The sequence below is a fragment of the Aedes aegypti genome, chromosome 3, assembly GCF_002204515.2.
Source record: "Aedes aegypti strain LVP_AGWG chromosome 3, AaegL5.0 Primary Assembly, whole genome shotgun sequence".
Lineage (NCBI taxonomy): Eukaryota > Metazoa > Arthropoda > Insecta > Diptera > Culicidae > Aedes > Aedes aegypti.
The window spans coordinates 269,592,898-269,729,458 of record NC_035109.1 but is presented as its reverse complement, the minus strand read 5'-3'; the positions used below and the strand labels follow the sequence as shown (position 1 = coordinate 269,729,458).

The window sequence follows — 136,561 nt, the reverse complement described above, 5'->3', positions numbered from 1 at the left end:
TCGGAGCCGGAATCCCTAATTGACCACCTACTTCATATATGGAACTAACGTTAGAAAGGTGAACGATGAAAAGAGTGTATGATATTTAGTCTGTTTGTCTGTGGTAAACCTGTCTGATCAAATTATTCCGATCTGTTGTTGATTGATGTCATTGTTGATATGATTGCATAAAATTCGATACAGTGATGCCAGATATTCAAGTTAAGCCAATACAGGGTGTAGTGAATAAGTGTAAATTATATCTTCTTCTTCTTTCTGGCGTTACGTCCCAACTGGGACAAAGCCTGCTTCTCAGCTTAGTGTTCTTATGAGCACTTCCACAGTTATTAACTGAGAGCTTTCTATGCCAATTGACCATTTTTGCATGTGTATATCGTGTGGCAGGTACGAAGATACTCTATGCCCTGGGAAGTCGAGAAAATTTCCAACCCGAAAAGATCCTCGACCGGTGGGATTCGAACCCACGACCCTCAGCTTGGTCTTGCTGAATAGCTGCGCGTTTACCGCTACGGCTATCTGGGCCTATCTGCATGTAATTAAACATTTTTTCAGACTTTCTTTTGACCGTCAGGCTAAAGCAGGCTAAAAGCGGCTTTCTCTGTATTTCATAGTATTAGTTTCAAACCATTGGATGAGCATGTTTCAGACTGCGGAAATATGCGCGACCTAATGATTATTAGTGTCAAAAAGGTGCGAAATTTTATTTAAAACCTTCAATTACTCGAAAAGTATGAGAGATAAAAATATGCTTTTTTGGAGAAAGTTATGCGTTTTTGCAAGTAACAAATGGTCGGCGTTAAGTCAGAGGGGACCAAGTACAAAACTTGGGAAAATTGGATTATTCTCTCATAAGATGCGAAATTACCTTATCTCCGTTCCACTTTGACCAGATTTGATGAATGCTGTAAATTGCGAGAGATATGTAACAAATTTACTATGAATGATCAATAATAATCGATAAAAGTGTGCAGTCAGAGTGGACCAAGTGCTTATTATCATAATTGCGAAAACGATCAGCTTGCAGAGGTATGCGAGGAAATTAAAAACATTTCAAGAGATTTGTCAGAATTTTCGACATCGAATGATTCTTCTACTTATACATCAATAGAAATTTATAAATATTACTTGTTTCGATGCATTTGATTTTGATTTTTGACCATTTACCATATTTGGATAGGTGGTCAGAAATTGCAACAATTTCTGTGCAGACAGAGCGGACCAAGTGTTGGAAAGCAATAAACTGATCGATTAGTGCATTTTTTTTAGTCAATTTCAGAGTCCGATAGAAGTTTATGGTAGTTCTATGGTATATGTATGGAATGTGCTAGAACCCGCTCATTGGACCAGTATATTTTGGTCAGTACTCAAAATTTTCACTTGGTCCGCTCTGACTGAACACATATTTGAATATTTCTGGTCTTCAATGCCCTGACCCTGCAAAACCTTAATTTTCAAGCTATCGTAATGCCACTGATTTCGGTATTGACGAATGGATTATTAAAGAAATTACGTAACTGGTGTCAAAGGTTCTTTATAATCTGCTCATCTTAGAGATATGCACCCAGTTTGACCATGCAAGCATTAAATGATTTTTATTTTCCTAGAAATTGTTCAGTCAGAGTGGACCAAGTACACATAGCCCATCAGAAAATCGTTCTATCAGAGGTTTAGATTGTGGTTTTTCAAGATTATCACTTCACACTATATTGTTTGGAAGTAACACAAAGATGTGTAGAAATATTGAACCAAAATTTAAACGAGTTCAAAAATTACAGAGCGTTAGACTTTAAACCCATTTTTCTCAAAATATGAAAAATGTCACTTGGTCCACTCTGACTTAACGCCGACCAAATAACACTAGAACAATTGAAAATTGTACAAAATCATCCAACCAAGTTATGATGAAAAAAGTGATTTTTAGGGGTGTTCCACAAAAAACTCCACACATGTACATGAAAATCAAAAAATATGCATACGATGTCTTCAGCGAAGTTGTTTCTTCTAATATTACCTACAACTTTCCCGAATAAAGTTTATTTTTAAATTCATAAATACGAAAAATAAAATTTCGTTCTCACTTTTAGGTGGATTAATCACCAAATTGACACTTTCATAAAATAGCGATTATTTTATGGAAAAACTTTCCCGAAGACACTATAGTACTAAAATCATGTTTTCAAGGTCAAAACAATTTCGATCACGTTTTTTCAGCGACGGCTACAGTGTGGGATGGTTTGCTGTGGAACAAACTATTACGGGAACTCTTTACACATTCTTGTTTTATTTTTAATGGTTTTTTCGCGGAACGAACTTCGGCTTTGAGTAGAATATATAAAATCATACTTATGTCGGAAAACAACCGCAGAACTTGAACGCGACGTGGTTGCAATGGGACAGATAAAGAAAAAGAATTTTTTTTTTTTTTTTTAAGGCACTCTGTGCTTGTGGCCACTACTGTGCCGGAATCAGGTGATCTGTAGCTTCTTTACCGATACAGATCTATTTTTATCTTATCTATATTTACATCAACTTTCACTCTCTCCTACTCTTTTACACTCACACCGAGCAGGTAGGAGAGAGCTCTGTTGTTAGTGAGGCTAGCTGCCTGCGAAGAGGGTCATTTTGTCTCAGTCATCATCTGATACTGACGGAGGATGAATGTGCTCCCCAAAGCACGCTCCTCCGTGAGGCATCTTCTGGTGGCTGGACGGGTTTTTTGTGGAGGGGCTGGGAATCGAACCCATGACTTTCCGCTTATGAAGCGAAAGCGTAACCTCAAGGCTACAGACCCCCCAGAAAAAAAAAGAAATTATTTCGGTTAAGTCCCAAGAGTAGCGTGATTCGCTACATATGCACGTCAAAAAATATTTCATGGTTAATCATGGGAAAGTATAAAACATAATATTTCGGTGATTAATGTTTAGGTTTCTCAATGATTAAAAGGAGAAAACGTTGGTAAAATAATAAATTACATACTAATTAGTATTTTCGACTTTCTCCGTGTATACATCATCTGCATAGTCTTGTCAAAAAGTCGCACGTTTGCCGCTACGGGTACCATCAGTGCACCAGTAACCGCTCATGTTCCAGTAGCCCGCGCACACTGAAAAAAGATAAGTTTAAACAAAGTAAATTTATAAACTCTAGCTGTTAGCCATTTCAAATCGACATATTTAAACAAACTGTGAGCAATTTTCTATGTATTTGCTGAGGAAACCTTACTTTTAAAACTCGTGGGCTACTGGAACATGAGCGGCTACTGGTGCTTAGACGGTATTTGGACTCGGTATGTCGATCTTCTCAAAGGCGAACATACCAGATTTTAGGGCTTATTCTACGACTGGGGTGAGGTGACAATTGTCGGTGTCGTATAGCGAGGTGACAATTCTCGATTCGAGTGAAGTGACTCTCCATTTGATTTGCACGGCGAGTCACTTCACTCGAGTCGAGAATTGTCACCTCGCTATACGACACCGACAATTGTCACCTCACGCCAGTCGTAGAATAAGCCCATTTATTGATCCCAACCAGTTTAGGAAAACGAATAATAATCTGTTTGTTTTACCTCTATACCGTACAGTACCCATATTTCGCTCGCGCTCCTAATTACGCTCACTATCCTTTTAAACATGTTTTGCAAAAGAATTTTTTGTTGACTAGTAGGTATTTTAAACAATTCTACTTCAGTCATGGTTAAATAGTTTGCAATAATCCGATCCAATATGTATCAACTAATATGGATAAAATGGCAATTATGAGCGTGCGCGAAATATGGTATCATCACGATACCTATTTCAGATTTCTTAGCTATTTTTAATCTAACATTAATAAATGCCATCCTTAATTCGATGGTTCAATGTCGAGATGTGGAGAGTCAACTGAATATAGCCCAATATGTAATATGTTTGTTGTCTCAGTTATGGCGTAATGCCGGGACACAAGAGAAAGAAGAATAAGGGAATCCCAGAATATGTGTCAAGGCTTCCTAGGCGGCATCCACAAATTACGTAACGCTCGAGGGGGAGGGGGGGGGTAGGCTCAAGCGTTACGACTCATACACAAATTTACGGAGGGGGGGAGGGGGTCAAAAATTTCCAATTTTAGCGTTACGTAATAAATGGACGCTGCCCTATAGGCATTTCGGAATTATTATCATAATTTCTCACAATGACATTCATACGACGTTTAATGTACTTTATTCTGCTGTGTAGGTTTACCTTAGTGACTACATAGTTCATTTCAATGTGAGTCCTTCAGACATAAATTACTATAATGTGCTCTAAGTTGATCGAATACCATAATCATTACTATAATTCTAGCTGATCAAATAAAAAATGCTCTAAAGCAAAGTATGCTTAGATACTGATAGCTACGGACAGATATTCAAAAATGTACCCTAAAGGCAAATAACGTTAAATTAAAAAAGCGATTATGCCTTACGATCTAAACCGATAATTTGATTTCAATAGTTGTTGAATTTTTGTTAAATGTTCGTTTATAAGGTATTAAAGATATCATTGTAAAGTAGTGTTACACTACTTACTGAGCTAGTCCAAATTTATATAAAACTAAGAGACAGTCATTACGTCTCGTTACTTATTTATCATCTACGCGCAAAAGGATTTTGTACAACTTGGTTTATGTCACCTAATAATCACCACTAATCATCTCTGGAGAGTTAATATTCTCGACCTCGGCTGCTGTCGCCATTTTGCTGATCTCCAGCATCTCATCACCAAGCACATCTGCCATCTCCTCCAGCTCGCCATCGATCCCGTTGAAATTACTTGTGCCATTTTCCTCTAGCACTCCGTTGCAATCCGCCAAAAGTTGTTGCTCCACTTTGTCTTCTGCCGCTGAGCTACCGGCTCCTTCGGAAGTTGCTCCCAGCGACTCTTCTTCAGGCGTAGCCATAGCCGAAGTTGCTGCTGGTTCTGAAGATTCTTCTTCATCCACTTCCATCTGCTCATTCTCAGTCTCTTGGGCAGATGGTGCTTCAACCGCTGCTTCCGTCATTTGATCCACCGCCGTAGGTTGATTCGCAGACGCTTCTTCGGTCGCTTCTTCAGTGGATTCAATCATTTCCTGGAGTTTCAGGAAGGAGTCTTCGATCTGTGCAAGAAGTTCATTGCCCGTTGGGGCATCAAGCATTTCTTCAACGGGAGTCTCAACGGCATCTGTGGCCGCATCCGAAGTTGGTTCCACTGGAGCCTCGATGGCAGAAGGTTTATTGCAAGAGGATTCTTCCACTAATGTTTCTTCAGCGGGAGGCGTCTCGACAGTGGGTTGCTCAGCCTCAAAATCTACTAAGGATTCTACTGCAACAATTTGTGGTGTTTGGGATTCGGAGTCGGGCTGCTCAGCTAGAGGATCATCATTTGATGCTTCAACATGACTCTCAGCGATTGCAGGTTCCGGTTCATGGGTAGCGACTTCAGGGGCCTCGACTTCACTCTGGTCGTCAGGGGATTGTTCAGGAATAGACTCATCTTCTGGGGATTGTTCAGCAGTAGACTCAATCTGCAAATTTTCCTCAGCGATTTCGGTTGACGCTGGCGTATCTGAAATGTTATGTTTCGATTAAATTAATGTTCGTATTGAGCCAAAATTTGCCAAGTTTTAGCTGCCAGGAGACAATACCTAGAAACTATATGATTGAATAACTTCTGAGACCATTAGGAAATCCGTCCAATTTTAACAAATACAGGAGAGACAAAGTGACTTAATACCTACTAATTCTGACTACAGAACAAATTGATTGAAAGACAGGATATATGATATATGAACAAAACATTTATTTAAACCACTGTCAAATTATTCGGATACAACACTTATAAGTATTATTCTTCCATTCATAATCTCTCGTTTTAAGCTTTATAACATTTTTTGCAGAAATAAACTGAATTGGGATTTACAAATAAATATAAAATTGATGTGATAATAATAACGAATATCTTCTCATAACTTTATTCAACTGTCGGGTATATTTAGCCACACAATAGCTGACTGGCAGACACGGTTTCTAACAAATAACGCAAATTCTTACCTTCTGATTCACTTGGTTTCGGCTCTGCGTCTGCTACGCAATTGCTCTCAATTTTATCTTCAGGTTCAGGTTGTGCGTCTACCTCCATTGCCTCTGAATGTTCCGCTTGCTCACCAGCATCGTTTTCATCCTTTTCATCGCCTTCCTTTTCCATCACCACTACATCGTTTTCCTCAGCTTCCTTTTCCACTACTGCTTCATCGCCTTGCGCTGTATTCGAATCTTCTTCCTTAGGCAGTTCGTTTTCTTTGTTCTCGTTTTCACCCTCTTTACTGGTTTCAACGCATTCAACCTCCGGCGTCTTCTCGACCTCAGCAGATTCCATCTCCGTATCTTGCTCTTCGTTGGATTTGTTCTCATCTGAAACCTCGGCTTCCGGAGATTCTTGCTTTTCTTGATCTGAAACGATTGCAACATCCTCCTCTTTGTCTGCAGAGGCTTCTGCAACGTCTTCTGTTTTTTCTTGCTCAGATTCGCCATGATCAGTAGCATCGGTGGTTTCTTGTTTGTCTTCTTCTCTATCTCCTTCAGATACTGCAACAGCGGCTTCACTCTCCTTATCTGTAGTATCATTTTCCTTATTTTGTGCTTGCGCAGCATCAGTGGATTCGCTGATTTCCACCACATCTTTGTTTGCATCTTCACCGTCTCTCGAAGCGGCTGCAGCTTCATCGGGTTTAGCTGAAGCTTCCCCATGCGATTCAACCTTGTCATCTCCATCGACAATTTCGACCAGATCATCGTCGCTCTTATTACTGTCAACGTTAGCCTTTTCGGCGATCGTTTCGGTCGAATCCACGGAAATAACCTCCTTTGCGCCGCTGGTATCTTCCGAGGACACAATCTCTGGTTCGGGTTGATCCGCCGCCGCTGCCGAATCGTCTTTGTTTGGATATTCATTTTCCGCTGGAACGATCCGCTCATCGCTGTCTACCGAGATGGGTTCGGAGGATGTATTAGCTGCAAAAAAACAAGAGAATTATCCAAATTATTGTAAACAAGTACAACGCCACGATTTTATGAGAAAAAACTAAACCCTTATAATTCTTCTTCCCTTAGCGCCCTAAAGTAAAGTAATTTGGCATAATTTTGAAATGTGTGAAAAAACAGGGTTTTTGTCACAATAGACATTTGACTGTGTGAAATAACAGGGTCAATTGGCATTATCTTATATCACAAGTAATGAGTCATTTGGCGGTATAATGAACATTTTGGCATAACTTTGAACTTTGGGGATGTTAAAAGCAGTGGCGATTTCCTAATCTCAAATCAACCTGTTATACGAATAGAAATTTACGAATCTTCACAACCAATGCTCATTTACTAAGTAGGTAATGGTTCAAATAGTTTATTTCAATCTTTTACATTAGATTTAGTCATACCATGAAAGACGGCGTAGACACCGGAGTTATGGCATAACTTTATTTGTTTTAAGCAGTATTCGCCGTTCGGCATCACGTCAGCTGAGAACCGTTAGATCACTGGCCTAAAGCGCAGTACCTGAATACATTACAAATACAATCTAATTCTATTTTTTGGATCAGATTGCTACGTTTCCTCTATTCAGCCGCCTCACACAGGTAGGGACGGAGAGTTCGTGGATGTTTCTTGCTGCTGTTGTTGATTAGTCCATCAGAAGAACAGAGTAAGGATGTCCATTTTCATTGCCATTTGTCGGTTGCCAATTATCCGGTTCAGTTAGAACAAATGCTCTAGAAGAGGGGCTGTATCGAATTTGCTTTTTAAGCGAATTGACGAAAAGTTGTTATGGGGGAGGGGGGCTGGGAATCAAACCCATGACCATCCGCTTATGGAGCGCACGTGCAGCAAACTACGCCACGTTGACCCCACCAATTGATAAAAATTGTAAATCTAAAGTTTAATTTATATTTTCCCTTGCCCCACGGGCGTTTTTGAAAAACTTTTTCCATATTTTTGCCTTAAGTTGTGTACAAATTCAAATTGATAATATCGTTTTAATAAAGTAGAAATAAATCTAATGAATATACACGACTTCATTCATTCCAATTTGAAGTCTTTATGATTTCAAGAACCTTAACTATACGATTACCCACTTGTTCCATGGTACCTTATATTTGTTTCTGCAGAACTTATGACCCATGTAAATAACTGATGAACGAAAACACTCACCATCATCCTTCTCCTGCAAAATAGCCGCCACAGCAGCTTCCGTTTCCATCGGACACTGTGCGCTCTTGTTGGCCTGTTCGTCTTTCTTCTTCTTGCCACCGTCGTCCTCATCTTCGGAATCCAGCTCAATGAGCGTTGTGCTCTGCTCGATGATCTCACAGTCATCCTCGTCGTCGCTCTTGTCCTCGCCCGGATTCCGATTGCTAATCTGTTCGCCCATCATGACAAAGTCCGACTCCTTGGTGAAGCCCATCTTCTTCACATCGTCAACGCACTTCTCCTGCAGAGTCTTGAACCGCCCGATGGCATACGTTAGCAGGTAGGACACGTGAATGTACAACTCTTTGAGATCCCGCACGTTGCGGATGTTCTTGAACGAGTTCGAGTTGGTCAGAGTGTTGATCTTGTTGACAATGTGCTGACAAATTTCTACACCCGACAGCAACTTGCCTTCAAAGTTCTTGCGAGACTTGCCGAGTGGCGAATCTTCGTGCGGTCCGTTGACCATGTTCTGCAGCAAAGCCAACGTTGGCAGCTGAAGGGCAGGATTGATTTGTCCAGCAACGATAGTCGGTTGCGGTTGACCCGATTGAGCTTGCTGCATCAACAGCTGTTGTTGGCGTTGCTGTTGAATCATCTGTTGCTGTTGCTGCTGTTGTTGTTGCTGTTGGCGTTGCTGCTGCAAACGTTGCTCTTGGAGTTGCTGTTGCTGTTGAAGAGCGATATTGATGTGCATGTTGGTGCCACCATTGGTCATGCGAACTGGGGCGGCCTGAGCAACGCTAACTGGGTTGTAGTATGTGTTGGGTTTCGGAGCAATGTTTCTGGCAGCAGGAATCGCGGTCGGTGTTGGAGGAGCTGATGGAGCTTGTTTACGGACCTGGATCAATTTGCCGTTGGGCAGCCGATAGGTACCCTGTTGAGCAGCCGTGTGAAGGTCGATCCTGTAGCCATTGATGGTATGATATACTGGCGGTGGAGCGGTGTTTGCGGGGTTGGCCATAGTTGGCATTCGCATTGTAACGGGAGCCTGATTAGCAGGTATGGCTGGCCGAACAACCACTTGGCGACCTGGGACTGTAGTATTCATAACTGGATGAGGTGGAGTTGGTTTTGGTGGCGTCGGCTTTGGTGCCGGTGGTAGCGTCCTTGCGGCCACCAATGGTGGGGGTTCCTCCGGACTCATAAACATGCTCATGATGTCCGGAGTGCATACAACTTCGTTGTTATCAGTCTTGGCTTTCTTCGCAGATGGTGGAGTGGCCGCAGCTTGATGTACCGGCATTATCGGACGAGGAGTGGCCCGCTTGTTATCCGGTATTTTGGCAGCACCCGGTGAGAAATCAGTAGCATCGGATGGCCGTTTGGCGGCTTTTTTGGGCGCAATCGGAGTAGTAGTCTTCTTGTTTTGACCTTTACCACTGCAACACGTGGTGTTGTCTTGCTTCATCAAGTTATTGATAGTTTGCACCGAGAGGTTCTTGTCTTTCATGTCTCTGGAAAAATACGCAAAAAAGATAGACATTTTTAATTTCGGTGTATTGGAAATGTATAATTATTAAAATGTCGGTCTGAATTATAACATAGCATCATGATTGCTACTATGGTAACAGTTTCTTAGAAACCGTTAAAATCCAAAAGGATCTTTCTAGTAACAGAACAGTATAGTGCCTAAAGCTGCATATTTGTAATAGTTGACAAAAGTAGGCATTGAGTGTACCATCAGTGCACCAGATTCCGCTCATTTAAGAAAAGTTATGTGTTCAAATGTTTATTATAAAATAACTATTGTATCGATCAATACTATTTTTATGTCACAATGTAGTCCCAAGTATAGGTAATCAACGGCAAAATAAGAAGAATTTGTAAAACTTTCATAAAAAAATATTCAATAGCATTTGTTACTGCATCTAAGTGTTCCTATTTCCACTCACGGTAAACTGATTTCTTGACGAACTTACTAAAAAATGCATTTTTTCGAATTTCGTTATTTATCCTGATATTTTTTACGGTCAAACCATAGCTACTACAGCAATAAAGAAGGCTGTATACAAAAATCGACATTTCTTTAAAATTTTGTTTAATTTTTTGCATGAGCGGTTATTGGAACACACAAAAATACCTAGTGGTCCAATAACCGCTCACGATGTCTTGTGTTGTCAATATAAAGAATTATTTTATCAAATGAAAATAATGTCAGACGACTTCATTTCAAAGTTGTTTGTATTGCTAGAATATATCCGTGCGAAAAATGTAGGTTTTTGACGCGAAAAATCAATTTTTACACTAGTGAGCGGAAATAGGGGCATGAGCGGATACTCCCATTTACTGAAGTGTGCATTTTATAGCAGTATGGGAAGAACCTAAAATTTCTTGAAATTACCAAGAACTACCAAGTGCTTATTGCAGACTGAAATTTCGTACAACTCATATCCCATATTGGGTGAATAGCAAGAAAATAATTCTGATAGAAAAATTCCATTGGTAATACATTACGAGGCTCATGTACAATCTCAATGTGACTGTTATGTGGTTACAATTTCCAATGTGACAAAACATCTAGGTATTTTTTCGAGAACAATCTTACAGATTTATGTAAGTGGATCGTAAGTGTTCATCATTCGATGACCCTGCACGAAATTATCAAAAATGTCTAATGTGACAAATATGCAGTTATGTTGCAGAAAGATGATTCTTATAGCACAAGTCGTACATTTATCGTACGATAAGTGCAGTAGAGGGTATTTGAAACCATATCGGGATGCGTTCACCATTGCAATTTCTGAAAATTATTATTTAACCCGTATAGGCTTGAGTGAAAGAAAAAATACTAAAACTGTCATCGCTCGACACAGTTGGCTGTCTTGGTAGTGTCATTCTCAAAACACACCCAAGCCGTTCCCATAGGGGACGTTAGCCACAAGGAAGGACGTTTCAAGTAATACTGTTTCATATGGTATGCCCTCTTCAACATCTAATCCAATTTCTCTCGCCGTTCCCTTACGGTACCTATCCATCTAGTAGGGAGCCGGATCCTATTCTTAGCACTTTTGATTCACTTCGGCAGTGGGGTTTTTCAAAAACTACGGAGCTCATATTTGACCACAGTATGCGTCGTACTGAAGCGCTTCTTATTGCAAAGTTTGAGTTAATTCGGCCGAGAAAAACCTCTTATGCCAAAGTGAATCATGGAAGTGCCCAAGTAGCTATGCACCCTATTCATTGCTTTCTTCTCCATGCTCCCTCTTACTTCGAGCAAAATGGATCGATATGCCGATAAACAAATTCAAAATATAATTATCACGGTCGATACCTTTATATGTTGTGATTTATATGCTATCATTTTGCAACAAAGATATCTATCTACACCAAACCAAAATGTATTCCTCAAGAATCTGCTTAAGAACAATACTCGACAGTTTTTAGTTACAGTATGGCCCTTTATAATATGGTAAAATTAACAAATGTACATGGAAGTCGCATAATGATGAACGCACTATATACGATTCAAGGAAACCACAGTTTCAAATCGTTATATCTCAAAATCCAGATAATATAGAAACTTGGGGTCTTTAATAAAGTTGCGGCAAAATCCCGAATGTCATGGCTCAAATAATGATAGTCCTTGAGCTACTGAACAATTTTGCCGAAGACGTCATCATTCTAAGTGTTCATACTCCTGGGATATTCGCAAAACCAAGGGTGTTGTACAAAGTACAACGCGCGACTACTCGCGTTACAAAAATTCGCGTGACGACCGAAAGGTTAAGAAAAACACATCATCGTATTTTTTTGAGAAACGAATCATGTGCCCTGCATTTGATTGACCATACCAATGACCGTTTTGGGTCCCTGCGACGCCTCAAATTCGCAATAAAGTGGCCAATTTGTATTTACACATCTGTGCCGAGCTCATGGAACGCATTTCAGTGATCTATTTCGTTTGATATCTAGTTTCCAAGAATTGAAAAGCTTTAGTTTCCACAATAGCCGGTCCTCAGGGCATTATGTCAAAGTGGCCACATCTGGTACATTCTAAATGATGCAAACCTCTTCATTTATAATGTTGAATATTGGATCTCAATGTTATATGCAAATTGAAATGTATGTCATTGCAAATAAATGAAGATAACTTGGCGTGTCCCAAAACAAAACTCTTTTTTTACCCGACTTGACCCAGTGACTCACCAAAATAACTCCTCTCACAGGAATAATCACGAGTTCCTCTAGCCAATTCTAGAAACAAGATATGTGTGCCAGTATACTGAGCAAAAACCATTTGAATCCGTTAAGTATTCGCTGAGCGGTTAAAGTTTTAGCATTTTTGCTTTCACTCAGGCTTATACGGGTTAAAGGTTCATAACGCAGCTCAAAACAATCGCGTAATAAGAAAAAAGTGTTGCGTAATGAATATTACGATACTGCATTATTGTAATTGTAATTGTAATTGCTCAATCCACACCCTGGCAGACAATTATCCGCCCATCTAGACACGGGCTGGGTGAGGACCTACCAAGCCTCCCCCGTTAACATGTCCTATACCGTTTAGCACACCGGGATCTTCCACAAGCAGGCGCCGGAATTAAAGCGGTCCCACAAGCTTCAGATACATTAAATAGATATAGTCCCTCTGGCACTAAATCGAATAGCGGCCTTCATATCATCACTAGCACTGCCTATCCCGCACGCCAAACAAAATGCCGGAAGTAGCGTGCCGTGTAGAACATCCGATGTTCTACACAGCACATCACCTCCGACACCATGCTCTTGCTGTACTGTAGACATCGCTAATAAAAAGCGGAATGCGTCATTCGATTCAGTGCCAGAGGGACTATAAATGTAACGAAGAGGAAATGAAAAGATAGTAGAGATGGTTTGGTTGTTGGATTGCTGAAACGAGAAGAAATAAAGTCATTACGTTAAAACGTGGTTTTTATAGTTGAATAAATGTATCGATAGTTTCTCATCTGTTTCTTTTCCGTGTCGTAGTTGCGTCGATTCTATCCACCTCGAGTTTTGTCGTCTCCGCTCGAGCAATGAGGACCGCGATGAAATGAAAATATAAAAATATGACCATTAGTGTTTATCTATTATTTAATGTGGTTCTCATTTGCTTTTAAATACCTAAGTAACATGTGAACTCTGCCTCTATCAGAAAATTCTAATGAATTATATTTTATTCTCCTGCACTTTCCCTAACACAAAGTATTCCTATTTAGTAAGACATTTACAAGTGCAAAAGCGCAAATAAAAGTGTGGGACCTCATCGAATCATGTTGATGCCCTCAGAGCACTCATTCTTCGATTTGCGAGAAATGAGTCCGCTGAAAACATCGACCCGACTCGCGCAATCGCGCACCTCTACCAACGCCTCCGCACATGTAAAAACTTCTGCGATAAACCTGTGGTGTGAAAGAAATGCGCAATATTATTTTAATTTCAATCCTAACTGCATGACCCGTAGGCTCTATGCGTATGATTGTTCATTATTTTAGCTAAATATACCAGTTATTCCTGTACATCAGAAGAAAAGAAAAACGATTAAGAATATCTTGCAGCGTAAAGTTTAAGTGATCAAATATTAATCCTTTCTTCGAACCTAATTTCATTATACATTGGGTTATGCTATGCTTCGCGTGTGATACGAACAATTAGATTTATCAATATAATGCATTAGCATCCAAACAAATACCCTAGAAAATTTTCTTATTGTCCGACAAACATTTCAAAACAATTACGAACTGCAAAAATTCAACGGTAACTTTACTCAACAAAGCTTTCATTCGATCACCCTTAAAATACACAGTCATCAGTAGACCATGCACTATAATATCCTCCTAATATAACGCAGAGCTAAAAATCCTCTCTTGGGTTACCCAATCTGAACAAGAAAACATTTTCAAATACTTCCCATAATTTGTGCACGGCAAAACAGATTCCACTTTCTACGTAATGTAACCTAGTATGAACAGCTGCCCAACTCTCCAGACCTAAGCCCTCCAAGATCCAAGGTGCTGCTGCCTTACGTTCAAAACTTCTTTCCTCAAAGTCTGTCTATCAATTCCGAACTCTATTGCATACTACCATACCAATCAGACCCTATTCCTGACAAGACACAGAGTCATAACCCCAATGTGATGGATTTACCCAGTAAATCCACAACCTTGTCCTAACCCCTCTTACGTTTCGCTATCCTCGAAAGTCACCCATATTGATGCTTGGCAAAAAATATCAGTATTCAATCCACAAATCCCAAATTACACCACATTACGTTGGTCCGTTTGGCGTCGCCGGTGGATACCTGTTCTGACATTCGTTTCTTTTAAACTCCATTTCAACCATGTCCCTCCACTTTATCAATACGAATGTTGACGAATCACGATAATCTGAAGATCGTGACCAGAACGGAGGTAGGATAAATCACTAGGGACCAACTACCACCAATGAATATTACGATACTGCATTATTCAGAGAAAATCGTTCTTTAACTTAGCGGCCTATAAAAGGTATTCCACTAATCATTCCACAGCTCGTAGATTTATTATCATTCGCATCTTTTTATTTACTTTGGATTTAAGACTTCCGTACAAGTTGTACACTATAGGCATGCCGTATTGGATAACTACACGAATAGGTATTTTTTGCTGGGGTTTCTAGACGTTTTGCCTCAGAGGCATATTTTAATAATCAGTAGATGCATTTACAGCCCACTCTTTCTAACAAGATATTCTGTATCTCGATGTCGAGTTAGAGAACCATAGTAAAAGTTGGTTTTCCATGAATGACTACCTCGATGGTCCCTTGAAAAGTAATTGCAGTTTGTATTCTAGACCTCGATACCTCCCTAAATCAATAGTCCCTCCAATGTCAGGTTGTAGAGAGTAAATTGTGTTTGTAACACTCACTTGTCAATCAGTTATTTTGAAAATTTATGTTGTAATACATTTCAATCGTGCTTTTTCAGCTCTATAAGTCGATTATTCGTTATTTAACATTTATATTTAATGCTCGTCATTCGTTTTGGCAACAATGATAACTTTTAGCTTGCAATTTCAACCAAGTGCGCGAGTGATTAAGCGGAAACGATTGACCACCGATCGGAAGCCCAGAAGTGAAGAAGTGAAGGAAGTATTCCGTACAACACCAAAAATCACAACCGCGTAGTTGGGGCCTTCAACCGAAACCCGAACGCCTCCGTTCGGGATGTGGCTAAGAACCTACTCCTGAGCCGAAGTTTTGTCCAGAAGGCCAAAACTAAGGCTGGGCATCGAACGTTCAATGTACAAAAGGCCCCTAATCGGGACGAGAAGCAGAACAAGTCCGCCAAAACTCGTGCCAGGAAGTTGTACCTCAACATGCTGACGAAAGTTGAATGCTGCATCATGGACGAGTAGTATGCGGACAATAAGGTCAATTTCGAGCCGAAAATGTTCAACCTTCCCAACACTCCGGAGCTCCGCCCCATCGAGAAGTACTGGGCGATTATGAAGCAGCACCTTCTTAAACGACCTACGGTAGTGAAGAAAGTCGAGGAACTGAAGAAAGTATGGGTTTACATGCAAAAAACGGTTGATTCACAGGTTGTGCAGAATCTTATGGCCGGGGTTAAGGCCAAGGTGCGGGCATTTGTGTATGGACAGTAAAATGGTAAAATGAAGTTTAATAGTTATTTTTCAATCCCTGACAATTTGATGGCAATCGGATGAAAACTCGAATTTTGCGAATCAATTTTGTGTGTGGCAATTTCATCGTGGAAACTAGAGTAATGCAAATTTTGAAATTTTAGCTCCCCTATGCTTAAACGATTTTAATTATGGTAAATTGCATCCTCCTAATGTTTGAAGTGATTCCCAAATTCTCGGTCTTCGGCAAAGTTGTAGCTGGGAAGTTTTCACATGAAATGAGTGTGTTCACTTTTCCATAAAATATTATGATGAAGAGATAGAGGGCTGAACACAAAAGATTGGCGTTTTCCATAGTAATCTTCATATAAACTTCAAATGCCGTGTGCACAGTTAAATTTCTTCTGAATCACTTCAAATTTTGGGAGGATCATTTTCATCATAATTGACATCGTTTAAGCAAAACTTCAAAATTTGCATCAGTTTAGTGGACACCCTTTAGATGCATCTCTCTCTATTTTGACGCATATAGCAGAAAGAGAATACCGAGAGAATTTGGGTTGTTTTTGCACGGGAATGCGTACCGTGTTCTCAGTTCAAAATTTCAAAAACCGTGCAAAAAAAGTAACACCATTTCTCGACGTTTCATGTACAAATAAGGTTATGATGGAAAACATGTATGGCCGTGTAAAAAACAATCCGTGCAAAAACAGAATCGGGTGTACTTAATTTTGGGTGAACTCAAAATTTAGGTAAATTTTTTTCTCCGTGTATATTTTCAAAAGTATCGCAAAAGCTCAAATTTTCATCCTTGTCAAAAATCGGTAACCCGAAGAGGTTTTAAGAAAAAACAAAAGATAGGGAATAGAGATATAAAAATCAAAAACAAAAATTCATAAATCTGCAAATAAAAATAAATCATTGTCCAAAACGCACTGAGATCGATTTTAGATAACGAAAAATGATACTTAGATGGAAACTTTAAAATTGGGTATTAGAAGGTCAAAATGTTTTCAACTATATTACATATTTTTCAATTCAATCAATTTGAGAATACATAGTGTAATTATTGGCACCTTGTTTGTATTTTTTATGAATTAAATCTTCTAGTAGCTGTTTATAAAACCCGTATGCCAAATTTAAAAAAAAAAACTCGCTTTTTTAGCTTAGCAATTTATCCATCGAAAATATGAATAAAATGCAGTAAGGAACAAATGTTAACAAGTAAGTAAATAAAAAATCCGAATTTAGTACCATACCATTTAATTCCACTTAAGTTTGTATCCTTTGACAGATAAGCGTATTTCGACCTCAACTGTTAAGGCCCAAACGCAATGATAGCGGAACGGCAACGGAAAATGGAACCGGTTCGCCTACAGTAAGCTTGTCGACTCAGTGTTAGTTCAATTTCATTCGTTGTCAGCTCAGTCGAGAAGGCGTGATTCATGCTGGCGATCCGATTCCGCGTTCCGTTGCCGTTCTGCTATCATTTCGTTTGGGCCTTACGGCCGTCTTCAGTGTACTAGACTCGACCTGTAAACAGAAATATGGGGAATATTTTGAACAGAACATATTGAGAGTATTTCTACATTCTAGGGCACTTTCATAATTCACTTTGACAAAGTGTATGGGAATCGTCTGAAACTTTGCCTAGACTAGAAGCACTTGAATACGACGCATATTGTGGCCAAATATGATCTTTAAAAACACTGCCAAAGTAAATTAAAAATGTCAAAAATAGGATCAGGCTCCCTATTTCAATATTTTTAAAGTCACTAAAAGTGAATCAATTTTGATCTGAAAATATTGTGTATACAAAAAGACTATTACAGTGACCCCTCGTTCATTGCAACTTGCTTATATTGCAATTAACGAATGTCACTCGCTAATTGCAAGACATAAGCAAAGTCAAAGTGGTATTGTGCATTGACAGTTCTATTTGACAAAAAAATGACAGTTAATTGTTTTTTAAATGTTGCAATTGACAGACTTGTAATTAAAAAAAAATCTAATAATAAATTGTCAATGGACATGTATGAAGTAAGAATATATGATACAATTCAAATTATGTTTTAAATCTGTTGAAAATTGCTGCAAAACTGGTTCATAACCTTAAAAGTTAGCCATATTGAGTGAAAATATACTAACAAATAAGAAACCGCATCACTAGCGCCACTACCTGTCATGATTAGTCGAGACACGAACCACCATCGTGCAGCCCCTCGTACGTCATAAGCGTTCAAGTTCGACGAACGTTCGAGAAAGAAAACCTATGACCGCAAAGCATTATCTCGTGACGACAATACCGCCGAATACATGTTCGCAGCAACGCCTGTACCAAGAGCAAGAAGAATACACACCACTATACAATATTAGCTTGTTCCACAGTCCGTCCGTCCGTCCGTATGTGGTGCGCGCAAAGCGAATGCTATATGTATGCACAATACCTACAAACGAACAACCCAGCCCGGGTGCGATACGTAGAAATCGCTGTGGTGGCGGACAACGAGAGACCTGCCTGATGCTTGGGATTTGCCGCATCCATCCATGTACTGTACGCTTCAGGGGCGTCATGAAAGCAAAACGAAAGAAATAAAAACAAGAGCATCACCGTTGACTCGGCATTATCGGAAAAGCAATCAAATTATCAAAATGTTTTGAGGATTGACATTGTTTAGTAACATTATTTAAGGCCGCACGGGACGTCATCATAATCACCCTATCCATTTCAAGAAGCAAATCTCAAGAACCACTCCATATATCGATGCGAAAAATGTATCACTATGATTCTATATATGTAGTGCACAACCCGATACATTTTCAGCTTCATCGGTTTACTAAAACTCGAGATTTGCTTCCAGAAAGTTTTGATGATAATTGTTAGAGTGAGACGAAAGATAGGGAAAATAACACGGTCTCCCGTGTCCCCTTAATGGTTTTTAAAAGTTTTTTTTGTAAACTGATTTTGAAAAACTTACCAAATTTTTTAAATCTAATAGTAAAAATGATAATTTTTCTAGTTTAACGGATCTTTTATATCTAACAATCTATCTAATCTATTTAAGTACTATACTATGGTCCCTTCAAACAGCTTTGGCCACGTCCACAAATTACGTAACGCTCGAGGGGGGTTAAGCTGAAGCGTTACGACTCATACACAATTTTAACAAATTTCCATACAAAAACGTTTTTGGAAGGAAGGAGGGTCCAAAATTTCCAATTTTAGCGTTACGTAATAAATGCACTGAAAAAAAAAAACCGTTCTCGTATACGTGAACAGCAGACGTGAACTCGTCAACAAGCAAAAATACACCGTGAACTAGATCATGTTTATGCGTAAACATGATGGTAGTTCGTGGTGTATTTTTGACAGTTCACGTTTTCCAGAACTCTTTTTTGAGCGTGCGGATGCTGCATTTCCAAGGATTATTTGTTTCATCAGTCGACCGAAAACAGAATCGTCATTAGAGCATCCAAGATTTATAAAATTGATCGTTCACCTTTAATGGTAGAGGCGTAATGAATCTGGCAAAACTTTTGGGCGTCATTCAAAAATTATGCTACATACATATGGAAGAGACGCAACTTTGGCGTAGCTCAGCGGTTCAAGTATCAGTAATTACAGTATAATAGCATCTATTATTACAATATGAATAAAAGAATATAAATTCATTCAGAAGTTTCTCAAGATAGAGTAACAATGAAAAATATGGTTTCAACCATAGCTTGAACAGTAAAGGGTAGTTCGCCATTAAAATGAAATTTATTTTGTACTAGTGGTCCCGGCAAACTTCGTCTTGCCATCAAGTAGGCTGTTGAAAAACGCTATGGATCGTCTCATATAAAATGACAGTTCCGTTCACGCTCGCTTTTCCCTACTTTTCCGGTGAATATCCTGAGACTTTTATCCATACAAACACGTCGGAACCCTTGAGGAACAAAACGGAGAAATTATCATTCAAATACTTTGACCCGTTCGTTAGCCATTTCGTGACATACAAACACCACTCCATTTTTATTTATATAGATAGATAGATAGATAGATTTTTCGATTACTTAATAAGTAATATTATATAATATGCAGTGGCAATTCTTATAACCTTATATCTACGTATTCTACGAGTACAAATTCATGAATTCTCACAAAAAATGTTAAACTATTAAGTAGAAAATGGATTAAATAGTGCTTTTAACAATATATTTTTTGGATTTAACTGTAAATTTGTCAAAATAACAAATCAATTCAAGTTATGAGGAGCAAATAGAAATTAAAAGATTACGAACCTATTATGTTATGTTTTGTGATAATATAATATGAAAAAAGGGGTAACCCATTAAGTACGTCACGCAAAAATTGACTAGACCCCTCCCCCTTATAGCGTAACATACTTCATGGACCACTCCAAATAGTTTTGGTCAACTGTTCCAGAATCGGTCTTATTGTAAGTTTTTTTTATGTTTGTAATGTAGCTCTATTGCAATTGCGTAAAATAAAGAATGGTTCTGAACAATTTTATTTCATTGTTACTTAATTTAAGAATACTGAACATTTGAGTTACTTTCGTTAAGATGAAGATGAATCAAAGCCACACCTTGAATTTACAAGAACAATCATCTAGAGAACCAAACAAATGTTTGCACTGCAAATTTTTGGGTGCAAAGCGCTGTTTGGTTCTTCAGATTTGTGTTCTTTAAATTTAACTTTACTTTGCCTTGATTTAACTTTACCTCAATTTTTACGCAATCAATAAACACTATTAAGGTGAAAATTGTAAAATTTTACTGAAAATTGTTGTAACGTCAACGGAAATTTTGTTCAAACTCATTAAATTTTGTGACCTCACAGTTCAAACTTTAGTACGAATTATCGTACCATAAGCGTTCTTATTTGTAGGATTAATCAAATGCAAAACTCATAGTTATCCAACTCAATCGTTTCTCGAAAGGTTTACACTGATGCAATTTTCTTAAAATTCCGTCATGTAGTGGCCACATTATAGCCGATTTTGGAAATTATCTGTGACTTGAAATTTGCCTACATTCAGGGGCACAAACGCACAGTACCCTTCTCACCCGACCTGACCCAGTGATCCACCGGAATAAAACAGGCCACAGGAATATTTCCGCCTTCCTCTGTCCACTTCTAGAAACTAGATATGTGTACTTATCATTTCAATCCATTAAGAATTAGCTGAGCGGTAGGGGTTTTAGAATTTTTGCTTTCACTCAGGCCTATACGGGTTAATAAGCCATATGTTATATAGTAAAAACCTCATATACCATACAGTAAATTATTCAACACAATATCATTATTACTATTTATTTGCGACACTTTACCATTACTGTGGCATTCGTGTCGATACAGAGGACAACACAATACTGTAATGGTATTGTTGTTTTTACAATATATTGTATTGTTTTAATGGTTTAAAAAGTACTGTTACAATACATTATATTGTTTTTGTATAGTATTTAGTATAGTCGTCAAAATTTTCAAAGTGTATAATCTTTTGAAAATTTCGGTAAAGTTTTGGCCACTTAAATATCAAATGAATACCGAATACTTGTTCAAACCATTCGTATGGGTAATTTATACCATGCGCTAATCTCATTCAAGGTAACGTCCATTAATTACGAAAACCCCTTAAGCCACTCTAACGGGTCACTTAAAAAAATACATATTACTTAAAACTTTAGGAAGCTCAAAATAATTACTTATCATTATTATGATTATCATATAGCGCGTATTATCTTCTATTACAATTACAAATCATATTGATGTGACATAATACGTGTGACTGTCAAATTAAACAAGCTGTTATTAATTGGAATTAAATAGTCCAATAAATTTGCTTTTTAATAATTTATTCATTAAAACTTATTTTGCTAATAAATATTTTAACATCTTCGATTTGCAAATAACAAACATCAAAACATCGAAGCAGTTACGTAACTCATGACTGTACCCCGAGCGCCATTTTGTTTTTCTACCTCACAACAAACGCGCCTGGCAGCAGTGCTATATTTAACCTTCCCGCATCGCCGAAACGGCTTCGCTTGCAACTCTGTACAGCAGTGTACACCGAGTCATGCCGTTGTCGATCAACGCAAAAGTAGCACATCCACTCGAATGCCAGCATTTTACTTTTCTCATACTCCCAACCCAAGCTACGCCACAAATTGATTGTGATTGCGATAGCGATGGCTTGGCCATGCACCGTTTGTCGGTCGATGCTGTTGAAGTCATGCTCACTCTCGACCATCAGATCGGTTCTCTGCCTGCCTGTCCGTTCGCATACGGTCGTTTTCCAACTATCGCTTTCGTCTACCACGCGCTGGTAGTCAGTCGCCTACCCTATGCACAAAACCCAATTCACGCTTGTATTGCAGCTTGTTCGCAAGCAAATAATCCAAGTGTGCTTGTGTCGAGCGATTTGGGCGAAGGAAATACGGCAACATTGCACTTAGGGCATTTTTTTGGAACGATTGACTGTACTTCGAAGAGGCAAAAGTGGCAACGTCGCACGCTGGATACGAGTTTTGACATTCTCTTTTAGTCATTCGTTCGTTGCCTTGGCGGTAGTTTTAATTTAACTGAAATGTGTCATGAAGGTAGTGGGGTTTTTATGACAACTCATCATAAAGAATGAATATTTGATTTGGTAAACTACCTGCTGTTGAGTGTATTTGTGACTTTGTTTGGGTATTATTGATTTGTTTGAACATTGAAGTATATGTTAAGCTTTAGTTTTAAAGTAGTATTCCTGAAAAATATAATACTTAAGTAATATTCAAGAATTTTTATAAGTATTTCCTGAAATGTTCAATAACTAAGTAGTATATCGAGAATTATACAGAATATTGTTACGGGATGAAATAACATTTATTTTCATTGTGATGATAGGCGATTATTTAGAAAATGATCGCTAAATTTTGCCGATTATGCGACATTTTTGAAATAAATTTTAAAATATGGTATGAGTATTTTTTTAAATAAATTTTAAAATTTTTTATAAGTATTTCCTGAAATTTGCAATTTTTATTGTATTGATAGGCGATTATTTAGAAAAAGATCGCTAGATTTTGCCGATTATGCGACATTTAATAAATAAAAAAATAAATTTTAAAATATGGTAAATAAATTTTAAAATATGGTAAACAAGTTTTTTATTTTTTTTTTGTTTAATTTATGCGGAAATTTTCTATGATTTATATTTTTGATTACATACGTCTCCGATTTTTTCAATAGAATCGGATTTTTAATAAATTTTCAATTTTCAATATATTTTTCGAAATTCCATACAAATTATTTTTATTAAATATTCTAAAAGTATACAATGATTTATTTTAAAGGAATATTCCAATTATTTATTTTAATGAAATATGATAAAAATTTAATAAAATCTTTTTTTAGGTAGTGTCACCTATTAAACATTTCGAGAATGTTGAATATCGTTTTCAGGTGAAATTATGAGCTAAGCATGTTTTCAGCAATTTCAGTTTAACAATTTCACACGTGTTAAAAGAGAATTGGACATAAGTTGCTTATACTTTCTATAAGACACATATAAAATTTATATCTAACTTTCGATAAAAAATATGCTGAAATAAAATAAAATTTGTGAAAACTCCAAAATACTTTGTTTTATAAGGTTCGAAGACTGAATAATCACAGCGAAAGTAAAAACATAACCTCGCGTACCGGACAAGACTCGAACCCTGACGATGGTAAAAAATCGTTTATCCGCAGCCAACGCTCTGCTTGCTGACGTTCGACATCAGCCATCCAGGGCATGATGCCGCACCAACCCATGTCGGTAAGTAGCTGATATACGGCCGAAAAAAAAACATCCTACATAGCAGCGCACGCGCACAGCAGATACCAACAAAACTCGTTTCTCGTCATTTAGCACCGCTATCGGACTGAGTCATTTCGCTCGACAGAGAAGCGCTCATCGTTGGGCGGTTTACCCTATTATCGTTGTACGGTTACTTCGCTCTTTTTCCTTTTCTTCAGTTGGATGGTTCTGCTTTGTGTAGACCTCTGGTGGGTCAATGTTTGGACGGTTTCATGCAGATGTCGAGGCAAGCTTCTCTACCCGCACTCGACAATACATGTATTTGTGCGCTTGAGTTTGTATGGAAGAGAAGCTACGCTATGAAGACAATGCGATACGAAGGTACATACAATTTTCTCGTCGAACAATGCAACGTTGATTGAAGGCGACGCGAAGGCAGCCATTTTGTAACTTCGCAAATCGATAAATTTTACGATAGTTCTTCAAAATATTACATAGATACAATTCTACTTGAAAATGTATTGAAGTATGAGTTGTTAAAAACTTTTTTAACGGATTTGTATGTTAGAAAGCTTTAAATAGTACACTAAATGTCCACTTTTAAAATTGTAATGATATCTTTGTCCAAGTAACATATGTCTATGTCCAATTGACGTTTCGAAAGTCTTCGTCAGGGTCCAAAGAATGATAAAAACCGGGAATTTTTGTATTTTACTTACTTCTTCTGCTTCTCGATGTAGTTGACCAACGCCCAGTGCTGGGCCCGCAAATGCCACATGATTTTCGGTGCACAGCTGAAGCACTGCCAGTTGTCGTTGCGTGAAATGTCCTGCACGCAGGCACGGGACAAGTTCTGCACGATACATTTCTTGCAGAACACGTATGGACACTTGGAGCAGCAGTACACTTCGCCGCCCTGTCCGCACCAGCGGCAGTACAGTTCGCTGCCATCTTCGCCCTTATCGAACTCGCCACTGTTGTAGAAGGTGTGGCAGTTGCGGCAGTGCGAGACCCGCAGCACCGGATGCATACGGATTATGGCTTCCGTGATTGGGGCCGTTCCGATGTGCATGTAGCACGACGTGCAATGCACCTTGCGTTCCGCGATTTTGTTCACATTCGGAAAGGCTCGCATGAAAAACTGCTTCTCCTGGTCGGATGTGTCGTCTTCGAACTCGAGACGGAACCCTGCGAGAATTGAGGAGAAAAAGGTTAGGTTAAGACAATGTTTTAATGCGTTTACGAATCAACTAAACAAAAACGATATTGTGAAACTGCTTCAAGTAAACTATAAGCTTTATAGATGTTTATAATAGAAACTAAAAAATCTCATATTTGGCGTACAACACAGTAAGAATAGAGGTTTTAACTTCTAGTGTATAAATTGAAGTAGCGATAGTATAATAACAAAATATGTTCAAATATCTTGGTACTAATCAGATTTGTCAAAAACATTTCTCAAAGGCTTATTATATTGGAAAGATTTTTAGATACATACTTAGATAAGATATATGGGCCACCTGACAGTGCCCAAATTAAGGCAATGAGAAAGCGAACTTACTCGAAATATTAGGCGCATAGAAAGGTAGACCTCCTACCATTTTGTAACATTACATTTCTTGATATCAGTTAAAGAGAAAGCAGACTTAAAAAGGTGGATGCTATAAAAGGCGATATTTATAACTGAAAAATGATCGGTGTTCAGACAGACCGAACTAGACGATATGTTGGCCTTGTCAATATAAGTCAAGAACTCCATAAATTTTGAAATCTCATATACAATTTCGATACAGATGTTTTATCTAATACATTGATCCTCAGTTCAGTCTTTTTTAGAAGTCGCCGACCTCTACCTGGTTCCCCGCTGAATATTATTTTCGCAATTCCCTTCCGACGTTCGCACTAAGTGACTAAATAGTAAATTCGAAAGTCCGTCTCTCTGGTTCAATCTGTTTCACGTCACGAACGAGGTTGACATCTCGTCTGAAATCCGCGCCATCCAGCGTCGCACGCATCAGTCTTATTAGTTTCGCCTGAAAATCATGTTCAGACTAGCGTTGGGCATATTTGACCAGAACATCGATGTTACTGAATCGATTCAAATTTAATATGTCGAATCGATTCACCGATTAAATTGAATCATTTGAATCGATTCGTTTATCAAGCTTATATGAAAATTTACAAAAACAAGCTTTCAAAATAAGACCAAATGAAATTGCATATAATTGTAAAATTCCTCCAATTGAATGACGTTTGAAATTAAAAATTATATATTAAACACTTCAAGGCTGATTCAAAACTATGTCAACTCATAGAAAAATTCTAATCAATTACATCATTTTGAATCGAAACAAAAAATCGAATGAAGAAAATCGATTCACTCGATTTTGAGTACTCCAAACATCGATTCAAAAAATCGATTCATCGGAACAAAAAAATCGATTTTCAGAACATCGATTCAAAATCGCCCATCGCTAGTTCAGACATTATCTGCCACAGCTCGTTTCTTTTCACTGAGTCGTACGCCGCCTTGAAATCAATCAACAGATGGTGAGTCTGCAAGTTATACTCCCGGAATTTTTCTACGATCATTCGCAAGTAAAACATTTGATCCGTTGTCGAGCGGCCATAACGAAAACTAGGTTGGTATTCGCCGACGTAGGACTCCTCGAGCGGTCTTAGTCTGCTAAACAGGATGCGCGACAGTATTTTGTACCCCGAATTCAGCAGGGTAATTCTTCTGTAATTTGAATATTGGGCGTATGAGGCTATCCAATCAGCCGGTGGGCATTTCGTCGTACTCCCTCACCTTCAAAAGTACTCGATCACCTGGTGAAGCTGTTCTCTTCCATGCTTGAGAAACTCGACCGAGAACTCGTCATTGCCAGCAGCCTTACAGTTCTTCAGCTCACTTGTAGCCTTAAATTGTTATCCTCTCTTATGCTCGGTGAGTCCACAACTTCATCGTTAAATAATTGCTGAAAATTCTCCTTTTATTTGGCAGCCACCGCCGTTTTATAGGTCAGCAAATTCCCTTCTCGATCATTGTACATGACGGGCACTGCTACGGTATTGAGCCACGCGTCATTGATCCTTACATAGAATCCCCGCATATCGTTCCGGTTTATCAATCTTGCGCTTCAGCTACCACATTTTCTTTGTGTCGCCTCTTTTTCTGCGGTGGATTCGCTTTTCTTCAGCTCTCGCTGCCATCTGCTCTGTCGACTATCGACCACAAGCATACGGCTTTAGGCGAAATTCTTCATGTCTGTCACCCTCTGGCACTCTTTATCGAACCAGTAATTTCGTCTTCGTTGTTGATCAGGGCCGAATCGAAAGTTATTTGTATATGCCTATATATACCTATGCAAACTTCTGTGTCCATGTCATTGCAACTTTTTAGCCACATCTTGAGTTGAAGCGTTCGGTTTCCGTTTAAAGGTCTCAACCATGCGCTTGTGATCGTTCTTGTTGACGTGACGGTTTTTTTCGAAACTTCACATCCGATCAACAGCAAGACGCTTTACATATCATTATATGATATGAACTGGATTCTATACTTGACAGTTTTGATTCGCTTCGACAGTGGTTTTTTTTTTTTTTTGAAAGCTACTGAGCTCATTTTTGACAACAATATGCGTCGTATTGAAATGCTGCTAATTGCAAAGTTTCGGACAATTCGGCCGTGAAAACCTCCCCATGGCAAAGTAAATCATGGAAGTCCTCAAGTAACTCTGCACCCTACCAGACATTGTAGAAAATGCGATTCCCAACTATTTTTTCTGATGACACAATGCGACAGATCATTATTCTTCAAGTACTCGTACAAAACTTTTCCATGCTCGCGGCTGGTAAAGAAAATCGTCTTCCACAAGAAAGTTATCACGAGCAACTAGATGTAGAATGAATTACGCGATTCTATTTTGGATTTAAGTGCAATGTGGATCGTAAATTGTGATTTCTTGATTTTCTTAAAGCTCTCACGGACAACTCTGCAGTTCATCTGAGAACTCAAAGATTCTTTGAGTAATGAAACTTTCTTGAATCCGGGAGGAAGACTTTGAAAGATGAAACTGCTTCAAAGCATCCTTATAGTTTTTCAAATTAGGTGAGTCCCATAGACACGTCTTGTTGCTTTTCGTAGTTCTGATGATAAATTTATAACTTGTACATTAGACATTTGGGGCCCAGATAGCCGTAGCGGTAAACGCGCAGATATTAAGCAAGACCAAGCTGAGGGTCGTGGGTTCGAATCCCACCGGTCGAGGATCTTTTCGGATTGGAAATTTTCTCGACTTCCCAGGGCATAGAGTATCTTCGTACCTGCCACACGATATACACATGCAAAAATGGTCATTGGCAAAGTAAGCTCTCAGCTAATCACTGTGGAAGTGCTCATAAGAACACTGAGCTGAGTAGCAGGCTCTGTCCCAGAAGGGACGTAACGCCAGAAAGAAGAAGAACATTAGACATTTCTTTGAATTCACCTTAGATATTGATGCAGAAAAAAATTAAATTAAAGAAAATAAATGAAAAACAGAATTTAGTGCTGTACCATTTCTTCTTCTTCTTCTTGGCATTAACGTCTTCACTGGGACAGAATCTACTTCTCTGCTTAGTGTTCTTATGAGCACTTCCACAGTTATTAACTGAGAACTTTCTTTGCCAAAGTTGCCATTTTCGCATTCATATATCGTGTGGCAGGTACGAATATACACTATGCCCAGGGAAGTCAAGGAAATTTCCATTACGAAAATATCCTGGACCGACCGGGAATTGAATCCAGACACTTTCAGCATGGCTTTGCTTTGTAACCGCGGACTCTAACCACTCGGCTAAGGAAGGCCCCATTTAATTCCGTTAGAGGTTGTATCCTTTGACAGATACGAGTATTTCGACCTCAACTGCAGTCTTCAGTGTCATATACTAGACTCGACTACTGCGCACGACAAAGACGACGGTCTTACAGTTGAAGTCGAAATACGCGTATCTGTCAACGGATACATTTTTTACAAGGCAAGGTACAGAAGATTTACTGATTTATTTTCCATTTATTTAACCTCTTGCAAAAAAGCTTTGATTGTTACTGAATGATGAATGAGGGTGAACATTTTTCTCAATATCTTTTATATTATTCGTAAAGCTTCTTTTATTCACATTTTTTTTGATGACAAACACAACTGCAACGCACATTTGATTACCTAACTTGTCCTAACATGCCACCCCGATAATACGGGAGGCCATTATGTTTTCTTATCGCTCGTCCCATTCTAACCATTATCATCAAAACTTTGCAGAAGTAAAACTCGAGTTTGAATGGACCGATAAAGCTGAACATTTCTTAAGTTGTGCACTACATATGAATAATGAGCATGATACATTTTAATATCGATATATGAAGTAGAACTTGATATTTCCTCCTTCAAATGGGTATGGTTATGGTTTACAATTCTTCCCGTACGGCCTTAAGTTATTCCTACGAAAGCCTTTGAGCTTGGTTTCAAGCAGGTTCGCCGCTTGAATATTCTGTGAACCGTAGACTAGCATCTCGGAGTCTACATATTCAAAGATTGAAGGCAGTGTTGGAGTTTTCTAATTTCACCATGATATACCCTGGTGGCGTACGTAAATCAATCAGATAAATTCCTTATATTCGTAGTCACATGTCATTTGACTGCATCGATTTCTGCACACATGAAATCAAGCAACAACAGCTAGATTTCATCTACATTTTTTTTTTTGCAAAACGTTGGGTCGTAAGTACACCAAATGTAATTGATTATCTTAGATTTTTCTCAAATTTAAATTGAGATTTCTTTGGGTCGAGTATGTGAATGTTCAAGTTTAGTTTTTTTTTCTATCTTTATTAACGAGATTTTTAGCCCTGGGCTAGTTCATCTCGGGACCAACGGCTTTACTTCCCTTCCGAAGGAAGTCGTCACTATTTTTTTTTTGTGACTATCTCGGGGATGGGATTCGATCCCAGGTCCTCGGCGTGAGAGGCGTGTGTTCTAACCACTACACCAGGTCCGTCCCCCAAGTTTAGTTGCTATCAAACCATCCCTAGTTCAGAATGTTATACGTTTCGAATTCAAATCTTAACTGGTGTTCCACAGACAAACAGACGTCACACTCTGATCATTGTCTATCGACCACCTTTTAAACGGTCGATTCAAAAATATGGTGGGTGGGCAACTCGCCACCCGGAGCGCTCGCATCGTTTTTGTTCGCTTTTGACGTTTACACACTACCGCCATCTGTTGACCCGTCGGCCAAATACACAAATTTTAGCATTGGGCGTACATGTCCTCGTGATTATGATTTGGATGCTCTAAGTGTTACGTCTGTTTGTCTGTGGGTATTCTTACTGCTACTGCCTGTTACTCAACATAGTCTTCTATAAGCACTTCTATTGGAAAAGACTGCTTGACATTGAAGAGGCCATAGAGTTAGAGAGATAACGAGATAGTTATGAAACCAAAATGTTCTATATGGTTTAGGAGTTACTTTTTATCGGAATTACCATTTTTGCATCCGTATATCGTGTGGCAGGAGCGATGATATATTATGCTTGGGGAAGTTGAGGAAATTTTCAAAATAGGAATGAGCTGGTCTCGGACGTTACCACTGAATAGGCTAAGGAAGACCTCTAAACACTCTAAGCGCATCAAAATTGGTCCATCAACTACGTAGTCCATTTGTTAGATATCTGAAACATCCCTTTGCTTATAATATATTTTTTCTCCAATCTTCTTCATCTTCGCATAACGTCCCAACTGCGACAAATCATGCCTTTCTGCAGTTAGCGTTAGCGTGGTTACGGTATACATTGTAGATTGGATACTAGCTATATTAATGTTTTTTTTGATAGTCTCATCTAGAATGCTTTCAGGAACAAGGCTTAGGAGTTAACCTTGATCTAATCTGAAACAAGAATACCAAAACCATGAATATTGCTATTCCCGGCCACGCCTATCTTTAACTTGGGATAGGGGAAGCAAATGTTGATAAAGCACTTATGTATTTAATGAGATGCCACCGACTTAGTGACGCCCTAATAAGTGCTATGGAGACCCAGAACGAGAAACGTTTATTTTGACTATTTTATTTACAAACCTCAACATACAACGTTGAATTAAAAAAAAAAACATCCTTTGATATTGTAATTCTTCTTCTTTCTGGCGTTACGTCCCTACTGGGACAGAGCCTGCTTCTCAGCTTAGTGTTCTTATGAGCACTTCCACAGTTATTAACAGAGCTTACTATGCCAATGACCATTTTAGCATTCGTATATCGTGTGGCAGGTACGAAGATACTCTATGCCCTGGGAAGTCGAGAAAATTTCCAACCCGAAAAGATCCTCGACCGGTGGGATTCGAACCCACGACCCTCAGCTTGGTCTTGCTGAATAGCTGCGCGTTTACCGCTACGGCTATCTGGGCCTCCTTGACAGTATTACAAATCCAAAAGCAGAACTATTGATACTAATTTGACGATTTTTCACCGTTTAAGATACAAGACTTGCACTCCGAAGAACGAAGGTTATATAGACTTGAACAGGACGGAAACTTTAATTTTAGCTTTTTTTTTTAAATTTCAAATCGAAATATGCAACGTAAAATTCATGGTATGTTTCTTTTATATTTCCAAGATTGCACATTAGTGCAAATCGAAGTGCATAACTATTGATAACATGGTGCTTATTTGTTATCGTGTAGTAAAGTTGAGAAGCAGGCCTTGCTCCAGTGGGGACGTGATACTCAAAAGAAAGAACAAGTTTCACTCAACAACAAATATGATTAAAATATTAAAAACCATACACTAGTTTAGTGCCCTGAATCTTGTTTCAAATCTGTGGAAGTGCTCATGAGAACATAAGCTGAGAAGCAGTCTCTGTGTCAGTTGGCACGTAACGCCAGAAAAAAAGATAAATATTGAAGAACATTAAGTTGATTCCATTTGAAGAATTTTCTTCAGACTGTATTTAAAAAATTGAAGAGGTTTGAAGAGGTCAAGAGTTACTGTAAACAACTACCCCCTCCCTTCCACCACACCTAAGACGCCACGTGGTTTATGGACAACCATTAAAGGTATTCAGGTAAACAATTGATATTCAAATGGAAAAATAAATAAATAAAAAAGTTCATTTATAAACGAGAAAAAAGTTCATACATAAAAGTTCAACCCTATTAAATTCATTTTATTTTAATTTTTAACACAAACAAACATTTCCGGTGGGTTAATCCAAAATTATCAATAATCCAAGCAACCAATTTTAATAATCGAATCATTCGATCTCATCGAATTAAACAAAAAACTAAATATGCCGAAGATTGGTTTGCTTGCCGAAGTGTACACGTGCCCTATGAATCGCACCTTTCTTTCAGCCTTCGCAGAAAAACTTCTGCCGACTTTCACTGAAAATAACTGGAATAATGCCACTACTTGTAAAATAAAATAAAGCTAGAACGGGACCAATGAAACTATTCAAAACATAACATATAACATTTTATCATAACTTCTAGTTTAGGCGGGAACTACCCCGGAACCCGGCAAAAAAGCATCAAAATTGATAATCTCGAAAATGTCATGCAAGAGAAACACATCAGATAAATATCACTCACCGTCTTCATCATAGTATTCGTCGGACATGGTTCCGAGTTTTTCTCAGCTAGCTATGCCTAAATCAACACTTCACTTATCACTATTGAAAAAATGTCTTCTAACACTCTTCACTTCACCCGAAAAAATATCAACAATCGTCCCACTAATCAACAATCAGTTTTATTACCAACTTTTTGACACTTCAATCGCAGCCGGTTCACTTGCACTTGCATCGCCTCCTTCGATGCACCCTAATTATATTTTTATTTCGCACACACGGCGGATCAGCAATCAGGGACAATGCACACTAGATCGCGACGAACGGCAGCAGGAACGAACTGTCCTACACCACTGCCAATATGGCGTCGACAAAGCAGAAAGTTTCTGCTGTCTGGCACTGCTGCTGCTGAGAGAAAAAAAACTGTTTTACCCCGCAAGAGCTTCGAACATACGACCGACACGTACGAGCACTGCGAAAGATTTGACCGAGCGGTGAAAACTTTCCGACGGATCAAGTCCCGCACAGTGAACGAAGGCACCCACACACCAGTATCGCAGTTAGCGATCCAGATGGCGTAAGCAGCAATCAACCAATCAGACAGCGCGAAAATGCGACGGAAGATCACAGCGGTTGCTGCGAGGAAGAGATAGCACATACCTGTGTACTACACACCGATGTGAGTGTGTAGGTACGCTGTCGTGCTGGCGGCCTTGATAGCCGTCGCGAGCTTGGCGCCATTTTGTTGTTTGTGCCTTGGCTGTTTGACATTAGCGAAGCCACATTGACGTCAGCGTAAAGGATGAACTGTCAAAAGGCAAGTTTTTCACAAATATCTGCAAATTGTTTCAATAGTTTGTTGATATTTATGAAAATACAGCTGTGCTAACTTATTTTTGATGTTCTCCCGGTAGTTGCTATGTAAAAAACGCTTTTGTTGGGATAATATCTACCTATGAAACATCAAGGTATAGAGAATATTCTTGTAAATGGCTGACTGTGTACACAAATCAACTAGAAGGGACTGTTAAGACACATTTTTGTGTATTTTGTACAAAAAAATCTACAAAATAATTAGAATATCGACATGCACCCGAGTTTGTATATTGCAACAAAGCATACAATACTATTTTAGTACTAAAAGTTTCGTATCCATGGACGTTCCATGACTCATTTAGTCATATGATCTTCAAATCGTAAATTTTTCAAACAATGTTTGAACTATTTATCAAAAAATAAAAAAAAATGTTCCTAAAACTGTCAAATTTTTGTTCATACTCTACATAAAAATGTTTTTTTTTTATGATTTAGAATTAACAAAAGCCGAGGGGTGCGCCAAAGTATTTTCAAGTTGAGCTACTATTTGCACTACTACGAGGAAAGTAGTGCATATAATAAATTGGTTTCATTTGACATCCAATGTCATTTGAAGTCATTGGATTTGTAATGCCGAGTACTGGGACGATTTTGAACCAAATATTTGTTCAGCCATATTAGGTTTTTAATTTTTTTTTTTTCCGAAACAGATGAATGTAAATAAATAACATAGCTAACACAGGAAACGCGTAGAAGAAAATCTTAAAGAACGATGATGACGTTCTAATTGTAGGGCTGTAGCCTAAAAGTATTTGAACTAGTGAGGAGAAACACTCAAAAACGTGAACATTTTTTTAATAGTTGTATTTAAATTTTTGTCAGAAAAGAACTACCTTTTTCTTGCGAGAATTCAAATGTACCGTTGGTTTTTAGCACAGGGACAAGCTTTGAGATGCCACTGTTTTTTATTTGTTCTCTTACAACATGATCTTATATCGTATACGCAACACACAGGTAAACAGTCTGTAATTATCATAAAATTTACCGAATTTTTATCCAACAGTTTATATTAAATTTCACAAAGTATGCAGCGAGTAGCTCTATTTTCAATGTATTTATCGGTAAGGGAAGCAACGACGACTATAGCGTTTCAAAACGTTACTCGGTAGAATGGAGAGAAGCAACGGACAACAAGGATGAAAAATTCAAACCAAAGAAAAGAATCAAATCATGTGCGGCTAAGTTGACGTTATTGAATTTTTTACTTTAAATGTGCGCCTTGTTTCGAAGACACCCCTTGAGAAAAAGAGCGATAGTACGAAAACAAGGGGATAATTTTTTTGATATAACAAAAGCAGTTAGACTGAAATTTTAGTTTCTTCAGACGCAATTACTTTTGTTTAATTCGTTTTTGCACCATAGGTTGCAATTTGAATAAACCCGTCCTAAACTACAGTTTCAACCTCTACTTCAACAAAACTTAAGTTTGCCTCGCATTGGTTTGTTTACGTTGTGATCACTAATCCAGTTTCAATCTAGGTTTAAAAACAAAAAAAAACTATTGGGACATCAAGTGTATCAAATTTTTCTTTCATAAAATAAGTAAGTGATTATATCTCATTAATCTACTTCCTTTATCAATGTGTATGTACCACTTCGTCAGCTGTAATAATAAGGGTAATAATAAAGGTAACTCTTTTTTTTTTATTTTCTGTAATAATAAAGGTAACTCATTCGAAATTCATCGCATCAAAACAGTGGCGCCGCCGAATATGGCATAAAACATTTCAATACAGTACCAGAACAACGGCCTAACTGACAAATGTAAACAAATTAAGTTTTATTCACCTAACAGTTTGTTTGATAAACTACAATCATATACTGCGCAACTGTTTCTTAAAAATAACGTTTTTCACGAAATAAGTGAGAAAAACATAAAGGCGCATTTGATATTCTCTTTCGATACGAACTCTGATGTCAATTTCGCCCACCTTCCCCCCCTGCGGTAACCGGGCGCATTTGCGATTGAGTGTGGCAGCAGGGCGCATTTAAAACTGAGTGTGCAGAAGGTCGATAGTGAAGAAGGTTCGTGTGAAAGAGCGTAGCAAAACGGCGAAGCTGATGATAGTCAAACCAGAAGGATGAGGTAGAAAGGCGCAATCGCTGCAGTCAAACTGAAGGAGACGAAAAACCGAGGGGCGCAACGATCCTCAATTTTGATGAATGGCGCATGATGCTTTTTTATTTATTTCAACATGTTGTTCATAATATGAAAATAAATCAAATGGTTTGTTACAAAAGTAATATGTTAATGGATCATACAAAAATGCATCATGCGATTAAATCGATCGGAAACATAATACAGAATTGAAATTATATCCGCTGAACTTCAAACCGATTTTACTGACAATGTATTAGTGTTCACATTCGCCCTAATTCTGACTCTGTATTGATTTCTGTTTTGCCAAACACACAAAACTACGGTGGTGCTATCTGTGCATTCCATAGCGGCCGTTTTGATTATTTCTATGATCCATCACAGAGGAAACCAAGGCGGGTTCAGCTCCTCCTAAGGTGATACATTATGCTCATTTTGTGGAGAAAACCAGGAAGGGTAGGTGAGGAAGGGCTGGCCGTTTTGTTTACAAACATCTGAGACAGGTAGTCGGACAATTGACTTCTGATTGGTTGGAGAAACAGTGTTATTAAGAATTATTCTAATACGGTCGCACCTGCTCCATATGTGAGCAATTCTCGCTGATACCAGGCCGCCATCGGCACCCATCGTTAGAATTCCAATTTTATGTCACTGATCGCTAGCTTTCGATAAAACTTAAGGGTGGTCCTTTTTGTTTTCTCAAATTGGTGGACCCCTCGTACGCCAGCTAGCTAAACAGTTTGCAAAAAAGCCCATTTTTTGATAAATCTTGGGTATTTCTTCACGTGATATGTCTCATATTTCCCTTGGAACACATACCAAACTTAATGGAATCGTATAGAGAAAGGATATAGCTTTCATTTGAAGTTAAAAAAAACACTCATTCTACTACTTAAAACCAAGATGGCGTCAAAATCCAAGATGGCCGCCAGATTTTTTCACTCAAAATAATACTCCTATTCTTCATCTGACTCGAAAAATACACCAACTATTGAAAACTTGTATCTTTGTTGTACCAAAAATGATGTTTGCATTGATTGCACTCGCCATATACGTCAAAATCGTGGAACATGTTTTAGAAAATCGTTCATTTCATAGGGTAAATACCATTGCACACCTAGTTTCTGTAGCCTATCTTACGCAATTTTTCCTCAGCTTTCTGATGGTGATCTCAGAATTCAAAACGAGCGGTGCGCTAATGGTGAAAAAACGATTTTTCTAACAAAATTCAAGATGGCGGCCAAATTCAAAATGGCCGCCGGATTTTTTTTAACTTCAAATGAAAGCTATATCCTTTCTCTATACGATTCCATTAAGTTTGGTATGTGTTCCAAGGGAAATATGAGACATATCACGTGAAGAAATACCCAAGATTTATCAAAAAATGGGCTTTTTTGCAAACTGTTTAGCTAGCTGGCGTACGAGGGGTCCACCAATTTGAGAAAACAAAAAGGACCACCCTTAAGTTTTATCGAAAGCTAGCGATCAGAGACATAAAATTGGAATTCTAACGATGGGTGCCGATGGCGGCCTGGTTTCAGCGAGAATTGCTCATGTGCTCTATACTTCTTTCTCTCTTTTCTACAATTTCGTCCACAGTTATGGCAGCACGCATCTGCGCGTAGCGTACTCTACTTTTGTCTCTCTTTTAACTATTTTGTTCGCACTATTGGCTGCACGGTTAGTTTCAATTTCAGAATTATCCAAGCCAGGCAGTAATGTTTGTAAACAAAACGGCCAGCAAGTTAGAGATGGCCTCCTAGCCACTTTCACCAAGTCAGATAACCTTACTCTGGCTACAGAGTATAATGAATCAGCCTTGGAGGAAACCAACTCTGTATCACACTCACACCGTCTTTATTTGGCTTGAGCATGAAGTCCCCCGGGACTACCTCTTTGCGTTACGTTGGGAAACAAAGGTTTGTTAATGCCTCTACGCATCTCGCTTCCGTTTACTCTCTTCGCTCTTGAACGGCGTGGGTATTATATATCTCTGTGTTGGAATAGCAGTAGTATACATAGTTACACCCTCAGGTAGAGGAGTCTTCGGAAAAAAGGCATGCATCGTCGTCGGTAGAAGTGTGAAATGTTTGATGGTAGAGGTATGCTTTGAGAGGCACTAAGATGAGTTGTAATCATATACCTGGTTTGAATAAACTGATTGAATTGGAATTGGATTGAATCGGTCATGGTCAGGCTATCCTAGTTAGGATCCGCGTGGTCTTACTGGACCTTCAATATCTGCAACGACGCGGTGGGTTCTTGGGACCAGCAACTCACCGGGGTTCTGAAGTGTGTTACGTAGTTCTCTGACAAAAGTAGCTGACAATATTCTGCTAATCGTTCTCTCCTGGATACCCAAGATAGTCCATCGAATCCGGTCGTAGGATAACTTCTGGTTTGATAGCACCCTGACGGTCCAAAGTTTATTCGTTCATAATGGTCGGCACTACTCGGCTCAGTCCCCGTTGTGGAAACTAGCCTACTCCGGAGGTGTCAGATTCCGGTGAAGTGCCGAGGTCGGTTCACAGATTCCGATTGGAGGATGGCTTCCGGTTTCAAGGTGACTAATTCAGATGATTCGTTACGGAATACATACTCGGAATAGCCCCGACGATGGATCTGTGCTACTCCGATGGATTTATGCTACGTCCGGAGTAAGCTCCGACGAAGATTCGGCGGTAAAACATATCCCAAATCATGGCTGCTATCATGGCAAATGACGAGGTTGATCCTGCGATTCCGGCGGAGGGATACTTCCGGTTTACAGGAACCCAGACGAACAATTGCCAGTGGACCTAGAAAGTTCTCCCAAAACCGTTGTCTCGATATTGGTAGGTCGGGTACTGTATATCTTCAGGTTAGCAGGCGAACCAAAAACATACAACAGATACTTCAGTGCGCATCGTACCTTCGTGCTGTGCGTACACGAATTCTCTCTGCTCTTGGAAGTTTTCTTAAAAACTACCTAAAGCAATAAAACAGTACTTTTCAGTGCTACAAAAACAGTGCTTTTCATTGCTAAAATTTATAACGGTACTTTTCAGTGCTACTAAAACAGGACTTTTCAGTACTATTTGTTCTACTATTGATCCCTTTACGATCCTTGTTTGGACCCATGCCTTCGATTTTTCGTTGGGTCCGTTGGCGAAAGCTAGCGGTGGTAATCCTTCTTGGACACCGTCTTGGGAAAAAAAACCTCTCGAAGGTCTCGTCTTCTTTCGTTTATTCACTAAACATGGTTGCAACTACAAACAAAAGGAAGGGTGAATCTCTGATTTCACAACTTCCTTCCAAAAAAGTGGGATTTAAAACAATCACTAAACGTGACAAGAATGGAAGATAGGACGTTTCTCCGGAATGCGAACATTCTTCCAAGGGTGAAATGAACAATGTTGATAATTGTATCGAAATGGGCAATCAGTTCGATGCTCTAGACAAATTTTCCGAACACCAAGCTTCTAGCTATCGTCCAATCAGTTTGCTTTCCTCCATCAGTAAACTTTTTGAAAAGGTTATTTTGAACAGAATGATGGCCCACATCAACGAAAATTCAATGTTTGCCAATGAACAGTTCGGATTCCGCCATGGACATTCGATCACTCATAAACTTTTACGTGTAACAAATTTGATCCGTTCCAACACATTTGAAGGCTATTCTACTTGCTCTCCTAAAGATAGAAAAAGCATTCGACAGTGTTTGGCATGAAGGTTTGATCGTAAAATTAAAAAACTTTAATTTCCCTACATACATTTTTAGAATAATTCAAAGTTATCTGTCAAATCGTACACTTCAGGTTAATTATCAGAACTCCAGATCAGAAAGACTTCCTGTAAGAGCTGGTGTTCCCCAAGGCAGCATTTCGGGACCAATATTATACAATATTTTCACATCTGACTTACCTGAGTTCCCTCAGGGATGTCAAAAATCCTTGTTTGCGGATGACACAGGCCTCTTCGCCAAAGCACGAAGTCTGCGTGTCATCTGTAGTCGATTGCAAAAAAGTTTGGATATTTTTTCTTCATACTTGCAAAAATAGAAGATTTCTCCTAATGCTTCCAAAACTCAACTAATAATATTCCCACATAAACCAAAAGCTCTTTATTTGAAACCTTCAAGTAGACATGTTGTCACGATGAGAGGGGTTCCAATAAATTGGTCAGATGAAGTTAAGTATCTAGGGCTTATGATAGATAAGAATTTAACTTTCAAAAATCACATTGAGGGCATTCAAGCCAAATGTAATAAATTTGTAAAATGTCTCTATCCACTTATTAATAGAAAATCAAAACTTTGTCTTAAGAACAAGCTTTTGATATTCAAACAAATTTTCAGGCCTGCCATGTTGTATGCTGTACCAATATGGACTAGCTCAGCTAGCAGTCTAGTTGTTGTAATACCAGGAAGAAAGCTCTGCAGAGAATTCAAAATAAAATTTTGAAAATGATTCTAAGACTTCCTCCCTGGTATAGTACCAATGAGTTACATAGAATATCCAATGTTGAAACATTGGAACAAATGTCAAATAAAATAATTCATAATTTCAGGCAAAAATCGTTACAATCTTCTATTGCCACGATTAATGCGTTATATGTTTAGGTTAAGTTAGGTTAAGTATATTCAAAACGTTTTTTTTTTTCTTATAAGCAGGTGAAATCAACTCACCTATAAAAAATCTGAACTGCTACGGCAAATGAAATGTAATATGTTGTTAACAAAATGTTAATAAAATCTTTTAAAAAAAAACACATCATCACAGGAACGTCAACGAGAGAACGAACCGGTACAATCGGCAAAGACCACAGCGACGAAAATGGACTAGCGATTGGAAACTCGGTACGTGGAACTGCAAATCTTTCAACTTCATTGGAAGTACTCGCATACTCTCCGATGTACTGAATGCGCTTGAAGGTGTCATGCGGAGAGCCGGACTTAACAGTCGAGGCACGATTTTTACGAGATCCGGACAATTTGTTTGCTTCACGGACGACATGGATATTATTGGGAGATAATTTGGAACGGTGGCAGATTTGTTCACCCGCCTAAAACGCGAAGCAACAAGAGTCGGGCTAATGGTGAATGCGTCGAAAACAAAGTACATGCTGGTTGGCGGAACTGAGCGCGACATGGCTCGCCTAGGAAGTAGTGTTACGATAGGCGGGGATACCTTCGAGGTGGTGGACGAGTTCGTCTACCTCGGATCCTTGTTGACGGCTGACAACAATGTTAGTCGGGAAATACGAAGGCGCATCATCAGTGAAAGTCGTGCCTACTATGGGCTCCAGAAGGAACTGCGGTCAAGAAAGATTCACCCCCGCACCAAATGCACGATGTACAAAACGCTCATAAGACCGGTAGTCCTCTATGGGCATGAGGCGTGGACTATGATCGAGGAGGACTTGCAAGTTCTTGGGGTTTTCGAACGCCGAGTGCTAAGGACGATCTTCGGCGGCGTGCAGGAGAACGGCATGTGGCGGCGAAGGATGAACCACGAGCTCGCTCAACTCTACGGCGAACCCAGTATCGTGAAGGTATCTAAAGCTGGAAGGATACGCTGGGCAGGGCATGTTGCAAGAATGCCGGACAACAACCCTGTAAAAGTAGATGAAAAAACCGAATTAAGTACTATACCCTTTAATTCCACTAGAGTTTGTATCCTTTGACAGATACGCGTAATTCGACCTCAACTGTAAGACCGTCTTCAGTGTCGTGTACTAGACTCGAGTTCGAGTCAACCTCGGCCTGGCCCCTCCAGGATCATCCAATAATAAAAAATTAAACAAATAACAATATAACACGAACCAAAAACTTTTGAATCAATGTACCATGCCCACACAGTTACGGATCACTTTGGCGTTCAACATCGGATAACTGGCACAAAACATAAAAGTTGACGTAAAACATATTTTTCCCATGTTGTACTATTTGTGTTGTACCATTTGTGATGTTAACCACAACATTCACCCGCTAAATAACGGTGTTTTTGACAAATGTTTATTTGGTACCACACAGCTATCATTATATGGTCGTTTTGTGTAAGAAGTGCCGTCAGCATTCATAAGCTCCCACAGGTGGTAAAATTAAAATATTATAGAATAAAACATGCTCGTTCGCTTCGATTTAGTATGAATTCATCTTTGGAAAACATGTTTCTTGATTGTTTATTCTAAATACTGAATATTAGCACTTCTAACATTGTTAACTTTCGCCAAATCATGCAATACAGATGCATTGAGTTGAAAATCTTTTGATTTTGCGCACTGATCCGTAATATGTCACAATGTTCATCCACAATATGAACATTGATCCATAATATGGTTTTCAGAAACCGATACAATTTTTAATTTTTATGCAATCCTATGTAAATATTACACCCAAAACAGTTTACTAACCGAAGTTCCAATTTGAAACGATTCAATTCGTGCTTTTAAATACAGTTTTACGTTAGCTTAATCGTCCGGCTGTCGATCGATTGGTTACTGTTGGAAGTAGCATCTTATTGTATGCGATTAGCGCATTTTTTTCGACATCTCCGTTGCTAAAATACCGTGGTACAAAAAAGCGTCAATATCCTGGAAATTTGATTTCTAAAATTATTTATTTTTTCTGAATAATCCAAATAATGCTGTTTCAGCATTATCATATTCACTGCATTGTGTTTTCTCATGTGCTCGGTGATGATTTATGAGAATTCACTGAATAATATATACTACTAAGATTACAAATACAAGTACATTAACTTCAACTCGTATAATGTCCGAAAAAATAGACAAAACTAATAAAGAAATTTCTCAGACAATACATAGCGGGATTTTATGTCGAAAAATAAGGCTTATCTTTCAAGGAACTTCGACATGGACAAGTTTTCTTCAGATGAATAGCAGTAATTAGACCTGGTGCGAAAAAAATGTATCAAAATCGACCATAGCGTTTTTTTTTCAACGATAATATTTTTTCGATTCAATGTTTGAAGTATTTTCGCAAGAATAAATTTATTGCTCAACTATATTTAAAACAAACTTATTACCGTCGGACGGGGCTACTTTTGATTCCAGGGGCTACTTTGGACACTCACCTTTTGTATTTATTAGCAGCGTAAATATTAATCTGAGCAATTTTGTGTCTTCAGCACTTTTATTAACCAATATATGCTCTACCACTAGGCATGATTTTTTCTTTAAGCAACATCAACAACAACAGGATAAACAAGAAAACATTTCAAAAAAGCCCGAACAAATATTCACAAGGTATAAAACATTGGATATACAAACATTGTTTGAATTTTACCCATGTCTTGGAAACTTATTGGGAGCATCACAAAACTATCGAATCGTCATGTTTCATGAAAATCTTGTGATTTGTTTTGCTTAAAATTGTTGTTTTATTAAAATAATTGACCAAAGGTCTTATTTTTGTGACTTTAATTTTATTATAATGTTTTGGTTTGTGTATCTTACAACTTAAAAAAAATAAAATAAATGTTTGTAAAAGTGAATAGACATAAAACACATATATTTCAATACGTACCAATGCCAAATTCACAATATAATCTCTAAAAAACTATTTTTCGTCATATTTTACATGAATTTGTAGCACAGAACAGTTGCATTCTTCGAATGCCTAAATTAAACTACTCCTAAGCCAGCTCTAAACTGCTAATCTAAAAGCATATTACAAAAGAAAACTTACTTCTTTACGATCTTGCTAAACTTTACTTCATAGATTGCGTTTTAAAGGAAAATTACTTACTGGTATTAAATTAGTTACCGGTATTAATGTGATCTTTCAACATATCGTTCATATAACAGTAAGAATAGAAAAAAAGAGTTTTTGTACATAACTCATTTATCATCGCAGTACCTAGTAGTTACGTCGTTCGTTTATGTCAACTTGAAAATCGAGCATTCGTAACTGATAGTTCCATTTAAGAGAAAGTTGAATATATAAGTTTCATACTGCAAACTGAGAATAGTGAATGGCATGTTTCGCTGAAATTTTTTATATATGTGTAATTGATTCTAGCTTTGCAATTTTCTACACAAAGTTTATCAATGAAAAACGTTCCATAACATCACAGTGGGTGACAATTTATTGAATCAGATTGATAGTTATAAAAAAAAACATTTCATTAGCAAATTGTAAAAATGTCAAAAATAGCCCCTTTTTTGTCTTGAAGGACACACTTTTTTCGCTATTCAAGCATTTTTGTTATTTCTTGATGGATTTGCTTCATATTTTGCACCTTTGTTACGTACATATACAACTTAAATATAGGCAAAAATTATCAACATCTATCCATAATTCTAAGAGTTACAAATCCTCAAAGTTAAAGAATGTGGTAATAATGTCAAAAGAAGCCCCGTTTGACGGTATTTCATAGATAGCTTTTGTGTACATTGTCAACAAGTTTCAGAAATTCCACGGTTTAATTATTGAATTTTACGACAGGAAATTAGTATTTTTTTCCAAATTATATAAAGCTGCAATTAACCAAAAATCTACCAACAAAATTCTTTAAAACCTTTTTTTACGTGTGTTTCTCTGGAAATCTGATATGGAGTGATTCGTAGAGGAATTTGTAAAGCAATCGCTAACAATATTGATAATTTCCTGGAGTAGTTTTTGAACCAAAAAATAAAGACTGTATACTTTTTTAAATTATATTTATGGAAGAATCCTGAGATTATCATTGGGCTTACTTATTGAACCTGAAAGAATACTCGACGAAAGTTCTGGAGGATTTTTTTAGAAGTTCAAGAATAAACTGCAAAATCTTAATGAATTTGACAAAAAAAAAAATCAAAAATTCCCAATATAATCGTTAGTGTGATTTAAAATTCACTGGGAAATACTTAGATAAATCTCTGGTAATTTTTTCGGGAGAATCTTAGGAAACAATAATGTAGTTTTCTAAGAAATCCCTGAACAAATTACTCCGGAAATCTTTGAGAATTTTCACAGAAGAGTTTTCGAAAGAACTGTTGAACGTATTCCGCTAGAAAATTTATAGGAAAGATAGAATTTTATAAATATTCCTTAGACAGGGTTTTCGAGAAGGTTTTGAAGGAATGCGGGATGTTGCTCATTGATGTTAGAGAAATCTAAAAAAAAATTATCTGTGAAAAAACGCTGATAGATTTGCGGACAACTTCTTTGAGAAATATGTTCCCAATCGAATTCCTTTTAATTACTCATGACATACTTGAGGAATTTTACAAAAAATCCTTGGATTAACACCGGGAAGATTTTTTTTTTTGCAGGAAGTCTGGATATTTTTTTTCTGCAATTTTTTCAAACACTCCTATAGAGAAACTTTAGCATGAAGTTCAAAACCAAAGTTGGAAAAACTTTTGGCGAACTCTTTGAAGAAATCGTGGAATCGATTCTTGCTTGGTGATATTGATGACATTTTTGGTGAGACTTCTAGAATTTAGTAAACTATTTTGTTTGGAGAAATCCTCAGTAATTCCTGAAAATCATTAACAAATTATCAATAAACAACTGGAGAATATTGTAAAGTAACAATAGCATAGCATAGCATAGACTGACTGTATATGTCAATGGTTGCTACTCCGTGATTGATCGGAACTGGTAAGAATTGCACTACGATCCAAATGAATAAGGGATGGGAGTTTCTGCTTACTCTCGAAGTGCAATTTTAGCAGATCTAATATTATTGATCAATAACGGCGCCGGCCAAGTCCTTGCAGTCAGTTGGGATGGGGAAGGAATGTTAGGGTGTAATGATTGTTGCTTCTAGAGACCGAGAATACCTCTGCATCTCCACAATCACCACGGGAAGGGTGTTTATTAGTGAGGGAGGAAAAGATCTGGGAGTCACCTCTGGTCGGTGATGCGATCCATGGACAAGGGGGAAATATACGACTTATATTTAAAGCTAGTTTTGTATTTTTGTCTCGAGAAGTTTTTGGTAGAAGCTTTAAAAAATACGTCAATATCTATAATGTCGAACAATTCAAAAGACGTTTTTATTAATGACGAAAACTGAAAATTACATGTATATATTTTAAATTATATGAAACAGGAGGAATAATGCCGACACTTGTAGTGACGAACCATACACAGTTTGTTTGAAAATTACATATTACTGTGCATTTTGTCTAGATATGGTAGAAGTTTTAGAAAATACGTCAACATGCACAATGTCGAACAATTCAAAAGATATTTTTTAATCATGTCAAAAAGAGAAAAATATATGTATATTGAAATTGCATAAGAAAAAAGCATAATGCCGACACTTATTGTGACGAACCATACAAAGTTTGTTTTAATATTGCATAAAAGTTACGCTTTCAAAAAAAAATGTGTTATCATAAGCATGAAACGAACTCACCAGTTGGTAATCCATTCTCGACTGAACACAAAACTGACACTGACAGCAAAACTTCTTGGCGTCCCGAAAACAAACCGTCTTGCTTGGGCCTTCCCAAATACCTACCCAGCAAGACGCTCCAAAACAGGGAAAAAAAATTCTCCGGCGATGAAAACGCGCGAAACCGTAAGCAAAATCTATCGGACGACGCAAAACCGAACTGTCCTGCTTGGGCTTCACGAAGCACTACCCAGCCAGACGCTCCAAAACAGGAAAAAAAATCTCCGGCGACGAAAACACGCGCGAAACCGTGAGCAAAATCTATCGGACGACGCAAAACCGAACTCTCATGTAGTGAATAGTGATCCTTTATAGAGAGATAAGCGAAAGTAAAATGGAATGATTTGGCAACAGACCAGCAGTGCTGATTTTGCTCGGCGTCGAGAATAATATTGTAACACGGACATGACTTCCTCATAGCTAAAAAGTGTATTTTGTTTCTTTATAGATCTTTGAGATACATATCCAAACTAATAAACAGTCGAAAATATCAACAACTAAAAATCGCATTGAAAAAATTTAAAAAAGAAAAATATTTCATTTTTTTTGCTTCATGCAAAATTACTTTTACCGAAATAATTTCAAGCGGATTACATTACTCCTCAAGAAAAGTTCAAAACAAACATAACGCATGTTCGTTTGGCTCACACTTTGACAGCTCTCGCTACTCGATTGGCTCACACTTTGACAGAAATGTCAGCTTCCGCGAATCTCTCTTATAAAGGATTACTAGTAGTGAATTATGAGTTAATCAGAACACAAACATAGAAATGACAAACATTCCTCTCGTAGAATTATCAGACTACCGTATAAAGCATATTTTTCCAATGCTTGCCTGAACTTCCCTTTCTAGTGGGACAATTATACTGCACACAACAGCTGAGTTACGCGAAAAAAAACTGGATTATACTGTAAAGTAACAATTGATAAAAAGTAAATTATAACAAGTACGTAGAGGACCTTCCAGTCGAAAATATTAAAAGAATTTCTAACGCATTCTCTGGCAGAATTTTTCAACAGATTTTTAAGCAATTCGATAGAGATTCTTCGAGAAATTTTCTGGTGATCAGAAAGTCTGGGAATAATTTTCTGTAGGATTCCCAGGCGAACTCAGTGAAAACTGGCAAAGGAGTCAAGGAGAAAGCACTGAAATGTACGAATATCATTCATAAAGAATTTCCGTAGGAATTCACAGAGGAATCTTTTCAAAGCAAATGGTATAATACATGAAAAAATCGTGGAAGAATCACAAAGAAAATTCCTTGTGAGTTTTTTTTTGTTAGAATTCTTAAAGGATTTTAAACTAGATTACAGAAATAATGAATCTTTTCCGTAGCGATAATTGGAATTTACAAATATAAATGATGTACCACGAAATGCGACAAATGAAAAAAAAAAAAAACAATACAAATCTGTTAAAATTACGAAACTTGTGAAAATCTTGATTATTGCGACCGACATTACTTCTGTAAAACAAGTATTTGCTAGGCCCCCCTAGGCCCCCTCCAGAAAAAAATCCAAGCTACGCCAATGTTAACGTTATACGGAAATTTCTGACTTAGATTACAAAAATGGTCCCAATTTGTGAAGATGTTAATTGCTAAGAGATTTGAGACCGAATTCATGTTCTATTATAACTAGGCTGTCAAGGATAAATGACGAACTCATTATGACTTCATCAAATAGTGATCGTAGAACAAATTGTTGCAAAAATGCTAAAATCTTATAAATTTTGAATTGTCAACATTTATTTTCAGGAATCAGTTCAATATTTTTTAATGAATTTTTTTTTCAAATTAAATCGAACTTTTACTTGAAATATCGCGAAAATATTTCTTCGAAATTACTCCTGGTAATTTTTCTGAGACATGTGACAGAGTCTCTATCTTACATTTTAAAACAATTCTGAGAAAAAAATCCAATAATTATTTTAGTACTTATTTTAGTAATTATTTGATCTTTCTCAGATCACTAAAATTCAAGCGAGAACTGTTCAACAAGTGTATCGTCAATCTTTATTTTAAGATTATATGAAACCATTGGTAGGACAATCTTTTGATTGTCTTTCCAAGGTATTTTTGTACGTAGAATATGTCTTACACGGAGAAAATGAAAAATACTAGAGTGTTATATATAATTTCTCTTTCAATTTTTAGTAGGCATACCTAATTCTACTCCTCGCACCTCAGAATGATCTAAGTTATAGTTTGGACCACCGTGATTTTGGATTGAACTACATATGTATTTCAAATCTTGATTTGATAGCAGCTGCTCAAACAAACAAAATTGATGATAGGAAACCAAACATGATTAGATAAACTTTTATCCATTTGATTATTGTAAAATGCACTCCCGATTAGACAATGGTATGCAGCTTAACTCAAATCAATAAATCATCATATATTGAAAAGTCATTATTCTCGATATCTCTTCAAAAAGCAAACAAAGTGCAACATTAGTGGCATCTATCGGTCAATACTGAAAACTCATGACATTTACAACTTTACAAGCTTGTTCACAAGTTTAAGTCAAGTAAAGTATTTATAATAAGACTCATGTTTGTTTATGTTGAATTGCAATAAATCAATTCGATCATTGCTTTAGAAGTGTTTGTGAATATAAATCTCGAAAACTTATTCATACAGACTCAAGTCAAAAAAGTATACAAACTTACTTTATCGATCCTATGTGTTAAGCAGGCGGAATTCTACACGTACCGCTCTGTACCAACTCAACTTTTCACTTTTAGAACGTTTAATTTCCGGATTTACAAAACGACGAAAGTAAGATTTTCAACTTTCGCAACCTAACCACTACTTTCGCCGACCCGCTGTATGGAGAGACAAAGTGACTTAACCACGAATCAAAACAAAACACTACTTGAGCCGATTTTACACTGATAGAAAAACGTCGAAAGTAACTTGATGAAACGGCTTATCATTTTGTATAATTTTGTTTTGGGAAATAATAGAAACTACGTAGTTTTTGAACGCGAGCTGATTGTATGCAAAATTTAAGTGGTGTACACTGCGAAAAAATGTTAAAAAGGTGATTCATTTTAAAACAGTTTTAGAAGACAGGTTATGATTCTTCTGAATTAATTTTCTCAAAACCGTATGAAAGTTACTTACGTCGATTTGAAAAAGTAATCGAGAAATGTGTTAATTGATTGACAAACCGTCAAAATTGTGCCCTATATCGAACAACATTGTAATCGTTATAAAGACATATCTAGCGTAACATTTGAAAAGGGCCTAACTGCAAAATGTAAACAAACTTGATTATTCATTATTCGTATCATTTTTTACGTAAATTACTCCTACATACTCTTACGGGCATGCAAAATGCATTATTAATGGTAATTTTATTCAAATTTAAAAGGGCCTATCTGAAAATGATAAAACTAAGAGGGCCTAACTGGTCATAAAAGGGCCTAACTGAAAATTTCCATCAAAATCAGATTGGCCCTTCCGTGCATTTTTAATTTTTCTTCATATTTTTCAATATTTAGCCCTTGTATAGTGATCAGCATAACGTGAAAATTGAGAAATGCTCGACTGAAGATTCTGTAACATATTGATTGTTACTATTTTAAACTCATTGCTATCTAATAGTTTTAAACTTTTGTTCGACACTCATAGTCTATTACTGGGCCACGTAACGTTTTAAATCTAACATAGCATAAAAACTAGTAAAAAATGTTGAATTCAAACATCACCGGCAGATAGGCCCTTTTACGAGTCTTCAAACCAGTTAGGCCCTTTCAATTAGGCCCTTTAATTGAACATGGTTTCAGTTAGGCCCCTCCAGTTAGGCCCTTTTATTTAACATAGTTCCAGTTAGGCCCTTTTGGAATTTGTTAATTTTATTGATTATTGAATAGATTTTCAAAGTTTTAGAACAAAATCAATCGATTATGTGAGAAAATCAACATTGAATATTGAAAATTCTTTATTGAAGATTCAGTACTATATTGATTATTCATATTTCAAACCCTTTCTCCTATTTACTAGTTTTATACTTGTGTTCGACACTCATGATAGTCTACTAGGTGGCCCATAACGTTTTAAATCCTAAATAACAAAACAACTCGTGAAAATGGTTGAACTCAAACATCATCGGCAGATAGGCCCTTTTACGAGTCTGCAAACCAGTTAGGCCCTTTCAGTTAGGCCCTTTGATTGAACATGGTTTCAGTTAGGCCCCTCCAGTTAGGCCTTTTTATTGAACTTAGTTCCAGTTAGGCCCTTTTGTAATTTGTTAATTTTATTGATTATTCAAGTGATTTTCAAAGTTTTAGATCAAAATCAATCGATTAGGTATGTGAGAAAATCAACATTGATTATTAAAAATTCTTTATTGAAGATTCAGTACTATATTGATTCCTATTTCAAGCCCATTCTCTTTTTTACTAGTTTTATCATAATCTTAATGCGAAGTTAGTTGAAAAACTGATTTTTTATCCTGAAAAAAAATCAATTTCATTAAAAATTTTGAATAATTTTTATTTGTTAATTTTTATTTGTTGCCTCTAGTTGTGGATCGAGTTCCAAAAGTCGCGATTTTCACAAAAACAAATTCGTTTGTTTTTGTAACAGCCCTGCAAGAATTCTTCTTATACTTCTTCTTGGCATTACGTCCTCACTGGGACAGAGCCTGCTTCTAAGCTTTGTGTTCAATGAGTACTTCCAAGTTATAAACTGAGAGCTTTCTTTGACAAGTTGCCATTTTCGCATTCATATATCGTGTGACAAGTACGAAGGTACTCTATATTCAGGAAAGTAAAGGAAATTTCCATTACGAAAAAAACCTGGACCGACCGGGAATGGAACTCAGATACCTTCAGAATGGCTTTGCTTTGTAGCCGCGGACTTAAACTGCTCGGCTAAGGAAGGCCCTCAAGTATAAAACAAGTAAAAAAGTGAATGGGTTTGAAATAGATATAATCAAAAAGGTACTGAACCTTCAATCGAGAATATCCAACATTTAGCTATTACATTGTTTTTCTCTCGCTTTATTTTATTTAAAAACTATGAAAATCACTTCAATAAGCAATAAAATCAACGAATTCCAAAAGGGCCTAACTGGAACTATGTTTAATAAAAGGGCCTAACTGGAGGGGCCTAACTGAAACCATGTCCAATCGAAGGGCCTAACTGAAAGGGCCTAACTGGTTTGAAGATTCATTGAAGGGCCTAACTGCTGATGATATTTGAATGCAACCATTTTCACGAGTCGTTATGCTATTTGAGATTACTAACGTTCTGGGCCACGTAATAAACCATAATGAGTGTCTAACACAAGTATAAAACTAGTAAAAAAAGTTAATGGGTTTAAAAAATCAATAATCAATATGTTGCTGATTTTGTATAGAATAGTTTCCAATATTTAGCTTGTATGATATTGTGTTGTTTCCTCACATAATCATCAAATGTTGTCGAAGAATTATGCAAATCACTTCAATAATCAATAAAATTAGCAAATTCAAAAAGGGCCTAACTGGTTTGAAAATTCGTTAAGGGGCCTATCTGCGGATGATGTTTGAATTGAACTATTTTTACAAGTTTTTGTGCTATTTCAAATTCAAATTGTTGTGAGCCACGTAATAGACCATTATAAGTGTCGAACACAAGGGGTTATCCGAAAATGACGTCCATCAATTGGGGCCTCCACCAATGGGGGGATGTACGAAAATGTGACAGTGCATGGATTGGGTATTAGAAAAAGCGTGACAGAGGTGGTAGAAGGGTTCTAGAAATCCCGAAAAACGATGGACGTCATTTTGGGATCTTCCCCAAGTATGAAACTAGTAAAAATCGAATGGGTTTGAAATAGGAATACTCAATATGGTACTGAATCTTCAACCGAAAATTTCCAATATTTATCTATTAGGGTCAGTGTTCCCTTAGTGGACAGTCCCCTATAGTCGCACTAGTGGCTTTTTACAGCCGTTTTGCTATGAATCTTTTCAAAATATTTTTTGACATGAAGGTCAGGAGCTATTTATCTAAGTACCATTGATACACAGCTTGATTTTGTTCAAAAAATTATCGAAATATTTAGTTTTGCTTAAAATTTGATCTCCCTTGCGCCTATAGTTAACCTATTGTTCCTATAGTAGCACTACTGAGAGAAACTATTTTTTATTATACGAAATAATTAATGAATTAAGTACTTTTTTTACATCAAACGAAAGCTTTTGATCCACACTTTGAAGGAAAAATATAAAAGGTTTGTAAAAATACGGTTTTGATTAGTATTTTGCCAACGCCGTGATGCTAGTGCTACTATAGGAACAGAAATTAGAAATAGTGCTACTATAGGCACATGTATTCCTATAGTGGCAAAAGCGATAATAAATGCAAACATATGAATTTTCGCAGTTTTCATATTTTTCCCACAAAACCAAGATAAAAAGCTTCCAGATGATGTAAAAATAATGACGCTAGCGTTATTTTTCGATTTTATACGAATATTTGTTCTTAGCTATGCGGCTATTGGTACATCGACCCTATATAGTGTTTTTTCACATAATCGCTAAATTTTGTTCAAGATTTATGCAAACCAATTCAAAAATCAATAAAATTTGCAAATTATTAAAGGGCCTAACTGAAACCATGTTCAATCAAAGGGCCTAACTGAAAGGGCCTAACTGGTTTGAAGATTCATAATAGGGCCTATCTGCCGATGATGTTTGAATTCAACAATTTTTACGAGTTGTTGTGTTATTTGAGATTAGAAACATAATGGGCCACGCAACAGACTTTAATGGGTGTCGAACACAGGTATGAAACTAGTAAAAATGCGAATGGGTTTAAAATAGGAATTATAAATATGGTACGGAATCTTCAATTGAGAATTTCTCAATGTTTACGTTTTGCAGATAGGCCCTTTTCAAATGTTACGCTAGATATATTGAATAACCATACAATAAAGACATTTGAATCGCCATTCCACATTAGCAATTGCTGATATCTTTGATACCAATCGATTAGGCAGATTGATAAAACGTATGCATAATAAGTTTTTGATACTTTTATTATAATTCTCAGTTTACGCATAAAATTTATTTAATAACTGCGATAAAATTGAGTAGATAGCGTTGGTAAATGTAAACAATCGGTGCCCATTCTTGCTCTCCCACCAACGATTGAGAAATGAGTAGAGCGGAGAGTGAAACTATCGAAACTCAGAGAGTGTGAGAATTCAACGCATTACTGACTGGAGTCAGCTGATGTAAATTTGCACAACGAGAGAATGACATTGAACGAAAAGAGAGAAATTTACATTCTCTCACTGTAGCCGGCAATTCGACGGTTTGCCCATCGGCGATGCAATGCGGCTTTTAGTTTTCGCGAGTTGTTCGTTGATGTCGGATCGCGCGTGGTGAAGTTTGGTGACGGTCTTCACTTTGAAAGTGGTCGAGCACAAAGTAGCGTCGAATGGTTTCACGTCGCGTATAAATTTGATGGTACAGTGAATTTACCGGGATTGTATGTTTTAATTGTTACCAGTGAAAACGTACGTGTTTTTACCATTTTTTTACATGTCTGTGGAATGTGCACTCAATGGTGAACTGCTCAATCGCTTGAGTGAGTGAGTGAGTCACCGAAACAAGACAAGAAGAATAGAAGAATAGAATACCAAATTCAACGGATATGACAAGAACTGCTGCACTACAGATTGAAAATTGAGATATGTTTTTAGTCGCATGGTGCAGTTGTCCTAAACGACTATACAATTTGCGGATAAAAGTAAGTTGATACATACATTTTATAACATTCGAATGCACTTGAACTCACGTGCTCATTTCCTTATGAGAAGAAAAACAAACCTCGATCTGATAATACCAATTACTCTACTCTCAACAAATGTGCAACTGCAAACATGATAAATTACAAAAAAAATCTATACATATGTCACTAACACAGATGCATTTATGCACATGTTGGGTTATTTTATATCGCTGAAAAGTTGTTGATTTCGCTTCGGTATGGCAGTTGAAGAACTGGAGAAAATTTTATAAGCACGTACTTGACTCTCGAGTGAAATTGATCAGTAGGGTACAATTGATCAACGCAAAATTGAAGGTTTCAATGACAGCTGTGTAACATTTACGTTATTTGTATTAGGTAATACCAGTTATGGATCAATTAATGGTCATTTTTTGGAACCAATTATGACTGAAACTTTGGAAATATACCCCAAAATTACCGAAATTTTCAAAAATGGTCCATTCCACTGATATGGATCAGAGGAAGAGAAAGATTCTTATTATAGATCAAACCGACTGATATTATCAGCACCATACAGAAATTTATCTTCTTCTTCTTTCTGACGTTACTTCCCAACTGGCAGTAACGGGAAAACCAAGAATCGAAATCGTTGTTTTCCAAAACTTAAAAAAAACTTATAATCTTATTATCAAAACTTATGAAGAATAGATCAAAAGCTTTCAATTGGTAAAAAATACGAATTGAATTCCATAATCGAATATTACTATTCGGTACTCAGATATATCTGGGGGAACTGTTAGCCGATGTCGCGTCCCAGTGATGAAAAACATAACCTCATGACCTATCCAACTAACTAGCCAGAACGTAGAACAAAATCAAACGAATAGAAATAAAAAACAGCTTCAGTACAACCAAAACAATTCCCCCTTTTTCGCTTCTGGGCGTCTTTTCCAGTCCATCACAGCACTATGGAGAGTTTCGTCATAAGATTCTGGACAGAAAAATGCTTCTAAATTCCAAGTGAGGTGAATTCAATGCGGTCCTCGAAGGGACGCGTCTTGCACTGAGTACTGTAATATCATTCAATTTTGACTGCCTTTTATCCTATAGTGCGCAGCATAGTCACACGATAGGCCAAATGACTAACGACTATTATATAGCAGCTATGCCAAATTGATGGAAATGTGAATGAACTTCCTGCGTGTGCCTGCCGCTGTGATGTTGGCGATGTTGGCTGGTTCAAGGTCAGCTCATGCGTTTTATGTGTGAGATTTCATAGTTGATCTCAGTTGGTTAATATTTGTCGTGATTCCTGCTGAATCAATTCTTCTAGGAATTCCGTTTCCATGTTTTCCCACTGTAGACGGGAAAACCCCGCAATCATTGGACCAAGTCACTTTGTTTTCTATGCATTTAGTGTTAGTGAATCAGAGAGACATGGCGGTATCGTTACAATTACCTACATACTACATAGGAAATAGGCCGACAGGTGCTGTCTATTATCTATAATTAACAAAAAGCATCGTGAAACTTACTAGTATACGGCACATTATCCCACAAACGTTTTTAAACGCCGTCTCAATATGATCGCTCACATGATTCTCTCCGTTCTAATTCTAGTAGACTATCTGAGATGTGTGTTGGCCGACCGTTGGTTACAGTCGGTGGGATTTCAATTAAAGTTAGCGAATTCAGTATGAATTTGATGCGAATCATTAAAAGTCGCAGCCCAGAACGTATACAGAACATCTCGCACGGCCTCACTTCTACAGCAGAATGATGGACATCTACATGTTTTAGTTTCAATACTCTTATTCAGCGCAATTTTGAAGAGATTACATCACCTAAAATGAATGTGGCATGAAAAATCGAATCTGCCATCTCACATTTCGAACACTACAAATGTATCTGATAGGCATAAATCAGCTGATATTTTTGAAAAAATGGATTTATTTGCAAATTTTAACTGTAAACTATTGAGTGTAATGTTAAAAATAATGATTCATAATCTTTTACTATTAGTTTACGCTAAAGTATGGAATAACGTTTTGCTTCAGATGTCAACCACGGTGCTTATTTTGTCTCATATTTCGAAAACTTTGATCCAAATTCCGAACACTACATATGAAAATTCCTAAAAGATTTCAGCTAGACATTTCTTTAGGATATTGCTGTTTGTATTTTTATTTATTTTATGTATTAGAAATTCTACTCAATGAATTTCAGCAGATATTTGTTCTAAGTTTTCGACTAATACCTTCGAAAGACCTTCGAAGATTTTATCAGGAGATTATTATGTTATTATTTTAATTTTTTAAACTGCGTAAAGAATTACTCTAAATTCTCATTCAAGATTCCTTCTAGAATGCAACAAGGTTTTTTTCAAAGATTAAATTAGATTAAATTAGTAAAATTAGTTCGGAGATTCCATCCCCAATTACTTCAAAAATACCTTCAAGGAATTTTTTAGAAGTTTCTCAAGAAAACTTTAGATAATCCAGGATTTTATTTAGTGATTCTTCTATTGATAACCTTGGAATCTTCCCCAACATTGTCGATCAGAATTATCAGAATTAATTTAATATGTTCAACCGTGCTGGTTCTGCCTGGATAAAAAGGAAAAAAGTGACGTTAGAAATCATTTAGACTTTTTGAAGACTTACATTAAAATACCGTGATGCATCAATACCCGGACGTTTAAGGCGCCAAAAATGTTCAAACTTTAATATAAGTGTGTTGTTTTAGGAAATCCTCAATGTTGTTTCAATGATTGTTTCAAGCCTGATTTTCACGAAAGTGACGAACTTTTTGGTAAAAACCATGATTTTAACATAAAAATCAGTCAAATATTGAAGCATGTCTTGTCTATAAATCCGGACAGCTCATGCAAATGATGTCTCTAAATCCGGACACTTTTGGATCGAGATCCGGACAACTGTGTCAAAGCATACATACAATATCCGTATGATTTTAATTGAAATAATATCAATACCCAAATGAATAATAATCTTCAATGAACTAGATGTTCGCGTTTGCTCTACAATGGCAAAAATAATAGCAAGTTTGTAACAATAGTGATTTGATTACCTGAGCTGAACATATGTGGCTTGAACTGAATGAGATGCGGCTCGAACTGTTATTGTTGAAGATAAAGACAATTTATTTAGCAATCAATTGAATTCTGATAACTCACTACGCTCATTCTAAGTTATTTTTCAAGTTTTCTCTTATGTTTTCTATCAGAAATCTCACTCACATTAGTTAAACGAGGGTCTTTAAGGCAATGTACGGGTTTGAAAACACTGGCTTGTAATCCCGGACAACCTTTTTACACACCGACAACATTTACATATTCAACAACAGTGCGGTCACTAAACTTTCAAATATTTCTTTTAAACACTTTCAGTTGAAATATTCTATGAAACATGGGAAAAGATATATTCTTGATTTTGTTTCCTATTATTAAGCTCCATATAGGATTATAGTCATGCAAACTTTTGCAAAAATGCCAAACAAAATTGGCTCAAAAAGGATTTGTTTTGTTTAGCAACATTCTTTTCAACCCGTATACTGCCCATACTCGCATAACAGTCCCATTTATATAGGAAATCCCATATAATATGATACTGTTATGCGAGTATGGGCAGTATAGGCCTGAGTGAAAAAAAAAACTAAAACTCTCACCGCGCAGTGAATACTTAACGATTTTTAATTATTTTTTGTCAGTATACTCGTACACATATCTAGTTTCTAAAAATGGTTAAAGGATCTTGGGAATGTTTCTGTGGACGGAGTTATTGCGGTAACTGGTCGGGTGACAAGGGTTCTGTGCCCCAGGAGGTAGGCAAATTTCAAGTCACGGATATTTTCCAGAATCGGCTATAATGTGGAGTTTAAAGAAAAACGTATCATCGTAAACCTTCTGATAAACGTTCAAATTGGATAACCATGATTTGATGCATTTGATTGATTCTACAAATGGCCATTTTCGGGTCCCCGAGACGCCTCAATTTTATGATAAAGTGGGCAATTTGTATCTTAAAATCTGTTTCAAGCTTATGGAAACGCATGTTTGTGAACTATTATGTTCGATATCTACTTTTAGAGAATTGAAACGGTTTAGTATCCAACAAAACTAGAGCCGATTCTTCAGGGCATTAAGTCCGTGTGGCCGTCTCCGGTACACTCTAAACATTGCAAAACTATCCATTAACAATGTTGAATATCAGATCTTAATGATTTATGCAACCTGACCCAGTGACCCACCGCAAAAACTCAGGCTATAGAAGTATTCCCGAGTTTCTCCAGCCACTTTTAAAAAATAGATAAGTGGGCCAGTATACTGACAAAAAAATATTTGAATCCGTTAAGTATTCGCTGAGCGGTGTGGGTTTTAGTATTTTTGTTTTCACTCAGGCCTATATGGGTTAATGGATTGATGATAGTATACAAAATTCTGAGATTATTTTTGAATTATAGGCGAATGCTTAGAACTTCTGGAAACATATTTTCGACAATTATATAAATTTATAAATGCTAAGAAATTCAGAGTTTGTTTCAATGCTTACTTTTTGTTTCTTGGAACTGATATGCAATCATGGGCAGACAGTATGAGTGAGACATAATTTTAGTAATGTCCAATCCAACAAAGCGATAAAGTATATGCTTCCACCCTTTGTAGTCCAGCAGTTCGTTACAGTATACCGGACAACCAGACACTGTACTCTGAACCACGTCTGATTAGCCAAACTACAGAGTGACTATTATTATTATACAACTCTTCAATCATCACAGGCTAAAATGCGTGTTCCACGCAACAGATCGTGCATATCAATTTCGTTGATTGTGCAAAGGTATAGCAAAATTGTTGTCCCACATATCATAAAACAGAAAGCATCATGATATATTGGATGCTACAGCACTATAGTGACGACAGTAGTTTGATATCCAAATGCTAGCTATATTATCATTACTCATCACTGCGGATTCCGTAGTTACTATTCAAATTGTTTGAATACAATGCCCACGATGATGGCTTTACTTTTTGAAGCCTTTGCCTTTTTTCTTTTACTACTGCATTGGTGTAGAAACCAGACAGGCAATCCGCAATCTTGCGGGATTCCATAATGTTTCTATTAAAAACAAATGATTGAATAGTTTCATTTGAATTGTACATTGCATTTTTGCACTAGCAAAATTTAAAATTAAGCTTTTAGTTTGAGTTTAGTTTTTTTTATAACAACATATAAAATTTCATTTGCCATCGCAGTTCTGAATTTTTACGGGTAAGTTGATTTCACTTTCTTATAAGAGAAAAAAACATTTTCGTTCAACTTAACCTAACCTAACGTAAACAGTGAGGGAGCCTCAGATTTATTTTCAAATTTTTATTGATCAGGAGAAATCTTCCATTTTTGCAAGTATGAAGAACAATAATCCATACTTTGTTGCAATCTACTACAGATGACACGCAGGCTTCCTGCTTTGGCAAAAGGTCTGTATCATCCGCAAACAAATATTTTTGACATCCCTGAGGTTACTCAGGTACCGTGACTAGGGGACAAATTAATCACTGGGGTGAATTTAATCTGGTCGGTACCAGTTAGCATTACCTTCCAAGAATGCTGTGTTTTTCATTGGCATCTCAGACATTCCATGTTTTCTAGTTAGATAGATGTCTAATGATGATTTTGAACCATTTCATTTTTTGTCAAAATCAGTTTTGCATAGAAATATTCTCCGTTTTTGAAGGAGTAAGGAATACTATTGGAAATGTCGGTATTAAACAATCCGCTAATACTAAGCCTACATGTAATCTTTGAATGTTCAAAATGTTGTGAAAGCTAAAATGTGAACTACTGAACTCACTTTTGAAGTCATATGGCAAAACAAACATAGTTTTTTTTTCTCATAATACCGTTCTTTCTCAAATAACTGATTAATTTCTAGGGAAATTACCTACATCTAGGCGTATACTGCAGGCATTCAAAGTTTAATTTTGTAATAAAATGATCAAATACTCGAGTTTTAAGAATTTTGATATTATTTTTACATTCAGGAGACTCAAATTTAGTAGACAGGGAGATTTTTTATTCTTAAATCTGCTTTGTGGTACAGTGGTCACACTGTGTCACGATTATTAGTCACCCTGATCTGCATGCATTTAAATGGATATGACCCATAATAGTGCGTGACCCATGATAGTGTGACCGCTGTATGGTGTGTCATTTTCAATTTTTGATATTAAAACTAATTTTATGATATGTTAAACATTACTTCATAAATAATGGATTACATTAACTGATAAACAACAATGAATTACTGATTTTATTGACAATATTTGAGAACCAAAGGATGACACAACAGAAAGTTGTAAAATAGTGAAGAATTTGCCCCCGGATTACGGTAAGTCATATGTGAAAAGTTACCATATTTGAGGGGTTCAAACGCCAACGGAAACGCCAAGTGAAATTTCGGTCGGTTTTGAGTTGTGTAAAATCTACTGTTTCCAAGCGATCAAACGATATTTTAAGATGATTTTTCCGCTCAACAGAAAAAAATAACATAATTCTTAGGGTTGTTTTTTTTTTACTTAGGCTTGTTTTGTTTTACTCTCATATACTGCCGTGAATTGCCATTCCCATCTATAAAAAGTAGGCATTATCAGGGAAATTAGGGGGTGAAGTTTCCAAACTCGTTGCAATCATACAAATATCTGAAAGAGTCCAGAGGTTTGGAACATGTTTCAATCCTAATAAAACATCCACAATTCGCTTTTCACTACGATATCTTTCCGAGAAAAATGTAAAGATAATCAAAACACAATTCTTTTTTTGTTTTACACGGTGCGAAAATCTGTAGTGGGACTGATACGCGATTACTTTCCATTATGGGCTTTCCTAATATTTTCGAACAAATTATATTATCTCATTAAGGCAGCTGGAAGATCTTTGGATATGTTGAAAACTAAACTCAACTCAATGTTGACGAAAATACAGATGGGACTGACTTGCGATTCACGGCTGTATAATGTGTGTAGGATAAAAAATTGCTGAAAAGACTTCAAAGTACATTTTTTTAAAACCCGGTTTTTTGTAACTGACACCCTTTTGGTTTAAACCCTCTTTTTATGCCTGTCGTTACCCCAAGATTAAGAAACCTTTTTGTTTTTAGTACGGTGGACTGAGTGCTTATAAAATGGGCAATTTAAGACCTCTTGCCAGAAAAAAAGAGATTTCAAATGAATTAAAAATAGGCTTAAAAGAGATCAAATAGAAACAAAGAAAACAAAACGAGACTTAATAGGAGCCAGGAGATAAGAGTATGATTCTTTATAGCTCAAACATTTCACTAAGATCTAGGACCTCTTTTTTATAATTCTTAGTTACATTACAGCAAGTATTACTTTATTACAGCAAGTATTACTTCATGTGTTTGTTCATGATTTTCTCTACATCTTCTTCTTTTCATCTGCAGTTGTTCAGGTATTTGACCGAATGTTCAGATAATTACTCCGGAAATTTACGAAGGAGTTCATTTAGTGATTATTTTCCAAAGAATTTCTCCACGAATTTTCTTAGGGAATTCTACAAGAATTTTGTTTAAGGAAGCTCAAGAATTTAACCTCGATTTTCTCAAGGAGAACCACAGAAATGAAATTACTCCAACGATAGATTTAGAAATCATCTGAACTCCTCAAAAAGTTCTTGAAGACATTTTTCAAGAAAGTCTTCGAAAAATCGATTAATTACTTCTCCAGGAAATTCTAAGGATTTTCTTTAAAACTAACTAATTTTTAGAAGATTGTCTAGATAATTTGCTAAGATTATCAAAAAAAAAATCAATCTTTTCTCGGGATAGTATTCCTTCGAATTTTCTAAAGAGATTTTTCAAAAAACGTTACTGTACCATAAGCTGGTGAGAAAATTAAAAATAAACTTTCGAAGATTGCTTGGGATTTTGTTGAGAATCCTTTCTTTTTTTTTAAAGACATTTACACCGTCTTCAGCCAAAGGCTGCACAGACTGAACGGTTACAAACATTAGGCAACGGACAACACACGGAACACCCAGTAGCCCAGTGATGAATTTTTCGTTTGACGAAAAGTTTCCACCGACTGGAGCGGGAATCGAACCCACACCCCGTGGCACAATACGCCTAAACGACTGACGCCGCTAACCGCATGGCCACGAAGCCCACTTTCAAGACATATTTGTTTAAACTGCAGGAGTAATATTTGGATGGAATGCTAGAAAAATTGCTAGGGAGAAAAAAATGTTTTTTATCGAAGAACCCCTCATGAAATTTTGAAATGGATTTGAAAAAAACACATAAATAGGCGGAGGAATTCTACCAGGGTTTCTCGAAGATAACCTTAAGCAATTTTGACACTCTGGAATAAAGTTTGTGGATTTCCTCGGAAAAAATTCTGTAGACATCTTTCGAAGATTTCCTAGAGTAACAACTGGAGAATTCAGTTGAAGAATTTGTAAAATATATCTGGAAAAAATTTCATGATAGTCTTGTAATAAAATCAAAGTAATAGGTACCTGATGAAATTACTGAAGGTAGTAGCTTAGGATTTCTCAAAGATTTCCTGGAGTAAACTCTGAAGAAATTCTTCTAAGCATCCTTTGAATCCCTGTAGAAGACCCTGAAAGTATTCTAAACAAAATCACTATAATAATTCCTCAAGATTCTTAAAGAATTTGAATCCGTTTTATTCTCTGAAGGTTTCTTTGTATATTTTGCATCATAATTCTATTCAAGCAGAATAAGGAAAAAAGAGACTTTGAAGACCATTGAAAATATATACTTTGAAGACCTTCCGTTAAAAATAGAGACTTTTGAGACACTTACTTTAAAATAGAGACCAAGAGTTCTGTTTGATCCTTCAACGCTTGCTACTGTGGGTCGGGCGATGAGGGCAGGATCAAACATGTCGCGCGTCGTTCGCGTAGCACGGTAGAATAGTATCGGATCACGTTAGTAGTGTTTGATCCTTTGATCTTGTCGCTTGTTCCTGTAGGGCAAGCGACGAACACTTTTTCGGCGTTCAATGCTTTTTTCGAGTAATATCGCGAATCCGGTTAGGTACATTCATTTGAAATTATATAGTTATCGTTTACCAAAACGAATCCTTCCTTTACCAAAACCTTTCCCATATCCAAACTCACAGCGTCTACTTGTGAAAGTGCAGAGGTCTCCTCGGCTTCCATAAAGCAAGTAACACGTCAATATTTCCCTCCCATCCCTAAATTGACCTGCATTCGGACGCAGCCGGCGCCGTTACTGTTTGTTATAATAATGAGAGCATCTACGCAGCTGTTCTTGCAATAACGGAGTAGCATCTGCGGGCGGTCAGTGTGCACACAAAGTCAGTCACAAAGTGGCCATTTATCTATAATTGAACGAGAAGAGTCACATGTATTCAAAATCATGAAGAATGAGCCGTTGCATGCCTAGTTTTGGCACAAAAACTGAAATGTCTGAAATGGTACTAAATCTTTGTGGTCCCATATTACGGGTTTCCCGGTGGTCATTCCGTAATAACTAAACTGAAGTAACAGAATAACCATCCATTCATATTTTTTTGGCAAAATACATCCGAACATAAAAAAGAATTGGGCGCAATTCATTTGGATTTGGGGTATAAATCTGAGTAATTTCATCGAATTTGCCAGATTGGCCACCTTCCCTTGCCGCATGGACCATACTGGACCGAATTTTCCAGGGAATGTGCGCCGGTAATTAGTTACTTATTAGGGTAAAAGCACCGATTTTGGTCAGCCTAAGAGAATGTCAATAAAATTAAATGGAAAGCCGTATTTATACTACAAATATGTCAAATGCAAGCTTTCAATCCATTTTATGTGTGTAAAACATCCAACTGAGCTATAATATTTTTTTCGCTTTGAAAATCCCGTTGGTCAATATAGGCCAACGGAACCAGTTTCGGCCAGGGATTTATCTTCGGTTCCTAAATTGGCCAATCGCAATGATTTCTCATGAAAGTGGTCAAGTTAGGAGTGCCTTGGCCAAATTAGGTGAATAGGAGTTCAAATTATAAGAAAAATGAATTGTTTTTCTTATATTTTGAATCAATTTGGACGAGTAGGGGAATGTGGGGCAAGATGAGCACCCGGGGCAAGATGGGCACCCCTAGTTTATGTCGTTCCTACCGATTTTTTTTCAATAAATTATTTGGGGTTCTGATAAATATCATTAAATTATTATGATGGCCATAAATTTCAGCAAAAAAATCAACAGCACAACGAAAATATTGTCAAAAATACATAGAAGTCCAAAAATTTACCTTTTCATTTAAGATTTGTTCATTTAAAAGTGATATTTTTGGTGCGTAAACAAATTAATTCATACGTTTTTGCCGTATAGTTATAAAATAATCTTCTGTAGATAATCAGGAGCAAAACTTTTATCAAATTTAAAAAACATTTCAATTTTTTTGATTATATTAATAAATTTACACCCTTGGGGCAAGATGAGCACCATATTCAAAATTAAGTAAAAGTGTAAAGTTATAGAACCACATTTAGCTGTGGGCTAGACTTACGGTATCTTCTTTGCACAATACAATTTTTCTAAAAATATATAAACAAACAACAAATTTAATCGTTTTTTAAGTAAAATTTAAGCAATTTTTGGAAAGTTATTTATATTTTTGATAAAAGTTCTAAAAACTAAGCTAGTTGAAGATAAATACTATCAGATACTCAAGATAATATCTTGGGATATTGCAAGCATTGAAAAATAATAGTTTTCTTTAGTAAACTGCATCTTTTTATGGGGGTGCCCATCTTGCCCCGCAGTTTTTTTGACCGAAGATAAAAAAGCTATTTTTTAACGTGGTTTTTGGAAAACTATTTATCACTTTTTAAAACTTTTAATGGTTGGAGGTCAAAGTAATAATGTAAAAGATAAGGATGGTTACTAATTTTACCAAAATAAGAACGTTTAAGTAGGCTTAAATCGCGCTTATCCTTAGGGTGCTCATCTTGCCCCGCCTGACCCTAAATGAATGTTGTTCTAACATGTCAATGTGATCTACTGAACACAAAAGGTTTCATGTTGATGGGCTATATAAAACGGTGTATAATCCTCTATGGCTATAACAGGCGTATGGACAAAACCGATTCTTCTACCCTACAGAAAATTGTTATGCCAAAATATCCATCAAACATATGGTATATGAGGACGGTTCATATTACTTGTTTAGTTACGAAACTACTGGTTGTCAAAGGGTCTCTAAAGGGACTTTTTTCAGATGTATCAGGATCCCGGTGGCCACAGTGACCAAATCCAGATCTCAGGGAGGGTTTCTGGAACTAGACATGTGTGCTTTTCATTTAAGCCCAACTGAACTTAATTCGATCAACACACTGATTTTTGTGCGCTGTTTGAATTTTCGGGTCGAAAACTACCCTAAGTCACAAATCGTAACTTTTTTTATTGAAGCTCCCCTAGGGGTCATTCAAAACATTTGTTACCGCAAAAACAAAATTTCCCACAAAAAAAAAATTGTCAGAAAATTTCAAATTGCTATGTTATTTCAATCAAAAGTTACATTGATTTGAATTTTGAAATGGGTTGAAAAAGACCCAAGGCCCTTACTAGGGTAACCATTTCAACGCGCATTCCGGAAAAATGCCCTTTCTTTTATTTTTGCTACGTTTTATGAAGGTTTTAAAGCCCACTTTTTTTGGAAGGAAGTTGTGAATTCAGAGATTTACTTTTCCTTTTGTTTGTAGTTGCAACCATGTTTTGTGAATAAACGAAAGAAGACGTGACCTTCGAGAGGCTTTTTCCCAAGACGGTGTAAAAGAAGGATGACCACCATTACGCAAACGGATCCAAAGAAAAATCTCAAGGCATGGGTCCAAAGAATCGAAAATTGATCCCTTTTAGTAGACGAAAGTAGCATTGAAAAGTACTGTTTTTGTAGCACTGAGAACTGTTTTATTGTTTTAACCCTTCAGTCGTCGCGCGGTTTACCGCCGTTTGAACCACCACGCTGAAGCTGTGTACGATAATCGAGGTTTTTTCAGCACTGTTGTACAAAATACAACAGCGCGACGACTGAAGTGTTAATTAGTTTTAAACACTTCCGAAAATTTGTATACGCACAGCACGAGGATACGATGCGCACTGATAAAAAGAAACTGTTGCAAAACTTTACTCTATTGTATGCAATTTTATTAAACAAAAAAAAAACATAAATTTATGAATATTTCACCGTAAGGACTAATATTGTCCAATATTCATTTTGAATATTTGTATTCTATAATTCTTCACTACTGTTGGTTGTTCTGTTTTGATTCAAGATCTTCTATGTTTTCATTGATGTTCACTCCACCTTTTGACCAGTAATAGTTTAGGTATTTCGTTTCATTTCCATTTCGTAAAACCGGTTTTTGTGTTTCGTTTCGCAAAGCTCGTCATTCACCCTTAAAATTCTGCACATTTGTTTTTTTTTTCTTTGGGTTTTCCGCTATCATTACACACGCTACTCAACCATTAAGAAGCTATCTGCAAACAGAAGAGAACTTTGGTACAAAAAAAAACAGAAACCTTGTATGTAGCTAGTCAACATCCTAAATCAGGGAATTCACACGATGTCTAACCGAATACCTTTATGTCTATCCAAATTTCAATTTTAGGAACCGTCACCATTCGTCATGCGCTGAACCCCACGCGGAGACTCAACACAAGTTCGACCCAGTCCAGTCAGTCAGTGCTCCAAGTCCGGATTGTATGTTAGTAGCCGACTTTGACGAGAGGCGTATAATCAAAGCTAATACGAAACGAGCCCCGATATACACACATCCAGCGAATACACCCTGCCCTACACAGTGTTCTTCCGGGAGGCATCAAGCAAGCAGCAGCGGCGCGATGAGGAATGATGATTCCGTCGTCATCGACCGCGAAGCCAGCCACTGAGCCGGCACCGACCAAAACGACAGCGAGCTGAGAGTTGATGTCATTACAGCTTGAGCCCGCAAGCCGGCGACATCCACACAAGTGGACGCGCGCGCGAAACGACCGACCCATTCTTCAGTGCGAGTGTGAATCGAGCCGGGATTGGATGTGCCCGCGGCTTTCTGCTATGTGGCGGGCGGATTGAAGAGTCTTCGGTCCTATCGCTGTTTAGTGCGCGGTAAAAGTGAATTTCGCATAATAAAACCGAGGAGTTTTTATAGTGATTGTTTCTGCGAGAAAGATGTGATTTAAGCCAATGCCAAGCTGCTGTGAAAAGTAATTATTGATTGTCGAGAAAGGTGCAGAAGAATCCCAGTGAAGCAGCAGATGTTTTAAGTGAAAGTATGAAAAGCTGTGTGTTTACGAAGAAAAGAAAGGTTAATTGTAAGTGGTGATCATAAGTTTTAGCAAAAGTTGAATGTTTTTCGTGATTCTACGTATGATTCGTTACCGGCCTACGATTCGTTCGGTGTGATGTACGAAAAACTTGACTGGTAGTGATAAATCATCGTTTGCTAATTATCTCAACAAACAACAAGTCAACTCAACCTCCACCGCATCGGCAGTCAGTCGACCGCCACTCTACTAACTACTGAGCTTACCTACCAAGGTACTAACTAAGCACCAAGCAGAAACCATCGGGCTAGTCACGCAAAATGACCGTCACCTACACCGCCGAAGTTGCCACATGTCGAGGCTTCGGCTGCTTTCTGAAGCTGCTGGTCAGGTAAGAATTTTCATGTCGAACAGTGGCTTTCAACCGAATCGTCCGTTCGAGAAATTTAGGTTCATTATTTTTTTTACTTTGATTTCACATTAACAGTGAATGGGTTTGAGCCATTATTTGTAGACCTGCACACCGCCGCAGAATAAACTATCGGCGGCGCATCATTCACCGAACAATACTGTGCCGCCTATTTTAAATTCTACGCCGATAAACGCCATTCCTCCAAGAATTCATACAGGGACTTAACGGATTTGCTTAACGGTTCCTCGAGGAATTTCATCAGATATTTTTCCAGAGGTTCTTCCAAGATGTCCTTCAGGGGTTCCCTCAAGAAATTGTTCAAATATGTGTCCTGGTATTTCTCCAGTAAAATATACCGGAGATTTTTCTAAGAATATCATCAAGAAGATTCTTCTATGGATATACAGCCATTCCATGAAAAATCGATCTAGTGGGTCACCGAATTCCGTGAAAATATGCTATTTTGTTCCTTATCCGAAATAATGATACACGTGTTTTTTGGATTTTTTGATTAGGGTGACCATTTTCGAAATAGGGCGACCAGAAAACTCGCGACTTTGCAAAATTTTTATTTTGAAAAAAAAATCAACTTTTGAACCGCTTGACCGATTTTTAATTTTCTTGGACGAAATGAAAGCTAAAGATTTTGACTTTTTTTTTTGAAAAGTTGGAATCTTAAGCTTTTATTCCATAAAAAAGTTTGGAAATCGGTTGAGCTGTTCAAAAGTTATGATATTTAATTAAAAAAAAATCTAATGCGCTGAAACCTACAGTAAGTGCCGATAAAAAATGACTGCTTTTTAATTTCAAAAAAAATATATCTGAAAATCTAAAAAACATACATCGCTAAAAAATTTGATAGTAAACGTAAAATTTTCTGAAATTTAAAGAAAAAATGAGAACAGCAATAGCCCCTTTTGTCCCGAGGCCTTCAAAACACGCAAAAACGGATTTTTTTTTTCATGTAAAAAAAAAAAAATTTTGTGAAATATTATATTTTTCTTGAAAAGTCAAAATCTTTAGCTTTCATTTCGTCAAAGAAAATTGAAAATCGAACGGGATGAACCAGCCTTGGGCTGAATTTTCCTATAATAAAGAGTCAATCAATCCATCAATTGAAAATCGGCCAAGCGCTTCAAAAGTAATAATTTAAAAAAAAATAAAAATTTTGCAAGGTCGCGATAGGTCACTCTATTTTGGAAACGGTCACTCTAATCAAAAAATCCAAAAACAGGTGTATCCTTATTACGGATAAGGAACAAAATAGCAAACTTTCACGGAATTCGGTGACCCACTAGATCGGTTTTTAATGGAATGGCTGTATATGTATGTATGTATCTAAGATGTCTTTGGAGAAGCTCTTGGAGGATATCCATAATCCTCCAAGGGCTGCTCCAAAGGCATCATCGAAAATACATGCTACATTTTTCTAGGTGTACTTCAATTTCTCCAGGTTATTTTTGTGGAAAGATATCTCACAGCGGGACTAATGCTTAGAATCGTGATCTTTTTTCAGTAACGTGTTGAAACGTGATTTTAAATGAAAATTTTAAAGCAACTTGGCACAACGGGTTTAGTTCGGAATCTCGCCACAGGTGGCGCTGCAAATTTCTATCTTTTTTTACGGAGATTGAATATGATGTATTTTACAAAGTAAATTAATGAAACTGAAACTAGTTTGCTGAATACACCAACTCTTCTGATCTATCTGGTCTCCCTACCGAAACACTAAGATATTTTATAAAAAGACCTCGAAATGTCGTTTAATTCAAAATTCGAGGTTTTTGAAGATGAAGATAGCCGTAGCGGTAAACGCGCAGCTATTCAACATGACCATGCTGAGGGTCGTGGGTTCGAATCCCGCTGGTCGAGGATCTTTTCGTAAAAGGAAATTTTCTCGATTTCCAGGGCATAGAGTATCTTCGTACCTGCCACACGATATACACATGCAAAAAAGTCAATCGGCAAAGAAAGCTCTCAGTTAATAACTGTGGAAGTGCTCATAAGATCACTAATCTGAGAAGCAGGCTTTGTCACAGTTTGGATGTAATGCCAGCAAGAAGAAGAAGAAGAAGAATGTTCTGCAAAATGATGATAATCATCAAAATACACAACTTGAAAAAAAAACGAAAAGGATTCTAAAACACAAATAGGAAAAATGAGCTACACACGTGGCTACCGATGGCTTTTAGGGCGTTATCCCAGCTTATGCGAGAAATTGTCAATTTTTGATAAAAAAAGGCCATTTTTCATTATGTTTTCGTTATTGGGGACACAAAAGGATGCAGACAAACCATTCCTGGGTTCAAACTATATTATGATCAGTTGCATATTCTGATGGTTTCACCTGTATCCTTGAGTATCCAAACAAGGATGCTAGAATAACTTGGACCACTGTTTCAACCTCTAATATGATTGCAAAGACAAACATGACTGACCATATTTTCCGGAACCAGTTTTACGGAAATGGCCATATTTCTGAAGATTTTCAACGAATCTATGTCCGCCGGCATTCAACTTCTTACTAGTTCTAGTTTCTAGGAAAATTGTAAACATCAAAAAACTTCACACCGCACAAAAATACAAGCGATATAAAAAAATGCTATTTTCACATGACCTCGGAAAATCCGGAACATCTCCTGTGTCCGGTAGCCAATATGCGTGGTCAAGTTCTTGAAACTAGACTAAATTTGCCGTGGACTGTTTTCGAATGTGTTCAATTTCATCCATTTTCGATAATTTAAAAATTTTGGCGCCTTTTTCAAGGAATTAGCTGTGTATATATAATAGGACATGTATCGTGCATTTTTCAAAGAATAAACTGTGTATAGAATAGAACGGAACACTGCTGATTCATACATTGTCCAAAACGTCGGATGTAAGCAAGTTTCATTGACGACTGAAAGCCTTAACCTTAAGCAGGTGTGTATAACGTAGCGTAAAATAATGTAAGTAATTGAAAAACATCACTTTCTTGAACATTGTGGGGTTCTAAAATGCGTAGAACAGCAGATACGATCATTTTTAAGGTTAAAATAGTGGCTTATGATATTCAAGTTCCCTTGTTTGAATACTCAAGGATACATGTGAAACTGTCAGAATATGCTACTGCTTATAATGTAGTTTAAATCCAACGAGGTTTCATCGATTTGAATCCCTAATAACAGCAAAATCATGAAATCTGCCATCTATTACTAAAAATTGAAAATATTTTTTCCTGATTACGTTTTAGAACCCTATTTACATCCACAAAGTTGTGCATTTTGATTATTTACATAATTTCGTAGAACATTGCTACAAATTTTCTTTGTATTTTGGCAGGGTGACCAGATAGAGAGTAACAGTGAAGTGGTTATAAGCCTAAGTTCCTAAATGAAGAAAAATGAAACAATTTTTCCAGGGGAGCCACCAGGGCATCCTTTTTGAGTCAGGTATTCGTTCAGGAAATTTTAAAAGGAAAATCCTTCAGGGATCGTTCAAGAATTTTGTTTTTCATTCTTCCTTGAATTTCCTAAGGCTTCTGAGAAACATCTGAGAATTTCTTATGCAATTTCTTTATATAGTTTTCAAGAAATTTCTTCACCTTATAAATGCATTAGAAAAGTATCGCTTTTGGTATTTCACGTAAAATTGATTAACACTGATCAAAATACACTGGAATGGCTCATGAACTACAGTGCCTTTTTGGTTTCATCACTTCAATTTGAGAGTGGGCGTAGTAAAATCGAAACACCACTGTACTGCGTATTATTTTTGTAAACTTTGCCTCTAGTTGTTACTTTGAAAATTTCTCCTAGTATTTCTTCAAAGATTTCAGAATTTCGTTCAATAATCACTCCAGGGATTCCACCAATAATTTTTCCTGGGATAGGTATGCCGCAAAAATTCATCCCAGAGCTGCTTCAGTAATATTTACATTCTTGCAAGTGGTTCTGGATATGTTAAGAGATTCAGCTAATATTTTTTCAGAGGTTTTTCCAGGACTTTTTGCGAAGATTTCTCCATAGGCACCAGTGTTTGCCGCCTTATACGTCGTTTTACGATGCAAATATTGGCTGCAATTTATGCAGACAAACTGTGTATGTAAAGCTGGCATTTCTGTTTAACTGCAATTTAAGTTGATTTAAAATAATAAAGGGTCAAATGTCGAGTCAAAGTTAAAAAGTATGGCGTTAATGTGTCTCTAGTGGGATGACACTTCGAATCAACTTTAATTGTAGTTATACAGTAGTGTAACCTTTATACGAACCGTTATAATGTAATAATTCCAACTTGAGCACCATGATTACTTGGTTTGATCAGTGGGTATTATGTCGCATTTGAGATAAGATGCCAGCAACCTAAAAAATCCCAAAAATTATTTTAAAAAATATTAAAGTAAATAAGAGCCAAGTGTGGCAAAAAGGTGGACCGAGTATTCCTCCAGGCTCAATCAAATTCTACACTGATGGATCGAGAATGAACAATCGTCTGGAGTGCACGGACCAAGAACTAAAATCTCTGTCCCTCTCGAACAGTGGCCTACAGTTTTTCAGGCTGAAGTGTATGCTATCATTGAATGTGCGCAGCTCAGCGTAAAGAAGAATTACAGAAATGCCACAATCTGTATTTTCTCCGACAGCCAAGCAGCTCTTCATGCTCTGAAAGCTTATACTTTTAACTCAAAATTAGTGTGGGAATGTATTCTTGCTCTAAAAACCCTAGCCATCCGCAATCGAGTTAAACTGTATTGGCCCTAAACTGTATTGGAACGCCCGCTAGACAGTTAAGAAATCGGAATTTGTTTGCATCAAATAATCATCGAACTAACTATGCAAAATTCGGCCCAATGAATCGAATGATGTCTCTTTATAATCAGCATTGCACAGAAATTGATCTGACCATGCCGCGAACAAAGCTAAGACAATATTTTAATTCCTTAAGATATAATACAACATAGAATTAAGCAAATGTGTAGTCTACTATTGATTGACGAAATAAATAAATAAATAGATTCTGGGGCATACGGGTCTAGAGGGTAATGAAACTGCCGATGAGCTAGCCAGGAATGGATCGGCCAATACATTCATTGGTCATGAGCCATTCTTTGGCATATCAAACTGCTCACTAAACACACTTACAGCTGGTTGTCCAGTCAAATTATATCCAATTGGAAAACAGTTTCCAATGCGAATCAGTCCAAAAGATTCGTCACAATTAATTCGAAACAAACACAAAAACTAATTGGTCTCAACAAAAGAGACCTCAGCACTTACACCGGTCTAATAACTGGACACTGCCCCAGCAGATACCATTTACAAAAGATCGAAGCCATCCAAAACCCAAATTGCCATTTCTGTAGTAAAACGTGCGAAACCTCTCAACACCTTCTCTGCTCCTACAGTGCACATATACAAAGAAGATCCAAAATATTTGGCAAGCCCTTTTTAGAGCCGGCCGATATTTGGAACGCATCCCCCAGGGAAGTGGTCGGCTTTATCAGGCTGATCGTACCAGATTGGAGGATTCATAATGCTGTACAATAGGACTTCTGCCCATCAATGGCAGATGGCTAAAAGTTCAGTCACCGCGCAAAGTATTCCGGTGGCGTTCTCGCCACTGAGGGTCTTTGTAAAATCAAAAGGGTATATCACAATAATTCTAAAACATGGACGCAGTGATCTCACACCCGACAGAAGAAAAAAAAATAGTAAACAATGTTTTTCTTAAAATTTTAGCTTTTTGCACCACACTTCATGAAAAATCAATGTTGATGGCGAATTCAGGAATCGAATTTAAAAACACCAGGGAGTCATGTAAAAGTTTCTTCAGCGAATCATGCAGCAGTTCCTAAAGAATATCTACAGTGCAAAATTCTCTAATTTTCTTCAGGTTCTTAAAAGTTTTTTTTCACGATTTTTTCCTAGGAAATTCCAAGAATTACTTTACAAATGCCTTCATGGACACAATTCCTGTAAGAATTCCTTTAAAAAAATCTTCAGATATTCCTGCAGGGAATATCTTCAGGAATTCCTTCAGGAGTTTTCTCCATTGCATTTTTCTGGATTTTGCCAATATAATATAATATCATAACACCTACATTCCTACTTATTTCTCCAAGAATTCTTTCAGGATTTGTCTCAAATACCGGTAGATTTTTGGAATGCATGTTTTAGGAAGAGTTTGAATCCTTAAGACATTAACCCATATAAGAACACGTAGCCCAGCAATTAGAATCGTTGTATTAATTTAGGTATTTTTTAATTGAAGTATAAGATCATGTTCAGGGATTGCATCCAGAGATAATTAGGAGAATCACTCACTTATCGCTCTCTGTAGCAATCATGATTTGCAGCACATCATGAGAGCCTGTTTATCATATACTGCTCTGATTAGAGCGGGGGGATAACAATGCATGATAAAACCCATCTAAACAAGCTCCAAATCTGGGGGATACTATTGCTGTTGGATACCCTCAATAGAGAACAAGCGGAAAAATAAATTTTATCATCGCTCTCTCTTTGGGGCTCTCGTTCGCTCCTGATGTTTGTCAAGTTTGTTACAACTTGCGAACCATTGCCGCTCATGGACCGATAAAGATGGGATGTTTTTCTTCGCTTGCTTTGATCGCACTTATGAATCAAATGAGAACAAATTCTGCAATGCCTGGTCATGTTTGCTACTGTTTATTGTACATAAACGGTTTCATCATTATATTTTCGAGCAGTTTTATAATCAATTTTATTCACGCTGATACACGCCACCGAACAAAAATAATTCAGCTGGCAGGTCAAATTCAAGTATGCTAAACATTGTCCTGAATGAGGGACGCTGGTTTTCCCTGCCCCCGCCCAGACCCAGGGTTGGCCTCTATTACAAAATTTTAAAAATAATTGTCAGAATAGTTAAGCTCTTAGTCAATCCACATTTTGAAGCAATTAAGACAATTAATAATCCAGCATCAATAGTGCTCATCTAAAACTGTTAGATAGAAAATTTTAGAAACTCTTGTTCTTTGAAAGTCTTGCACATGAAATAAGGACGATCTATCTATATAAATAAAAATAGAATGGTGTTTGGAAAACATAAAAAAAACTAATCGGTCAATTTCTACACTAGCATGGACAGCCTAATTGATAGCAAGAGTTTACCGGGACCACTAGTTTTGAAATAATTTGATTTATAATACGTAGAGCTACACATTTCTTAGAAGTCTGATATTGTTTTTTGATGTTCTTCAAATTCATATAATTTTTGTTAACAATCTGCTCAGAATGCTTTAAGAATAAAAAAGGAGGTCGTTTTTTTATTTTAAATACCGTCAAACGGGGCTTCTTTTGACATTATTTCCACTTTCTTCAACTTTGAGGATATGTAGCTCTAAGAATTATGGACCGATTTCGATAATTCTTGCACATATCTAAGTTGTATATGTACATAACAACTGTGCAAAATATGAGGCAAATCCATCAAGAAATAAAAATATTGCTTGAATAGCGAAAAAAATGTGTCCTACAAAACAAAAAAGGGGCCAAAGTAGCACTTTCAGAAATCAATACAATTTGAAAATAAAATGATTTGTTGTCATAAATTTTAAACAGATTCTATAGATTATAGTCCATTATGATGTTTTTGAACGTTTTTTTTATCGACAAATATAATTTACAAAAATTATGAAGCTCGAAAAAACACTCATATATAACATTTTTCTCCGAACCATGCTCTTCACAACTTTTAGTTTGTAACTTCAAGTTTGCCTTTTTTAACCTTTTTTTAATGTAACTGTCAGCTACGAATGCTTGACTGTTTAAGTTGATACACACGAATGATGAAACTACCAAGTACTGCGATGATTAATGAATTTTGTACAAAAACATTCGCTCTGATTCTAAATGGTATATGAATGATATGTAGAAGGATCTCATCAATTCATGTTACTAAAAGTAATTTTTGTGTAAAGTGCAATCTATAAAGTTTAAGATTAGTGTTTCGCAAGATCGTAAACAATTTAAATTTTGCTTATCTCAGATGCATTTTGGTTCACAATAGTTTTGAGATGGAGTAACAGTAGGTTATGTGTACCAGATGAAGTATGCATTCACTTTGTTCTGCGGATTCATGTAAAATTTGACCGATTTTTTTTTTTCATTTATGTTTTGAGATTAATGTTTAAGCGTATTAGAATATATATGTTTGATGGTTATTCACTTTTCTGAATTCATAGTTCAATTTTGTTTGTGTTGTGATATGTACAAACTCTTAACTAAAATTAACATTATAAAGTTAGGATCTTCGATCAAGTATTTTTATAAAACAACAATTTTCAACATTAAATTATCAAAGTTTCTTTGAATCATGACTGTTCGATAGTTTTGCGATGTTCCCAACAATTTTGTACGATATGTGAAAAATTCCAACAAAGTTTACATAGTAAATGTTTTGTAGCTTGCGAATATTTGTTTGGACTTTTTTGATACATTTTCTGGTTTACCCTGTTATTGTTGACGTTGTTCTAAAAAATGTGCATGCCTAGTTGTAGAGCATATATTGGGTAACAAAAGTACTGAAGACACAAAATGGCTCAGATTAATAGTTATGCTGCAAATAAATCCAGAACGCGAGTGTCCAAAGTAGCCCCGACTGACGGTATATTTTTACAGACTTTAATATTACAGTAGGTATAAAGGAGCACCATAATTTTTCTTTGACCCTAACAATAAAACATTTATTAATGGATCCAGATTTTCTATCAGATTGTTAGCATAGTGTGAAGAACTACTTAGACATTTCAGTGATTCACTTTGTCATGGGGGATTTTCTCGGCCGAATTTCCTGAAACTTTTTTGTATACACTAACAAACCTGAGTCAGGAATAGTATAGAGCCAAACAACATGTTTCTTTTTCGAAGGAGGGAATGAGTTTCGTAAAAGTTCAAAATGGGTGCACAGAGAGGAAAAAATTGAAAACCACTGAAGTACAAACTGTTCCCAGTAGGTGCGAAATCACCTGATCCTACTCACTAGCAGAACCGACCAATTTCAAAATGCTTGTTTGTGTACGGATTTGATTTTATCAGGATACTGCTTATCTTACACAACTGCCGGAATGGTCGTTTCGTGTCTGATAATAATCAAAAACATTCGCAGTGTTTTTTTGTCGTTCCCTCAAAATGATTTTTCTATGACTCACATAAGAAATCGGACATAATTAGTGACATTCGACTGAACTTCGCTAAAATGTACAAATTCGATGACTAGGCAGTTTTTTGACGCAAGAATGGAGTGGAAACTCATATTGGCGTGTTGGAAATGATTTTGTTTTGCGTGATGCAAGTCAAACAAAACATCGAACGGTTCACTTACTGAGCGTTGGAAATCGTGTCAATATGTGGGATTGCATTGATGGTCAACGAATATCAGGGAACTGGACAGAGTCACAAGACGCCACCGTTGACTTAACACTGGAAACTCCAACTTGGGATGGTGTAAATTCAGTGGCGTTAACAGCAAATTATGTGAGATTTTTTTTAAGGGTGCCTTTTGCAAGTTGTTCAGAAGAATTGTAGGTAGCCACATGCATTTATATTTCTCAAAAGACAATTAATAAAGACGGAAATAAAAGGTACATTGAAACTCGTTTAATTTGACAGACGTTGTTTTTTCTTCAAGTGTTTACACATAGATTCTAAGTGCTTTCATCACGTTTCTCTAGTAATCGCCGACAGCGATTTGAAATTGAGTTCTTGTCATGGAAGTATAAACATTGATCGAGCAGCATTCAAGTGGAAAACGTTATCAGTGTTTTCACTCTTCATTCTTTATGGTGACTGAACAAATCGGCAATCCAATTAATAACGGCGTACCACAAGTAGTCTCAAGTTAAATATTAATTACTACATGCAAATGAGGCTTGTCCACTAATCGCGCGATTGACCGGATAAACCTCTCATAACTTATAATCACGGCTCGGTGAAGCTTGAGCAAATTGTCGTGGCATTGTCGATTGGGTCAATGCATCATTTACCTATGATAAACATTTCATGCTTATGGTTGTCTCAGTGTACACTTTAAAATAGGTTTCAATGAGTTTGAAAGTCAATTCGTGCGCCAAATCGGACAGATCATTCCCTCGCTTCTCTTTTATTCCTAAATAAAATGGTCAATGAGCTAACACAATCTAGGATGCGTTATAAGCAGTCATCAATCATTGATTCACATTCAATCAATCATTACAGGGCAATATTTAATATTTGACCTGTGTCAACTGATTCAAAATGGGTACACTAATGTTGATTTCTTGTCCATTGGTAAGTTTCATCAATCATTATTAATTATTGAACAATAATCGATGTTTCGAAATCAGTTTCAAGGTAAAAATAAAATTAACATATTTGGAAATATTTTCACTGTGAATCATTTGGTTAACCCACCGTCGGTCGCCCTAGTGTACTGAGTACACGCACTTTGCGAAAAGCCGAAAAACACGTTGAAAATCTCTTCAAATTGATCCGGGTGTTGGTCTTTTTCCAAGATCTACTCTTCTTTTTGCTTGTACAGAAGAAATTTTCCGAAAAAATCAACGAAAAGTATTCGAAAACATCGTGTTTTTAACATAAGTTTTTACGCGTGTACTCAGTACACCAGTGCGACCGCTCGTGTAACTTTTTTGTTACCGGGCCCGTCACACGAGCGGTCGCATCGTGTACTGAGTACACGCGGAGCATTTTGATTATAAATCTAAAACTAGGCAAGATAGAGTATTGATGTCTTCGGCAAATTTCTTCAGTTCAACGGTACCAATTGGTCAGTGGACAAATGAAACTTTGGAAACATCCTCAACTTTCAGTGGCCATCGGATTGTTCCCCGGGGGAACCGATGAAGGGAACATTTTGCTTCTCGAACACAAATATCTCAGGATCTGTTTAGCACGATGGTGTCTTCGGCAAAGTTGTTCAGTAGGTCAAGGGCTAACATGTGATAGGCTGCTTGTTTCGGAATGCTGCCACCAGTTGGCGCTAGTGAGCATGTAATTTTTCAAACACAGATATCTCAGGATCCCGACTACCTAGAAAGATGCGGTCTTCGACAATGTTGTTTAGTAGGTCATGCACTAATATATTATAGGCCATCTAACTTGAAATTCTGCTATCAGATGGCGCAAGTGAGTATACAATATTTCAATCACGAATATCTCAGGATCCCGATTTTTTAGAAAGATGGTGTTTTTGGCAAAGTTGTTCAGTAGTTCAAGGACTAATATGTGATGATCTAGTCAATTCGGAATTCATTCACCAGATGGCGCTAGTGAGCATGACATTTTTCGAACACATATATCTCAGGATCCCGATTACCTAGAAAGTTGACGTCTTCGACAAAAGTGTTTTTTGTTAGTTAAAGACACTTTACACTCAAGGAGTGCATTCGTGTCGTAAATTGTATTTGTTCATTTCACATATCAACAGCGTCTTACAAATTAAGAACATCTTTTTTTCGATCGTGTATAGTGCACCTTCCACTAAGAATCGGGTTTCTGGTCGCCCTGATTACACGATATCTTGGCAGTGTTGAGTGGGATAGGTCATGTGATAGGCCACCTAACTTGAAATTCTACTACCAGATAGCGCTAGTGAGCATGCTGTATTTTGATCACGGCAATCTCAGGATAGCGATATTATAGCATGATGGTGTCTTTAGCAAAGCTGTTTAGTAGATCAAGGACTAAACATGTGATATGCCGTTTGATTAGAAATTCTTACAGAACACGGTTTATGTATTTTTTTTTTCGAAACCATATATTTCAGGATCCTGATTAGGAAAATAAAAGATTAGAAAGATGATGTATTTGATGAAGTTGTTGATCACGGGCCAATGTGTGAGGGGTAAAATATACTTGAAATTCTTCTACATTCAATTAAAAATGCAGTGGGCGGCTAGATTTTAAATACTTACATCAGGCTACACTAGAGGTTCTGATTCAATTTTTTCTAATACAGAATCTCGAGTTCCCGATTATTTTAAAACTTGACGTCTTCGGCAAAGTTATTAAGTAAGCAAAGTGCTGACATGTTATGGGCAATTATATTTGGAATTATGTAATTCGGTGCCAGTGAGCATTTTATTTTTTAAACATCTTATTATGCTGATATTTGGGCTATCAGTGCACGTTTTGCCAAATGTTTAAATATTTCGCTACCAATGAATTAATAGGCAAGCACAACATAAAATGGAAGATATAAGGTTCATTCTATGGTTCTAGATTAAAATTGAATTTCTTTTTTACATTTAGCCCATTGAACGAACTTCTGATGAATACATTGATTATGTTTGTTTGAAAAGACTTCGTAAAACGCACAGAAGTTTTCACATAAAACGCACTATATCTACGCGGTTTACAGGTAGAATCATCTCGGAAATTCTCATGATACGGTTAACCGGATGAATGGAGATCCGTACACACTTACATTATGTCTCCGACCTCAGCGAAACATTTTGCCAAGAACCCAAGAGCTGAGAATTCGGTAGTTTTTAAAATAGAATCTCGGAATATATTCTTCCGAGATATCGGCAAACCGAAATGTTCACAACATAATTACTGTTCGGTTTCGACATCGACAATTGTCACCTCACGCCAGTCGTAGAATAAACCCAATTGTGAAACCTCCATGAGTCAATTTTTCTCTACTCGATATCGACTTATGGAATCATACTAAAATTCAAATTTCATGTTTACTATTATTACCCCAACAACAGCTTTCCAAGGTAGTGTACATAACGCGATATTACAATGAGTCGATGATCCCTTCAATTATCAGAGCAATCATGGAGCGTTGACTATAATGATAAACCCAGAAAAAATGATTATACTAGAGATGCACTGAGAGTATTTTGAATTTATTTATAAACAACACAGGCAGTGACAATAGATCGTTGCACGTCTGACGTAACCTCGAAACTCCATATTAAAAAAATGTCAACAATTCCAGCAGTGGATGACAGAGATGGGGAATTTTTTGTGACCTCACCATGCACTCTTCTATCACATTCGAGGTGATTCGAAAAATGTTGTAGTGTGCGTGTCATCCCGTGAGTCGCCATAATAGACCGAGATAACCGGAGACGTCACTTTCATATCGCTTTGCACTAACACACACTCATCTTCATTTTTGTGTAACAGCTTTTTGCCGCCCATTGGACAGGCCTTTTCATGAGACAGGTCCGTGTTTCTATTCGTTTCTATCAATGGAGGACCGGTGCATTCAAGGGACTGTCATTTCTATTCAAGACTTCAAAGACCTTCCGAATCAGTTGATTTGAAACATCTCGTAAAAAGTAGTGATCCTTTATAGAGAGATAAGCGGAAGTAAAATGGAATGATTTGGCAACAGACCAGCAGTGCTGATTTTGCTCGGCGTCGAGAATAATATTGTAACACGGACATGACTTCCTCATTGCTATAAAGTGTATTTTGTTTCGTTATAGATCTTTGAGCTACATATCAAAACTAATAAACAGCCGAAAAAATCAAAAACTAAAAATCGCATTGACAAAAATTCAAAAAAGTAAAACATTTCATTTTTTTGCTTCATGCAAAATTACTTTTATCGAAATAATTTCAAGCGGATTACATTACTCCTCAAGAAAAGTTCAAAACAAACATAACGCATGTTCGTTTGGCTCACACTTTGACAGCTCTCGCTGCTCGATTGGCTCACACTTTGACAGAAATGTCAGCTTCCGCGAATCTCTCTTATAAAGGATTTCTAGTAAAAAGGCCTATTGCTCGATTGGAACAACGTTTGACAGTTCTTTGATTCCAATATTCACGCATCTCTATATAAACAAATTCTGTGGATAACCCTACTTTCTGGATAATCTTGAACTTCAAGTTGTATAGTAAAATACCTTAAGATGAATGAAAGATGACAGATTTGACAGATACGCGTCTTTTGAGCTCAATTGTAAGACCGTCTTCAGTGTCGTGTACTCGGAAAGCAATTCTATTGAAAAAACGATGTCAAAAATGAATATTAGAACGATTTTTATAAAATTTGCTGGTGCAGCTGATAAAGAAAGGAAAACAAATATAATTCCTAACCAAACACAGTTCAGCCAAGATTTCTTAGAGTTTTTGTAATAGGAGCCAGGAAGCTGTTAGTTTCGAGAAAAATCCAACACAGTTTGTAAAGAGAATAGTAGACGCCATATTTACAGTCCAACCTCCATGAGTCGATGTTCCATAGCTCGATATCGACTCATGAAACCATACTTGAAACAAAAACAAAAATCATGGTTACTATGATGCTCCCTTCAATCAGCTTTCCAAAGAATATCTGTTCCATGAGTCGATGATTCCATAAATATCGACTGGATGTTTGAATGTAGTGAAGATTCTGAAGTATTTACTTATGGAATTTTCATGCTGTATAGCATCGTTTGGTGGGATAATTTCGAAACAAACGGATTATTACAACATACTTTAGCCTTGAATAGAATAAACCTGATAGAGATTCGCGAAGAGGAAAAATATCAACGTCATATGCAGCCCAGATTTTTGCCCTTCGGCACCTGAGCCTTCGAAATAAAGTAAAAAAATAAATAAATACGCAGCCCAGATTCCGCTGTCACGAAACGTCAAATGCAGCCCGTTGTTTTCATGGCTGAAAAAGAGAAAAGTATTCAAAATAAACTATTATGAAAAACCTCAGTCAACGGAGCAGTTTTTCCAAAGATGCTGATAAATCTAAATACAAGACTAATGTCTGCTACGTTTGCTGACATGAAATTTCACTCAAAATCCCGTTTCTGCTTCGGTGTGATCCAAACGCAATAATTTATGGCTGAGATGGTCATGTGAGAGCTTGAACGGCTTGCGCAAGATTAATGTAAACACTAAGTGGAATAAGAAAAAAAACAGCAATTGCAGAAAAAGAATACCGTCTCCGCGAGTCTTGTCTTAGAAATAAACAACTGAAGATATCATTTTCATGATTATGTAATCACGATCCTAGACATTTGGGTTGTAAATATAGCATACTCAGTAGCACCATCTAGTGGAAGAATTCCGTCCCAAATGTGGCCCATCACAAGTTTTTACTTGATTAGCTGAAAACTTTTAGCTGAAAACTTCATCTTTCGATTTAATCGGGATCCTCAGATATTAGCAATCATAAATCTGCATGCTCACTAGCGCCACCTTTTGGATGAATTTTGAAACTTGAGGTCCTTCGCATTTTGGGCCTAAATTTTAGGCTTTCATCTAATGAACAACTTTGCTGCAGATGTTATATTTATTAGTAATGAGGATATCTCAGGACATTTATTTAGGAATCAGGATCCAAAGATATCTGCGTTTGAAAAATTCCATGATCACTAGCACTGTTTTGTGGAAGAATTCCTAATCAAACGGCACATCATATGTTCAGTCCTTGATCTACTTAACAGCTATGCCGAAGACACCATATTGCTATAACATCGTTATTGAGATAGCCGCGATCAATATACAGCATGCTCACTAGCGCCATCTGGTGGTAGAATTTCTAGTTGGGTGGCCTATCACATGCTAGACCTTGACCTACCTACTCAACACTTTTGTCGAAGACGTCAACTTTCTAGGTAATCGGGATCCTGAGATATATGTGTTCGAAAAATGTCATGCTCACTAGCGCCATCTGGTGAATGAATTCCGAATTGAATAGATCATCACATATTAGTTCTTGAACTACTGAACAACTTTGCCGAAAACACCATCTTTCTAAAAAATCGGGATCCTGAGATATTCGTGATTGAAATATTGTGTACTCACTAGCGCCATCTGATAGCAGAATTTCAAGTTAGATGGCCTATAATATTTTAGTGCTTGACCTACTAAACAACTTTGTCGAAGACCGCATCTTTCTAGGTAGTCGGGATCCTGAGATATCTGTGTTTGAAAAATTACATGCTCACTAGCGCCAACTGGTGGCAGAATTCCGAAACAAGCGGCCTATCACATGTTAGTCCTTGACCTACTGAACAACTTTGTCGAAGACACCATCGTGCTAAACAATCTAGATCCTGAGATATTTGTGTTCGAGAAGTTGTATTACAAAATGTCCCCTTCATCGGTTCCCCCGGGGAACAATCCGATGGCCACTGGAAGTTGAGGATGTTTTCAAAGTTTCATTTGTCCACTGACCAATTGGTACCGTTGAACTGAAGAAATTTGCCGAAGACATCAATACTCTATCTTGCCTAGCTTTAGATTGACAAGCAAAATTGCTCCGCGTGTACTCAGTACACGATGCGACCGCTGGTGTAACTTTTTTTTGAGCGACTGACGGAAGGTTAATTGAGAACAGTGATAGATTTTCCTAATATTGCTTAGTCTTTCAGCAAACAAGCAAAACGATCCCCTTAACAAAAACTATGCAGTGGATTATGTTGAACTCAGAGCTTTAATTGTAAGCAAGACACAATTGAATTCAATCATCCATGTACATTCGCACGCAAATATCATTCCTGCTTTATCGAGCTGGGTAAATATGTCGTACACTTTTTACCGCGACGTTTGTATCCTACTGTATATTTCATGGAGAAATTATAGCGTGTAAGCTATAGTATGTGCAACTAGTATTGAGTGCCATTAAGCTACTTCTGTTTACAGTGCTATTAATTTGTCATAAACATGTCCAACGTCAGTATTTTTCACGAGCTTAATGAGTGCAGTTCATCGGTAATTATTTCTTACCTTGAAATTTACCACTCGGCTTCTTGTTCGATTGCGTGCGATAGTACTTTCAAATAGGGAGTGTTCAGTTCAAAAGAACAGAGAAACCATCCTGAAACAATATTCCTGATTTAAAATAAAACATGGTTACAAAGGAATATTACTGCAGATTCTAGGTTGAAAAACACATTTAAAAAATGACAATACTAAAGAGCGGTTCCATTTGAATTCGAATGTCGGTTTACTTTTGTATTTTTTGATTTGGCTGAAAGTTGGCATATGCTTTCTTTATACCCAAAAATGCCTATTTGTATCATCAGTTCGCCATTTTTACCCTAGCCTTACTTTTGAGAAGGGCCTAAGAAAAAAAGCCTTAATAATTTTCAAAAAATTATAACTTAGCAACGGTTTGTCCGATCAGTTTGGAGTGTTCCGCAAAGTTTTAGGTTATTGTTGGGACTATCTGTTAAATTGTTGGGACTACACTGTAAAAAAATATGTTGTATTTTTTATATTTCGAAAATAAAGCTTCATATAAATTTTCCCGAAAATCGTATTTTTGATTTTTTTTATTTTTTTATATGTTAAAGTAGACAAAAAATCTTTTACACAGTGGGTTTAGATGGAGAAATCATGGACAAAAAAGTTGTGATTTTTTAAAACCATCCATATGATTGAGAGCAAAAAACTTCTGATTGGGAGCAATTTACTCTACCGTCGTGCTTAATTATGCGCTGGAATTGCAAAATTTGTGCTTGTGCAATCATAGAAAAACATCCCTTCTGTGCTCCATGATCGACAATGTTTCGTAAGTTATAAAAAGCTTGATAAATAGTAGCAGCGAACGAGAGTCCCAAAGAGAGAGAGCGATGATAACTCCATTTTTCTCGCGTGTTTACCATTGGTGGTAGGTGTTTTATTTCGCTGGCACGATAAACAATCCCCGAACATCCGATAGCAATAGTGCCCCCATTTTTGGAGCTCGTTTAGATGGATTTTATCATGCACTGCTATCCCCAAGATCTAACTAGAGCTGCAGCAGTATACGATAAACATGCCCTCATGATGTGCTGCAAATCATGATTGTTACAGAGAGCGATAAGCAAGAGATTCTTTCAATTTTCTCAGGATTCAATCCCTGATTATGGATGAATTTGGTGAATTTCGTGACTTGTAAATCAGGATTTGGGAATCAGATTTTTTTCGTGTGTGCATGAATCCCATGAAAATCCTTGAATAGTGTTGAAAACATCTTCAAATTTGTTGTGGAATACTCTGTGGAAAGTTTAGAAGAGTTTCTGAGAAAGAAGAGTTGTTCTAAGCGGTACCTCTTAACCTTTCAATGGAAATTTAAATTCAGCACCAATATTATGCGACGGATCAACCTTTTTTTAGTGTGCATGCAGTTTTAATATTTTGGATGTATTGAACTAGATAACTGCTGTTAATTATTTTAGTTAGGATTTGTAAGAATCCCTTCCACAATTCTTTGAATATGTTTCCCAGGATTCTGTGAGAATAGGGTAACGACTGTTTATTTCGTTCTTAATCGCTAACAGTTGGCGCCAGCGGCAAAAATTACAGACAACAACCTTTCGAACATTCAGTTTCTCTTACCGGCCACCGAGCGGCGACACTGATGTTTGTATTCCTCTCACTGATTGCGCTACGCTGGATTCTCAAATTTCTCAAACTTTCAACACAAGCGCATGGAAGAATGGTACCGTCAAACGGGGTGACTTGCAACACTTTTCAACTTCAATCAACCAAAACCATGATCTAAACGTAATCTAAAAATCTAAATTCCTTGTAGAACTTTGAATGGCCGGCTCGCCTACAGAATGAGATGATAGAAAATTGAATCGAATTATTTTGTCATATCAAAAGTCATCAAAAAGGTGAAATTTTTGAAATGTCCTTGTGCGGGGTGACTTGCAACACTCACTGCTAATTTAGTTTTTTTCCAACAAAATGTTGATATTTTTTATTAGTCACACTTGTTAAGTATTGTTATTCATGTATTGAAAGCATTTGAACCAGTACAAGAACATTTAGAATACATTTTTGTTAGAAAATAATTGAGCTATTTTTGTATGGGAAAAAGAGGCGTTAAATCATCAAGGTCCAATATCTTAACTGAACAATATTTTTAACGAGTGTTTGTAGTTAATTGATGAATTATTACTCTTTTGATTATAAAGTAGACCTAACACAAAAGTTTTTAACTTTTATAAAACTCTAAATTGCTTAGAAATAAAGTCACCCCGCATAGGTACATGTATGTATGTATGTATGTAGGTAGCCACCAATCCTTGCTTGAGTCTTGCTCTGCATGCGGCTCCACTCAACAGTAAGGTCAAATTTTATTACCAATCTGCATTCAACATATCGCTGTATGAAGGGCCAAAAGGGGGGTGGCGGACCCGTAAGTAGAAACACTTACGCGAAACCCGCGGGAAATAGAGAATCTCCTTCCAACCATATGATCCAACAGATTGAGTATTAGAATTTGCAATACTTGTTGAGCTTTCCACGGAAAGGTTTGTTTGAAGAAGGGCGCGTCAAATCTTTTACAACTGTTGGAGAGAAAAGTACTAGACGCGAACGACTAACACTTTTCCTCCTGACTCCGATTGGCACTCCACTTCATTGTCCAGTTGTAAATTCAATGATGCCCTGATGCTCCCTCCCTCCCCAAAACATGATAAATTCAATTATAGTGATATGTTATATAGTAGATAAGATTATAATATATAATAATATGATAATAAAATATGAAAATAAAATGGGAGTAACAATAAAATATGACGCAGTAAAACATTATCTGAATGCATGCGGTATTATATCGGCCGACATATATTTTTCTGTTGAATATTTGTCCTACTGATGACATTAGGCTGGTCGATGGAAGAATGATAAAAATAACCAAATAATTTGAATAAATATAAACAATCAGCGATTTGTTAATATTTTTTCCGGGTACATCAAAAACAAAATTCCAACTTCCATATGTTTAGGGAGGACAAACAAAATAATATTACATCCCACGCTTCGTTTCATTCGCTAAACTGTAGTAAACAGAGACAATTACATTAAAGTCATTTTTAAGTAGCATTATGTAGTGCAAGGATGCTACGGCACATTCTCCTAGATTCCGGCTGACACCCTACTACATCGTCCATCTGTGACTTCTCTGATGCCCTAATGCACCCTCTCAATACCCAGCATATAATAAATGAAATAAATATAATAAAATATATAAAATGGAATATATAGTTGTATATGATATGAATACAGATGTTTCAAAATTTCCATTCTTTAATTGTGATGAATTGAACCTCGTTAGGTAGTCTCCAAAATAAGGACGTATTACAATTTCCGGAATAGAACGACATGCTGAAATATTAATAGCAGTGATTATGTTAGTATCTCCGATGACTCCATGATGTTTCTGCAAATTATGCCAATATTGACTCCGATTGGCACTCCACTTCATTGTCCAACTGCAACTTCATTGATGCCCTGATGCTCCCTCCCTTTCCCGTATATGTTATATACAGTAACAGTGAAATGTTGTATATGATATAATATATAATATATATAATAATATAGTATTAAGATATAAAAACGATATATCTAACAAAATTCCATGATATACAGTACAACACGACCCAATGAAATATAACAAATCATAAAAAATATATTTATATATTGACACGGCCCACGTACGATCTCAATCAAGAATGGGTTTGCTCAATCTGTCTGTGTTGCACTACGAGATTCTATGTAAAGAATGTTTATAAGAGCACGATCAAATTTGAAGCCAGGTTTGTTAAGTGAAAATTACAATCCATATACTCTGTAGACAAAGCCTGTAAATGTTAAAAGTTATTTTTCCCGAAATATCTGGTTTGATTTGATATGAGGACTGTGACAAACTTAATTAAAACCAAAAAAAAATATTTAACCAATTTTTATGCACACTTCAAGCAATGATCATGAATAAGTCAAACGTGTAAAAAAAAACTCTTCAAACCTGTGCTACAACAATCAAAAAAAACTTAAACAATTTGATTTCGTCAATTTAGTAAAACCAAACTAAGGATAAAAAACTGAGCAATGTCACGTATTGTTGGCAATTTCCGTAATAGACCGTTAATCTGAAATTAATTCATTTAACATAAAGGGTCTACTGTTCCACATTTTCGGTGCATTGACACAGATTGGACTAAGCTTAATTATCAAAAAGCTGGTAAATATTCAGGAGAAAATATTTTGTTCTTTTCTTTTACGGATGTTGGAAATTGAGAGATACCATTAACGTGGCATCAAAAAATCATGTGGTGAACCTTATGGAACAGGTTGGTGTATCTTTTGGTCAATCATGAAATAATAAATTAGAGTTACGTTAGCTAATGCTACAATTATTCTGCAGCATGTTCTACAATGACGTTTAAATAAAGGCAATTGCGCTGTTCGGAAAATTTACAGGGCATTTAATTTGTCAAAATTTAGTTTGCCACAGTCTTAAACAAAGTATAATAACAGACAAACAGACGTAACACTTAGAGCAAATTTATGCATTTATACATCTATGGTCAATGCTAAAATCCGTGTGTTTGGTCGATAGGCCAACATATGCTGGTAGTATGTAAATGTTAAATACAAACATAAACGATGCGAGCAATGCGCCATAATTTGAATCTGCCGTTGAAAATGTGCCCGATAGACAATAAGAGTGTGGCGTCTGTTTGTCTGTGGTAAAATTGAATATAAATTATTAAAATATATTATAACGGATAATATAATACAATACATAACACTACACTGTATAGCCTAATATAACACTGTATAACACAAAAGAATGTAATAAAATATAATCAAAGACACGCCGACGTAACATCTAGAACAATTGTCAATTCAAAACCTAGTCACGAATATACTACCGCCCAATGCTAAAACCGAAAAGTTGTTTGAGCGTCGCAGGTTTGCTTCCGAATGAGTCTGTGAATCAAAACTATTATTTCACTGTTGCATTTGCTCATGAATCCTAAATGTTTTTGCGAGGATAAATTTCAGAAAATTATTGAACAATAGAAATAAAAATAATAAAAAAAATCATTTAATTGAATTTCAAATACATAAAAAAATAAAATCTGGAAACCATGTAAAACTGAAAGTGTTACAACGCATGGTAAAATAAGCTACAAGCATACTTGCATACTAAATATAAAAAAAATAATATAAGACCATATGAATTAGAAAAAAAAACACAAAATTAAATTTAATATACGAGTTAACAGTATATCAATTATGCACTACCTCTCAATACATGTTACATAATATGAATTGATTAATATAGTTAAACATAATAATCTAATGAATTGTTACTAATGATAAACAAACTTGAAAAAAATTACTTCAGCAACTACATGGGCTTGAAAACAGCAGAATTTGCAATCTCAATCATCGTCGTGAAAACGTATAGACGAATGCTGAAATCATGATGTTTGGCCAAAAGAGGGACCGGTTTGCTATAGTGTGAAAACATGAATTGTGAATAAAAAATATGTGACCGCAGTGGATTACTTAATGAGCTCCTAATATATATTTGAACTGATCGTCAATAGATGGTCCATGTTTTGCTGAAATGATGTGAGATACTGAGCTACTTTATCTGAAATAAAAAAATACGTAACGTACATGTAACTAACAATTGAAATTATTATTCATAAAAAAAACATTTAAATAACGAAAGCAAAAGTGATAAAATCATCAAAAGTTTTGGTTCGTTTGTTCCAAAGTGATAAAGTTGCCAAGATGTACATAATAATACCATATATCAATGTATTGGAAACTGTGAACGTGTAGAACCATTTTTACGTAGTCTAAAAGGTTTTTTTTTTAATTATGCATAGAATTATGCAGTTATAAATACAACTGCATTGGGGTAAAAGCACTAAATTTCGACCTATAAGAAATCAAATTCCCAAGCAAGTAGGCCAGATCGTATGGATGGGTCGAAAACCAATGATGGGTCGAAAATTGGTACTCTTCCCCTATCTCAACCATGCGCAAAAATCCACGTGTCGCATACAGCATATGGGGCTCTGCACAAAACTCAATCCCTCTATTTCAAGCTTCCATGAAATAAGTAAACAACAAGACCAGTAAACGTCAAAATCCTATACAAATTCAAAACGGTGCAGCGCCCTATACCGTACCAACACTTTCTAAATACAAGATTGGCGCCCCTACTATGAACATTTACACCTTAATACTGTTACATGCTCAACAAACGTGCGCGTGTGAGTGAAACAACTTTTTCGTGTTATGTGTATTAGTAATTACGGTACGGCTGAAAGCCGGGCCGACCGCGAAACAACACTTTGAATCCGGGCACTGAATTCAGCATGCTTCGACATACACACACTGCCCCTCTACGCCTACTTGTCCCATGTTGTATGTAATGAGTGCGGGACAAATATGTGTAGAACGGTAGCACAGTACATCACAATGAAAAGACGCACAAATGGATCGCTCTCACATTCACTACGATCTGCCTGCTCATGATTACCCGTCAGTACTGCAACCCCCATCCCAAATTTCAACAACCACAATGAATCAACCTGAAACGCTACGAAGGATGGAAAAATTACTTGCGCATATGGTGTAGTTTCTATGTCCTAATACTCCACATCGGTGTAGATTGGAACAAACTCACCGGATTTTTCTGCAATCTGATCAGCAACTCCATCAGTCATCGTTCCGTTCCTCTCATATGGACAAAGAAGTACATAATTCCAATGGTGCGTCGTTCACTCTTTCACACACCCACACGTTTATCCGATTTCGGATGCCGTACGGCAGTCTGCACTTCACACAAACAACGGGTACACAAAACTGGAAGCACTTTTTTTTGACGTTGGATAACGTCTTACGCCAACATACTGGGGTACAATTTCAAAAAACGAAAAATCGCTCGCGTCACGAAAAGTGGTTAGATTTTGACTGTTAATAACTTACTAACGCCCGGATAGATTTTCAAGATTCTTGCACCAATCGATTGGAAATCTTTTTACGAATCTACTACAATAATGAAAACTATTGATTTTCATGACTAAACTATTGATAAATTGGGATATATCGAGGTATGTCTTATTTTTCATAGAAAAGCACATTTTTCTTGCTTTTATAAGGTTTCGACGTTTTGAAGTTTACATGTACCGTAATTTCGGGTGAAATTGAACATTTTTCATGGTTTTTCTTGTCTGTTTTCAATGATGTTGAAAATGCCAAACGACTGAATGCAGGAAAACAAGTACGACGGTCAGCCTCTTTGGCTCATGTGCCAAAATTTTCTAACAAATGTGTTATTAGTGGTAAAAATCATCCTTTAAATAAAAAATCGAGGAATCCCATTTCGGGGTGAAATTGATCACTTGTCAATGCGATTTTTGTTATTTTTTTGTAACGACTCTACATAATGAATATCAACACCCTGAATCCGAATAATGCAATATATAAAGAAATAATGATTAGTTTTTTAAGAATCGCAATGAAAACGCCTATATGTAGGCAATTTTCTTGATATCTAACAGAAATTAATTTATTTCAACCGTATAAGCTAATTGGTACGAGTTTAGAAGATGAAATCGGGCTCGGGGATATATTTTAAGCATCCTTACACAGAAAAAAAAATCCGTTATCGTATCCGTGAACAGCAGACGTGAACTCGTCAACAAGCAAAAATACACCGTGCACTACATCATGTTTATGATGGTAGTTCATGGTGTATTTTTGACAGTTCACGTTTTCCAGAACTCTTTTTTGAGCGTGTACAAACTTTACTTACTTTGAATAATGCCGTTGTCGTCAACGCTACCTACATGTAAATGCATGCTAGTGATCAGAGCATCAACTTGTCAAAGAGCTAAAACTAATCAGTACTAACAACAGTAATAGCTTTGTTGATGTTTTGATTTGGTAAGAAATTGTCGATCGAATCGAAATACGCACAAAATGCAACCGCCGCCCAACCCAAGCGACGGAAACCTAGGTAAAACTTTGCCATTTATCTCCGTTGAAAACTAATCAAGCAAATTTATAATTGATAAATAAATTAATAAATTAATAGATTAATCAATTAATAGTAATAGATGAAATGTCTCTGGTTGTAACTCTTTTACGTTGAATGCATTGCTGTGACCCTGAGAAGAGCCGTTTTGTTTGAAATTGTGCTGCAATTTAATAGCGCGTTCTCCACGGTTTCGAAGAGCCAGCTGGATGTCCTTCGGCATGATGCTGACACGCTTGGCGTGGATCGCGCACCGGTTGGTATCTTTAAACAAACCGATCAGTTAGGCCACTCGCTTCCTGCAAGACCATGACGATCGAGCTCTGGAATCGCAGATTTGCCTCTACATTTCCCCGGATACCACGACGAAGCAGAAGAAGTTCTTCATGGCGCGGAACTTCTTCGAGTATCAAAAGGAGATCATGCCAATTATCGTGACTGGCAACTTCAACATCGATATGAGTAAACAAAAGAACATGGAGTTCACGGACTTCATGGAGAAGTACCTCAACTTCAAACTGGCTTCGTAACCCAATAAGGCAACCGATCTTAGTGGATCATGCTTGGACCTAAGGTTCGACCGGAATATTTGTTTGGGAAGCAAGAGTTTCCGCTCATGCTTCTTCTTCCATCGACCGATTCTATCGGTGTTGAAGCGTTAACCGAACCAACCAAATAATAACACACAATGTCCATTATAGGTCGGAACTGACATGCAACAAATAGTATGAAAATTGATTGGATTTTCATTAGTAGAAATCTTTTATAAGTTCGTGACTGTCTCAAGCCAGGAAATAGAAGAAGCTAACGTTATCCAACGTCAACTTTGCGGTTGTATCTCGGAAACAACCTCTTACTTTTTTCAACTATTCAGCCACGTTTTTAAAAAAATGCACGGATTTAATTACAACGAAAGCCCAGTCAAAGTATGCTAAAGAAGACACATAGTATTCCTCCCGAAAAATCACACATATTTCTGTCAATTCTTTGATTAAAATATGAGACGAATGCCTGCACTTGCGGAACCTAAAAAGGATCGACTGCTCGCGACGGCGTTCTAAGCCGAACTGTCACCCCGCATAGGTACATGTGTATAAAAAATATTTTTATTAAAAAGTTGTTGATGCAATTGCGTAAAATAAAGTTCGTCATATTATCACTTATTAGTTATAGAAACAACATGTAGAGTATTACTTTTGTACATTAAATCGATCTCATGTTTTCAGGTCACGATTTTGAACCTCCATCAAGTATCAGTTTTCTGGACATTTAAAAGAATTATGTTTATTGTATGAACATATTTATAATAACAGTTTCAATCGTGGCCCCTACTTGAATTGTGAGTCACACGTATTGAAGCACCGATTTAAAACGAATTTTCTATTGAAAATTGTGATTTATAGTGAAATTTAGTTGTAAATTACAATGTGTTGCAAGTCACCCCGTTTGACGGTAGTCGGAGAGCTGTCAAAACGTATGGAAAATAATGAAAATCGTGAATTGCTTGCAATTAGGAAACTGAATCAAAAAAGTAGTGATTAGAAATCAAGTGTAAAGTGAATACATAACTTTTTGTGTTTAGTTCATCTTCCGTGGTGCTTTCTTTGCTTCAGGATTTCGTTTTTACTACCATTGAAAAAGAGCCATCTATTGCCTTTTCAGTTTTGAATATCGCCCTATTGAGATTCATTTTTTAATCTCGTTCTTGAGTCCTAAATTGTGGAATTATTCTGCCAGAAATCTGCCATCGGGGTGCCATCCCGAGCAGAAGAAAATAACTACTGAATACCAGTGTTGCGATGGATCTTCTTAGTGAACAATGATCGACGCATCTTCGCGATCCAACATTCGCCAAAATTCATTTTTCATTTTTGCGTCACGGAGAGCATCGCAATGAACCAATGCACGAGTTCACTATTTGACGTTTTAGCGGTGCCGTGTTATATATGTGACCATGGCAACGAGTGAATTCGGCACCGCTCAAACGTCAAATTAGTGAACCCGTGCATAGGTCCATAAGCGAACGGATGCAACGCCGAAGAAGCAAAATGAATACACCGATAAGTGGTTCGCGAAGCCTATCCACTAGCCTGGGGCACGGTTATATGAAAAAAATAGGTTCTAGCTCCAGTCCACTTTTTGGATTGCATTTAGGTTCCATAACAACTGTGCAAAATTTCAGCTCGATCGGAGAAACTATATATTTGCGCCAGCCGTTCAAAGTTTGTATGGGATGGATACTATGGAAAAACTTAGTTTTGCAAAGAAAAATCGCCAGAGGCCACCCATTGACCTCTATTAAAATTCTAAACACAGATCTCGAGAGGTATTTCTACGATGAACAACATTGCCGAAGACCACAAAGCAATACGATGCTTGTGTAAAAAGAATAGAGATAGAAAACTATAGAGGACGAATGTCGCTGCTGTTCCCTTTGTTCTCGCTCAGAAACATGTTGGGTACATAAGTGTCAAACTGCATACTTTTTCGCGTTGACATTTATAGCCCCGCCTATCTCCGCCAGCAAAAGATGTTCCTGCAGCGACGCCAGCGACATTCTTCCTCTATAGTTTATTACCTCTATTGTAAAAAGTTATTAAGCGTAGACTATTCGGAAATTTTGCCCGATTTTGTTATTATTGTTATACCTTTACGTGTTAATCAACGTCGCGTTGCCAATAGGTTTTCATTGAATAACTTTTTTCACAAGTGTCGGATTGTTTCGCGGTCTTCGGCAATATTCTTCATCGTAAAAATACCTACCGAGGTCTGTGTTCTGAATTTTTATAGAGATCAATGGGCGACCACTGGCGATTTTCTTTGCAAAAGTAAGTTTTCCCATAGTAAATCCCATACAAACTTTGAACGGCTGGCGCTAAAATATAGTTTCTCCGATCGAGCTGAAATTTTGAACAGTTGTTATGGGACCTAAATGCAATCCAAAAAGTGGACTGGAGCGAGAATCTAAATTTTGTCCCACACTACTATCCACTCGTAGGATTCATTTATCCACGCGCTGTTCATTCTCGTGATTCATTGCATGGTTGCTTCTTCTCGTAAAGTCAAACAAACACGCCACGCTAAGCCAGCTCCACGCAGCGCATGTGTTAAAACTACACAGAATGAGGCAACCAATGCAAAACTGGCTGACTGAGTGAAAATTCGGTGTAGGTCGCACTCATTCTGTGAGTTGCCGACGTGTTGGCCTTCGGCTGTGCGGGAATCGATGGAAACAGAACTGTCAATGATCTCCCGCGCAGCAGCAAACAGTTGGCCGTTGGTAAGATGGGAAGTTTTTTTAGATATTTTTTAACGAAAATCTGGAAGATGGTCTCAAATGCGAAAGTTTTTCCCCTATTTGCTTCCACTTCTGCTATTTAAATGAAAAAATCTCTGAAAAACTTTATTATTGGAATGTTTTTTTTTAATGTTTACAGAAACAAAACAAAAATGGAAGTGAATTCCGCATTCCAAGCGTTTCTCCTCTGTGCGCATTTCACTCATTCAGTTTTGTTTACCACCGTTTGCACAAAACTGTGTACAGCCCCTTTGCACAGAATCTGTGCTGCACGAAAAGAGGCCAATTTTGTGCGCTCGGCTCTCATTTTTGAGCGGAGCAAGTTTAGCGTGATTGTTGCGAGCTCGCATGAAGATGATCGAAATGAATATTTTCCTGCTCTTCGCGAAGAGCAGGCAGCTTGGATCGTACACTGTAAACTCGGCAGTACCCATTAATGTATAAAAAATGCCCACTTTTTTCTGATATATGGAGCTGTCAGAATAACGGGTACTTTTTAATTTCACATAAAGAGTATTTTTTGCCCATTTTCTTGTTCCAAAGGTATACTCTTTAATGGGTGAAAATTGTCTTCAGCTCGTGAAGAGCAAATGTTTCTCAACATTAGGATTAAAAGTTTCATTTGTTTAAGTTTATATGTGATGAATATAGGACCAATTGGCTGAAAAGTGCAAAGAAATGCAGGTAAATTAAGCGAAATATATTTTAAATATCATGGATGGGTTCATAAAATAATATATTTTGGTTTGAACGCAGGATATACACCGGAAGATTTATCAGGATTTGGAATACCAAACATCACCAGCTTGAGAAAAATAGGCATGTTGACTTCGAGACGTTCCGGCGCCACATATGAATCATAGTCCGGGAATACAAATTATTTTGGTTTCAAAGCTATGCATGTGCTGATTAAAAGCGCATCAATTTGTACTCGATGTTTTTTTTTTCATAATAAATATAGTTAACTAGTGTTATTAAAGTTCTTTTACATTTCTCAGCATTTTTCCTTCTCAATTAACTAATATCTCGCATTGAAAGATTTAATCAATATTAAAAGGGGTAAATTTTACCCATTATCCTAGTTAAATCAAATTCGAATAATGGGTAAAATTTACTCCTTAAACTGACGTACAAGCCGTTTACTCTTTAAAGAGTACAGGCCCTTTACTCTTTTTATGAGTTAAACTAGTTTATTTCAAAGTGGGTGTTTTTTTACCCTTTAAAGGGTACTTTCGTGGTACAGTGTACCGTTCACATTACTGAGCGATGGAAAATCACCCGATAATAGCGTCAGGAGAAACAGTGATCCGAAAATGAAACACGAACGAATGTAGCGCCCGAACGGTTGTTTGTGTTTATTCGCAGATTCTGAAAATTCATCGTGCCTCGCGTTTCCGATCGTTGTTCAGCAACATTGCTGAATACCAAATTGAGGTATTCCATACCAGATAATTTCCAATACTTACAACCTGAATGAGGTATGAATGAGCCCTGCATAAGAGGTAATATACCTCAAATAATACCTTCCGCATATTCTACAAATACCAAGCTGATAATTGGATCAGGTATTGTAATACCTATATAACACTTGATGGGTTTTCATGTAAAAGTGATTTTTTTCAATAGTAGTTCAATGCCTCCAGCAGTCCTCAATAGCTATCGAATACCAGAATGAAGTATTTTTAATTGTTTTAAACATTTTTTTCAAATACCATTACAATACCAAAATGAGGTATTGACAACTGAACAATACCTAATTATGGTATGATACCAAATTATGGTATGCATAAGTTATGGCGAGTTATTCTTTCCTCTTCGGGATGTTATGTATGTGACCATGGAAATGAGTGAATTTAGCACCGCTCAAACGTCAAATTAGTGAATTCGGGCATTAGTCCATGGGAGTCGCCGGGTGACATCTGAAATATGCATGCTTACTTTGATCGACAGTGTCTACACTGTAAACTCGGCAGTACCCATTAATGTATAAAAAATGCCCACTTTTTTCTGATATATGGAGCTGTCAGAATAACGGGTACTTTTTAATTTCACATAAAGAGTATTTTTTGCCCATTTTCTTGTTCCAAAGGTATACTCTTAAATGGGTGAAAATTGTCTTCAGCTCGTGAAGAGCAAATGTTTCTCAACATTAGGATTAAAAGTTTCATTTGTTTAAGTTTATATGTGATGAATATAGGACCAATTGGCTGAAAAGTGCAAAGAAATGCAGGTAAATTAAGCGAAATATATTTTAAATATCATGGATGGGTTCATAAAATAATATATTTTGGTTTGAACGCAGGATATACACCGGAAGATTTATCAGGATTTGGAATACCAAACATCACCAGCTTGAGAAAAATAGGCATGTTGACTTCGAGACGTTCCGGCGCCACATATGAATCATAGTCCGGGAATACAAATTATTTTGGTTTCAAAGCTATGCATGTGCTGATTAAAAGCGCATCAATTTGTACTCGATGTTTTTTTTTTTCATAATAAATATAGTTAACTGGTGTTATTAAAGTTCTTTTACATTTCTCAGCATTTTTCCTTCTCAATTAACTAATATCTCGCATTGAAAGATTTAATCAATATTAAAAGGGGTAAATTTTACCCATTATCCTAGTTAAATCAAATTCGAATAATGGGTAAAATTTACTCCTTAAACTGACGTACAAGCCGTTTACTCTTTAAAGAGTACAGGCCCTTTACTCTTTTTATCAGTTAAACTAGTTTATTTCAAAGTGGGTGCTTTTTTACCCTTTAAAGGGTACTTTCGTGGTACAGTGTACCGTTCACATTACTGAGCGATGGAAAATCACCCGATAATAGCGTCAGGAGAAACAGTGATCCGAAAATGAAACACGAACGAATGTAGCGCCCGAACGGTTGTTTGTGTTTATTCGCAGATTCTGAAAATTCATCGTGCCTCGCGTTTCCGATCGTTGTTCAGCAACATTGCTGAATACCAAATTGAGGTATTCCATACCAGATAATTTCCAATACTTACAACCTGAATGAGGTATGAATGAGCCCTGCATAAGAGGTAATATACCTCAAATAATACCTTCCGCATATTCTACAAATACCAAGCTGATAATTGGATCAGGTATTGTAATACCTATATAACACTTGATGGGTTTTCATGTAAAAGTGATTTTTTTCAATAGTAGTTCAATGCCTCCAGCAGTCCTCAATAGCTATCGAATACCAGAATGAAGTATTTTTAATTGTTTTAAACATTTTTTTCAAATACCATTACAATACCAAAATGAGGTATTGACAACTGAACAATACCTAATTATGGTATGATACCAAATTATGGTATGCATAAGTTATGGCGAGTTATTCTTTCCTCTTCGGGATGTTATGTATGTGACCATAGGCCTATTCACATGACGTCTCAAATCAGCTGATCGGGAAGCACTTTGACAGTTCTTCTATGAAAATGACAGGCCCGTGTTAGCACCGGTCCTCCACCGATGTAAACAAATGCATAGACGGATCTGTCACATGAAAAGGCCTATGGAAATGAGTGAATTTAGCACCGCTCAAACGTCAAATTAGTGAATTCGGGCATTAGTCCATGGGAGTCGCCGGGTGACATCTGAAATATGCATGCTTACTTTGATCGACAGTGTATACACTGTAAACTCGGCAGTACCCATTAATGTATAAAAAATGCCCACTTTTTTCTGATATATGGAGCTGTCAGAATAACGGGTACTTTTTAATTTCACATAAAGAGTATTTTTTGCCCATTTTCTTGTTCCAAAGGTATACTCTTTAATGGGTGAAAATTGTCTTCAGCTCGTGAAGAGCAAATGTTTCTCAACATTAGGATTAAAAGTTTCATTTGTTTAAGTTTATATGTGATGAATATAGGACCAATTGGCTGAAAAGTGCAAAGAAATGCAGGTAAATTAAGCGAAATATATTTTAAATATCATGGATGGGTTCATAAAATAATATATTTTGGTTTGAACGCAGGATATACACCGGAAGATTTATCAGGATTTGGAATACCAAACATCACCAGCTTGAGAAAAATAGGCATGTTGACTTCGAGACGTTCCGGCGCCACATATGAATCATAGTCCGGGAATACAAATTATTTTGGTTTCAAAGCTATGCATGTGCTGATTAAAAGCGCATCAATTTGTACTTGATGTTTTTTTTTTTTCATAATAAATATAGTTAACTGGTGTTATTAAAGTTCTTTTACATTTCTCAGCATTTTTCCTTCTCAATTAACTAATATCTCGCATTGAAAGATTTAATCAATATTAAAAGGGGTAAATTTTACCCATTATCCTAGTTAAATCAAATTCGAATAATGGGTAAAATTTACTCCTTAAACTGACGTACAAGCCGTTTACTCTTTAAAGAGTACAGGCCCTTTACTCTTTTTATGAGTTAAACTAGTTTATTTCAAAGTGGGTGCTTTTTTACCCTTTAAAGGGTACTTTCGTGGTACAGTGTACTGAAAAGTCACATAAATCTGTTCAATTTATAAAACAGACCCCTTAATGCCGGATGAATTTTCAGACAATTCCTGATAGACCAGCTGAAATCATGCTTCGGATCTATCTTGCGAATGCTAAGGTTGACTGTTACATCAATTCTTTCATCTTCTACTTTTAAATGCTCGATACAGCCAGCAATTCCACAGAATCTTTGGTAACTTCATATGATGTACAAAGAATGTATCAAATTTATTTGAAGCTATCACTACCAAAAGCATTCAATAGAAAAAGACAGAGGGAGGTCATGGGTGATTCGATGTGTGAAGTAAAGTAACCTTCCATTACGCATCGATCATCTCCCGAAATGGGTTGATGAGTCATGATTGTTCGTCGAAGAACCAACCGGAATAATTTATGTGCATGTAGGTACACGTTCGCCAAAGTGTCACCTAACCTTGACGCAAGAGGTGCTAAATAAAAAACACTGATTTCGACTTTTGTAATCGCTTTCACTTATCTTATCATACACCTGCCATTATTTACATGACGGATGGTTCATGGCATATCAAATCTTGATTCGAAATTTCCTAGGATTGTATCATTAACTTTAATAAGATTCATGATCCATTCACATGAAACAAAACATTGTACTGATCAACAAAATTCTTTCCGTACGTTTACAAATCATTATCAGCGAACTCATCGTTTTCATTTTTTTTTTTTTTTTTTTTTTTTTTTTTTTTTTTTTTTTTTTTTTTTTTAATTTCTTTATTAGTATCATTCTCAACATTACATTCATTTCTTATATCTAGGTGTTCTGTGTTATTTGACAACACTATCATCCTAATTTGGTAAAACAAATTTAAGATTTAATTAACATTTTGTTAACAACATATTACATTTCATTTGCCGTAGCAGTTCAGTTTTTTTACAGGTGAGTTGATTTCACCTGCTTATAAGAGAAAAAAAACGCTTTGAATATACTTAACCTAACTTAACCTAAACATATAACGCATTAATCGTGGCAATAGAAGATTGTAACGATTTTTGCCTGAAATTATTAATGATTGTATTTGACATTTGTTCCAATGTTTCAACATTGGATATTCTATGTAACTCATTGGTACTATACCAGGGAGGAAGCCTCAGAATCATTTTCAAAATTTTATTTTGAATTCTCTGCAGAGCTTTCTTCCTGGTATTACAACAGCTAGTCCATATTGGTACAGCATACAACATGGCTGGCCTGAAAATTTGTTTGAATATCAACAGCTTGTTCTTAAGACAAAGTTTTGATTTTCTATTAATAAGGGGATAGAGACATTTTACATATTTATTACATTTGGCTTGAATGCCCTCAATGTGATTTTTGAAAGTTAAATTCTTATCTAGCATGAGCCCTAGATACTTAACTTCATCTGACCAATTTATTGGAACCCCTCTCATCGTGACAACATGTCTACTTGAAGGTTTCAAATAAAGAGCTTTTGGTTTATGTGGGAATATTATTAGTTGAGTTTTGGAAGCATTAGGAGAAATCTTCCATTTTTGCAAGTATGAAGAAAAAATATCCAAACTTTTTTGCAATCGACTACAGATGACACGCAGGCTTCGTCCTTTGGCGGAGAGGCCTGTGTCATCCGCAAACAAAGATTTTTGACATCCCTGAGGTAGCTCAGGTAAGTCAGATGTGAAAATATTGTATAATATTGGTCCCAAAATGCTGCCTTGAGGAACACCAGCTCTTACAGGAAGTTTTTCAGATCTGGAGTTCTGATAATTAACCTGAAGTGTACGATTTGACAGATAACTTTGAATTATTCTAACAATGTATGTTGGAAAATTAAAGTTTTTTAATTTTACAATCAAACCTTCATGCCAAACACTGTCGAATGCTTTTTCTATGTCTAGAAGAGCAAGACCAGTAGAATAGCCTTCAGATTTGTTGGAACGGATCAAATTTGTTACACGTAAAAGTTGATGAGTGGTCGAATGTCCATGGCGGAATCCGAACTGTTCATTGGCAAAAATTGAATTTTCGTTGATGTGAGCCATCATTCTGTTCAAAATAACCTTTTCAAAAAGTTTACTGATGGAGGAAAGCAAACTGATTGGACGATAGCTAGAAGCTTCTGCAGGATTTTTGTCTGGTTTTAAAATTGGAACAACCTTAGCATTTTTCCATTTGTCAGGAAAATATGCTAATTGAAAACATTTGTTAAATATATCAACTAAAAATGATAAGCTACTTTCTGGAAGTTTCTTGATGAGGATGTAGAAAATTCCATCATCGCCAGGAGCTTTCATGTTTTTGAATTTTTTAATAATAGTTCTCACTTCTTCCAAATCAGTCTCCCAGGCATTTTCGAAAACGTTCTCTTGATTGAGAATATTTGTGAACACCTGAGTAACTTCATTTTCAATTGGACTAGTAAGTCTTAAATTAAAATTGTGCGCACTTTCAAACTGCATAGCAAGTTTTTGAGCTTTTTCGCAATTAGTTAGTAATAATTTGTTTTCCTCTTTCAATGCCGGTATTGGCTTCTGAGGTTTTTTCAAGATTTTCGATAATTTCCAAAAGGGCTTAGAGCCAGGGTCCAATTGAGAAATTTTATTTTCAAAATTTTTGTTTCTTAATTGAGCAAAACGTTTCTTGATTTCTTTCTGCAAATCTTGCCATATAATTTTCAAAGCAGGATCGCGAGTGCGTTGAAATTGCCTTCTCCTCACGTTTTTAAGACGGATCAAGAGTTTAAGATCATCGTCTATAATCACGGATTCAAATTTTACTTCACATTTTGGAATTGCAATGCTCCGGGCTTCAACAATGGAATTTGTTAAAGTTTCAAGAGCATTGTCAATATCAAGTTTAGTTTCTAAAGAAATGTTAACATCAAGATTGGAGTCAACATACGTTTTATATATATTCCAGTCAGCTCGTAAATAATTGAAAGTGGAGCTGATAGGATTGAGAATCGCTTCATGGGATATTTGAAATGTAACAGGGACATGATCAGAATCAAAATCAGCATGAGTAATCAGTTGGCTACAAAGATGACTAGAGTCGGTTAAGACCAAATCAATCGTAGATGGATTTCTAGAAGAGGAAAAACATGTGGGGCTATCAGGGTATTGAATTGAGAAATATCCTGAAGAGCACTCATCAAATAAAATTCTGCCGTTGGAATTACTTTGAGAATTATTCCATGACCGATGTTTGGCATTAAAGTCACCAATGACAAAAAATTTTGACTTATTGCGAGTCAATTTACGCAAGTCAGTTTGGAGCAAATTAACTTGCTGCCCAGAGCATTGAAAAGGCAAATAGGCAGCTATGATCGTTTTCATTATCGTTCCTACTAAATCACGGTCTTTGTTGTGAATGGAACTTCTGTCGATTCACTTTTCATTTCATTGGCCGTGGCGTAGTGTAATACTACTACCTACAAAGAGACGACACTGTTACGACCATGCTGATTTTGCGATTCCCTATTCAAAGGAAAGAGATTCGTGTGAACTATTTCCCATCACACCAATGGGCGATGATGTTAGTAGCACTTGCCAGTTCACGAAGGAGTTGCAAGTTTTGGTCACGCGATTCCCCAACGACCCTACCGGCTGGAAATAATCGATTTTTTATGTAGATATACACAGCCGTTGACCTGATCATTCTTGGTGATTTAAATTATATGCATCATCCTCTTTTTCTTTCTGACATTACATCCCAGGAAATAGAGCATGCTTCTCAGCTTAGGGTCCTATGTTCATTTTTGCGGCTATTTTTCACGAAGAGCCTTTGTCCTTTTTCCATTCAGACTTCGTAAATTCTGTGATAAAAACGATAGTAATTCAAAGGAATTTTCCACCAGTTACCTATCGCTTCGAATAATTTCTTAAGAGTCTATTCTTGTTTCAGTAGCAATACTGCGAAACAGTTTTATTATTCTTGATAAATCATCACCTATAACTGAGCATATCTGCTTTAAGCTCTTTTAAGAATTAAGTAAGCACATTTTTTCAGATTTTGGAACCACCCGTCCCTCTTTCGAAAACAAAAATATTCAATACTGAATCAAGTTACTTTAAATTTTAATAAAGAGTAGTCACAAAATTTGTTACACATTCATCTATTTATTTTCTGAATCATCATAACTAAATTTTCGTCTTCTTACCTTTCAGATGGCGTGGCAGTATTTATAAGCTGGTTTGGCTGGACCTAACCTGTTTTCTACTGTTGTATTATATTCTCAACATAACTTATCGACTAGTTCTAGATGAGTACCAGAAAAAGTAAGTAATATCCATTACGATTTCAATCGCATCATTAAGATAAATCCAGTAGAAATTGATCAATAAAATATGGCTTATCGTGATTGCGTAGTTACCTTGAAAGCCATTGAAATTTTCAGCCATTTTTACTCTTTCTATGATCCAGCTGTACAATATAAGTTATACCTAGTTACAGTTACAGTGGCGCTTACATTATTAGTTTAAGGTTTGATGCTCCACTGATAAGGATTTAAACGACCTGATAACACTATACGAAACCTTTCCTTAGTTCCGTTTACTTTAGATAAAACTCAACTCAAAGCGTGGCAAAGTACTTTATTGAGTGTAGGATTAACAAAGGTAGTATAGAGATGGATTTTAATGAATTATGACTTTTAAACGAAAGCACTGAATATGTATTTTTATTTTCTTCGATATGGCTTTTTTAGCCAGTCATTGTTAGTACATTACAATTCAAGAGTGATCGCAACGTTCGTTGAGGACAGAGCACATTTAAAACCCACGCTCATAGTACAGTATACTCGCCCATGGCGAAAAGGCACGGTAATAAATATAAATAATAATAATAAACAGGCATGCTTTCACTGGCGATGCTTGTGGGAGCTACTATACTTTAGCTAAAAGCTGACATGTTAAGATGCCACCATTTTATCCTGAATAGTAATAAAAACAAAATCCAAAAATATTAACAGATTAGAAAAAGTATTCATTTTTGTACCATCTTTGCAGGATTTTCGAAGACATCGCTCAATATTGTGCCACCTATAGTAATCTAATTCCACTATCGTTCGTGCTTGGTTTCTACGTCACCATCGTAATGACTCGATGGTGGAACCAGTACACCAGTATACCCTGGCCGGACCCGATAGCAGTATTCGTCAGTGCCAATATTCACGGACAGGTAAGTGCACGCGCAAGTCATTGTTGTAATTTTCAGCTTGAATCGGAAGTTATGACATCTCGGTATTAAGCTTGTAATCATGGCTGGCAAAATCCCAAGCGGACAACACCTGTTTCAGCAATTCCACTGTACTTACAAACAGTATATTGATTTTAAAATAAACTGAAAAACATCTGTTTGACCATTAAAATAGAGAATGGAAAGGAATCACGTTTTGAACAACCTTAAGAGTATTTCAGTCAACTCTAATTTTTAATGATTCAGCGACCGACATATTTGCGTGTACGATCAAATCATCCACCCACAATACCACGTTCTCTTCCAACCAAGCCCGGTATGACCAGAGCTGACTACCCCAACTAGGAAACGGGTTGGGTAAACGAAGCATTCAACAGTCCGTCTGGCGCCATGCTGGGTGGAAGTGAAGCTATCGATATTACACGGTTGTTAGTTAGAAGCAGACGACGAAAAATAACCGGACGCTTTGAAGTACTGCTGTCTCCGTGAATTGATTGATTGAATCATATCTTGAAAATCGATATCATTGTTAATTTATGTGTGAATCGTCCATCTCTAGTTTAATGACTATTAACTATGGAACTATCAAACCCTGATGTTTTGGATCCTCAAAAAAAAAAAAACGTTATGAGCCATTTTACGAGACGTTTCGGAACAGCTGATCGCCGCAACGGCGTCAATTGACAGGAGACCTGGGATAAAATCCAGCGTGTTTTTTAACAACGCCTCATTTTACCAAACGGGAACATGAAGAAAATGACAAAAAAGAGATCCAAGAATGTTCGTTGCTGCGACATTATACCTAGTTATTGTATCAGCTACCTCTTTGTTACCCATACTGCACATAAAAAGGCACTTTTATGATCAGAAATATTTTAATAATTTTTCTACATTTATGTTTTTGCCTGGATGAAAAGCTACGCTAGAAATGCGCACAGTCATCAACCATTAGCATCGCGAAAACTGATGACGATGATTGAATTCTCCCAGGTCACGCTTTTTTGGAAAAAAAAAACAACAAAGATGTTTGAAAACCGATGAAAAGTTGACGTATCGCCTTAAATTTGAACATATCAAATAATGATTTTGAATAAGGAAAAATAATTTTGATCTCTCAGGAATAATGGAAAGCCATCATAAATTAAAAATAAGAATGTATTTTGAATGATATTTGAACTAAATATGGTCAACCTACAATTTTGATCTAGCACCTACTGTCCCCCAGTTTCGGACAGCTTCATTTGTTACATGATATCTTTGTAATTTTTGCACCAATGGTCTTCAAATATATTCATTTTTCAGGGATTTTATTGATCATGATATCAAAGATGCAAAAAAAAATATCAGAACAACACGTAAAGTGTGCTCTTTTGCATCATATATGAAAGAGGATTTTTGATAAACCTCTTGCACACTAAGTAAAACTCAAATTACTCTAGTGAATGTTGCAAATTCATCGAATTTGGCAGTAAAATATGAATCCTAGGGTAAAAACATTTAATGATGTACAAATTTACATATTTCGAGGCATTTCCAGATCGTGTCCGATATTGGGTGCCACCTTTTAATATTGATCAATTTGGCAATTTGGTGAAATACATCATCAAAATGCAATGTCAAAATTCATATTTATATTGTCAAATTTATTCTTGTACGCTACAAAAACGATAATATTTATCATAAATAGGCACCAAGACCGTATAAAATTAATTGTTTTTGAATAACGAATTTAGCGGCTTAGGTGTCCGGTACTTTGGGATCTCCTCTTATAGAACATGGGACTGTTATGCGAATAGGGGCAATATAGATTTAACAATGAGCCATTTTACGAAGCTGGTCAAATGACAGGAGACCTGGGAGAATTCAATCATCATTAAAATATTTCTGATCACAAAAATCCCTTCTTATGTGCAATATGGGTAACAAAGAGGTAGCTGATACAACAACTAGGTGTAATGTTGCAGTAACGAACATTTTTGGATCTCTTTTTGGTCATTTTCTCCATGTCCCCGTTCGGTAAGATGAGGCGTTGTTAAAAATCACGCTGGATTTAATCCCAGGTCTCCTGTCAATTGACGCCGTTGCGGCGATCAGCTGTTCCGAAATGTCTCGTAAAATGGCTTAATAATAATATCTACGAATTTTTCAAAGTATTTTCAATGTCACTTCAAATGAAAAAATATTCAATGAAGCGATGACCTGATGTAGATTTTCCTGTGTCGAATATGGGTTATTGAAAGAGTTCCAAACTGAATACCAATAAAATTTCGGAGAAAAGCTCTAGAGAAAATTAATCACATTTTTTATCAATGCGGTTTTTTTAATGTTTGAATTAATTAATTAATACGGTAGAATATGAATTAATACGTAGAATATGAATTAATTAATTATTACGGTAGAAATATGTGATTCGAGGTATTTGCTATAAGTTACAGTACTTAGTAGTGTACAAATTGATAATATAAAAGTTTTGATACTTAAACACTATAAAAAATCAAAAACGATTTTGACTACCCTTGTGGGGTAGCTTGCAACAGCAGTTTCGATCTCAAGTGTTTGATACAGGGCAGGCAATCGTCAGATTCGTCACAGTACGATGACGAAATAAAAAAAGACATCTTCATCCAGTATAATAACTCTGGCAGGTCATCGTCTCGTCATCGACGAAAGAATGCAAGACTAACTTCAATCCAAAATCGTCAACGAGCAAATTTTTCTTAATTCCGCTTGCTACCCTTACACACAAGAAGAAGGCGTTTACTGAATATTCGCTTGCTTCGCACCAACCAACGAATGCCATCACATAATTGCTTGTATTGGCAAATGAACCCGCTCTCCTCATGATTATATAATAGCTCTCTTGGTAATCGCGTGGAGTTGACAATTCAGAGATCGTTTGTTCGATTCCAGCCGTGTTTTGTTACTTTGTTTTTGTTTTATTTTTTCAAAAAAAAGCTCTTAATCTGTCGAAGACACGATTCATAGTTTTAGTCGGCTCAGTGCTTCCGAACGAAGATTCGCCGGTAACGAAGGAATCGTATTTGTTCGTCATGACGCCAAGCCTATAGGGCAGTTGTTAATTATACCTATTGTTTTTCTGGTGAGTTGCGATCTTGGTGGCAATGATGATGTCGCGCTACACGATAAGTGTTCATCTGCAACAACTAGACAGCTCACCAAATCCATCCCGAGGTGGATCGTGCTTATGTGATCGGATCTTTGCGGCAAATCGTCATCCGACGTTGGTTGAGTGACGATGACGATGCTTCTTTTAGTTTCGTCGCCGACTTTTCCCATTTGATGATGACGATTGTCTAGCCTGGTTTGACATGTCTTGCCGTTTGTCATCGAAAATACATGAAAAGGCCAAATTGAACATATATTTGTTTATTATTATTATTATTATTAGTCAACGGGCTAATTAAAGCCCCAATGATAAAACTTAAAATCTAATAGTACACGTTTTAAAACATTCAACAAATGAACATGTCAACACTAATAACTTTCACAAACAATAGCTTACAAGAACGGACAAATTAGGAAGCACTTGAAAAAAACGAACTAAATCTCGTACGGAGCGAATGACGGGACAAATTGAAGTCAAACAAAGTGGCTACTCTGTTGAATACTCGCTGCATGCCATTGATAGCACCGTGAGTGCTGTAGTTTGTTCGCTGAAGCGGCAGTCGCAGCATAGACCTGTTCCTGAGAGCACGAGGTTGGACATTTATGTTGATTTCGTTGAGCAACATTAAATTTGCAGCTCAATCAATTCAATATACGTTTAGTACTAAATATTAGGAAATTTACATAAATAACAATATTAGATTTAGTTCTATTTTTTTCATGAAAATAATGAATAATTTTGAAAATCTGTGTACAAATTAACTTCCAGATCTGCCATTGAGAACTTAGCGCATAAAATAGGATGAAAGTTATGTCAAAACACCAACAGATACCATTTTAAGACATACATATCCATATGTGATACGTCGCTTTGATTTAAACGTTTCAATGACTTTCCAATATCTTCAAGATTTATTATAACTAAATTTTCCCCGTGTGAACACCCTACGCAATGCCAATGAAGTTTTCAAAGGAATTGATTTATTACTCATAATTCAATCAATAATAATTTATTTTCTAAGAGTAGAGTAGCTTGTTTCTGATTATTGTCATGCTACTACTGCAGAAAATTATCCAATGATCATACTAACACGATATAGGTTAAGTTTTTAATAGTGTAGCACTGTGTGTTGCATGTTACCCCACATCAGGGGTAGCATTAAAAACGTAAATTTTCGTCTCTCCTTATCCCAGAAAATTGAATACTGAAAAAAATGATACCATGTGGTATTCTTTACGTGGCGATTAGGGTACCAGATGGTTTTTGGCTAATCTGTATCGATAAATTTTCCATCCATATAGCTTTGGAGTTGAAAATTGTTGCAAGTTACCCCGTTTGACGGTACCTAGAAGCCCTTTTGCTAAAAAAGGAAAACCACTGATGAACATATTAGCCATTTGAAATAGTAGTAATTATTTTTCGCGTTAAATTATCTAATGTCTTTTTCTTATTGGCATTACGTCCTCAATGGGACAGAGCCTGCTTCTCAGCTTAATGTTCAATGAGCACTTCTACAGTTATTAGCCTTCGGGCTGTCGCGCTGTTGTATTTTGTGATTTATATGCTATAATTTTGCAACAAAGATATCTATCGACACCAAACCAAAATGTATTCCTCAAGAATCTTATTAAGAACAATTCTCGAAAGTTTTTATTTACAGTATGACCCTTTGAAATAGTGCGACTTGTTCAATGCTAATGTATAGAAAAAAGACAACATAATTAGAGGCAATTCTTTTTTTTGTTTCAATTTCCATACATTTATCAGTTTCGAATTTGTAGTCCTAACTCATTTTTATCTTTTCCGATTCCACAGGATGAACGAGGTCGCGTGATGCGTCGGACGATCATGCGATATGTGTGCTTGTGCTTCACCATGGTGTTAACGAACATTTCGCCCCGAGTGAAGAAGCGGTTTCCCACGATTGATCACCTGGTCGAGGCCGGTTTGCTCAACGAGAACGAACATAAGATCATGCACGATCTGAACCAAAAGTTTCCTCGACACTCCAAACACTGGCTGCCGATCGTATGGGCCGCTAGTATTGTGACCAGGGCGCGGAAGGAAGGTCGTTGCCGAGATGATTTCGCCGTCAAGACGATCATCGACGAGCTGAACAAATTCCGGGGACAGTGCGGCTTGCTGATCTCCTACGACACCATCAGTGTTCCTTTGGTGTATACTCAAGTGGTGACGCTGGCCGTTTACTCCTACTTTCTGTTTTCGGTTATGGGACAGCAATGGGTGTCGTCGAAGGAAAACGTCACAGGGGTTGTGACCAGAATCGACCAATACTTCCCCATATTCACAACGCTGCAGTTTTTCTTCTACATGGGATGGCTTAAAGTGGCCGAATCGCTGATCAATCCATTCGGTGAGGATGATGACGATTTCGAAGTGAACTGGATGATCGATCGAAACGTTCAGGTTTCGTATCTGATTGTGGACGAAATGCACCACGAACATCCAACGTTGGTGAAGGATCAATACTGGGAGGAAGGCTTCCCGGCAGAGTTGCCCCATACGGTGGCATCAGCTGAGATTAAGGAAGAACCACCGGCACCATCTACCGACAATATTACGGTCAATCGGAAACAGGCCGAAGTGATATCAGTGGTACCATCGTCGGTGCGGGTGGACGAAATGGTCGGTAAAAAGAGTCAAAATGTTGACTACACATTCCCTGAACAGCAGGGAATGCTAGACGACGAGGTTAGCGAACGAGTGCTGGAACAACTCCATAAGTTTAACATTTCCTTTCAATTATTTTCTATACGATTCGTTGGTTGAGAATGTTATTGGATATATATGAGCTTGCCTTCGGCGATTGTAGAAGCAAGCTTTTTATAGACAAATTGCGTATTCTCTACAATAACGGATCAAAATTAACGATTAAATCCTTAACCTTACCGGTGGAAGAATTAAAATCCTGTGATAACTGCATTTCCCCATAGAATTAGAAACATATCTGGCGATTCAACCTGTCTGTAGAATGCAGCTTTTTGATTATAATTATCTGTCTTGTCCATTTGCATTGCATTTAATTATCTACACCTTGTTTTATTTTAGCTAAGAAGAACATTGGAAAATCATCAAAAAGAACTGCGCCATTCGTAAGATGAAAACACTTTCGAGCACTCGCTTACTAATCTGGTGGATTATCAAAAAAACATGAATCTCAATTTGTAGCACTTAAGTACACTTACTTTTCCTTTGAAGACCCGAAACATAAACACTTTACAATCCATTTCACAAAACTATCTTTTCTGTTGATGCACACTTAGTAATTGCACAGACTTTCAAAAACTGCACTCAAAGATTACACAAACGCATTTCTTACTAAAAACACAACGAACACACGTACTTATCTAGATTTGGTGACATGAGAATGCTCTCGAAGTGATAAACAGAATCATGATTGATACCGATAAAAATACGAATGGATGTGTACATAGTACAACGCGTGGTGGAAGGCTTCAGCATATTGGACATTCCGCGTCGTTAACAATGGCTCGTACAGATAACAATCGACTAACAAGACCAAATGGGAGGAAGAGTGGATACACATTTAGGAAAGTCCGAAGATAATTCATTATATGGACAAGCTTCAAGGTTTGCTCTGTTACTAATTATCGTCCTCTTTATTAGCATATAACTTTGCTACATCTCCCTAATATGTTGTAAAGATATAACCCTAACATTTAGTTATTTCAAGACAGACATAACAACTTAGCCTTTAGTAAACAAATAATCCTATAACTCCTACAGTCTTGTAACAGACAGAACGCCTCGTGGTAGCGGTTACAAACTAAGCCATGCTGAAGGTGTCTCTTTATGATTCCCGGTCGGTCCAGAATCATTTCATAATGAAAATTTTCTCGGCATCCCTATGTATAGAGAATCATCGTGCCTGTCACAAGATATATAAATTTGAAATATGAAAAAAAAAACATAAATTGCAACTTTAACTAAGAAAGCTCTCAGTTATTTAACTGTGGAAGTGATCTTAGAACACAAGCTGAGCATCAGGTCCTGTCTCAGTGGGGTAATTTTTTCCAGCAGGATTAGGATAGTTCCAAATGTTGCTTTGCTCTTCGCATCGCTCATTCGATTATAGGTCAAATTCTGAGTTTCTTGTCAAAATTTGAGCTCATTTGGATGAAAACTGAGACTGTACAAGCCGTTCAAAGTTTGTATGGGAATTACTATGGGAAAAGTTGTAGCCGATGAATGCATCTAACTAACAACATAGTACTAATCCTCAAGGTCACTTGAATAAAAACTATAATCGATTGAACGATTTGCTTGTTTCAGTGGTGCATTTTGAACTGAACGCGAGCCAAAAGTGAACGGAGCCCGAGCCAAATTTGCTCTTGAACGTAGTAGTCAATGAACTTACGAGCAAGGGCTTGCCGTTGCTCAAGAACGTCCCGTTCAGCTCACAATAATGATTGGAGCTTCCACTTGAGAAATGAAACTATCAACTGCCGTAATTCATTATGAATATAGAAATCATACAGCCGTCGATATGGATCGATGCACGAATTCACTAATTTGACGTTTGAGCGGTGCCGAATTCACTCGTTGCCATGATCACGTAAATAACACGGCACCGCTCAAACGTCAAATAGTGAACCCGTGCATAGGTCCATTATGAATATCAAAATTACAACATTGTCCTAGATTTTGTCGTAAATCATTCAAAACTGATCGCGTCCATTTTTCGGCTCGCACGGGTTCATATTTTTGAATTGCTCAATGTTCAAGCCTACTTGATCGCTGCGTTCAACAAAATGAACTGGAACGCGAACTGAACGCGTTCAAATGCATCACTGGCTTGTTTTTCCATAGTTACCGTTTTGATTCAAATTCCGGACAGCTTTTAATTCCGGACACTCATCTTTGTATGGGAAAGGTTTCACTTGAAATGTTTCAAAATTTCCCGTTCAAAAGTTCCCAACTTTCAGGCTTGTTTTAATAAACATTTTCCATAGCAAGCCATGAAAAATTATTATACGCATTTAGTTTTGACGTTCTTCTAACGCCCTCAGCCGTTCAATGTGTAATTTTACTAGTTTAATTTTGGTTTTCGTGTGCTGTCCGGAATTCGAATCAAAATGACCGCAATTTGAAGCAAAAGTGAGTTTGCGTCCGGAATAAAAATCATGGAAAAAACATTAATTTCTTTTTATTTTAGGTTATTTGAGCTGCGAAACCCAAATCTTCATTCACCATTCGAATGTTAAGTGTGTTTGAAGCTTGATAATGCAGAGGTATCATACAGAAAGTGTTAATTTATGTGCTTTTTGCTCGGTTATACTTCACCGCGGCCTTAAGTGTCCGTAATATGAATCAAAACGGTATTCCCATACAAACTTTGAACAGCTTGATCAGCTTCAGTTTTCATCCAAATAAGTTCAAATTTTGAGAGGATATTCAGAATTTTATTTAAAATCGAATGAGCGTAGTGGATCAATAACGATATTTTGAACCACCCTAGTAACGCATATAACAACTCAATTCGTCTGTTTGTCCGCGACATAACCCTATAACCCCAACTTTTTGTGAAATAGTGTTTAGGAAAACTTTTCTAAAACGATCCCGCATGTGTCCCTCGAGATCTATACATGCTTAGCAGAGTATTTTTAAGATAAACTTGATAACTTTTATAGAGCAAGCGAAATTCTTAGGAATCCGTTTATCAACATCCAATAATCGAAATCCATTTAAATCTAATTAATTTGAAGGAATTAAATAAGAATCCTTGAAATTTCGCAGGAAAATCTTAGGAGCCTTATATGGTTCCCAAAGCTCCCGTAAGAAAACCTCACGAACCAAGTATTAATTTACAATTTACCTCTCTGAAATCTCTAGAGTTCGCTGAAAATGTTGAAGATTGCATTGGATATTGTTAAGAGTTCGTTAGAAATCAATAGAATCCCACAAGGATTCCCCGATTTTTGCTATGATTCTGCTCAGGATCCTGGCAATTGTAAATGTACCTCTCAAAAGTTACAGGATTCATCTACGAATTCCAGGAGTTTTTAAAGAATCCTCATATTCTTAAAAGAATCTTTAAGATTCAACACAAGTTCTAAGAGTCCCTACTGCTAGACATCCAAAGTTCTAAATCAGAATCCTCAAGATTGTTTGGAAACTTTTAAGCTTAGACAAGGAATCATCAAAATCCCTTTAAAAATGTGGTAGGAAACTACAGACTTCCGCTATAAATCCCTAGGTACGAAATCCTCAAAAGCCTACCATACATTCTTAGGAAGCAGCTATGAATCCACACATACTACTACTCGTGCTGTAAATCTCCGCTGGAATTTCACGTTTTTTGTATGAGTCCTCCCAAAATTTTGTAAGGCTTGTCACACTAGACTTGACCCCCTCCCCCCCTTGGAGCGTGACATAATTTGTGCATGAACCCCTCTAGAAATCCCTAACATGCCCGACACTTCCATTATGTTATATTCATAGTAAGTAGTTATTGATGTTTGTAATATTATATGTCGTTTCTAATATATTACGGCTTGTAGCCCTGACGATAAATTTTGTTTTGATCCATGATTCAAATTTAGATACACTTTATCTTTGTGCTTACCACATGCTATAAAATGCAAGGATGGCCAATACTTAATTATTAACTCAACTAAACTGATGAGTAGACTCTGTCCTCGTTCGAAAATTACTACGTAGAATCCTACATCATTTAAAAATTTCTAATTCCTCAAAATTTCTTGTTAGAGATTTTTTAGCTGATTCTTGCTGGATATTTGTTTATCTTTTGACAGATACGCATATTTCGATTACCATTCAAATCTATTATTTTTTTTAGTCTTCTTCTCCTTTCTGGGATTACGTACTAACTGTGACAGAGTGTTGCAAAGTCACCAAGGGCGAAAAGCCACCTAAATAAAGATAAATAATAATAATACTGGGACAAAGCCTGCTTCCCAGCATAGTGTTATTATGAGCACTTCCACAGTTATTAACTGAGAGCATTCTTTGCAAATTCTCTCTAACGAAGGTACGGTGCTGCCATCTGGAAAAAGTTTACTCTGTGCGTGAAGCGTCAATAATTTTACCCGGCAAGGTATAGGAAGTGAAATTTCAAAAGATTATATAATATTAACTCTCTAATACCCAACACCGCCTTTGGACGGGGTACACTTTGGAATTTTGTATATTTTTTCGTAGCACGCAAATCAAAATGATTTTATTTTTGGCCTTAACCTTGACTTATAACAAGCAAATAAGGAAAGTTTTTTTATGACTTTTGAAACTTTTCTATATTTTTGAAAATTGTTTGAAAAATTGTATTCTTATATGACCTAGAAATGCCTGGGGTTCACACGAGTGCTGAAAAAATCGAGTTTTGCAACGAGTTGCCAACAACATTTTTTGTTATTTCGAAAAATGCTATTTCAGCTGGATGAACTCTAAAAGCACAAACAAACATTTCAAGAGTGGGTTCTCTGTGTGTGGGCACACATCCATGTGTAGTATCAATTCAGTATTTTTCAATCACGTAGGCTGTGATACAGTAGGGTAGAAGTACCAATTATGGCTATAGTACCAATTATGGCAATAGTGGGAACAAAAACAGATTTTTCTTATTGTTTCACTAGACTATAATGGCTTATATTCACAGGAATGATTAAACTATTTGTTTTTGATGGTAACTAAACCTTGAAAAGAACATTCGTGCAATAAACTTCGAAAAATGAACATTTGAAAATTTTGCCTCACATATATGTCACCTTCTTAGCAGTTGGCTAATGGACCTCCGTTACGAAATGTATGTTTTCATCCTGATAAACTGTTTCAACCGATGAATGTATGTTGCCTAGTGAGAACAAATGAATAAATTTAGCTGGTATGCAATCAATTCTACTGTTTAAAGTTGGAAATCGTGTTATTTCCACTATGTCGATAACTGGTACAAAGAGTGTATGAGAGCCCAATTATGGCAATACTCTGGAGGCGGTTTGTTTACATTTTTTGATCAGTGAAATAAAAGAAGTAAAGCTATTTCGCGGGTGACTTCCACGACGGGACGGTTCGGTAAGGCATTATCTTCATGTTTTGTACTCAATTATCAAGATTTTTCAATCACACCTTAGAAAACGTTCGCAGGAGGAAGATGCTAATTTCATGGTAGAGCGACACTCGATTTTTGAATTTTCCCTCTTTTATCGTTAAAAATTGGCACTCAAAAGGTAATGTGAGATCATTAATGCTGTTTTGTATCATAATTTGCATTTACACTACATTTTGACTTCTTTTTCGAAAATTAATTTTCTCCCATGAACCCATTGCAAAAAATTGATTTAACATCTATTTAACCCAAATTTTTTGGAAAATTTTATGAGTGATATCTTCATTACATATTAGCGTTGCATTATCATTCGCTCTTCATTGTGTTTGAGTTCATTTCGTGCAAATATTCGATAGTCCATAATTGGTACACTTTTATGTCGAATGCTAGGAACGCTATTGCCATAATTGGTACAAAGACAACGCTTTTTAAAATCCATTTTTAGAAGCTTAAAATCAATTTAGTACTAAAACTGTTTAAATCAACAGATTCGCAAGGCTTTAAACTAGTAATTGACACCAACAAGTCATGCTTGCGTTTTAGAAACGCAGTTACAACTTGATTTTTATCACTACTGTTGACATATTGCATCCATAATTGGTACACCTACCCTAGTACCTACACATGAATGTCACAAGTTTTCACGCTCCCATCGATAGGGGAAGTGGTGGTAAAATGAACAGGGGTGGTAAAATGAACACCGTGCCTTTTACTGAGAAAAAACAAATTTCAATGAATTTTTATCACGCACGGACGATTTAGAGTATAAATCTGAGTGTTCGGATTGATACGGAGGTCAATTGAAGTGAAAATATCAACGAAAACTAAGATTTTAGAAAACCACGTTTGAAAATTGGAGCTGACGTAACTTTTGGCTCGGAGGTCTTTAGTTTTTTCAGTGATGGGAATATCGTTGTGATGTGATGTCAAATCTGAAACTTTTACATTTCTTATTGAATGGGTTACAATTATTTATAGATATATTTTCGGGAATGCAGCGAAAATTTTTAAAAATATTAGTTTGCCTCACGTTTTTTGCATGATGTTCATTTTACCACCAACCGCTATTCATTTTACCCACATAGTGCAGGTAAAATGAACATTTAAATTGTTTTTTGCTAGCGATAAAAATATGTGAAAATTTAGCTATTTTGGTCTGAATTCGTGTTCCTGCTTTAGCTAACATCCCTGTTTTTGATCTTGTGCGATAAAACTATACATATTCCTCATTTTTCTATCAGAAACAAGATGATATTCTTAAGTTGTTCATTTTACCACCCCTTCCCCTATGAGGTAAGACAGCACAGCACAAATGTTGGACTATTCGATTCCAAATCAGAATCGCCAGCCTGTGTGGGGTCGTCCATAAGTCACATGGTCATTCATGGGGAGAGGGAGGGTCTGGCCAATGATCACAGTCCATACGAATTTTATAAATTTGTGTATGGACAAATAACCACGAGGAGGGAGGGCGTTGGCCTGGAATCCCAAAAAACTGATCACGTGATTAATGGACAGCCCCTGTCGGAATCAGATCGCACATCGGATCTAGAATCATATGCAATTATGCTTATTCTGCGCGGCATGTGAGGCGAGACGAATCGAAAGAGGGACAATTGTCGAATCGCTCCAATTGGATTAACATTAGTCGCCTCACATCACCCGAGGTGAGAACGACTCGTCTCGACTCGCACGCCGTGCAATTAAGCACAAATGGCATGAAGAGACTGGGTTGTTCGGTTGATGCCTACCAAAACAGTACCGAAAAGTGCTACTTTTCAGCACCGAAAAGAGTGCTGAAAAGTAGCACTTTTCAGTACCGTAATTCGGGGTGTAGTTGATCAGCGGGGAGAAGTTGATCATTCCCGTACCCACATTTATAGACTTTTATAAGAGCTATGACACGATTTCAATTATCACAATTTCTGAGTTGTGGCATTACCTGATAGCTACCCTTGATTTTCATTAATTCGGTTTGGCATTCAAGGTAATTATTTCATGGAAAAACAGATTTTTTAGGAAATGTTTCATGAACTGTTGAAGGGTTCTTCTCCAAACAATCGACTTTTTCCATGACTATAAAAAGCTTCAGTTTTAATAAACTGTTTCATACATTCCAGATATGTTTTGTGTACCCATTTTCGAGTTTGTATTGAGGATACAAATTCTTTTTTTAGAGAAAAAATGATCTTTTTGCAAGAGGATTGCTAATTTCAAAGAAAATTGCCTACCTTTAGGCGTTTAATGTGGTGTAATATGTAATTCACAAGTTTCAATTAAAAAATTACCCGATTTATCAATAAGTTGTAAGATTTTTAAGTCTTGATTCAGATTCAGAGACCCCAAATTTAGTGAATAGTATACTTCTTTATTTTAGGAAACCTATCGCAGTAATTGATCAACTTCACCCCGGAATCAAAAACACCACTTTTTGATCTCCGAAAATTGTTTTTGTTATTACGATAATAATTCTTAAAAATTTCATTTATATGATTCGTTAAACATTCAACCAGTACAGGATTTAAAAATATTTGGATGATAATACAAGCATCCCACTCGGAATTATAGCACAGAATCGTTCAAAAGTGATCAACTTCCCCCCAGTTTACGGTACTGTTTTTTAATAGGAAAAGTAGTCCGTTATGTTGATCAACTTCTCAATGAAAAGTTGATTAATTTACAACGGAATTGCAAAAAAAAATAATTTCAAACCTTTTTTCCGTTAATTACACGGAAAGTGAAAATAACTCCCGAAAAAAAAAATAATATTTTTGAAAGTATCATGAAAACTTAAATTTTTATTATTGCCAAAAATCAATAACCAGAAGAGGCTTCAAAAAATTTTCAAAAGGATGTTCAAAAATAAAAATTATAAAAATCAAAGACCAAATTCACAAGTTTGCGAATAAAAATAAATCATTGCCCAAAACGTGTTTAGAACGATTTTAGATAACGAAAAATGATATTTAGATCGAAAATAAAAATTTGGGTATTAGAGGGTTTACTACAATAGCTATTTAAAATCTTTTCAGTACATGTTGATAAACTTTTGATGGGCTACATTATAGACACATAATTTTGATTTTTATATTTTCCTCAATATTCTGCGGATTTTATAGCTTATCATAAATCTAACCCCATACACTTAACAGAATTAAATTAAATCATGTTTTGAATTTTTTAGAAGCATTTGAAAATTGACTTCCTATTCGCTACGGTACGGTGCTGCCATCTGGAAAAAAGTTTACTCTATGCGCGAAGCGTCAAAAAATTAATCCGGTAAGGTATAGGAAGTGAAATTTCAAATGATTATATAAAATTAATTACAATAGCTATTTAAGGCTAAGTAGCCCAACATTCGTTTTGCAGCCTGATCACAGATTCTAGAAACATTATTTTGATTTTTATATTTTTCCTCAATATGTATTCTGCGGATTCTATAGCTTATCACAAATCTTACCCCGTAACTTAACAGAATTTAATTAAATTATGTTTTCAATTGATGCTCGAAACAACATTTAGCGTACAAGCCTAACCACCGAATGTTTGCGTTCCTGCTAAAGATGTCACACTCGTTAGGTTGACATTTGTGGAATGTTTTCACGGTTTATTACGAAACTATCTGCACAAAAGCAGTAACAATTCTAATCTTTATTTTATTTGTTTACCATTGGCAAATATAAACTGGGTTCTAAATTGACGTATAATGTTTCGTTTTCATTCAGGGATCCTGCTTCATGATTTCATGACTCAACTTGCCACTTTTCAGCACCAAAATTGGAATCATACATGACAGGTATCTGAAAACATGAAAAGTGCTTATGTTTTCATGACCTGTGTTCATGATATCAGATCCTGCTTCATGATTTCATGACCGAAATTGTCACTTTTCGTATCAAAAATAGGAATCATAAATGACAGATGACTAAATCCATGAATAGTGCTTATGTTTCCATGAATTTTATTCATGGTTCCAGCATACATGCTTCATGATTTGAGAATTTTAATTACCATTTTTCTTTGCCAAAAATTGGAAACGTAACGTACAGCCGGCGTTATGGTAAAATGCTTCATGATTTCATGACTTTTGGTCATGGTGTATTTTCATAACATGAAAACACACTTTCCTTCCGAAATCATGACTCTTTCTCCTGTTTTAGAGTGCCGTATTTTTACCCGTGTACACGTAAGAGCTACGTGGATTTTCCAGTAGCCTTTACGAAGCGTTTCAATGGGATCTAGGAGGTTTTGCATTAAATTTAACTGTAATAAAAGACCTACCTTTTTTTTCAATAGGCTTTGGAAGAAAACTAATTCCCAATTGGAAAATATCGAAAAAAAATCAAGCGGGCGTCATCTTAGGATTTGAGCTCAACACCGAATGCACGTAAATATGCAGATGCCAAAATGAACTTAGGCACCTACGTGAATTTCACGTATGTAAGTGCGATAGGTAACCTCAGTACCAATTATCGAGTCATTATTTGGCGGTTATGAATAGCTTAGTGATCTTCAGGTGAGGTGGAGGTAAAATGAATTTGGAATGATCTACGTGATGTTTCACGTAGCAATGACGTTTGGATTATTTTGAGTGTATACCTGACGATTATGTTTTGGTGTTTAACCTTTACGTCCCCGGCATCCGATAAGGTATTTTCAAATAGCTGTCATTTTGTCAATTTCCATTTGATTTTTTTGCAACCACCCTCAGTTGCTTTTAAAAAGGTACCATAAATGGACAATACTGAATTCGGAACCAAACCTTAATGTACAAAACCAACTGTGCAACGTCTCAATCTTTGTGAATTTGATCTGGCTACTCCATAGCACAAGGAGCCAAAAAAAATCTTGTGAAACTTTTCCATTATACAAAATATGCTGTGCTACGGGTTAAGCAAAATCAATTCTGAAAAGTATTCAAATAAATCTAGGATGAAATGCATAAAAACTGATATGGTTCCTCTTCACTGATGCAGTCTTCGGCAACATGTTTCAGAACAGACGCTTTCCACGATTTTTGGAAAATTTGCAATGTAGATCTTCATGAACACGCGAATAACCTTGCCTAGAATGCACTGAGAAACTAGTTGAAACTCGTCAGAGAACTTAACAGTCATCTAACAAGGAATCCACCAAAACTTTGTTTAGAACATTATCAAAAATCCAACATTAACAAATGGAGGAATACCGCGTGCAACAAAATACAAATTTTGCCTTGATTTTGCCAAGGATTTCATCAATAAAAAGTAAGAGGTTGTTTCCGAGATACAACCGCAAAGTTGACGTTGGATAACGTTAGCTTCTTCTATTTCCTGGCTTGAGACAGTCACGAACTTATAAAAGATTTCTACTAATGAAAATCCAATCAATTTTCATACTATTTGTTGCATGTCAGTTCCGACCTATAATGGACATTGTGTGTTATTATTTGGTTGGTTCGGTTAACGCTTCAACACCGATAGAATCGGTCGATGGAAGAAGAAGCATGAGCGGAAACTCTTGCTTCCCAAACAAATATTCCGGTCGAACCTTAGGTCCAAGCATGATCCACTAAGATCGGTTGCCTTATTGGGTTACGAAGCCAGTTTGAAGTTGAGGTACTTCTCCATGAAGTCCGTGAACTCCATGTTCTTTTGTTTACTCATATCGATGTTGAAGTTGCCAGTCACGATAATTGGCATGATCTCCTTTTGATACTCGAAGAAGTTCCGCGCCATGAAGAACTTCTTCTGCTTCGTCGTGGTATCCGGGGAAATGTAGAGGCAAATCTGCGATTCCAGAGCTCGATCGTCATGGTCTTGCAGGAAGCGAGTGGCCTAACTGATCGGTTTGTTTAAAGATACCAACCGGTGCGCGATCCACGCCAAGCGTGTCAGCATCATGCCGAAGGACATCCAGCTGGCTCTTCGAAACCGTGGAGAACGCGCTATTAAATTGCAGCACAATTTCAAACAAAACGGCTCTTCTCAGGGTCACAGCAATGCATTCAACGTAAAAGAGTTACAACCAGAGACATTTCATCTATTACTATTAATTGATTAATCTATTAATTTATTAATTTATTTATCAATTATAAATTTGCTTGATTAGTTTTCAACGGAGATAAATGGCAAAGTTTTACCTAGGTTTCCGTCGCTTGGGTTGGGCGGCGGTTGCATTTTGTGCGTATTTCGATTCGATCGACAATTTCTTACCAAATCAAAACATCAACAAAGCTATTACTGTTGTTAGTACTGATTAGTTTTAGCTCTTTGACAAGTTGATGCTCTGATCACTAGCATGCATTTACATGTAGGTAGCGTTGACGACAACGGCATTATTCAAAGTAAGTAAAGTTTGTACACGCTCAAAAAAGAGTTCTGGAAAACGTGAACTGTCAAAAATACACCATGAACTACCATCATAAACATGATGTAGTGCACGGTGTATTTTTGCTTGTTGACGAGTTCACGTCTGCTGTTCACGGATACGATAACGGATTTTTTTTTCTGTGTAAGGATGCTTAAAATATATCCCCGAGCCCGATTTCATCTTCTAAACTCGTACCAATTAGCTTATACGGTTGAAATAAATTAATTTCTGTTAGATATCAAGAAAATTGCCTACATATAGGCGTTTTCATTGCGATTCTTAAAAAACTAATCATTATTTCTTTATATATTGCATTATTCGGATTCAGGGTGTTGATATTCATTATGTAGAGTCGTTACAAAAAAATAACAAAAATCGCATTGACAAGTGATCAATTTCACCCCGAAATGGGATTCCTCGATTTTTTATTTAAAGGATGATTTTTACCACTAATAACACATTTGTTAGAAAATTTTGGCACATGAGCCAAAGAGGCTGACCGTCGTACTTGTTTTCCTGCATTCAGTCGTTTGGCATTTTCAACATCATTGAAAACAGACAAGAAAAACCATGAAAAATGTTCAATTTCACCCGAAATTACGGTACATGTAAACTTCAAAACGTCGAAACCTTATAAAAGCAAGAAAAATGTGCTTTTCTATGAAAAATAAGACATACCTCGATATATCCCAATTTATCAATAGTTTAGTCATGAAAATCAATAGTTTTCATTATTGTAGTAGATTCGTAAAAAGATTTCCAATCGATTGGTGCAAGAATCTTGAAAATCTATCCGGGCGTTAGTAAGTTATTAACAGTCAAAATCTAACCACTTTTCGTGACGCGAGCGATTTTTCGTTTTTTGAAATTGTACCCCAGTATGTTGGCGTAAGACGTTATCCAACGTCAATAAAACAATCTAGTCAGGAATCCATCAAACATCTAATCTGGACTCCATTCGAGATTTCATTTATTTTGTTTTTACCATTATTAACGAGATTATTAGCCGTAGGCTATTTCATCTCGGGACCAACGACTTTACTTCCCTTCTGAAAGAAGTCGTCACTATAACTTTTTACGTCATAAGAATGGACAAAATTGCAGCTATTTGAAATTGCCTTGCCGGAGGTCGGGGACGTAAACGTTTATAAGATGTCTAATCGCGATCAGCGGATTTATTTTTTAGAGGGCACAATGCTTCAGTTATGAAACATTTTATAATATTTTAAAAATATGATGAATCCTAGATTACATAGAGCAGTTAGTTACGTTGCCTTGTTACGAGCCATTGTTAAGCTTATACAAATTGTACTGTTATTAACGTAGAGCTAAACGTGATAATGTACTGTTTTGCTTCTAGATCATTCTTTAGCGCGCCACGACATGGTTGAGGACTATTTATAACCCAGTTGTTTGTTGTATGGAATTAACACCGCTTTTCAATCTCCCCCAGGCCGATGACACCGCAAGTGGAATCCACTTTTCAGCGTACGATAACAAACCATTCCATCGGACGGGTCCTTCCACAAACAGCCTCGGCAGCGTAGTGAACACGATGACCCGCGTCAACACAGTGGCGTCGGCATTGAAACGCTTCTTCAGTAAGGACGAAGGTCACAGTGCTAGCAGACCACAGAGTGCTACACCGGAGGCCCAAACCGGCCCATTCCGATTCCCAGGGTCGGCAAGCTCGTCCAATCTCGGACAGCGACTTCCCGACCGAGGAAGTGTTCGCATAACGGATCAAGTCATCGAGGAGGTTGATGAACAACAGATGACCATCACTTCGGTTCAAGGCAAAAATGATGCCCGACCCATGGCTGCTAGCCTGTGGGAACAAGGTCCTCCAAAGCCTACCGAGCCGGTAGATGTTCCTCAACCGGCTTATAAACGAACCCAGTCTGCAGTGGCACATGGTCCGTATAGTTCCACCGCCATATTCCCACCTGGTGGCGTAGAATCTTTGCTTAGCGCATCAGCACCCGTAGGAGGACGCTTCGAAACGACTTTTGTTCCCATTGACAGCCATAGGGACGAACCACACTTCACGGACAGCAAAGAATCGACTAAAACCATCGACGACGGTTTGGATGGTGGCCCCGATGGGGACATGAGTGAAGCAGATGACTTCGAAAGGTTACGTCAGGCACGTGAAAAAGAGCGTGCCGAACGCCAAAAGGTTAAACTAGCAAGATCGGTCAGCGGACTGGCGCCCATAGATACCGATATTTTGCTAGAAAAACTGACCAAAACCGCAGAACAACAACAGCAGCAAGAAGCTGGTCCGTCTGGCACGGATACACCAGACACTCACCGACATTCCGGAGTGCCTGCCGCACACCAACAAGCCGACACCACCTTATGATTCTACGTCTCCGACGAAGACAACGTGATCGTGGTCAACGTAAAGGACGGTAGCTAGTATTAGGAGAAATTTGTGAATCTGTTTGTCCCAGGTTGGCATTGGCATTGAAAGATTCACAACTTTTTATAATTTGTTATTTTTATATTTTCGACAATCACTATAAAGTGAGCTTTTCGGACCAGTATTTTATCAGTTTATCTGATTCTCGACTTTACCTTGTTAAGCACAAAAAAGTTAGATATTCAAATTTACCATAATACAACTGTTGAAAAAAAATGCTGTTATAGTTTTGCGTTCAGGCTATGGCTTCTATACCAATATTATTCAACTAAATTGCATCAGAAATAATCAGATATTTCACATGAAGATATCCAATATTACGCATATAAGCCATAGTCTGAACAAAGCATTATGTACTCAAAAAAAGTTCTCGATGAATATACTTCCTATCAATACGCTAATGGAGCATCAGATAAAACATTAACCCAGTGATATTTAATTTAAATTAGGCACAACAGTAGTTACTACAAAGCTTGTAAAGATAAAACAATAATCACGTGGCTTTAGGAGAGGAACATTCTAATTCGAGATGCCTTTAGAACAAACAAAAAAAATCGCCTGCCTTGTGATAGCGCGATTCGACTTTTGTAACACTTATTTTCTGCGCGCAGTTTGTCGATATTAGCATCCAATCTCGTTTAGATATTTCGAATAAAAATGGCTAAAAACACATTACTATACAAACATTACTGCATATTTGCAACTATAAATGGATAGAAGTAGCATCCTTCCTAGAAGGTTTTATGCGCATTTTTCGGCGAAGTCCAAATACGACAAAACTTAACTTGAAACAAATGATTATACTATCGGAATACAAATAAAAGACAAACAAAACTTATGATTTTTTGTGTTTCAAAACTTGCTAATACATATCCATACCACGATTTGCCGACCATTGCACGATAATGAATGATCGACAGAAATTAAACAGAATAGAACGCGCCTAAATCTTGCATTGTTAAGGGCCCCAAATGAAACCGAAAGAGCATTTATCTGAAAAAATAATCACGATTAGAGTAACGTGGGCAAACATTCACACCATACTGCTCTCACAATAATAAATAACTATTGAATTAAGACCTGACGTCATTAAAATCACCCTATCCATTTGAAGAAGCAAATCTCAAGTATCTCAATATATTAAGTCGAAAAATGTATCATCATTAAATTTTCAGGAAAATGTATACCCATTAAATTTTTAGAATCATCAGTTCACTAAAACTTGAGATTTGCTTCTGCAAAGTTTTGAGAGTGAGAAAAAAAATAAAAAAAAAATCACTGCTCAGTGAATATTTAACGTTCAACGCTCCGTCATCGCAATCATCGTCATCATCGAAACTTCAAAAGCAGTTTTTCTGTTCAAAACTAAAAATTATAAGATGAAAATGTGTTCACTGTGTTTCGGTCGGGGAACAGAATACAGTGAACACATTTTCCTGTAAATTTTCTTGATTTTGAACGAAAAAACTGCTTTTGAAAATTCCGAAATCAATGACGGATCCTGCCCCCTTAACGGATTTCAATTATGTTTGTCAGTCTACGTGTACACGTATCTAGATCTGAAAGTAACCAAAGGATCTCAAGAATGTTCCTGTGACCGGAGTTATTCCGGTGGGTCAGGTTGGGAGAAAATTTTAAGTTACAGATATCTTCCGGAATTGGTAATAAGGTGGCTACTATATCAAGAAAAGACGCATCAGTGTGAACCTTTTGAGAAACGATTAAATTGTATAGCCATTTTTCGTGTATTTGATTGATCATACAAATGATCATTTTCGTGACCTCAAATTTACTATAAGGTGGCCGAGTTGTATCTAAACAACTTTGCCAAGCTTATGGAAACGCATATTAGTGAACTAATATGTTTAATCTCTACTATTCGAGAATAGAGATGTTTGTTTTTTTGTTTTAGGATTTTAAAGTTTACGACGAAACACGTGTCAAATGTACAAATTGAAATTGAAACTTCAAAAAGAAACCACGAGCTACAGTGGGCATTAGACCTATTCATATATGAACATTTCGGATTTTTAATTTCCAGGCATGATGACTATGCATATCTTAAAGTCAATCCCGTTCAAAGTTACCATTTATCTTACGAAAACAAATTGTAAAAAAATAGTAATTGTAAAGCACATTTGTAAATCCACTGTGGGTGAGCCAAGAGCACCACCGTGAGCTTCAAAGAACACAAAATATGAACGCGTTAGCACTGCCTTTTCTCAGTCGATGATGATGATTGTTTTCAAATCGTTCTAAATGATCAGTGAAATGCGATCAAAACAATCATCACTCGGAAAGAAAAAGCGATGCTAACTTGTTCAATTCATTCGTTTTCGGTACATGTGTCATGCATGATTTAATTATCATCAGGTTGCGATGCATTGTTCAATCTTTGGGCATTTATTGTAATTTATTGCCTTGAGCAAGATGTAAGCTGTTGATGGTCATTGAAGTAATAAATGTATTATGTTCGATTCCCGGTGAAAAGGGCATGAAAAAATAATTTGGGGGGTATAATAATGGGTGTTCTATATACCATGTATATTGAGAAAACTGTAATTCCTGGGTAATGTGGAGAACAAATTTGGATCAAACAATGTTAAAACTCAATTTAATCTTACTAGCGTGTTCGACAAACTTTAACAGAATAGAAATTGCTGAAAACACATTTTCAACTTGAAGCATACTGAAATCTTTATCAAATGAGCTGAATATTTGACCAGACATTGTTCTTGGCATGAGAATTCCGAATACTGCTTGACCGGTAGATTTCCAGACATTTTTTCAAATATGAACAGGTCTAGTGGGCATCCATATTCGCAAGATGGGCATTTCAACCTACAAGCTGCAGAGCCCCTTGAGAGACCCCGACGCTCGGAGGCGAACTGAATTCGATTAACCCATTGATGTCTTCATGTACACGACAATGTGTGTCAGATGTACATCTCATACGGTTGTACAGTCAGGTCTCCTATTAGACACTGCCACCCACTTTACGCCCACCGCAATTTCTCAGCTACCGTCCAATCCTAGGGACGAAAAAAATCATGCTCACTTTACTCAATTCACTGACATTTATGCCACCATCAAAGTAACCGCACCACCACCAATATGATTGTACCAATAAAGATGGTACAAAAGTAGATGAAGAAAACAAACAACGATGCCCGTATGTCGTTGGTGTTTTTGATTATCAGACGCAGAAGAGTGTCAGTTTTAGAAAATTGATTATCATGTTTACGGTACATCCCACCACATTACTGGTACATTTGACAGAAATAATTTACAACAATCTGATTTCGACTACAGACATGGTAAAATCAAGCGCATTTCTGGTCTGCTGAAAATTGCCGGTGCGAGCGCTTAAGTTAACCCCCTAAAATGGTAGTTTTTACCGCAAAATTGTTTTGCGTGTAGATGAATATACTTTTTTGTTTCCGATTATCACAGCGGTTGAGTATCAGCAGGTTAAAAGGAAACTGACAATCTTGCGGCAAGCGCTTTGTCACTCTTTGTTGTGTTGTCAAGGCGAGGATAAAAACAAATAAAAATCAACGAAGATTCTACTCAGCAAGTATCAATGTAGGCAAGGTTAAATTGAGTATTTTCGTCCCTGGACTACAATCGATTCAGATGAAACTCGGTAGGTAATAAGTAGAGATGGTCGGGTCTCGGGTTTTCAAACCCGAAACCCGACCCGAACCCGAACCCGACGAGTTCGGGTCGGGTTCGGGTTTGAAAATTTCAAATATTTCGGGTTCGGGTTCGGGTCGGGTTTGAAGGCTACAAAATAATCGGGTACGGGTCGCGTTCGGGCCTCAAAAAAGTCGGGTTAAGTCGGGCTTGGGTCGGGGTTGATGAAAATTGTGAACAGAATAACGACCTAAAAGCTTTCCTATGCATCAGAAACGACGAATTTATCATATTTTTAAACTCGGGTTTTATTCGGGTTTTTCTTAGAAAACGTTTTTCGGATTTCGGATCGGGTTCGGGTTGGAACAGCCAATTTTTTTCGGGTCCGGGTTTGCTTTACAATTATTGTCTCGGGTCGGGTCCGGGTTTGAAAAATTAAAATAAGTCGGGTACGGGTCGGGTTCGGATTTGAAAAATGTGAAACCCGATCATCTCTAGTAATAAGTTCAAACTATGTGTCAGCTGTAAGCAAAAAATCAGGTTCACCCCATTAGAAACAGTGGTAGGATGAAAGTGGGTGGCAGTGTTATATAGGAGACCTGACTGTAGGACATTTCACAGAAAGTCAAACTCCATAAATCCATTCCCCAGAATGAGACACTCCCCAGAAAGCCATTGCCAGAATAGGACATTCACCTCATTCGTTTTTATTCATGTTCAAAATACGAAAAATTTAAATAAATTTGGTTTTGTTTAGTTTTTTATTGAGGTTGAAAATGAATTACCAGACGTTTCGAGTCTCGGAAACCGGCCTTAATCAACCCAACAAATATTAGTTCGTCAAATCATTATGATGGAGCTCAAGAGAAAAAAAAACGAAATTGAGTCCAGAAATACCGTTTGAAATATGAGTGTTGGCTTCCCTTGTCTCATTTTTAGTCTAAAATTATGTGATTCCTTGAATGCTGTCAGCAATCATTTTTCAGCTCTGCATTGGAGAGTTCGTTTCAGTTTTTATTTTGTTCAATAATACTTGTTCACTTGTTTTATTCTTATGACACACTGGTAGTATACGTATTATAATGTATGGTACAATTATCGTGAAATAAGTTTCATACTGATAGTTGTCTTGCATCAAGTCAACCTTGGAATAATTTTCTTGGCAACATGTACCATTAGAGTGATGCAAATTTTGAAATTTTAGCTCCCCTATGCTTAAACGATTTTTATTATGGTAAATAATAAATCCATCCTTCCAAAGTTTGAAGTGATTCGGAAGAAATTTGACTGTGCACACACCATTTGAAGTTTATATGGAGATTACTATGGAAAACGCCAATCTTTTGTGTTCAGCCCTCTATCTCTTCGTCATAACATTTTATGGAAAAGTGAACACACTCACCTCATTTGAAAACTTCCCAGCTATAACTTTGCCGAAGACCACTTTTTGATTGGACGTCAGGATAAATTGTTATTCATCATCATAAACTTGGTTTGTATGTAGCATGCTTCACCAACTGTTCGGCAGGCAACAGTGGTACTCCTGGCGGGAAGAATAGGGCTCTGCACTGTTTTGATTTAGTATGGGGTTTTGACGTTTACTGGCCTTGTTGTTTACAAATTATATGTAAGAGTGAAAGAGAGAGGATGATTTTTGTACAGTGACTCATAGATCAAAGTAATCCAGGCTACTATGTTCTACAGCAAAAAAGCAGTGTTGCTCTGAAAGTAGTTGAATGATCATCTCAGCATGTCTATATTTGTTATCAATAATAACAAATTATCCTTACGTCCCATCAAAATGTGATCTTCGGCAAAGTTGTAGCTGGGAAGTTTTCACATGAGATGAGTGTCAACAAAAAAGCTTTATGGGTGGATCGAGATGAGTGTCAACAAAAAAGCTTTATGGGTGGATCGCTAGCAAATCTGTTTTAGATTATGGTAAAAATATAAACTAGGCTGTATTCACACGTTACAATTGTGATTTTTTTGAAATAGTTCACTCGTTGAAATTGCTTAATTCCGCGCGTTTTTTTAACGCTTTTCCATATTCCGCGCAGAAGAATGCCTAATTCCGCGCACTTGCAAAACAATCAAATTAACATTAATTTTGTATAAGGCAGCATCCATTCATAACGTAACGCTGAAATTGAACATTTTCAACCCCCTACCCCCCTCCACAACACTTTTTGTATGAAAAAAAGTAAAGTTTTGTATGAGCCGTAACGTAGACTATTTTATAATTTTTTGACTATCATATGAAATAAGGATAAACATTTGTTATAGTCTTTTCCTGAGACGAGACTCGCGAAGACGGTCTTCTTATTCTGTCATTGCTGATTTTTTTACATATTCCTCTGTGTTTGTATCAATCATGCGCAAACCCTCACATGAACATCCCAGCAAATATGCAATTGCGATTGCATCACACCGAAACATAAAAAGCCTTTGAAGTGAAATTTTATGCCGGAAAAAGTTGCAGACATTTGAAATAACTATAGTCTTGTGTTTAGATTTATCAGCTGCTTTGGAAAAACTGCTCCGAACACTGAGGTTTTTATAACAGTTTATTTTGAATACAATACTTTTCAATTTTTCAGCATTTGGACGTTTCGCGACTGCGGAGACGTTGATATTTTTTCCTTTTCCTTGTCAGCTTTGGGGTTGCATGTTATTCCAGAAGAAATTTCAAAAAAAATATGCAGTTTGGCGAAATCGCCCCGACTACCTCTACACACTTAAATTATTTTACCGTAATCCGTGAATTTCACCGTAATCTCAACAGCTGATCAGTTCGGTAAAATAAAACACCGTAATTCCGTCGAAATTCAACGGATTGCGGTGAAATTTTACCGAAAACTGTAAAAATTTACCGTACTCCGTTAATTTATTTCACCAAATTTGTCAGCTGTTGGGATTACGTTGAATTTCACGGTTCCTGTAAAATAATTTAAGTCTGTATATTCGTATTCTGCACTGTTCATACAATAACAAAGTTTATGGACCTTGGTTTTGGACAAACTTTTCCTCCCACCATGAATGACTGCCGCTAGTTTCCCTGTAAGTGGGCTTTCCCGATATTCCGGTTGTTTGCGAAACGTATTTATGCATGAAAATACTTCCTCAGATAAATATTCAGCTGTGAAGACCAATATAGCATGTTTTACTTGTTTGTTGTTCTGTAAATAGCAGTGCGCGGAATTAGGGACTTATGAAAAATGACGTGCCCTAATGCCGCGCAATAATTTTTGGGATAAATCTCAATAATCATGCTAATATTTGATAAGATTTCATAGAAGCATCATGAAACACATCTGTAGCAAGTAGTTTCATAGAATATTGCATAAATAACAAAACATTTTCAATATAGAAATCACGTTTGTTTGTGTCCTACAGTCTTAGCACGGACGCTAAGGAAATTGAAAAAATGGCGTCTACTCAGACGGGCCTCCACTGATTATTTTTTTACGCCGCGAAAAATTGCTCTATTTGCTTTTATTTGTGATTCAAACTTATTCTAAATCAAAGTGGCATCAAATGGCGTTAAACGTTGCTGCAGTATTGATGTGTATTTCCATATGTTAATAATTTTGTATGAAATGCGCGGAATTAGGCAATGCGCTGAATTAGGGCACTTTACGGTACACTGGGGTGGCCCATATTGATCAGATTACAAAAATCTCAAGTTACATCCACCAAGTCTGTTTAGCTTCTGGGGGTACAAGAAGCTACTGTAAAAACTTCAGTGGAATCAATCGACTCTTAGGAGGGGCTAAGCGAGCTTGAGTCGAAGGATTGCACTCTTATTTTCACAGTAGCTTCTGGGGGGTCTAAGCGAATCAATAAGGGGTTAAGCTTGCGATTTTTTCAAGTTCATTTTTTTTTCTCATATAAAATTGGACCATCCTAATGGGCACATTATTATTTATTCCAGTTAAATGCTGTTGTGTACTAACGGTGTGCATTTACCTAGATTTTAAGCGCCCAAGTATCTTTTTTTTTTGTCTGGGGAATGACTTTCTGGGGAACTTCCTATTCTGGGGAATGGGTTTCTGGGAAATGTCGTACAACCCATTCCATACATCTGAAGGTAGGTTGAAACGCCCATCTAGCTAAATTTTCAATTTCAATTTATATATTTGACACGTGTTTCGTCGTGTACATGTAAACTACAAAACCTTACACCAGTAAAATTCCTTAGGCTGGAATAGCATAGAATTGGACAATTTAAATGTGCAACAAATACAGAAACGGTTTAGTATCCAACAAACCTATAGTCGGTCCTACAGGGCATTAAGTCCGAGTGGCCACATACGGTGAATTCGATACGGTTCAAACTCTTTGTTTGTAATGTTGAATATCAGATTTTAATAATTTATGCCAATTAAAATGAGTGTCATTGCAAATAAATTAAGATTACATGGCATGTCCCAAAGAAGTCCTTTTTACCCGGCCTGACTCAGTGACCCATCGGAATAACTCCAGCCACAGAAATATTCTCGAGGTCCTCTGAACACTTTTAGAAACTAGATTTGTGTACGAGTGTACTAAAAAAAATAATCCGTTAAGTATTCGCTGAGCGTTGACGGTTTTAGTATTTATGCTTTCACACAGGCCTATACGGGTTAACATATTACCATAGAGAAACAGACGTAGCACTTAGAACAAATCTTAGGAAGCGATTTTCTGATGACGTCACCGTACAATAGGCAATAGTGACTTTAATGACCAAAATTATCAAAATAGTGACCAAATGGTGACTTCAAAACTACAAGTATTAGTCATAAAAGAAGAGAAGCAATTTTCTTCCATTACTCATTAGCAAGAAAATACGCGCCGAAATTCGCCTACTAAGTAATTTGAAATATTTCTTAACAGTTATTTGTCTGGCAAAGACTTGATTGCCACAAATGGTCAAAAAGATGACATATTGGAGGTTTCACTTTTCAGACAAATATTAGCTTGGTATAGGTCTCTATTTTATATTTCTGATTTCGGTCGGAAAAAAAAACTCGTTGTTTATCAAATACATAAACTCCGGAAAACTAATTCGTGATAGATTTTTCAGCGAAATTCCTGTTTATGAGGAATTTACTGACAAATTCCATTGAAAAAATTGAAAAAGGGGTACAAAACGTACAAACATTTTATTATAGACGAACTTGATACAACCCGAATAAGATGAATGTTGTGCATAAGTAATAAAAAAATGATTCGAGCTGTTTAGTGGTCTATCTATAAATAAATTAAATCCGAATTTAGTACTGTACCATTTAATTCCACTAGAGTTTGTATCCTTTGATAAATACGCTTATTCAAGGGCCAACTGTAAAGCCGTTTCCAGTGTCGTGTACTGAACCATTTATGATTAAATGCGTTTCAACTGATCGTTCCAGTAAAAGAATTATTGAAAACTATCATATCATAGATTCTGTAGCAAACACTAATCGCATATTTGTTGATGAAATTCAAGAACAGGTAGATTTTACATTAGGATCGTTTACATTACAGTCGCTAATATCAGTATTGATTAATTATTATTATTATAAGGGACAATGGAAATTCGCGATTTCGCGGAAGCCGCGAATTCCGCGAAATTTAGCCTCTGGCGCGAAATTTGAGAAATCCCGTGAAATGCCGCGATATTTGTCAAATTTGGAGAATTTTTATTAAAACCACAGTGAATTCCAGTTTTTTGCTAATAAAAATAATAATGAATGTCTTTCTGGTTGGATACCTTTGTTTGAAATTCTGTATTATGACTATGATATTAAATTTATCATCGTAATTTGTAAAATAAAGACTGTATTTAATGAAATTTTTTATTAAATTTAAGTTGGGACGTAATGCCAGAAAGAAGATTTAATGAAATTTAAAGAAAAAAAATTTTTTTTTTGGTAAAATACGTCCAAAAGTATGGGACCGCGACAAAGCCGCGAAATTTTAAATTAATCGCCATGGTCAGACGCGGAATTTCCAAAATTTTGCCGCGAATTTCCATTGTCCCTAAATCTAACAATGTTCAAGCATTCATTATAGGAACTTTTTTTTGTATAGAAACAATAAACCAAATTCGTGTAATGAGGTTCAGAGGAAGGAATGTAAAACTTATTTGCAGGAAATTCTAATGTGAATTCTGACATGATTTCTAGCAAAATAATTACTCGCTTTTGAAGTCTTGAACGAGTTTACGACAAACTCTTCCAATATTTTTTGTTGTTATTCTAGCATGTCTTCCGGAGAAATTTTTATGAGGTTCTTTCAGAAGGTAGGTTTAAGATTCCTTCTATAGTAGAAGATTACTGCAGAACGCTCACTGGTAATTTATTTAGCAGGTCTGAAAAAAAAGATCTCAAAGTCTTCTGCATAGCATTTTCTAGAAATTTTTAGCATTTTCCGTTAGAAATGGTTACGGAATATTCACCTGAATTCTTCTCCATACAGTCATTTCTTGAACAAGTGATAAATTTAACTTCTAGATGCAAATCTGCGAAAAATGGTCCAGTTCACCCAAAATTACGGTATTCAATGGAATGCGCCTGCAGTTATGCTTTCAACTACAGTTATATACACTAACATAGTGTGCGTATGAATCGGTCTATCAGCGTTGAAATGACCGGTTTGGTAGGTGTATGCGGAATACAACGTCCATAAATTACGTCAAACTTCAGGGTGAAGAACCGTAATAAGAAACTTACTGCTACAATTTTTTTTGGAGAACCCGTACAGAAAATTTGACAAAGGGGAGAAATGGACGTGGAATGAATGGACGTTCCCTAATACATATGAACAAACTAAGCACACATACAAACTACTGAGATGTCAAAATTTCTTGCTAGGGATTGGTCACCGAAACATTATTTGCTGTCATCTAGACGATTGCAGTTCAACGCAAAGGACATCATCGGCACGCAGATACATACCAGAAGACGAATCTCGGGAATAATATTGATTCATAATTAGTGAAAGTTATTTTGAAATCGTAATGGCAACTGTGAGTATCAGCATCAATAACTCTTCTCAGGTGTCCTGAGCAAGTTTAGTTGCTAAGTAGATTTTCGTGAACGATCACAATACAGGAGGCCATCAATTTCAATCAAGATTAGATTAGCGGCCCAACTTTTGAATGCCTATTACTTACTTAGTTTCTATACAAATATTAGCATCCTTATTGGAAGCTTTCGGCGATTGTGATAAGACGCTCTCTGGCTGACCCATTCTTCCTTAAGCATTGATGGGCACTTGTTCGGTACTAATACAGATAACAATATTTATCGGTTCCAGCCAACGCACGAATTCAAGGTGGAAATGACCTGCACCGGTTGCTCGGGGGCGGTGGAACGGGTCCTCGGAAAGCTAAAAGGTAAGCAAATAGCCAACAGTTGGTTGACAACGATTTTCAAGATTATGCTCGGAATATGGCTTGACAAGTTTGAATTCAAAGTATATAACTAACACAAGTCCTAGACTCCTAGAAACTAATTCAACCAATGTTATAATAAAAAAATGTGTTAAAATTACACACATTACGTATTGGTCCAAAGAGCAGTATTTTGTGTAAATCGTAAGTCACACTACAGCAAAGCTGATAGCGACTGAGAGTCTTGATAATAGGAATTTTAGAGACCTCTTGTCTGACAAAAAAGAGCAAACAGGAATCAAAAAAGAACAAACTGGGATCCAAATGAGATTAAACAGGAACCAAGAATACAAAAACAAATCGAACTGAATTCAGGAGATGAGTGTTAGATTCCTCATAAAATCTTAAAATTTAAGTATTGGTGAAGTGAACACCTTAATGGTTTCATCTAGTTTCTAATGAAAAAAAAAAACAAACTATGAATTTGTATGGTTTTATCGCATTATTTCAGTATTTTTTCTAAAGCATCGACACAAATTCAGGCATATTTTTTTTTGTGTATGAACGGAAGCACTTCCGTTTTTTTTGCAGCCTGTTCTGTATAGTTTAGAGAAAAATCAAATCAATAATGAAAGAAAATCATCCACTACAGCGTCATCTATGGTCGGAAATGTACTTGGAACCGTTTACAACCGTTACAAACTTCAATCTTTTTTTAGAGTTGACGAATTTCGCTCAAATGTTCACAGTAG

General features: G+C 36.7%; 3 protein-coding genes across 4 annotated transcripts in view; 2 read left to right on the top strand and 1 right to left on the bottom strand.

Moving 5' to 3' along the window:
- Positions 1-4,168: 4,168 nt before the first annotated feature.
- Positions 4,169-32,724, bottom strand: LOC5577240 (probable serine/threonine-protein kinase kinX). The gene is made up of 5 exons (XM_001656296.2): positions 32,243-32,724; positions 24,338-24,806; positions 8,198-9,693; positions 6,047-7,006; positions 4,169-5,561 (listed from the first exon to the last, which is right to left on the bottom strand). Exons 1-5 carry the CDS (start codon positions 32,268-32,270, stop codon positions 4,648-4,650), a joined length of 3,867 nt encoding a protein of 1,288 aa, XP_001656346.1. The 5' UTR covers positions 32,271-32,724; the 3' UTR covers positions 4,169-4,647.
- A 20,202-nt stretch (positions 32,725-52,926) lies between these two features.
- Positions 52,927-125,651, top strand: LOC5577241 (bestrophin-4). Of its 2 annotated transcripts, none has more exons than XM_001656297.2 (6): positions 52,927-53,342; positions 66,002-67,047; positions 103,777-103,887; positions 104,617-104,788; positions 109,749-110,579; positions 123,842-125,651. In XM_001656297.2, exons 2-6 carry the CDS (start codon positions 66,977-66,979, stop codon positions 124,751-124,753), a joined length of 2,097 nt encoding a protein of 698 aa, XP_001656347.1. In that variant the 5' UTR covers positions 52,927-53,342; positions 66,002-66,976; the 3' UTR covers positions 124,754-125,651. The 2 variants fall into 2 exon arrangements, with proteins under 2 accessions (XP_001656347.1, XP_021709285.1); XM_021853593.1 differs by having other exon boundaries at positions 109,749-110,645.
- A 9,631-nt stretch (positions 125,652-135,282) lies between these two features.
- LOC5577242 (copper transport protein ATOX1) overlaps positions 135,283-136,561 on the top strand; it is a 6,799-nt gene continuing 5,520 nt past the window's right edge. Inside the window, exons 1-2 of the mRNA XM_001656298.2 lie at positions 135,283-135,443; positions 135,734-135,812. Coding sequence (XP_001656348.2) covers positions 135,435-135,443; positions 135,734-135,812 — 88 coding nt within the window. The 5' untranslated portion in view covers positions 135,283-135,434. The remainder of the gene's footprint in view (positions 135,444-135,733; positions 135,813-136,561) is intronic.

Bases quoted from the DNA above. Each gene is read 5' to 3' on its own strand.
- LOC5577240 (XM_001656296.2), bottom strand. From the start codon at position 32,270: ATGTCCGACGAATACTATGATGAAGACG. The intron at 9,694-24,337 runs GTAAGTAAAATA...GTATTTTTCCAG, and splicing joins TACATCGAGAAGCAGAAGAA to AGACATGAAAGACAAGAACC. The intron at 5,562-6,046 runs GTAAGAATTTGC...ATAACATTTCAG, and splicing joins GAAACCAAGTGAATCAGAAG to ATACGCCAGCGTCAACCGAA.
- LOC5577241 (XM_021853593.1), top strand. From the start codon at position 66,977: ATGACCGTCACCTACACCGCCGAAGTTGCCACATGTCGAGGCTTCGGC. The intron at 104,789-109,748 runs GTAAGTGCACGC...CCGATTCCACAG, and splicing joins GTGCCAATATTCACGGACAG to GATGAACGAGGTCGCGTGAT. The intron at 110,646-123,841 runs GTTAGCGAACGA...AATCTCCCCCAG, and splicing joins AGGGAATGCTAGACGACGAG to GCCGATGACACCGCAAGTGG.